Here is a 138,960-nt window from a genome sequence, read left to right as displayed (position 1 = left end):
GGCTCGGGATGCAGGGCTTGTTGTGACCAAGCCTCAAAGCACTGGGATTTTTGAGAAGGCTACCATCCCTACCACCATTTCGCAGAGTTCTGCTATCTACCGACCTGAATCTAGACTCCAGGTTGAGGAGAAATCTACTGAGGCCCCATCCACTACAGTTCCATCCACCCAGGCGCCCACCACTTTCCATGCAACCCCGGAGGAGAATGTTGGGTCTGAAGTCCAGCCCACGTGGGTCCAGGGACAGAGCCCCAGTCTAGGGCCTGAGGAGTCCTTAGGGCCTGAGGAGACAAGCCAAGCTCATACTGATGATTTCCAGGACAGGAGGCCTGGCAACACAGTCCACCCCTCAGAGGCCCCCGCCTCCTCTGAAGGGACCCCCAGCCAGGAGCTGACACCTTCGGGTAGCTGGCTTCCCAAGTCAAAGGAGCCCATCCCTGCCAGTTCGGCTCCCCAGAAACGGAGCGTATTTATCACTCCTGTCCCTGACACCGAGGCAGCCACCCGTAGGCAGGCAGTGGGGCTGCTGGCCTTCCTGGGTCTACTCTTTTGTCTGGGGGTGGCCATGTTTGCCTACCAGAGCCTCCAGGGCTGTCCCCGCAAAATGGCAGGGGAGATGGTGGAAAGCCTCCGATACGTCCCCCGGAGCTGTGGCAGTAACTCATACGTCCTGGTGCCGGTGTGAGCTGCCTGCCTGCCTGTGTCCCTAGTTTGATTCAGACAGCTGTCTGGGGACCCCCATCCTCATACCCACCTTCACCCAAGCTGGGGCAATGGGAATGGGGAGGCTGGGTCCTCCAGGAGCCACGTGCTCCGAGCCCCCAGATGTGGCCCTGGAGGCTACCTTTTACCGTCCCCCACTCATCAGACACAGCAGGTGGCCTTCCAGCCTACCTATATTTGAGAGACTCCTCTGCTGCCGGCTGGTTGGAGGGGCCCTTGACATCCCAACCCCTAGTGAACAATTATTTATTGAATTCCCAGCCCCCATGACACCTGTTTCCTGTGAGCACCGTGGTCCGTCCATCTCACAAGCAGCAGGTCAGGCCCATCTGCCTGTCCCCCTGACCTCCTCACGGCTCCTGGGTTTGCTGCGGTTGCCAGCCCCGCCCCCTCTCTGGCCAGCCACGGTGCTATCTCTCCCTGTCCCCTGTACAGAGCACACCACCACCACCACCACCATCCACACCGTGTTGTGTCCTTTCCTGCATGAGGTTAACGCTGTGTTTCCTGGAGCTCTCTGGGAAGGGAGATGAGCTTGTGTGGGGCTTTGATGCATCCCTCCAGATTGTGCTGTGAGGGCATGCTGCACCTGAAGGCAGGGTCTAGTCCCCACGCAGCTCCCTGCACAACGAGGTGCCCCATCGGCAAAAGAAGCGTGGCCCAGAGATGGCAATATCCCCCGGCCCTGATATCGTCACTTTCTCTGAGATCCTTGTCCCCATCCCTGGATGCAACCCCGGCCCTAGCAACACTGATAGTCACTGCCATCCCACTGGACTGACAGACACCTTTGCACCCTGTGACTCCGAGGGCTGGCCACTTGAGATTCACGTCCTGCCCTGTGGGCTCCCACATGGGGGCTGAGTTGGGTAGGGACTTGCAGAAACAGAGGCTAAACTCAGAAGGCCCCTCTGTGTCCTCACTAGGCACCCCTAGCCCACTCACCAAGATTACAGCCACAGGTCTGCCCAGCCTGAAGCACAAGCCACAGAAGGAAGAGGATGACGAGCGCGCCTGGGAAGCGGGGAGTCCCGGGTAAGCACCTGGAGCAGCCACACACCTGATTGAAGTTTAGGGACCTGCACATGGGCGTGCACAGCCCAGGTGGTTAGGAGGCTGGGTCCCCTCTCAACTCTGAAAGCACTGTTCATGCCAACCTTTGCGCCACCACAGGCAGGGCCGGGACTCCCATAACATTCTCCAAGAGCCCTGTGAAAATCCCTGGAAGAGACTCTGTCCTGGGCACAGAGTGACTGATGAAGCCTCCAGCATGCCCGGCAGAGAAGAGTTGGGCAGCGCCCCCAGCTGGAGCTGGACTTGCAGACCTCGCCCCTCAGGGCCCCTGGTGGCAGCTCACCCAACCCTGCTCCTAATAGCCCCAACCCTTTACCTTCCCAGCCTCCCATGGGTGGGCTTCACCCAGTGACTCCTTCCCTGACAGGAAGCTCAGAAGAGTTGGCTCTGTCCCAGAGTAAAGAAGCCAGCCCCTTGGTGACCCTCCGTCCTGGGAAGCTTGTGGCAGACTCTAGTCTGGCTCCAGGGTATTAACTGTGGGCTGGAGGAGCAGCAGCCTGAGTGCACTTTGTCCTGGCTCCTTCAGTGGGGAGCCTTCCAGGATTGGGACGCCCCCTTCCCTATTGAGAAAGCTGCTGGGACATGCGGTCCCCTTGTCGGACTTTGTGGGTTCTCCCTAGCAGGATAAGAGCCAAGACGATCTGGGGAGGACTTTGGAAGGAGTTGGTTAATCCTTTGGCTTTTTCGAGCATCATTACCAATGTCTGTGCCATTTTGTATTTTACTAATAAAATTTTAAAGTCTTGTGAATCAAATAAGGGTGCTTTCTGTGGGGCAGGCCTGGGGAGGGGTAGGAATGGGGGCAGTGGGAGGGGGAGGGGCAGGAGAGGGGGCAAGTTCTGAGACCCTGTCTCTAGCTCATTCACACCAGGGGCAGGGATTTTTATAGAAGGTGCTGCAGATGGGAATAAGGAGAACTAGGCCCTGGACTAGCTTGGTGCTGCCATGCTGTGTAATGGTGAGCCAATGCCTTCACCTCTCTGGGCCTCTATGCATGTAGGTGTGACTGGTCTCTTGGTCTGGCAAGACTCAGGATTCCTGTGGGTCCTACTCAGTGTCCCACGAACCACCACCTAGGTACCCCTGATAATGAGGCCACTTGTCTGGTGTCCACATTTTCCTCTATAGTGTCTCTACTCATTCTTGGTGTGTGTGTGTGTGTGTGTGTGTGTGTGTGTGTGTGTGTGTGTGTGTGAGAGAGAGAGAGAGAGAGAGAGAGAGAGAGAGAGAGAGAGACTCTTCTCAAGAAACCAGGAAGTTCATAGATATGACCAAAGTCTGAGCTGTTGTACAGGTTGAGAACAGCCCAAAGGTGCCACGGGTCAAGTTCAGCCTATTGGTGTCTTTCGTGACTTCTAAGATAGATATCTTTTTAAAGCAGGGTCCTTCCTCTCTTCATTTTATATATTTATTTACTTATCTTTATTTTTGAAGTAGTACCAAGACCCAGGGCCTCAAGAATGCTAAGCAGGTGTGGTACTCCTGATCTGCACCCTCAGCTTTTTCCAACATTTTGTTTTGAGGCATGGTCTGAGTTGCTCACACTGGCCTTGAACTCATTCTGTAGCCCAGGCAGGTCTTACAATCCTCTTGCCTCAACCTCTTGAGTAGTTAGGATTACATATTCTGTTGTTATTAACTATCAGAACATCTTTCTAACAAGAACATCTTAAAATCAGAGGCAGCATGAAGCTGGAGAAGGAGCTAAGCAATCAGTTATGAGCACTTGCTTCTTATAGAAGACACAGGTTTGGTTCCCAGCATTCACCTCGAGCAACTCACAGGGGAGCTGATGCCTCCACAGGCACCTAACATACACATGCACACACCCACACATGCACATAAAATAAAACTAAGTCATTCTTTAAAAATAAAATTAGAGGCAGCATTTCAATTCAGCAAGTTGGCCACATACATTCATTTTTCTATATTCTCTCAATGACTCCGAAAGGTCTGACCCCCTGGGCCTGTGTTCCCTCATGGTGCCAGGCCGAGGTTAGGGTGGGAGTTAGAGGCTGCGCAACTTTTGCATTTCAATGTCTCTCACTCTCGTGCTCCAGGCTCTTGGGCTCCATCGGCTCCATCTGTCATCCTCATCCTCTTGCTTTTCCCAGGGTAAGGATATGTTTCTCGGGTCTCCTGTCTCTATCAAAAACACATCAAGGAAAGACAGACCATGATTTCACTTCCCTCGGTTCTGGGGCCTCCCTCACCCCAATGTTTCCTACCCATTTGCATCAGGAGCAGGGACTTAGAGTTCCTGAAGGAGAGGGGCTGCCTCCTCACCTCCATGCAAGCCGCAGTCAGCTCTTCCTCTCTGATGGGAGCTCTTTAGACGTTCATCCTACTGACCTGATTCCCACATCCAAGAAGGAACCACTGCCGCCTGGTGTCCCAGGCCCTTCCCACCCTGCAAGACATGGCCACAAGGGCTTTTGGCTGGCATTGCTGGAGGTGTGCACAACATCCTACGAAAAGTTCAGGAAGAGGAAGGGAGTGGGGAAACTTGGATCCCGGTTCAGGGCTCCCCAGGGACCTTGCAACGCTGCGGCCTCGCATTTTCTCTTTCAGTTAGCAAGCTAGACTTAGTCAGGTGAAGCAATTCCTACCACCAATGCCAAGTTTGAAAGGGCAGATATTCTGCACCCCCATGCAGTCATGCTGATAGCGACCATTTCTTCACAGTTTCCACATGCCAGGCTGTATGCCAAACTCTTGTGGTAGTGACCTTTATCGTGCAAGTAAAGTTTGCCACGGATAAGTGAACTTGGGCCGAGGGCCAGCTCAGTGGTAGAGTACCTGGCCCTGTGTATCATCCCCATGGAAAGGTATGGAGAAGTGTGACTTGCTCCAGTCCGCGGGTACTGCACTCGACCAAGCCTTCCTCCAGATTTCAGGTCTTAGGGAACGTGTCATTAGGCTTTGAGGGCTTTTGTTTTGGTTTGTGAGACCAGCTCGGCCTGTGTGGCCCAGGCTGGCTTTGATGCTCTCCTCCGACCTCCCCCCAACTTACCTCACTGCAAGGAGTCCAGCAGACGTAAAGGGCAGAGCTACCTGCCGAACGAATGAAGCCTAGATAGTCTACCCTCCCGCCTCACCCTTCCAAGAGCTGGGACACGTGCCACCATGCCCAACTTGGCACTGTTTCTGAAAGCATGCACCCCGGATTCTTAAATGTGCAGACTCCTGAGCCCCCTCAGACCTCCAGCACTCAGCCCCCGGGAATGTGGGCCTGGACTTTTCAGCATCAAGCTGCAGCCCCCTCTTCCTCGCCCTTTGCTTCCATCTCACATTCAGACTTTGCTATGTGGCCTGAGTTTCAAAGCCTACGGCAGCAGGTGCACCCCCCCTCCCCAGGGCATCAGGGACCCTAGGCAGTAGCCAGCCTCAGCTCTCCCACCACCTTAGGCCTTTTGCCCTTAGAGTAGCTCCAGTGTGCATTCCTAAGAAGGGCGAGGCCAGACAGAAAAACACACAAACCAAATGGCTGGGAATTTCCAGCTTTGAGCTGAATAATAGATGTTTTGGAGAGGGTGTGTGTGTGTGTGTGTGTGTGTGTGTGTGTGTGAGAGAGAGAGAGAGAGAGAGAGAGAGAGAGAGAGAGAGAGAGAGAGAGAGAGAGTTGTGTGTGCACACGTGCATTTAGAGTGTATATGTTATATGTTCAAGTGTGGTATGCACGTGAATACAGCTGCTCTGAGTGGTGGGAAGAATTCAGGGGCCTCAAGGGTCCATGCACACGTGCTCAGTAAATAATGTTTCAACTCCAAGGACTTGAAAACCTAGTTCCAGGCTGGCTTGCCTGAGCTAGCAGCCAAGTTCAGTGGGTAGAACCCCAGAGGGACCTCTGTAATGTCAACACATTAGCAGTCAGAGCTGCCTCTACAGCCAGGAGAATTCCAGATGCCCTTCCTTAACCTCCAGGTGACTCTGCTGCCCCTAGGGGGCAGCACAGAACTGTTCCAGATGAGGGCCTTGTCTCTAGCAATCAATATTGGGACACAATACAACATGGGACTCGCTGGCTGTGTGACTTTGACTAAGTTACTTACCCTCCCTGGGTCTTGTTTTTTCTCCTATATAAAACAAGAATAGGGGCTGGAGAGATGGCTCAGAGGTTAAGAGCACCAACTGCTCTTCCGGAGGTACTGAGTTCAATTCCCAGCACCTACATGGTGGCTCACAACCATCTGTAATGAGATCTGACACCCTCTCCTGTATACATAATAAATAAATAAATCTTTAATAAATAAATAAATAATTTTAAAAACCAAGAATAATAACTAATCTCAAAGTAGAGAAGTCATGACATAATCCTCACCAAACATTCAAGAAAAGCCATGTATCCCAGTGGGTAAAGTGATGTATCCCAGTGGGTAAAGTGATGTATCCCAGTGGGTTCCCAATAAGTAAACAGAACCCAGGATCCATGTTTCAAAATGATTTCACACACACACACACACACACACACACACACACACACACACACACACCCCGCTTTGAAGGCATGATCTTGGGGTCTGAAGAGATGACTCAGTGGTTAAAATCACTCACTCGCTGCTCTCCTGGAGGACCTGAGCTCAGCTCTCCCACCCCCGGCAGGCAGCTCAGAACTGCTTGTATAGGAGATCTGACGCCCTCTTGGCTTCCAAAGGCACCGTATCATGTACACATACTCACACACAGACGTACACATAGCAAATAAATAATAAAGGACATCTTTGAAAAACAAAAAAGACAAGGTCTCACATAGGCCGGATGGGCCTTGAACTCACTGTGTAGCCAAGGGTAACCATGAATCCCTAATCTTCCAGCCTCTCCTCCCAAGTGTGGGGATTGCCACCATGCCTAACTGGGGAGGTGTGGTGGTGGTGAGGGGGGGATATCACATGTTGCCAAGGCTGGCCTCAAACAACTAGGCACAGGATCCTCTCAACCTCAGCCTCCCAAGTCTCTGGGAATACAGGTGTCATTGGGTATTCAAATAAGAGCATAGAATCACAGAGTGACCGTAAACAAATACAGTCTTCCCAGTCTTCGGTTTAGTAAAGAAATATCATGGTGTCAGAGCCAGACATTGCTCCTGTTTGCTTGTGCCTGTAGTCCCATCACTAGAGAGGCAGAGGCAGGATTGCTGAGAGTTCAAGGCCAGCCAGGGCTATAGTGTGAGACCTATCTCAAAAAAGGGAAGAGGAGGAGGAAGAGGGAAGGAGAGAGAGGGAGGGGAGAAGGGAGGAAAAAAGACTTTATGGTATTATTAAGCAGATAAGAATAAGTTGTCATTTGGGGCTAGAGAGATGGCTCAGTGGTTAGGAGCGCCGACTGCTCTTCCAGAGGAACCTGGTTCGGTTCCCAGCACTCACATGGTGGTTCATGAACATCTCTAACTCCAGTCTCAGATTCTTAGGGAATCTGACGCCATCTTCTGGCCTTCTCAGACACTGCAGGCACATGAATACACATCCATAAACATAAAACAAAAATACATAAAATGTCAACAAAAGAATAATCCTCAGTTTGCACCATTTCCCCACAAGCTGTTTCTTGCTGTTCAAGTGGATAGGGGTTTTCTCCTCTCTATCGTTTTGAACCTAGTAAAGTAAAATTATTGAATCACAAATAATTCAAACCAGACTCTGAAGATGCTTAGACAGAAAGGGAAGTTTTTAAGTTTTCAGGTCCTTGGGGACTGGGATTGTTATTGATGTCCTTGGAGTGCTGCCTCTCAGGCATATGACCTGGCACTCCTCTTGGGCTGGCTGGGGCTGAGCCAGCAGCTCTGGTGAGTGAGACGGGAAGCAGTGTGTGGGTCTCAACTTGGCAGAGTTTGTGTCGGCTGATTAGACGGACTCTCATCAGAGCCTCCACACTGCAGGGAGCAAGTGGAGCCTTCAGTGAGTGCGCGCACTCCAGATGGCCATGGCCATGTCAAGGACCCAAATGCCTTAGCCTCTCGGGAGTGCCAAAGCCTTCCCCAGGTGAGGCTCGGAGGGGTGGCGAAGCCTTCCTTGGGCCCAGGTGAAAATAGTGACAGCGTGTGCAGCCAGTGCCCCCCTAAACTTTCTCTCCCCCGACTCCCATGTGTACGGCCTGAGGACTGCTTCTCCTTGTTGAGCTGTGTGCAGTCACCTCGCCTCTTCATGTAGTAATCCCTGTGTAACAACCCCGCCGCCCTGTGCAGCTGTGTATACAAGCATACCGCGTTTCTGGGATGCTGGGGCTTCTCCATCAGATGTTCCTGTCATTTCTTCATCGCCTCCAGTTAGGGTTCTGGGACGGAAGCCATGCAGAAAGAGACACAGGACCACTGGCTCAGCCCAGGAAGTACCTGGGACTTGGAGTGTCTGGCTGCGGAAAGAGGCTAGCTGATCAACATAAACATGAAGGGTTAGAACAAATAAACCATTGTGGTTTTAATCTGGGAGGGTTGGAGGTTATTTATGAGTCAGCATAACCAGCCCGTCCAGGTGGTTCCGACACTAGCGAGAAAAGACAACCTCTGCTTGGAGGTTGACTGGGCATGATGCCATTCAAAGGCATCTTCTGATTGGGACACAGGTCTTGTATCGCAGGCATCCATCTGGCCTTGAACTTGCTACATGGCAGAGGATGACCTTGAACTCCTGCTCTTCCTATCTCCAGATTCCAAGTGCCAGGATTGCAGGCATGCACCACCATACCTAGCTGAATGCTGTCTCTTAATGGACATAAATATGCTGCCCACATGCTGGCTCTTTCCTCGTTACCCACCCTCAGTGAAGAGGGCATGGGCATCTACGTGGGCCTTCGGCTGCCTTCGGCTCTCATCAAATGGGTTCTAATGACTTGGATGAGAGCACAAGGGAGTAAACAGAGAGAATGCTAACATCATCAGGCACAGCTCTGCCAAGCGCCCTGGTCAAGCTAATGCTTTTCAGGTGCATTCTCTAAGTCCAGACATGGAAACCTGGGCTCTCGGGACCTGGGGGCAGGACTCAGAATGCATTGTCACAGTTCCAGGCCACTTTCTGTATCAGTGTCCTACAAAGGTTCCGTTGGTCACCTGAGCCCCAGCTTTGCTCACCCGTGTGGTCCCTGCATCCATGTCTCTGCCATGATGGCTATTCTTTGTAGTCAGCCTGAGTCCATCTGGGGTTAACGAAAGACCCAAGCTGGGCACACCTGTGAGGGATTTTTCTTGATTGGACCATCTGAGGTTGGAGGACCCACCCCAAATCTGGGCCACACCAGGCAAGGCAACCTGTACAGAGGATGCAGAAGGAAGACGCTTTTGAAAGCCAGGCTAATTGTTCTTGCTAACTGAAGTGTCAACCCAGAACATGGTTTTTGTGCCCACAAACTCACCCTGAGAAAGGCTCAGGGCTACACTGGGATCTAAAACACCCAGTGTAGTTGCTGGCTGGCTAATAAAGACGTTCTATTGGCTTAGACCCATGTCCAAGCAGTCTTCTCTGGTGAATATCCCACAACAGTGATGAAGGGATTTTCAGACTCAGGGGAACCATGATGCTAGAGTGAGTACTTTGTGTAAAACCTAATCCTCTGAAGTGGGAAGGCCTGGAAGACATGCCCTTCACTAATCCTGTAAGATGCAAAATGGTGAGGGGGCAAACACATCTCTGAAGAGCTTTGTAGTTGCCCTTTTCTTGGGCTGGACCTTAAGGTCAGAGATGCTATTGGGTGATTGAATTCAATGGGTTTATTGGGCCCCAAAGTAGCAGCGGTCTGGTGGCATTACTGAATGCTACCGGCAAGGTGATTGTAGTTACCGTAATGAACGGTATAGGCAAAGCAATGTCCATAATGGCCTGACCTGTAATGAGCAGCACAAGCAAAGTGAGCATATGTATGTATGTATGTATGTGTATGTATGTATGTATGTATGTATATGTATGTATGTGTATGTATGTATGTATGTAGTAGCATGACCTGTATGGACCTTTGGCAGTGGCAAGTCAGTCATGGTGTTTCCAAGCATGTAACAGATAGGAAGCCGACTGCATTTTTGCTTGATCTGTATAAGCGGAAACAATTCCTTTCTCCCCCCCCCCCCCCCCCCCCGAGACAGGGTTTCTCTGTGTAATTTTGGTGCCTGTCCTGGAACTCACTCTGTAGACCAGGCTGGCCTCACAGAGATCCGCCTGACTCTGCCTCCTGAGTGCTGGGATTAAAGGTGTGCGCCACCACTGCCTGGCTGGAAACAATTCTTAAACAAATGAAAGAAAGACTACACTGGATCATGGGAAAAGGGAGTCTTGGCCTGTGAATTGATTTTAGACTTGAGCCAGTGTTCAGGCCCAGAACCCCTTGACTGAAGGGCAGGCAGGTTCCCCTGAGGAAGGACCGTGATGTAATACCTAAGAGTTGTACTGTCAGCCTTTCCCCAATTGTTCGGGACCCATGGCCTTTTACAAGGGTGTCTGTACCCTGGGGGGAAGGAAACAACTGGACTTTCTGGGTCTGCTGGATCCTGGTTCTGAATGTATTCTAATTCCAGGAGACCCCAAGAAACACTGTGGCCCTCCAGTTAAAGTAGGAGTTTACGGAGGTCAGATGATTAATGGAGTTCTGGTTGAAGTCCGTCCGACTCACAGTAGGTCCAGTGGGTCACAGAACTCATCCTGTGGTCATTTCCCCAGTGCCAGAAAGTATAATTGGTATACTTAGAAATTAGCAGAATTTCCACTCTGGTTTCCTGACCTGTGGAGTGAGGCTTATTATGGTTAGAAAAGCCAGATGGAAGGTCTTTGTAGTTATCTTTACCAGGGGAAACAGCGAACCAAAAACAGTATCGCGTCCCTGGAGGGATTGCAGAAGAGTGTCACAGTCGAGACTTGAAAGATGCAGGGGTGGGGTGGGGGGTGGGAGGGGTTCCCACCACATCTCCCTCTAACCTTCCTCTTTGACCTGAGCTGAAGACAAACGGATCATGGAGAAAGACAGCTGATTGTCGCAAACTTTACCCAAGGGTGGAAAGGGGACCGGTCCACTCACTGTCACCCCTACTGACACACTAGGAACATTTTTGCTTTCTGTTCCAGAGATCTTAAATTCTGCCGAGTTTGGGTTCCAGAGTGGGGAGTGCTCAGCCTGGAGATACAGCAAACGTTTCATTGAACTGGAAACTCAGACTTAGCACTGGCCACTTGGGGCTTCTGAGGCCTAAGCCAACAGGCTAGGGAGTAACAGTGCCAGGAGGACTGATTGATCCAAATTACCATGGGGAAATTGGATTGCTTCGCAATGGAGATAAGGAAAATTACATCTGGACTGCAGGAGATACTTGAGGGCATCTCTTGAAGTTATTACATCCTGTGATTAAAACTACGACAATCCAATACAGTCAGGCTGACACAGAGCCAAGACCTGGGGAGGTGCTTGCTGAGGGTGGAGGAAATACAGAATGGGTAGTAGAGGAAGGTAGTTACAAATACCAGCCAAGGCCACGTGACCAGTTGCAGAAACGAAGATTAAATTCACATGTGTGTTTCTGTCGTATTTTGTTAAGAATGTGTTTGTGCAGACATCTGTTTTCTTTCCTTGATTACTTTATCATGTGATGTAACATTAATTGAGGCACTATCAGCGCCTCTCATATTTAAGTTATGAGACACTAAAAGAATGTCCCTCAAGCAACATTGCCACCTGTTCTAAAATGCATAAAGTGTTTGAGGTTCTACGTGGGGTAATTATGTTCTGTTAGGCATAATTATGGCCTGGTTATTGTTTGCATTTGACATAAGGAGATACGAGTGTGTGTCAAGGGGTGGACTTGTGATGGCTATTCTCGGCTGTCAGTTTGACTACATCTTGAACTAAACAGAAAGCCCACACAGCTGGGCACACCTGGGAGGGGTTTTTCTTGATTGGCTCATTTGCGGTGGGAAGACTCACCTAAATCGGGGCCACACCTTCTCTTGGCACCCCGCGTACCGGACATGGAGGAAGGAAGCCCTGCTCTTTGCCTGCTTGCCCTTGCTCTCACTGGCAGGTCCGTTCCTTCGCTGGCGTTACAGCCTGCTTCTTTGGAACTGCAACGTACGCTAAAGACCAGCGCAGACTTCTAGCCTCGTGGCCTGAACAGCTACGGGTTTCTTGGACTTTCTGTTGAGAGGAAGACATTGTTGGACCAGCTGGACCACAGCCTGTAAGTCTTTTATTTTGTATTTTATTTATTTATTTATTTATTTATTTATTTATTTATTTATTTATTTATTTATTCGGCTTTTTGAGACAGGGTTTCTCTGTGTAGTTTTGGTGCCTGTCCTGGATCTCACTCTGTAAACCAAGCTGGCCTCGAACTCACAGAGATCCGCCTGGCTCTGCCTCCCAAGTGCTGGGACTAAAGGCGTGCGCCACCACTGCCCAGCCTGCCTCTAAGTCTTTCTGTGAATTCCCCTTGTGTATATACAGCTCATTCTGTCAGTTCTCTTCCTCTACAGACCCTGACTAACGCACCCACCCACCCCTTGGGTCACACACATTGTAGGTCCTCTTGCCTGGGATAGACAGATTGCCCGTCTTTGTTCCCCTACTAACTCCCAGTCACCTTTGACTTAGCTCGGGCGTCACTTCTTTCAAAGACCTTTTCTTTTTCTCTTTTTTTAAACTTTTTTATGATTCTTTGTGGATTTCACATCAAGCATCCTAATCCCACTCATCTCCCTGTCCCCTTGCTTCTGCTTCTGCCCTCTACCTTTGCAACCTCTCCCAAAACAAAACAAAATTTGAAAGTAAAAACAACAACAACAACAAAACACACAAAAAAAAATCTCAGCATGGAAGCTGTAGTGTGGCCCGGTGAGCCACACAGTTCACCCTTTGGTCCATGCATCTTTACTTGCAAGTGTTCATTGCAGGGAGTCGTTGGTCTGGTTCCAGGCCTCTGGCTTCTGCTGCACTATCAGTACTGGGCTCACTGGGGTTCCTTGGATATCCTGTGTTACCTTGTGTTCTGGAGATCCTGCAGCTTTGGGTCTGTGGGTCCGGCCCCTTCACGTGCTCCGGCATATACCTAACTGCCTCCATGAGGTGTGAGAGGTCAATGGGTGCCTGTGCAACACACCCAAGTCCCCGCTGCACTCGGTGAGCCTCCACCCACTGTCACATCCTCAGGATGTTGCTTCCTAGGCCTGGCTAGAATTCCCAGGAAGCCTGGGCTTGGACGATGCCCTGCTTGTCCTCCAGCCTCTTTCGACAGGTGGCCAGTAGAGGAGTCCAGCAGCCCTGAGCTCTGGGCAGTCTGAGAACCTAAGCTTGTTCCTAACCTATTTCCTGGTCCACGTGGCTTTCTGCTGTATGCATGGGACCTCTTTCCAGTGGCCCCTGTATCAGGATCACCACCAGACATATAGGATGGCGGCGCCATGCACATGACCCATCTTATTCCTCGATGTGAAGGCTAAGAAGGGGATGACAGGAAGAGCCATTGTGAGCTGTCAGAGGCTCCGATCTCACTGACACCTTCCTGAGAGGTCCACTTAAACAAAAAGCCATGAACTGTGTGTGTGTGTGTGTGTGTGTGGTGTGTGTGTGTGTGGTGTGTATGTGTGTGTGTGTATGTGGTGTGGTGTATGAGTGTGGTGTGTGGTGTGGTGTGTGATATGTGTATGTGGTGTGTGGTGTGTGTGTGTGTGTATGTGTGTGTGTGTGTATATGGTGTGGTGTATGAGTGTGGTGTGTGGTGTGGTGTGTGTGTGTATGTGGTGTGGTGTGTGTGTGTGTGTGTGGTGTGTGTGTGTGTGGTGTGTGTGTGTGGTGTGTGATGTGTGTATGTGGGGTGTGTGGTGTGGTGTGGGGAGTGTGTGTGTGTGTTGTGAGAAAAGGCAAACAGAGCCTCATGCATGCTAACCACCAAGCCAGATCTCCATCTTTGCTGTGAGCCTTCAGACTCTCATAACTCCTGCTCTAAGAAGAGTCCATTCTTAAACCTTTTCCAGGTGGGTGTGCAAAGGCACAGAGAAGGTTCCAGAATATATCCAAAGTCACATGGGTAGTAAGTGACTGAGCAGCGGTCCGCCTCTAGAAAGCTCCGCTTGCTTTCCGTCATTTGTGCTGTACTTACTCTATAGGATAACATACAGCCATGGGAAGGGGGATGTAAGCACCCATGACACAAAGGGTTAGCGAGCAGTGTGAGGGGGTGTGACACACACACACACACACACACACACACACACACAGTGTGACACTATTAGTGCAAAACCAAAGGATCCTTTCAGAATTCCACGCAGTCAGCCTATTCCCCAAGGTCCACACACAAAAAACCAACCAACAATGGCTCAAAGCAAGTATCAGGTACAAATCAGGCACATATCTTTAATCCCAACAATAGAGAGGCAGAGTCGGGTGGAGCTCTGTGGGATGTGGACGACATCACGAGTTCCAGGCCAGCCAGGGCTGCTTAGTGAGACCCTGTCTTTTTGTTTTGTTTTGTTTGTTTGTTTTGTTTTTTGTTTTTTTGTTTTTTGAGACAGGCTTTCTCTGTGTAGCAATGGCTGTCCTGGATCTCACTCTGTAGACCAGGCTGGCCTCGAACTCAGAGATCCGCCTGGCTCTGCCTCGGGAGTGCGCCACCACTACTCGATGCCTCTGTCTTAAGAAAGAACAAACGAATAGAAACAGGGCTGGGGATGTAGCTCAGTGGAGGAATGCTTGCTGTCTATGCGCAGGGCCCCGAGTTCTGTCTCCATAAAGAACTGGAGTTCTGTTGATTGCACAGGACTTTTCCCCCTTATCGTTGACTACTCCCTAGCAGGCCTGGGTAGACGCGGTTCACACCGTGCTTACGCAACAGCAGACAATGTAAGTGATCATCTAGAGATGAGTGTGTAGGAGGAAGAGCAGAGGCTGGGCAAACACTGTGTCATTTCACATCCTCAGATGCTGGGCTCCTCGGTGAGCCCTGGATCCACGCCCTGAGGTACCGGGAAACAACTGTATATTAAGGTGCACATATTGCTTAGAGAAGTACAAAGGAACATGTGGGGCCAGCAGATGCCCGACTCTGCTGTTCCTAGAGGATGTGACTGGAGAAGAACCTGAATGTTCGGGGACATGGCTAACACATCTGGGTGCCTGGAGAGGACACATGGGCATAGCTCACAGCACTGTGCCTGCCGGCCTGGTTGCCTTCGGTGGGTCTGACTTCTCATATTCCTGAGCAGCCTGGGGCAGCATGCTGGAGCCCCCTGCTGCTCCACCCCTTCCCCCTTATTCTCCAATTCCCTCACCATCCCCTTCCCCACTGTATGCTGGGGTTTTGTTTTTGTTTCTTTATGCTTGAGAGTGAACCCAGGGCCTCATCTATATCCAGACACAAAGGCTATACCGCTCATTCACATCTTTTAAAACTATTTCAGTTATTTATGTATATGGACATGTTGCCTGCATGTGTATCTGTGTACCACTAGTGTGCCTGCAGCAGCCAGAAGAGGGCGTCAGATCCCTTGGGATTGGAGTTCACAGACAGCTGTGAGCCACCGCATGGGTGAGGGCACTTGAATCAGGTCCTCTGAAAGAGCAACCAGTGCTCTTAACCACTGAGCCATCTCCCCAGCAGCAGGATTCCAGTCCTGCTTTTACTTTTGTATCTTGAAACAGGGTCTCACTAAGTAGACCAGGCTGGCCTTAAACTTGTGATCCTCCTGCCTCAGCCTCCCAAATAGCTGGATTACAGGCCTGTGCCACCAGGACCTGCCTATACATCCTTAAAGACCCACCTAAGAACCTTGTGGTGATGGTGCATGCCTTTAATCCCAGCATTCAGGAGGCAGAGATAGGCAAACCTCTGAGTTCAAGGCCAGCCTGGTCTACAGATCATGTTCCAGGATGGCCAGGGCTACACAGAGAGGAAGGAGCCCCTCCATCTGCTCCTGGGGAGAGAAAAGGTGGAGAATCTGGCTGGGGAGGACAAGGGAAGTAGAGAGGATGAATGGGACAGATGTCCGTCCTCCCTGAGAAATCTATAAAGCCGATGCAACTCCAGTTATCTGTGGAGGTGGATTCAGCTCTGCTAGTTCCATTTAAAAATAGAAGCATAGGCGCTCAGCTGAGAGCTGGAAGGAGCCCAGGCGTGGCAGGAAGATGGGGCTGTGCAGCAAGCAAGATAAGAAAGCTGCTGCCCCTTCTGGCTGAGGCAGAGGCTGTGGGGTGCCAGCTTCTCTCTGGAAAGGGGTCTCCAGGGTCATGGTTCCTTGGTCTGGACCCTGCTCCGAAGGAGCCACCCTTCCCAATCCTGTCTGCTAGGGAAAGGTATGAAGTGGTTATGAGGTCAAATTACCAAGTGTTGATGAGGCTTGACCCATCTTCCTGATGGCCTTTGGATCTGCCTGGGATTGGGTAAGGTTACAGGGGGATCCTTCAACACAAGCCTTTTAACCAGGCCATATCCAGTAGGTTCCTCAGAGTCTAGACTACGCCTCCTTAGACCTCGGTACCTAGCGCTGGCCCTGGTGCTGAACTAAGAGGGTCTGAATGGGCAGGAACGAGGCCCTAGCAGCCCAAACAAGCTGTCACCCACCCTATGAGCTGACTGCTGACTTCTCAATGGCTTCTTTCATTGCACCCATCAATTGAGCCTTGAACTGTTCCAGTTCAAGGACCAAGGACTCACCTTTGAAATAACCAGGCAACGGAACAAGTGCTCCTTGGGACTTATAGGCTGGAGGGAGTTCAGTACCCTGAGACCCAGACATTAGAGTTGTGGGGACAGGCTCATTGTCACGAGTGAGAGCCTGTGCAAAGGCTTATGCGCTCTACCTCAGGAATGACCCTCCCTCCCTTCCTCCCTGCTTCCCCCCACAACTCCTCTCTCTCAGCTGACTTGGGGCGGGGGGGGGGGGGACGACCAACTGCACTAAACAAAGGACACATTTCGACCCAGTGGGGACGTGGTCTGGGTGCAGCTGGGAAGCAGGTGACAAGCAGCAGACCCGAGAGGAAGTCCACAGTAGAATGCCGAAAAGGAAGAAGTGCCCAGGAGGTGTGAGATGCCCGCTGAGACAGGGGCGCCTCGGGACGTCCGAACTAGCATCTTGAGGCTGTGCTGACGTCTTCAGACTGTTCTTCTGGGAAAGAGTGTGAAGTCAGTGTGGAAGCCAGAGGAGGGAAGACTCAAGAAGGCCAGAGTGGCCCAGGAGGGCTGTGGGCTTGTTCCCTGAGTGAACACAGAGCCTCAGGAGATTTCTAAGCCCAGAAGAGCTGTGACTTCTGGGCTGCTGGGCTGGGGACGGAATGCAGAGCAAGTGTGGCAGAAGAGGCCAGGAGGTAGATGAAGGAATCCAGGGGAGAGAGAATAGAATCTGAGTCTCTCCAGCAGATGTAATGCAGGGAGAGAGGAAGAGGCGGTAAGACAGCACCCAGGCTTCTGGCCCGTTCAGCCGGAAGGAAGGGGCTGGTGGAGAATGGGGGAGAGGAATAGGAGTGGGAGTGAGGGAATAGGGAACTCAGCTTTGGACATGGGGGTTGAAGATGCCTATTTGGTGTGTTGAGTAGGAAGCTGGATATTTGAGTCTGCAGTTTGTGAAAGTCGGAGTCACCGGCACATAGATGGCATTTAAAATCAGGAACAGGCTCAATTTGCCGGCTATAGTCACAAAAGACACCGTAGACTTTTGATGTCATCGCTATTATTATTTTCATCTTGCAGATGTAGAAACTAAAGCTCAGAGGGAGGTGACTTTGAACCCAAAGTGAATGGTAGCTGGAGTCCCAGCCAGTACCCAGCTTACCGTTTGCTCCTAACTCCCCCGCTGCAAGGGGCACTGGCCTTGCATCTTCCAGGATATTATGCTCAAGGAGTGGACAGATTTGGAGACATCCTCCAGGACTGAAAGGGACAGTCTCACCCACACAGAGATGGAAGGACATGAGGGACCTGTGCTGTCAGCTTTTCTGCCCCTGTGATGAACACATGGGGGAGGCAGGTCAGAGGTGGAAGGACTTAGCTTGGCTTATGTCTTTAGTGTGTTCACTCAGGTCTGTGTGGAGTCAGAAAAGCATGACAGAGGGACATGGTGGAGCAAGGTTGCTTGTCTCCAGGAGATCAGAATACAGAGGAAGTGATCCAGGATACTTTTACAGGGCACAGCACCCCCCCAACAGTGATCTACTTCCTTTATGCACACCCCATTTTCTCACAGCCCATTTAGTTGGAATTCATCAGTGGATAAACCAAAGAATGATGTTAGCACCCTTGTGAGGTAATCACCTTTCTCTTTAATTTTTTTTTAAATTACTGCAAAAAATTATTGTGTGTGTGTGTGTGAGAGAGAGAGAGAGACAGAGACAGAGACAGAGAGATGTGCCGCCATGTGCCTGTGTAGGTCAGAGCACAGCTTGCTGGAGTTGGTTCTCAGCTTCTACCATGTGGGTTCCTAGGATCAAACTCAGGTCATCAGGCTGGGCAGCCAGTGCCTTTAGCTACTGAGCCAAACTGCCATGTTTGTTTATTTTATTTTATGCATATAAATGCTTCCTGTATGTGTGTATGTATAACACATGTATTCCTGGTGCCCAGAAGGAAATGTCTGGTCCCCTGGAACTGGGGAGTTACAGGTGGTTATTGTGAGCTAACAAGTGGATGCTGGGAACCAAACCTGGGTCTTCTGGAAGAGAAGTAAATGCTCTCAACTGCTGAGCCATCTCTCCAGCATGAACTTATAAGCCTTTTGGGAGACATTTCATATATCCAAACCATACAGAACCATTTATGGCTACTTTTTGCGGGGAGTGGGGGGAGAAGGGTTTCTCTATTTAGTCCTGGCTGTCCTGGAACTCACTATGTAGACCAGGCTAGCATTGAACTCACAGAGATCCACCTGCCTTTACTTCCTGGGTGCTGAGATTAAAGGCATGTACCACCGCCCTGGGCGATGGTTACTTTTTGGGAGAGGATAGCATCTCATTTGTAGCCTAAGCGGGTCAATCCTCCTTCCTCAGCCTCCTGGATATAACTGGGGTTATAGGCATGCAACACTGTAATTGTTCCACTGATAATCCTTAGTGAGACACCCCATGGTCAAAGTGGGCGTGGGCAAACGTCACCAGGGGCAGGTATGCAGGCTAGACCGCAGTGGAAGAAACTTCCCGGGAGGAAGTGGGCCCTGTGGGCTGTATTGTGTGGGAGGTAGAGAAGAGAACGAGGTGGTGGAGTGAGGAGGAGGTGAGGAACACTGACAGAGACGAGGTGTGGGGGCTGGAGGCCCGGAATGAGTCAAGGGCAAAGCTTCAGCCTGGGGGGTGACGGCAGGGAGGAGAGAATGCTGCTCGTTTTGAGGGGAAGCTGGTCGCCGAGGCTGAGTGAATCTGGAGAGGATGGTGTTCTGCCTTCCAGGAGCATGTTACTGCCTTCCAGGAGCATGTTACTGCCTTCCAGGAGCATGTTGCTGGGGCAGACTTCACAGATCTGGCAGATGAGAAGGCAAGGGTTGGGAGAATTCAGACAGACAAGTGATGAGCCTGAAGAAGCAGGGGCCCAGGGGTCAGTGTCCGGCACTGCCCGTGTAGATTAAGGAAGCCTATGTCCAGAGGACAGAAGCTTGGAGAAGGTAACCTAAGGAGGGCAGTGGGGTGCTTGAGGTAAAAGTGAAGTCTAGAACAGAGGCCTGGGCATGCTCCTGCTACTTGCTGGCCCTGTGCCCTGGGGTCAGTTTCTAAATCTCCCTGAAGGGTCCCACTTTCTCATCTGAAATGCAGAGGATCCTGTGGCTGTCCTGAGGACGACTTAACCATGAGCTATCATTGCTGAGTGCCCACTGGCCCACCTGTGGGAACACAGGGGTGCTCCTGTGGAGGGAGCCCCAGGGAGCCCAGGGGAAGAATCCCACATCCCAGAGGGACGGAGTATCAGGAAAGGAGTGAGCTCTCAGTGGGAGCTTGGAACAAGCAACTTCACCTCAGCTCATTCACCTTGGTGGAGTGTCCGGCATCAGACCCACTGTGTAGACAGAAGGGTGAGAGTCACAAAAATGTCCTTGGCTGCACCAGTATGAACAGATGGAAGAGAGAGACAGGACCCAGGAATGGCAAGCTGATCCCAGGGTGTCTGCAGGGCGGCCACACGTCCTGGGAAGAGTGGCCTCACAGGATTTAGAGCCCCCCCCCCCCCCCCCCCCCCCCGCATAGAGCAGCTTCCCTCCAACCACACTGCCAAGGAGCCGTGGCCTCCCAGTGGGTGGGGGGAAGCGCTAGTGAGAAGGGTGGACCACAGGATGGAGAAGGTGGTGCTGTCAGTGAAAGAAGAAGTGAGGAGGCATGGAGAAGGGCGTGGGTCAGGCAGAGTTCTTTATGAAGCAGGGGCATGGGTGGGGAGGGCTCCTGGGATCCCGTCATGGCTGGCATGTGTGGATCCTCACAGGTAGTAACGGTTGCTATTATTATCAGTCACTATCGTGGCCATTGTTTACTTCCGCTCACCTGCTTCTGGCAGATTTTTCTGCCAGAAGTTGAGTCAACGCCAAAGCTGTGGATGAGAAAGGAGGCCCCGCTGGGACGAAGGAAGATTGTGTGGTCCCGGCTACCATAGAAGTAATTCAGCTTGTCGGGCGTGGCCACAACCCACAGGAAGTTGTGAGCTAGATAGACAGTCATGTCTACACCCTACCTACCCTGAATATATATGCCCGATCTCCTCATGGAAAAGGCATTTCGCTCAATTCTCTACCTCATTCAAGACAGAGAGACTCATGAATAGTAGGTCACACCAAAACAGTAAGTTAAATCCCATATGGTGGCTCATACCTAGGATCCTAATATTTGAGAAGCTGAGGCAGGAGAATTGTGACTTCAAGGCCAGTAGGGCTACATTAGTGAAACGATGATGATGATGATGATGATGATGATGATTTGTTAAACTGGGCATGGTGTTGCATCCCTCTAATCCTAGTACTCAAGAAGCTAAGGCTAGAGGATTATGAGTTCAAGACAGCCTGCACTGCGTAGGAAAACAGATATTAAAGCAAAATAAACAAGTAATTGTTCTGAAGGGAAGGAGCTGAGCATGAATTTGCCTGTGGTTCAGAAACTGGTAAGTGGCCGTGCATGTGTACACACATCTATCTATATGTTCACCTCCTGGTCCATCTGCACACTCGTTCACCCACCTATCCACCCATCCAGTCACTGACACACCTTCCAGCCAACCACACACCTCTTCCATTCATTAGCAGATGCATTTTGCTGAGCACCTACTAGGTCCTCTAGGGGCCAAGGGGTCCTTGTTTCTTGTGGATTCCAGTCTTTTGAGTGTAAGGCAGCATACTATGCAGTGTGAAGACTGGCATAATAGGAAATTAATGACCTCTGAGCACACAGTAAATGGAGGGGGACGTTCAAAGGCATGAGAAGGAGTCCCAGTTATGATCCGAAGAAGACTAGAGTGAAAGGAAGGTGGGGTGGGGGTGGGAGATTGGTGATGGTGATGTGGGGGGTTGGTGGTGATGGTGGTGGTGGTGATGGTGGGGGGGGTGGTGATGGTGATGTGGGGGGTTGGTGGTGATGGTGGTGTGGAATGGTGGTGGTGGTGATGGTGGGGGTGGGGGTGATGGTGGGGGGTTGGTGGTGATGGTGGGGGTGGTGATGGTGGGGGTGGTGATGGTGGTGGTGGTGGTGATGGTGATGTGGGGGTTGGTGGTGATGGTGGTGTGGGATGGTGGTGATGGTGATGGTGGGGGTGGTAATGGTGGGGGGTTGGGTAGGTGGGAGGGGGGTGGGAGTGGTGGTGATGGTGGTGGTGGTGCAGGGTGGTGGTAAAAGCTTTAGACTGGAGGAGCAGCCCTGCGTGTCAGCTAACTGGAAGCTGAGCAACAGGAGGTGGTAGGCTGCAGGAAGGGCTGAGGCCAGGGAAGTAAAGAGGGAGGTGATGCACGAGGGTCGGAGAGATGAGGAGTAGCCTTCCTCAGATGATGTTGGGGAAGCAGTGCTGGGTGTTAGAACTGAGGGCTTCCTGGACAAGACCCCGGGTGACACTTCTGCCCCAAACCACTGAGAGCGTCGAAGAGCTTCCAGCCCAGCTACCTGCTCTGTGATGTAGGGCATCCAAATTTTGACTCAAACCTTAGAAACAGGCTTTCTCCAATCCTAGGGAGAGTCTGCAGGGACACTTCCTGCCTTTCAGGGTAAAAGACCCAGAATTCCACTGGTCCAGCTCCTTCTGGCTCAAATAGGGAGCATTCTTAATGCCTCTAGCAGCTGCAGTCTAGCTGGTTTTGCCCCAAGGACTCCCTTGAGGCAGAGCTCAGAGGTGGAGGCAGGAGAGGGAGCCAGAGCACACACAGGTCATGAGTCTGGCTGCCTTTAGGTGGACGACGGGTCTGCATATGGCATGCCCAAAGATGCTTGGACATCCCATTTGGAAGGTCCCCAGGGAATCCACTTCATTGCTGGAATAATGGGGCCGGTCCGATGTGGTTAATCCCTGGCGAGGAGAGTCCCTCGCAAATGTCCCCAGCGGCAGCCTTGAACTGGCCTGGCCCCTGCATTCACCTCTTCTTCCTTGTCCGCAGTCACCAGTTAAGGAGTGTCACACTGTGCAGCTCTGGCCTGGTGGCTGGGCTGCCCCCCGCCCCCCGGGTTCCACACTAGTCTCCCAGCCTGTCTCTGCATGTGCTCCCCTCTGTACCTCTGTATCTCTGTACCTCTGCTTATCCTGTGCCCTGGGAATAAATGTCCCTTCCCACCCCTAGGAATTCTACCTGCAAGGACCTGCGAATTGCCAGTCCTCCAAAGTGCCTGTATCACCTGCAGCCCCTTCCCATTTCCTGGGGAACCTCCCCAAGAGCAGGGGATGAGCGGCATGGGCGACCCAGGCGACCCAGGCTCTGCTGCTCTGTCCCCTCCTTGCCTGGAGGTGACAGTTCACAGCCTCTGTTCCTGCTGCCGAGGCTGCTTCCTTAGAAGGACAGGGAATTTGGGCCTTTCTGGAGAAAAGATCTGAGTGTACAGCAGAACAGAGGCCTTGAAACCCACACGGGGAGTTTCCAAAACGCTGCTCAGTCTGTGTCCCCAGCAACAGAATTGTTGACTGCAGCATAACCATACCTTCCTGTGTTCTAGCCCAGAGCATCATGGGCTGGCCTCTGCTGAAAGATGCTCAGCAGGAGCCCCTGGGAAGAGGGTACAGGGGGCCTGGAAGGGGTGTGCAGTGGGGCTTGGAGAAACTCAAGGGGGCAGATCAGCAGTCTGCTCCCTCCCACCGCCTCCTCAAGCAGGACTCCTGTCCTCCAGGTTACAGCTTCCTGCCCCCCTCCCCCCCCCCCGTCCCCCCCCCCCCCCCGTTCTCAGCTGAGACACCACTAGGCATGGGCGCTCTTCTCTGTGGCCAGAAGGGTGTGCACCCTCCCCTGCCAGTCTCTCTGAAGCACGGGAAGCCTGGCCTGAGGAGCAAGGGCCCAGCCAGACAAGCTGAAGGCGAAGCCCCTGCTCAGCTGTGGCAGCAGCTGCGGGGGACTCCAAGGGAAGCAGACAGCTGCTGGGATGAGGCCTACCAGAGGAAGCCCGGTCTGTGCCAGTTCTGCCATCTTTAGTAGGCTCCTGGAGACAGTCTAGACTTCCCTCTACAGAGGACAAAGTTGAGGCCCCGAGAGCATTATGAGAGGCCCCCAGGTCACACAATGAAGCAGCGGTGAGGATCCTGCCCACAAGGAAGTTCAGCCGAAGTAGAGGAAAGCCCAGGCCGCAGACCCTTAGCCTCACAGCCTCCTGCAGGGGAGAGGGGAGGAGAACGCCTGGACTTTTTCCTTTTGATCTCAGGTGTGTCTCTGCACGGCAGTCCAGGGATTAACATGAGGCCAGGCTTGACAGCGCGAGAGGGGTGAGGTGGCCTGGGGTGTGACTGCAAACTGCCTCTGGCCACTTGTGGGCCCCAAACTCTTGTCGGAGTCAAAGCCGAGGCACCCGCAGGCCTCCGCAGGCCTCCGCAGGCCTCCACCGCCCCGCCCCGCCTGAATGCTTTGGCCCCCCCCGGAAGGCCTCAGTCGGGAAGACTGACCAAATTCAGTGATGCGTGGCCTTGGGGCAGGATAGGAAGAAAACGAACCAGACATGGGAAGGGAAAGGGGCTGAGAGCCCAGAGTTCCAGCACAAATTCCTGGTGGAGCTGGGATGTGGCTCAGTAGAGTGCCCGCTAGAGTGCCATGCGTTCAAAACACCCGTACACACAAAAGTAAGTAAAAATTAGAGAGTAAAAACAAACACCCAAACCAGCCATGGTGGCTTACACCTTATCTGTGGGATTGTGGGATACCCCAGGTTACACAGCATTGTGGGATACCCTAAGTTATACAGCAAAGCAGCGGTGTTCCCTTTTATTTTGTGATAGGGTCTCACTAACACCCATGAACTCTGGTAGCCCAGGCTAGCCTCAAAACTGAAACCTCCTTGTCTCAACCTCCCAAGTAGCTGGGATGCCAGGCCCGAGCCACTAGACCTGATTATTTTTCTCAATAAACCCTGACTTCGCTTCAGAGTGACTTGTCCTGAAATTCTTTCCTGGGCACCGAGGTGACAGCCTCAGGCTGTGGTGAAAGTTCCATGTAAGTTTCTACAAACTGTGTCCGGGGCCTGAGAATACCGATCAGGGTTCCAGGGCAGCCTAGAGTGCGGGGCTCCTATACAGGTGGGCATTGCCATCTCTCAGTCTCTTTATTCCACCATAGCAGAGGCAAGGTGCCCCATTCAGGGAGCTGGGCCTTTCAGTCCACTGAAGCACACACAGCTCCACATGACTAAAGCCCCACTTGGCCTAGCCCCCTGGGGTCAGGGCCAGCCTGAGAAAGACGTGAGGTCACAGTCTCTCAGCCTCACCTAAGCCTGTGGCTTCCTCAGAATAGGATGGAGTTAGGCCTTTTCTACAGCACTGCTCACCCTCTCGTGGACCTTCTGGAGCCCACAGCCCCGCTGGCACAGACCCTGAGAGCTGGTTGGCCCTCCACCTTGCCTCTAGGACACCGCATGAAGGAAGTTCACCAGTGCTGGACAAGGGATGAAGGGAGCTGAGGCTGAGGCCCTGGGTTCTGCTAATAGAGGAACCGAGAGACGGTCCCTTTGAAAAGAGAAGTATGTCATCGCCATGGCCCCAGACGCACAGACTCCCACCTCTGTCCTGAGTGGAGTGCCCATTCTCTGGAAAGCCGCAAACATTCCCAAGCTGGACTTCTACTGAATTATCTCAAATTTCTTTGAATTTTTCTAGTCTGGAAGGATTGAAGGAGGGGACAGGAGGCGGGGAATGACCTCCAGGGAGGTTAAATAGGTCACCTCAACGCTGGGCACCAAGACAAGCAGAGGGGCCCATGAAGATCTTCACCCACACTTCTGGCACCATGATGTCACTTCGGATACTGCTCCTGGCTGCCCTGCTTCTGGGGACGTCTCTGCAGCATGCCAGCGCTGGTGAGAGCTGGGCACAGACAGGAGAGGAGGGCAGGGAAGGAGCCCCTCCACCACACACACCAGCAGCAGAAACACAAGCTGTGCGCTTTATACCCTGTCTGTTCTTACAGAGGTCACAAGGGCTGGCAAGAACACTGGGTGGGGTGAGGGGATGGCGCTGGGGATGGTGGGGATGGTGTTGATGATGTCAGGCACCTGACCTGGACACCTGCCTGGTGAAGAGCCATGGGCAGCATGTTATCCTGAGATGTGAGGACATAGTGGCTTTGATTGTGGGCGTATGGTGCAGCATGAAGGACTCTCAGATTTGCTACCATTTGCTTCATTAATGGGCTTCATGCATCATCAGGAAACAACATAAAGACGGAGAATTGGTTCCAAGAACGTATGAAAGGAGACTTTTATATTTAGGTTAGAAAGGGAAGTTGAAATAAGGTTCCAAGATACAGGCAGCTGGGATGCCATCACACACAGATGAATATACAAACATGCAAACACAAAGAGCCTACACATGCACAGACACCCCACCACCTACCATGGTAACACACACACATAAACACACCAGGAAAAACCAGCATACAGACAAAGAAAAGCACGCGCAGTTATCGTCCATAGGTTCCCACAGCCACACATGGGGGTGCTCCATGGGTCCTCAGGCACATGCGCAGACCCTTCGGACACCTGTTTCCTATTGCTCTTCTAGCTCGAGCCACCAACGTAGGCCGAGAGTGCTGCCTGGAGTACTTCAAGGGGGCCATCCCCATCAGGAGGCTGGTGACATGGTACAGGACCTCAGCCGAGTGTCCCAGGGACGCTATTGTGTGAGTGCCCCCCTGTCCCACTCTTACACCTCGGTCCCAGAGTGGCAAGTGGGTGGGCCTTGGGAAAGAGGGAAGAGAATACAGCCTTCTTCCCCTGGGCCAGCAGCTCTGGGCACTCGGGGGAGCTCTTCTACCCCACACAGTTGAGAGGGGTTCAGTCTCTTCATTTATCTATGGTGAAATTGAGGCCCCAGGATGGATAGACATCCCAGGTGACAGGGCCAGTAAGCAGCCGTACAGTCACCTCTACTTACCGGGCTTAGGTGCTCTGAGGGGCCAGGCATGAAGCCCTGCAGCCCTGGCCCTCGGGAGGCTGGAGTGGAGTCAGGACCCCAGTGGTCAAGACTTGCTAATGGCATACGTGACTTCATCCAGTTCTGGCCCAGGCGAGTTCAGGTTCAAGGTCAAGGCAAGTGTGGCTGGTTGCAGAGCTCCGGAAGGCCTTGCCGTCTTCACACCCACTGGCTTCTCCTGTGTAGGTTTGTGACTGTCCAGGGCAGGTTCATCTGTTCAGACCCCAAAGACAAGCATGTGAAGAAGGCCATCAGACACCTGCAAAGCCTAAGGCAGTAGCCGGTGACCTTCCCCCAGGAGCATTTGGAGACTCCAGCACCGGCGTCCATGACCTCAGCCCAAAGCTGCCTGCATCCAGTGGAGGCCTTAAGAGCCCCAGAAGAGCCACAGAGTGGGAGTCGCTGTCCCTTTGTATGGACTCAAGCTACAGGCACAAAACACCGCTGATTAAAGTCCTCTTCCCTTAGTCTGGGTCAGTGTGTTCTGTCCCCACAGTGCAGAACCCCTTCCACCGTGGCTGATCACACTGGAAGGGTCCTCATAGGACAGCTGGTCCCACTCTGCCCAAGTCAGAAAGGTTAGCTGAGGCCGAGGGAGAGACGCGATCCCATTCCAGTAAGAGATGGAACTGTGGAGACATGGGGCAGGGACCGGGCAAACCAGAGGTAGACACAACACAGCAGGACCCTCCCAAGTGCCCCTCCCCCCTCTGTATTCCATAGAAAGTGTCCAAGAGAGTCCCAAGGAGGGCCTGTCTTCTCTGCACCCCAGGTCTCCCAGTCACCCCAAGACTACCCCCTATAATCGGCCCTCGTGAACCTGGAGTTATTTATCCTTCCTGTTCTGGACTCTGTTGCAAACAGATCCGGACCTTCTGCGTGTGTTTGTCCTCCGGAAGCCCCTGTCCCTTCTCCTTCACTTCTGAGTCCTCTCCTCACAGCCTGTCTGGCTCTGGAAAATCGTCAACCATCCCCTTCCCCTGCCTCAGCTGCCTCTCTACCGGAAACTTAGTCTACAGCTAAGCTGCTTCATGGGGCCCTGGGTCCTCTGGGTTTCCAGCATCCTGATCACCTACTTCCTGATCACCCCACCTACTTCCTCTCCTTTGCCCCCAGCTCCAGCTGGCCCCTGGCTCCTGGCCCCTGACCCCTGGTCTCTCCTGAGTCCCCTCTGTACACAGGGAGCATGGCACCGATGCTGACCTCACAGTCCATGGAATTTCCTCCCAAGCTCTTAGGGACTGTCTCGCCACTGGCCTCTGCTGCTGCTGGTTCTCCAACTGTGCCAGTGTGTGCTTGTAGACCTGGCTCTGCTGTCCCACTGGGGGGCTCTATGGGCTCTCTTAGACCACCCTGAGCCACTGAAAGATTGGCACAGGAGTCTGTCCAGTTCTAGCTCAGAGCTGGAGTGTTAAACTCTGGTATTCCAGGTCAACTTTGCCTACCCAGCATTCCTTTCTTTCAGGGTCAGGTTGTAGCACAGGCAAGGGTCTTGGACTCTGCCAGGTTGCTAGGTAGTCTGTCCTGTCTGAGTTGCAATAGTGAGTTACCTCGGGGAAGATTTTTAACCTGTCGCTGCCACCTTGTGGCCAGTTTTGGCCTTGCAGAACAAACGCCAACTGTCCTGGATGGGGTGGGAATAAGACAACACATTCACAATCAGGAGGCTGGTGGACATGACATGGCTTCTCTGTGAACCCAGAGTTCCCTCTACCACAGTGGGCTTCTCTCCCTTGAGGACCAGTTGTGTCCCTCCAACAACTGCTTAAGATTCTGAGTCCCGAGGCAACCTTAGCTTAGTCTTTGTGAAAAAAAAAAAAATGGCCTCTGGATCCAGGGGCTAGAGAAAGGATGAGCAGTGGGGTGTGAGAAGGCCAAGAGGAGCCCCTACTGAAGAAGAAAGAGCAAAGGCTGGGGCCTGAAGGCCCGAATCCTGTGTTCCAGAACCAGGGTGCCCTCAGAATATGCTGGCTCCTGCTTGCTCAGTCTTTCTTTGCTGTTGGAGTCTTCTAGAGACAACCCTTGGGTAAACTCAGATGGGCAGAACAGACCGCAGGGCCTGTGAGAGGAGGCAGGTTTCCTGTGGGCCCTGGGGGGAGTAAAGGGCTGTCTCAGGGCCACTGGGCAGGGAATGTGCGGGGCCACAAAAGACAACAAAATGCAGACTTCTGACCCCAAGTGATCGGAAGCAGGAGGTGTGTGGGAATGTCCACCACATTCCTGGGGCATTTTGAGGAACGGTGGCTTGGAGACTCTCATAACTAACGAGAGAGGAACAGGGATGGGAAGGATGGGTGGACAGCGAGGAGGAATACAAGGCGGACTTTGCTCCTTCTGTCTTGAAAGTGCCTCCCCTGTCCATTTCTGAAATACTTTCTGTGATCAGTGCCAGCACCACCACCCCCAAGGGGCCTTTCAAAGTCTCCTTAGTTTTGTAGGACTCCCCCCTACATAAACATGCCTAATCTTGGCCAAATGTCACCTGTCACTTGGGAGAGAGACTTAGATTCCCCCAATAAGTTTATAGTCTCTGATAGCTTGGGTCAGCTAACCCAGTAAATGGATTGTTCATATACTGGACATTCGATAATATATTTTGCCAACTGTGGCTGATTGGATTCCTAAAGGAACACCTATGGGGAAAGAAATTTCCAGAGACTGCTTGCACTGGGACTCGAAGCCCCACTGAAGATGTGGAAATTGAAATTGGGCAGTTCTCTGATCTCCCAGTAGGGGGCGCGCCGGCACAGTGCTAGTGGACCGAGATTGACAAGGGGAACATCCTGGCCTCAGAATGAAGCTACAGGCCTTAGGCAGGGGTGACTGTGGCTGGTTGGATGGTCCCCTGGGGGAGCGGAAGCCATGAAACTACCAAATACACAACCAGAGTGAGCAGGAATGGGGGGGGGGGGCTTTACAGGGACTTGGAAGGCCACCAAGAACACTGGACCATTCTTCTATTCCCTTCATCTGTAACTGTCAACCATTTATCACAAGGCCACAAGCACCAGGCAGTGTTTGAGTTTCTGTGATCCAACTTTTACGAGTTTTTAAAAATCATTATAAGCTAAGCCTGATGGCTTAGCTTGTAATCCCAGCACCTGGGAGGTGAAGGCAAGAGGATCAGGAGTTCAAGGCCAGCTTCCGTAACATAGTAAGTTTGAGGATAGCCTTGGAGTGTATGAGAGCCTATCTCTAAAAACAAAACAAAACAAAAAAGGCATTATAAAGCCAGAGGTGCTGCGGGCCACAGAAATATGGAGCAGGAATTCGGCTGACTATAGCAAAGGCTAATACTTGGGAAAAGCAGGGCTCTTCCAGAGAAAAAAAGCCAACCCTCAAGGAGTTTTGGTGATATTAGCTTTTAGATATGTATTAGCCAGGTCCTGCAATGATTTTCTGTGTGCTATGGTAGCTTTCCCAACTGGTTCTTCTTCTAAGAACTTCTAACAGTGTGTTTTATCAGAGTTAACCTCTCAAACATCCAAAGACAAATGGCAGGCAGAAATAGCATTCCAGACCACTTGCCGGTCTCCTGAATTAAGGTAAATATCCATACAGAGATACCGCCTAGGCCAGTAGGACAAGGTGGATGTTAGGTACAAATCTTTGCTTCTTGTGCAAATTAAGCTTAACCCTTTCTTCCATAGCCCAAATGGTATCTCTAGACCTCCCCTTTTAACATCTTAACTAAGAACAAAAGAGCTTTCAGATACCAGGTGCATCAAGCTATGGCACAGGCTTCCTAGCTACCGAGCAGACTCACCCTGTCCAAGCAGAAAGCGGCAGGGCAGAGTATGGCTGACGGTAGGGTGTGGGGCCACGGATCACGGAAAGAGAAGAAGGAGGAAAGAAGATGGAGACATGAACGAAGACGAAGATGAGAACGAGATGGAAAGAACTTAGAACTAGGAGAGGACAGGAGGAGAGGGGACGGAGAGGAGCTAAGTATGAGAACAGAATTGAAGCTGTGTAGATAGAATTTTGTATAAGAAGAATAAAGTGAATGGACTAAAGAGTTTCATGTAAGTAGATTCATTTGATATACCTCAGATATCCCGCCGCTCAGAGCATCTTCCCTGGGACTCTGGGAGAAATCTACTCAGGGCAGGCATCTGAGGGGCTTTTGATACAGGGGCAGATCCCAATTGTTGGGATTAAAGGCATGTGCCACAACTACCAGGCTCTGAGATCTTTCCAAAGACCTCCATTAACTTTTCCACAAAAAAAAAAAAAAAAAAAGCCTTTCAAAACAAGTCAGTATGAAGCAGATTTGGTATTTATTAAGAAGTGGTTTCTCCAGGCGTTGGTGGTGCACACCTTTAATCCCAGCACTTGGGAGGCAGAGGCAGGTGGATCTCTGAGTTTGAGGCCAGCCTGGTCTACAGAGCACGAGATCCAGGAAAGGCACAAAGCTACATAGAGAAATCCTGTCTCAAAAAACCAAAAAAAAAAGAACATTAAAAAAAGTGGTTTGGTGATTAAAAGCACTGGCTGCTCTTCCAAAGGACCCCAGGTTGATTCCCAGCACCCACACAGCAGCTCACAGCTGTCTGTAACTCCTGTTAGAATTCCTGACTACTCCCCCAGCTACATGACCACACATGCACTGTCCAGTAGCCAAGCAAGAGGCTTAGTCATCCCAGGGCCTTACGTCCTACGTAATCCGTGCACTTCATGACCACGTAATTTGATCGCAGTGTGATCACACAATCTATGTGCATGCATGGCATAGCTAGGTAAGCCCATATGCGCATGTGCAGGGGGGCCCTATAAAAAGTGGGTCCCACATACCCCTCCTCCCTCTTCCTGCACAATCATTCCCATAGGCCTAAGCACCCCCTTCTGTTCCCTTCCCTTAATAAACTTATAGTGGGTTTTGTTGTACCTCATGGCTTTTCTCGAATGGTAAACAACACCACTTAATGAATAACATTGTGCTGCTTAATAAATAACAACTCCAGTACCAGGCGATCAGATGACTTCTTCTGGCCTCCAAAGGTACCAGGCATGCATATGGTACCCAGACACACATGCATACAAAACACCCATACAGATAAAATACATTTTCCGAAGGTATTTTAACATAGATTTAAGCATGGGAATTTAGGGGGAAAGAAAGGCTCTTAGGGAACGGGCAGGACACACTGGAAATGTGGTGTGAATGTGTCCAGAGTTAGCAAGATCCGTGCGGGTACAGCTTTAGGGACTCCTGAAGTCCAACTCTCAAGGGGGTTCCAGGGTTCTCCTCTCCTCCTTCTCCCTCTCTCCTCTCCTCCCTCCCTCCTTTTAGACTGGGTGTTACTATGTAGCCCTGGCTGACCTAGAACTCAGAGATCTACTTGCCTATGCCTTTGGAGTACTGGGATTAAAGGCATGTGCCACCATGTTCAGCTAGGAAAATTTCAAAATGAGATCATAGGGTGGTTTGTAGGGCGCACTGGAGATAGTCTAGGCTGAGGAGATAAAGCCAGAGATCCCAAGGATTAAAGAAATCCTTACTATCCTAGGTCACAAGGGAGTTAAGACATGTTTTGACTAAAAAAAAAAAAAAAAAAAAAATTCACAATCATGTTTGTGAGATTCTCAAAGAAGCTAATCCTTTCCTAGTTATAAACCTGTAAGGACCTTTGAGTTTAAAGGTCACAGACACTCAGGCCTTCAGCATGACTCACTGCTGTTTTAACATCCTTATTTGAATTATCTCTATTAAAAAGAAGAATGTCTCTATGTAGGCAATTTTCGTGGCAAGTTTTGTGAGCCCTGCTGAAATCCTGGACTCTCAGTTGGGCAGTCTTCACCCCGACTCAGGTGAGGGGCTCCTTTTCCTAGCCACATCCCCTCACCATGCCCCACCTCTCTCTCCTGCCTCCATTCTCTGCCGACCTAGCTGTAGGCTCTCACACTGCTCCATCCACAATGAACTTGGACCTCCACTGACTGTTGAGGGGGCACCTAGATAAGTCCCAGCCCTCCTGCCTCTCACACTGCCCTTACAGAAGCCCTGCTGTTGCCGTGTGGTCCTGTTCCACGATGTGGGCATTCCCTACCCGGGTTGGCTGGCTCCTGTGACAACTTGATACAAGCTAGATTCATCCGAGAGGAGGAGGCTCAATGGAGAAAACGCCTCCATCCGATTAGCCGGCAGGCAGGTCTACAGGGCGTTTTGATAGTGATTGATGCGGGAGGCCCCGCCCACTATGGGCAGGTGGTCCTAGGCTGTATAGGCTGAGCAAGCCATCAGCTACGAGCCAGTAAGCAGTGTTTTTCTGAGGCCTCTGTTTCATTTTCTGCCTCCATGTTTCTGCCTTGGTTTCTCTCCATGGCGGACTATGGCTTCAGATACGTAGGCCAATAAACCCTTTCCTCTTCAAGTTGACTTAGGCCACGGTGTCTATCACAGCCATAGGAACTAGGACTCCAGCAATGCCTTTCTTCAAAGCCCACAGAGCGACTGCAGGGATGAACTACTCAGGCAAGCGAAGGAATCCGGACTTGGTCTAGAAGTGAGACCTGCTAGCAGGCTGACGTTAGGGAGGTCGCAAGTTTGAGGGCAGCCCAGACTGCACACAAAGACCTCCGTGGGCTCGGTCGGCATGTATGTGCACACCTGTACGTGCATCCACAGATGAATGGGAGGGAGGGACTTCCGAGCACTTTGGAGCCTGGCTGAACCTCAGGGTGGTTTCTGAATGTCACAGGGTCTGCAGAAGTAAAGGACTCCTGCTGGGTGGTGGCCTGCAGGACACCAGCTGTCAGGCCACCAGGAAGGAGCCCATGAGCTGATGCCTGAAGTCACTGAGGGCCAAGGGGCACCTTCCCTCCCCGGAGTAATCCCTGCCAAGAGAGCGGCACTGTCCCCTCCCTCCATATGTTGCTGTGGCAAGACAGCAAAGGAGGCAGAGAGGGTCAGGCTGTGAGCACAATCCAGACTTCTCCAGATTCGGCTTCATTTCATCCCTCACGGTGTCCTGTTGTGGGTTTGGTGGTGGCGGTTTTTGAGGTAGTAGGGTTTCCTGTGCAGTCCCGGCTCGCTTTGAACTCAGTTCTGCATCGTCCTCCTGATTGCCAGGGTTACATACGTGAACACCTGGCCACACCACTCCTTTAAGGGTAAAGGTTGAGTGCCCGAGCCCAGCTCCAGCAGGGGCTCAAAGAGGAGGCGTGAAGTCAGGGAGGGAAGGAGCCTGCCATGACCTGAGGGTGAATCAGGATGGCCGTCCGTTTACTGAAAATAGGCTACACCTTACCTACTCTGTAATTGCATTATAGTTTAACCACGAACACTACTGAAAGCAGACTTAATGATTCTGAGGTGAAAGTGGTCACCAACGTCGTTACAGCATTTTTCTTAAGGCAGAAAGCAGTAAGTTAGCAAGAATCTAAATGCCTCTTGTCCTCAGAGTTTCGGTAAGCCTGCCGGCCACCCTCTTACACTTCCTCCCGCGTGGTCTCAGCTCAGCCCTTGTGGTCAGGAGGCGCCAGAAAGTCCTGAGAAACAAACCCATAAGAGCGATTTTCATTCTTCAAGGGCATGACGTAGCGTTTGGACCCTGTAGCATAGCGAGTGTTGAGCTATTTCCTGATTGCATTCCTTTGCGTCATAGTCTTATAATACGGACCTGTTCCCCTCATAAGCTCCCAGAAGGGGAGGCCCTGACATCTTACTCTTTTCCCATTATACCATACCATTCTTATTCCTTCAATGTACGCCCCTGTATATAACAGAGGGGGATTGAGCCAGTCTAACTTCTTAACAGAATCTGCTCCCCGTGGGGCGGATCAAATCTTGTCATTCATCCAGTAAGGCACTAATTGTGAGCACTACTCTATACTTGTTAGCTGGACTCTCCCCCTTAATGGCCTCGGGCTCTCTGAATGTGGGCCCTTTGTTTCTCTTGATTGTGTGTTTTTCAGCCCTGGGACCAGGTATGCCCAGTTAGTAAATCTTAAACTCCTCTATTGTTGGTGTAATCAGGGGGCACAATGGAGATTCTTGTGTGGGAGTAGGCAGAGTTATCATGCTATATGGTCCCAGAGTGGCAGGGACTTTTTTTTTCTAAAGAATTACTTTGTTTAAAGAGACAGGTATTGTTTATGTTCTCATCCTTCACCAAAGCCACAAAAATTTCCCAAAGGAAGAGGCGTAAGGAACTCCCATAACCCACAGCGAGAATCATGAAAATGAAAGTGAAGTGATGGTGGGGACCTGGGACTGCAATGTCTAAATGCTGGAACTTTGTCAAGCAGCATCGGTCACCATGCGGGCCACACGGGCTGAGAATTAGCAAGGCCTCCTAGACAGAAATCTCTCTCTCTCTCTCTCTCTCTCTCTCTCTCTCTCTCTCTCTCTCTCTCTCTCTCTCTCTCTCTCTCCAGAGTTTCTCTATGTATTCCTGGCTGTCCAGAACTCGCTGTAGACCACACTTGCCTAGAGCTCGGAAATCCCCTGCCTCTCTGCCTCCTGAGATCTGGGATTAAAGCCATACACCACCATGACCAGCTTCCCTCTACCTCTCTCTCTCATAGATGATTTTTTTTTTAAGACTTTTGTGTATGTGTGTGCCTGTTTGTGTGGGTACCAAGAGGCCAGAAGGTGTCAGATCCCATGGAGCTGGATTTACAGGCAGTTGTGAGTCACCTGAGTGGGTGCTGGGAACTGAACTCAGTCCTCTAGAAAAGCAGTAAGTTCTTAGCTTCTCTCCAGACATACAGATCAACTCCTAATTTCTGGATAGGTTTTCTTTTCTTTCTTTTTTCGTTTTTTTTTTTTTTTTTTTTTTTTTTTTTTTTTTTTTTTTTGATTTTTTGAGACAGGGTTTCTCTGTGTAGTTTTGGTGCCTGTCCTGAAACTCACTCTGTAGACCAGGCTGGCCTTGAACTCACAGAGATCTGCCTAGCTCTGCCTCCTGAGTGCTGGGATTAAAGGCGTGTGCCACCACCACCCAGCTTGGATAGTTCTTGAGTTGCATCTCTAAGTAATTATTTTGATATTTTATGTTTTTTTTTCTTTCCATCTCATTTTGGGCTTTTATTGCCTACTTCTGCACAGCTGTTATTGATTTCCCAAGGCTTTTTAGTTTTAAAATTTTAGGCTGGAGAGATGGCTCAGCAGTTAAGAATATTAGCTGCTCTTCCAGAGACCTGGTTTCAATTCCCAGCAATCACATGGCCACTAATGATCATCTATAATTCCAGTTCCAGGGGATCCGACACCCTCTTCTGCCATCTGGGGATACTGCATACACATGATACACATTTATAGATGCTGACAAAACACTCAAACACATACAACTCAAAAAATTTTTTGAATTGTAAGTGACTCATAAAATGGTGTATACATGTATGTATGCATGGTAGCAAGAGTCCTCCCAATATGATGTTCCCATACAAGTAATTTGGGTTGATTCTGTTCTATCCCATGTCCATTTCATGTTCTTCCTTCTTCCTTGTTACATTCCCAACACCCATAATTCTTTGTCCTTAGGTGAGCTTTGCTGGTGAGCATTTCCTCATGTCTCCCTAAGGTCCTCTCATGCCATCATATTTTATATGTTTGTGTAACTTTCAGCAAAAGTTTTTCCCAGGGCCAGTGAGATGGAATGGTGGGTAATGGTGCTTGCCACCCAGCCTAACTACCTAGGTTTGATCTTGGAACCACCTGTTAAAGGAGAGAACCAATTCCACGTTGTCCTCTGACCTCCTCACACAAATTACAACAACACATGTGCTCACACACAAATAAGTGAAAAAATTTCAGGTTTTTGTCAGTACTCATCTGCTCTGTGGTGACAGTCTACATATTATTGCTATTCTGTGCTACCTTTATTTCTTAACTTCCACTTTTCAGATAGAATCTTGCTATGTAGCCCAGACTGGCCTTGAACCCTCTGCCTCCTGCCTTTTCTTTCTGCCTGCTAGGGTTTTCAGGTTATATGGACTCTGTATCTGCTGTGTTGTTCTGGAACAGTCTCTGAAGGTCTGTGACAGGAGGTTCAGGACTTTGTTCAGGCCTAGTGGAACTTTTCTTAAGGCCCAGCATTTACATTTCCTTAGTTTTATAAGTGAAGTATCCCCAAATACAAAATGCATGCATGTGTAAGGCACATAAGTCAGTAATAAAATTCCAATACCTCCCACCCAGCCCAAGATGGAGAATCATCAGTGGTTTACGTGTGCTGAGCATGTGCGAGAGGCCTTAGGTTGAATCCCCACCACTGTGAAAATAAACAACCTTGGTGGTGGATGTGGTGGCTCATGCCTAATACTCAGGAGGCAGAGGCAGGGCTACCTTTTGAGGTTAGCCTGGCCTACAAGGTGAGTTCTAGGCCAGCCTAGACTACTGTATAAGAGCCAGTCTCCAACCAACCAACCCACTTTCCTGCTACCCTGGAAGCCTGCTTCCCACCTCATCTCTACTCCAGAACATGCCCTGGTCCTGGGTGTGCTCACCAGTTTTCTGGAACTTCTTTGTCACATGAACTCAAGTAGATGTGTGTATCCTTTAGATATTTTAATTTTCCTTTCAGCCCCATTTCTCTTTCCTGTACACACACACACACACACACACACACACACACACACACACACACACAGATATAGCTCACCCCTACTGCTGTAAGTACCATGATGTAGCCCCATAACTCGCTCCTCCATTCTTTTAACAGCTACCTGAATCCACCCTAAGTTCCTTCTCTTCAAATATAACTGCTTGGGATTTGGGGTTGTTTTTGTTTGTTTGTTTGTTTGTTTGTTTGTTTGGAGACAGGGTTTCTCTGTGTAGCTCTGGCTATGTTAGAACTCACTTTGCAGACCAGGCTGGCCTCAGAGTGCTGGGATTGCAGCTGTGCACTGCAATACCTGGCTGGGGTATTTTTTTTTTTTTTTTTTTTTTTTTTTTTTTTTTTTTAGCTTGTTCTCTGCTGTGTGAAAATTTTTCTCAAGCTCAGAATGCACTTTAGAATCATCCAGGAAAACCTGGCAAAGCACCAGGCCCACTCCAGAAGATTCTGACTTAACTGGTCTTCGTAAATAAAACTCATGCATAGGAGGTTGTTTTTTATTGGGGGAGCTGCCCAGTGATTCTAATGGACAGCTGGTGTTGAACTGTCCAAACTAACTCTGCTGCGTGCCCACCTGGCCACACCTCCACCTTAGCGGGTAGGGTTTCTGCTTAGCCTTCCCATCTCCACCCCACGTACTGAGTGAAGCAACATTGCTGTCTTCATAGAGAACTATCAGCCAGGGGCCTCAAGTGATGGCAGGCTTCCCTGCAGACTCCTCTCAACCAGGAGCATCTGCAGCCAGCGCAGCCCGAGTCACTCCTTTCCCTCACACTTTAGCTCCAAGCTCCGCGAGGATGTGGCTTGTCTCTGTACCCAGACCAAGTGAATGACTTCAGAACGAGGGGAGTCTTGATGCCACACAACCAGATTCTAAGCCAGGGAGCTGGAGGAAACCTCAGCAGTTAAGAACTCAGCTGCTTTTGCAGAGGACCTGGGTTTGATTCCCAGCACCCACATAGTGGTTGACAGCTGGAACTCCAGTCCCAGGGGATCTGCTCTCCATGGGCACTACACAAACCTGGTGTGCGGACATACACATAAGATGAAAAAGAAAAAAAAAAACAATTTTTAACCAAGTTTGGCATGATGGCACATTCTTGCAATGCCAGTATTAGGGAGGCTGAAGATCACTGTGAGTTCCAGGCTAGTTTGGGCTACACAGTGAGATTCAGGCTAGGGTAACCAGACCTGGTTTCAGACAGGGGGAAGAGAGGAGGAAGGGAAGGGAGATGGAGGATAGCCTGGCCTGCATGCAACCCAGTCTCAAAACAAAACACAAACAAAACAAACAAACAAAAACCAAGGGCTGCCAAGCCTGATGGCCTGAGTTTGATCACTGGACCCACATGATGGAAGAACCAGTCCCTCTGACCCCCACATGTGCGCCATGGCACACATGCCCTCACACACATAAACACCAATCATTACAAGGCTCCTAGGCCTACACCTGCATTCACGTAAACTTAGGCTGAATTCAGGGGAAGCTGACCATTTGTGGATTCTATACTATAAGCTTACAAATGGCTAAAACTTCCCCCTAGGCAGGCAAGACTCTGCTCAGAGACAGCTGTGTCCCCCCACCCTTCCTCAGTGTCCAGCTGTAGCTAGGCTGGGACCTTGCATATGCTCTGGGCAAGAGCTTTCTCCACCATCCTAGGACCCTGAGTTGATTGCTTTCCTTCTGGAAGGCTAGAGTGACTGCCACCAGGGCCCCAATAATCATGTCAACCATGCTATTGTCCTTTGTACCAGCCACAGTCGGAAATCAACAAGCAGGTCTGGGGGGCTTTTGGCATTTACTAAACCCACAAGGAAGCTCTGGTCCAGGAGCTCCTCCTCCTCAACCCAGAGTCCAAAATGTTTGTCCCTCACCTCGGCAACTGCAGAAGCAATCAACAGGTCTGTGGCTGAGGCAGCTGATCAGAGCTAAACCTAAACCCATCTTCGAGCTGTTAGTTTTTGTTGCTATGTGACAAATCAGTCAGCCACATACCCTTTTATTATCTCTGTCAATTGCTCTGGCCTGAGAAAACCTTTTGGTTTTGGGACTGGGAATCAAAAACAAGGTCTTGTGCATAGGCAAGTGCTCTATCCACTGACCCCAGCCAGGACCTCAGGCACAGGTTGTGTTCTCCTTGGAAACTCTTAAGTTGAAACTCTTCGAGGAAGACAATGCTGGGAGAACCCAGCTCCTTGGAGCTGTGGGGCTCCAGCCCCCACTTTCTTGGTGGCTATGCGTTGAGGCACGTGGTATACCCCTAACTTCCCAACTAGGGGCTGGAGAGATGGCTCAGGGGTTAAGAGCACTGGCTACTCTTTCAGAGGACCCAGGTTCAATTCCCAGTGCCCACATGGCAGCTCATAACTGCCTGTGACTCCAGTTCCAGGGGATCTGAAGCTCTCATGCCAATGTACATAAAAAAAATCAGAAACAAAAAACCACACTTCACAGCTAACTTCTGCATGGGCAGCAAGACAAATGCTTTCCTTCTCTACTTCTTTTAAAGGATCAACTGAGTGGGCCAGACTCACTCAGGATAATCTCCCTTGTAATTAACTGTAAGTCTAGGAGGGACTGTGAGTCCATTTACAAATCCTTTCACTTTATCGGAACTTCTCCATTCAGGCCCAGAAGAGAACCTCCAGTGTCCTTCAGGTTTTGCTGTAATTGGAGGGGAGGTAACAAGGCCAGGGTCACTGAGGTCAATGGGAATTCTGCTTCTCAAAGGGGCTTTTCCTACACCCACAGCTAAACTGCAGCAGCAGGGACCAGCAGAAGCAAGCTAGGAGAATCAAGTTTCAAAGACAGGTAACAATGCACACTTTTATTTAAAACAGAAAAGACCAGGCACGATGGGTTACAGGCGTGTGGCAGGCAGGCAGCAAGGAGAATGAAGGGGTCCCCTGTTCTGACACTTGCGCTGCTGGCTCAGCCTGCCCTGCCCTGCTTCTCCCCCACCTCTCAACCTGGACTCTCCTACAGGAGAGGGAGACAGGTCCTAATCTAGAAGGGCAGCTCTGGCCCACTCCCATGTGACATCGGCTTCTTCCAAAATGAGTTTCATATTCATAGTCCAAGTTGAATGTGGACGACTGGAACAGACCGCACACGCACACGCACACACACACATACACACATACATACATACAAGGGACACACAGAAACCTGGAAGTTTCATACCTATTGTTTAACAGAGATGACAACAGGACACAGATACAACACTACAGCAAATGGGGTGAGGTGGAAGAGCAGAGGGACAAGATGGGTCACAGCAACTGGAGGAGCGACTCCTTTGGTGCCCCTGGGCCCTCTGACAGCTGACCCATGGCTCCAAGAATCACACACTGAGGAAGTCAGTCCGGCAGCATCACTGAGTGGAGCCGGGAGCTTATACAGCATAAATAGTTGGAGAGGGTCAGCACTGTCACATCAGGAGTGGAGCTCCTTAGGGTTCACGCTTCTCCTGACACTGAGAGAGGCAGGTCTGTCAGGACACAGCAGCACCACACACCACTGCACCTCAGCAGCTTCACTCTGCTACAGGCCTCTCCCTGCGAATGTTTTCAGAGTGATTGAATCCAGAGGTGGGAGGAGGCAGTGGCGGGGGCTGAGGGGCAGGAGGCGGCTGGAGGAGGAGGTGTGTGGGCCTGAGGGTCCTCCTAGGCATCCTGGAGATTGCTGTTGCTCAGGAGCACCTGCTCTCCAGGCTTGAAGGCTGGCATCCCAAGGTAGGGGCAGTTGGCACAGCGGAAAGCATCCCCCAGGTAGCACTGTGGAGAGAACAGGAGTCAACAGAGGCTGGGGGGCAAAGGAAGGACATCTTAGTATGCCCACAGGTCTCTTGTGCTATGAAAAGTCAGTCCTAGGGTGCCAGCCAGGGGAGGTGACACACACACACACCAGTAACCGCTGTGCTTGGGAGGCAGAGGCAAGTTTATGGCCTGCCCGAGTTTAAGCCCTGTCTGAAGGAGGCCAGAGGGCTGGTATCTTGGGCAGCCTCTTACAGGATCACATCAAGGTCAGCCAAAGTGCTGAGTGAACCACATCCCACACCAAGGAAGAGACAAAGGGGCTAACAAAATTAAAAAAAGATAGCCACCCCTCAGCATGGGCATGCTCAGGACAAGCTCTTCTCATCACAGCTACATGCATGGCCTTTCACAGCAGCCTACTATGAGAAAGCCTGACGACAGACAGATCCCTAAGGGCAGCTAGTCTATGTCCCGATGTACTGGTGCAGGAACGTACGTTTCCACAGGCTGACTTGGGCTGAGCACTCTGCTGCTCCTTTGACTTCTCTCTTTCCAGTTCTTCTGCAAGGCCACAGGTGCTAGGGAGAAACCAACGGCTGATGAGTGAGACTTGTCACTACCCAGAAACTTCCAACCGCTAACAGTGCTAACACACATTTGAAGATTTCTCTCTCTTTACCAAGAGTCGAGTTAATGCTACGGACCAGCAGGCTGGGGTAGGCTGCTGGGGAAAGAAGCAGAGTCGCCAGTTTCCAAATTCAAGAATAGAAGGTGCTGAGATGCAGCTCAGTGGTAGAGCACTTGTCTAGTATGTGCGGGACCGTGAGCTTAATCCCCAACACCACAAACAAACAAAAATAAAAATAATCAACAGAAAAATCTGGGTTTTTACTTGAAACCCTCTCATTTGTAAATGTTGGGAAATTGGAACACCTAAAGACTGATGAGGGCTGCGCGGGGCAGTCAGGACTGAAATCCAGCACCTGGGAGGTAGACAGAGAACAGCTCCAAGTTCAAGGTCAGCCTTAACTATATTGTGAGACTCTCAAAAAACAAACAAAAATAAATAAAAACAACCAGTGGATTGATAAACAAGTCAAGCCTGCACGGCATCTGCACAAACACAACGCTAGGCTTCCCTGTTAGGACAGAATGAAACAGGTAACCTAAAATTTCACCTCTCTCACACCCCCATCAGAACTACAGAAACACCACCACACTGTTGGAAACGGTAGGGAAACCGAAGATCCCACTTAACAGATAAACCATCACTCCTGCCAGACCCTGAAGCCTTGCGGTGCCAAAGGGCTGGTAGCTACATAGAAAGACTTCCCTGAAGCAATCCAGCCAATCTGAGTATAGGACACAGGGCTCTGGGATTTGGAGCCTCCCCATCCCCAACATCAACCTAGATTCTCTTCAATAAAAGTGACCAAATCAATCCACTTAGATGCTCAGTTAACATGATCAGCTTGTTTTCATTTATTTTAAGAAGTTTTTTGAGACACAGTCTTACGATATAGTCGAAGCTAGCTTTGAACTTGCAACCCTGCCCCAGTCTCCTGCATGCTGGGATTGTAAGTATGCACCACCACACCTGACTCTGTCCTCCACTTTTAAATTATGAAGACTATGACCACCAAGTATCCTAAGAATCCTCTAACCAGGGAGTCAGAGGCCAACTAAAAGAAAAAGGCAGCTTGGAAGAGCTGAAGGTATGGATTAGCAGTTAACAGTGCATACTGCTCTTGCAGAGGACTCAAGTTTGGTTACCTTCATGGGTACCAGTGTAAAAATTTTTAAAATTAAATAATAAAATATTAAGTAAATATTAAAAATTAAAACAAAACAAAACAAAAAAACAGCCCAGCGGTGGTGGCGCACGCCTTTAATCCCAGCACTCAGGAGGCAGAGGCAAGTAAATCTCTGAGTTCAAGGCCAGCCTGGTCTATACAGTGAGTTCCAGGCCAGTCAGGGATAGAGTTACCCAGTCTCCAAAAGCCAGGAAAGGGTATTGGCTTCTTTATATCGAAATGAAAAAGGATGGTGGGGGCGTAATAGCAAAGAGAAAACTATAAACTAAAATCATGATAGGAGTAATAAAATAATAACAAAGGTTTTAGAAGATTGATAGTCTTGGGACTGGAGAGATTCCTCAGAGGTTAAGAGCACTGGCTACTCTTCCAGAGGTCCTGAGTTCAATTCCCAGGAACCATGTGGTGGCTCACAACCATCTGTAATGAGATCTGATGCCCTCTTCTGGCCTGCAGGTGTACGTGCAGGCAGAACAGTTTTTTTTGTTTTTTTGTTTTTTTTTTTAAGATTAATAATCTCCCAGAAAGGGACAAAAGAAAAATACTGGAAAATGTAAAAGAGGGAAAAAAAATTATGGGGCCAGCCAAATTCAGTTGAGCACACCTTTAAAGTCAACCCTCAGGAGGCAGAGACAGGTACATCTCTGAATTCAAGGCTACCCGCTCTACAAAGCAAGTTCCGGGCCAGCCAAGGCTTCACAGTGAGACCCTGTCTCAAAAACAAACAAACAAAAAGAACTAAAGAGGTCAACATCTAAGTCACATGTTATCTAGACAAAAACTCCTAAACAAAATAAACACTACTCCCAGGACCACAGACTTGGCTTTTAAGACTGCAGAGATGCACAGAAGAACAGACCCTATTCTAGGCAAACTATCATAAAATGATACCAAGGAACCAGGGCCCCAAGGATTTCTTTCCGAAATGGAGAAAGTAGTCTTCTGGATCAAGGCTTTATGGAAGGGTTCATCAGAAGACAGAAAACAGCACAACTGTCTCTGAGCCCTTAAACCATACGGAAAAATGACTTCTGACTCGGAACTATGAAGGCTATGATACTTTCTGTTCTTTTTTCTTCGGTTGTTTGAGGCAGGTGTCACGTGGAGCCCTTGCTGGCCTGGAACTCTCTATGTAGACCAGGCTAGCCTCAAAGTCAGAGAGCTCTGCTTGCTTCTGCCTCCTGAGTGCTGGATGCCCAGCCAGGATGCTTCCGTTTCTTCCTCCAGATGATGGTGTGTGGGTCTTTGCTATTCTTTAAGGTTACCTATTTGTTTGGTTTACTCTTCTATACACCTCACATCTCACAGGAAAACCCATTCAAGAGAACAAGGAACAGAGATGGCCACTGGAGAAGAACCTGAGCAGCCAGACCCGCTCCCCCAGCACTCACCAGTTCTTACAGGCCTTCCTCTTTTTCCCTTCCCCACATGATGGAGCCCTCAGGGAGGCTGGATCCGGCTTCTTCAAATCTTCTGGATCTAGCAGTTCATCCGAGTCGATGAGATCCTGGAGAGTGATCAAAACAATCAGAACACAGCCACCGTCTTTCTGACGAAAAGCTGAGGTAATCGCAGGCTATGAGAGAGCACACACCACTCGCAGACACACACACACACACACACACACACACACACACACACACAGAGCAAAGTTGGCCGGTACTATATAGAGAATGTGTGTGTGTGTGTTCATGGTGAGAGTAGGAACAGGTGAAATGCAGAGAAGTGCTGTATTTATTTCAATATATGAATAATCACAGGAATAAAGTCAAAGTAAAACATTTCCCACAAAATTCCAGAGGAATAAAAGCAAATAATTATACATATATTTGTGTAACTTTTTTGTAAACGTGAAGACAGTTACATTTATAAATTCTGAGAGCATGAACCATGGCCTATTTTGCTCATCACTCTTAACAGTAAAGGTGTTGAAACAACTTCCCATTTTTATTTTTATTTTTCTTCAAGATCAGGTTTTTCTGTGTAGTCCTGGCTATCCTACAACTTGCTCTAAAGACCAGGCTAGCCTTGAACTCAAGAGATTCACCAGCCACTGCCTCCCGAGTGCTAGGATTAAAGGTGTTCGACACCATAGCCCAGCTTAATTTTTCTGATAGATGGGCAGATCAAAGGTGCAATCACTAATTTAAGACAGTGAGCATTCAATGAATTTCATTAAATTTCATTCAGTGAGCATTCAATTGCCTAGACAGAGGCCAAGAAAGTATCTCAGCTGCCAAATTCTTTCCTGGTTTATGTCTACAAGAATCTTTACTATTTCATGTAAAGAGAAGACAAAAAGATCTGCAGGGGAAAAGACATTAAAAAATAAATTTAGGCCAGGCGGTGGTGGCTCACGCCTTTAATCCCAGCACTCGGGAGGCAGAGCCAGGCAGATCTCTGTGAGTTCGAGGCCAGCCTGGGCTACCAAGTGAGTTCCAGGAAAGGCGCAAAGCTACACAGAGAAACCCTGTCTCGGGGAAAAAAAAAAAAAAAAAAAAAAAAAAAAATTAAAATGCTACTAATATGGAATGTCCTAATAAAAGACATGAAATCAGACACTGCTACATCCTGGGCCTTAAACACATTCACACCTACAAATCGAAAAGGCCATTCCTGGGGCTGGAGACATGGCTCAGTGATTAAAGTACTTGCTGCTCTTGCAGAGGATGTGGGTTTGGTTTCTAGTACCTACTCAGCAGCAAATAAACTACCTGTAACTCGACTTCAGTTACAGGGAATTCAACACCCTCTTCTGGGCTGCGAGGGCACCAGGCATGCACATAGTGCACAGACAGACAGACAGACACACACATACAGACTCATACACATGAAATCAAAACAAAACAAAAACTGAAGGCCACTTTTCACTACAGCCGTTCACACTGATGCAAGGCCTGAAAGGGGGCAGTCAGGTGACCGCAGGGCCAACTCACCACACTGTCATCCTCCATGTCATTGGCTGAGAGGGTCCAGAGTTTGGCAGCATCAGGATCCACAACAGGCTTCACTGCATCCAACAAGAAGAGAACTCTTTAACCAGTCGGAAGCAAACTACAAGCAAGCCCATGCAGCTCCACTAGGAACAAAAGGCACAGCTTCACACAGGAAAGGCAGCCTGCATTGTTTGCCTTGTGCCGGGCACTCCTCCAGCGCGCCCATCACCCTACCTAGCCCTAAGCACCGTGTGGGGGTGCCTGCCACCCTAGTCTTGCAGCTGTAGGTGCACGAGGTCACGACCTCCACCCGATGCTGCCTCTTCCGTGCTCCCTTTGCCCTACGGGAGCTATTCTGAGAATCAAATGAGAGAAGTGTCAACGACTCCAAAACCAGCAAAGAGTTAGCCTCACTTAAGCCTGTTATATAAAAAACAGACTCTAGTGCTGCTGGTGGCCAGGTCACAGTCAATGACAGAACATTTTTCCATCTAGGTCAGGACACCAGAAAGAATCTATGAGCCTTAGGGCTGGGGATTTAGAGGGGCAAATCCTCACTAAGGCCTTTTGGGTAAATACACCACCAGGGATCATCATTGCCATAGCTGGATACTCAAAACATCCACATGGTCAACTGCTGACCTAAGCTGTCCCAACCCTCCAGGAAGCATGAAATCAAAGGTCCAAACACTTCCTGAGGCTGTTCCAGAACATGGGCCTCTAATTCCTGCCACTCAAGAAGACAGAGAAGTGAGGACCAGAAATTGGGGTGGAAGTACTTCATAAAGATCAAGGCTGCTGGGTGGCAGTGGTGCACACCTTTAATCCCGGTACTCAGGCAGCAGAGGTAGGTGGATCTCTGAGTTTAAGGCCAGCCTGATCTACAGAGTGAGTTCTAGTACAGCCAGGACTACACAGAGAAACCCTGTCTCAAAAAAACAGAAAGAAAAAGGCTTGAGACTAGACAGCAAAAGAATGCGGTATGGATATGCCAACAAACACCTGTTACATCTATGCCTTCTTCAGAGGCAAAAAACAACTGAGACAAGAGGAAAGAGCAATAGGAAGGATGAGGATGAGCAATGTGCGCATGCACACAAACATGCACACAACTGTTTGAGCAGAAGAAATGCGGGTTTTGGGGCGGTGGTAGCACACACCTTTAATCCCAGTACTCGAGAGGCAGAGACAGGTGGATCTCTGTGAATTCAAGGCCACCTGGTCTACAGAGTGAGTTCCAGGACTATTTCACAGAGAAACCCTGTCTCAAAAAAATAAATAAATAAATATATAAAATAAAATAAAGAAACACAGGTTTTGTTTTTAAGCATTTCAACAGGACACATCCTGGAGGATGTTCCATCAAAATCAAACCAACAAAGCTGTCATTACAGCTCTGACAGAAACATTAAAATAGTATCTACAGGGGATGGTAGGAGCAAGGTACAATGATGTATATGAAAATGCCATGACAGAAACCATTTTTCTGTATGAATATGTTGAGTATGAAAATGTTAACTTTAAAAGGTATGTTAAAAATGGCTGTTGCACATCTAAAAAAATTAAACAATAATTACATTTTTAAAATTCTGAAATATATAAAACATTAAAAAATCAAACTAGCAAGCAATCTTTAGAAATAAGTTTGTGACTTTACAGGCATAGAAAAAAGCCCTACAGCCTGGCAGTGGTGATGCATGCCTTTAATCCCAGCAACTGGGAGGCAGAGGCAGACAGATCTCTGTGAGTTTGAGGCCAGCCTGGTCTACAAAGTGAGTTCCAGGATAGCCAAGGCTACAGAGAGAAACCCTATCTCAAAAAACAAAACAAAACAAAACAAAAGAAAAAAGAAAAGAAAAAGAAAAAAGCCCTGAAAACTGAACAAGAGACCCTGTGCACCATTATCACCATTGTGACATCTCCTAAAGATAAACCCGTTCTTTCAGGGTCTGAAGAGACTTCATCAACTGAACAAGTGACTCAGGCCTCCAATATGAGGTGGCCTCAGTGCACCAGGAAATTGTCAGGTTTGGATACTAATATGTCTAAGATAAAAGCACGGTAAGCATTCTGCAATTTGCAAATGACAGATTAAAGGATAATCTAAGACTATGTAGATCATGGTTCAGTTGCTAACAAGCTCCTCAGGCCCACTCACATAGAATGTCCCCAGGCTAGTCTTACCTGAAGACTTCTTGGAAATGAAAAGCTTAAGCTGGCTGGAAGAGCCCACTTCAAAGTTTGGCTTCTTGCCAGTGATATGAACTGAGAGCAGGCTGTCACTGTGGTAGCCCAGGTGTTCCTTGACAGACTGCACCTCCTCTGAGCTTAAGGATTCCCGCTGCAACTGCAATTGAAGATATCCAACATTATCAATGCACCTTCGCCATTCACTGTTTCACCAAGCCAGCCTTGTGGCCAGCCTGGACAACATCCAACAGTGAGTCTGTCTCAAAAAAGAATTTAAGGCCCTGAATCACATTTTTAAAAAATTCAGAAATACAACACCAACAGTTATTATGGAATAACATCTCTCCAAAACCAAGGAAATGCTAATATTTTTACATTTAGTTTCTAGAGGAGACTGTGGAACTATAAAATGCCTCTGCTTAACTTGAACATCTTTACTCAACTGTCCTAAATGCTCAGCCCCCATCTAGACTTCCACCAAAAGGTCTAAAGGGACAGTATTCCATCTAGGCCTAGACTTGTATACACTGAGATGGGCAGCAGCAGCAGCAAGCAACCTGTTCCCCTGCAGCCCAACCACCACATTAAAGAGTTCCAGGCAGACCAGTACCAGCCACGAGTCTTGAGAAGGGATCTGCTCCCAAGGGTTTCTTCTTCGAGGCATCTCGTATTTAAGTCTCAGGCAGTGAGTTTCAAATGACCGCCTAGTTCTGAAGAGCACCTCTATCCTCACTTGCCCCCAGCTACACCAGGGACAAACTCTCTGGGTCTGAGTCACCCAAGGTTTGCATACCTAACAAGGAAGGCTGTCTCTCCCTCCTACCTCTTTTACTTCCACCAGGCCAGAAAGAGTCAGGGCCGAGCACAGTTTAGAGGGCGTCTTCATTTTGTCATTGTCACCTGTCAAGGAAAATCCCCATTAGTGGCTTCCCACGTCAAAGCTGGGGAGAACTCTAAGGCTCTATGCTCTGTGAGACAGCAGGCTCTCAAACAGAAAAACCTCCTTTGTGTAATGTGCACAGAGTTCAGTGACAGCAGTTTAACTTGAAAAATCTTTTGGTTGTTCTAGTGTTCTCTCTTAGGCTAGGATAGGTCATAATTCCACTATTACCATTCTGCTTCTCAGAAATCCAGAGAAAGTTGGGTAATTCATAAAGTTATAAACTGTCAAGTACACAGAAACCCAAGCTTTGTCTCTGTAAAGCTCTGTCAGACACCATTTAGTGACCCAAGGTTTCAATTTCCAGCAAGAAGGGGCTGGAGAGATGCTCAGTGGTTCCAAGCACGGACCACTCTTGCAGAGAATGGGAATGTGGTTTCCAGCACCAACACTGGGAGGCTCACAAGCACCTTAACTCTAGCTCCAGAGGTTCAACACCTCTGGCCTCCTGCACTCATGTTCATATGCAGACAGACAGAAGGACTGACAAGAGTTCAAGGCTAACCTGGTCTACATAGTGAATGCCAGGCCAGCTTAGCTACAGAGTAACATCTTGGGGTAGGGGTGGGGGAAAGCCAGTCAGCAATGTAAAATATAATAAACTCTGATTTAGGTTTAAATGAACTATATAAAATAATGTGGTGTGTTGAGTGTATGTGTACATGTGGAGGTCAGAGGTCAATCTTAAATGTTTTTTCAGGAGCCAACCACCATTTTTGTGAGACAGGGTCTCTGAGGGGCTAGAACCCCCAAGTAGGCTAGACTGGCTGAGCAGGGAGCCTCAGGGATCCAGCTGTTTCCACCTCTGCAGAGCTTTTAATATGGGCTCTAGAGGTTGAATTTAGGCCCTCATGCTTGCACCTCAACATCAACTGAGCCGTCTTCTTGGCCTGAATAATGTGAATTTCAATGCACTTACTTTTCATTTTTGTACTATGTATTCAACAACTGAATTTTCTGAAAATTTAAATTGCAATTTAAAAAAACAGATTAGAGGAGCTGGTCAAGAGGTCTCGGTGGGTAAAAGTGACTGCTGCATCATCTTGAGGACTTGAGGAGTTCCAACTCAGAATTCATGTGGTTTCCAGCACCCACAATGGGAGGCTCACAACCACCTTAACTCTAGCTTCAGGGAGATCCAACACCTCTGGCCTCCTGCATTCACGTTTATATACCCATGTGCAGGCAGGCAGGCAGGCAGACAGTCAGACAGACAGACGTGTAAACGCACACAAACTCATTCTCTCTTAAAAATAATAAAAGTTTTCCAGCAAGAAAGCTGGTGTCTGTGATAGACATCACAAGGTCACAGCTCTACATATACAATTCCTATTTTAGTCATTCCAAAATATTTTCATTTCTATTACTCACATATTTCTCTCTCTCTCTCTCTTTTTTTGTTTGTTTATTTGTTTTTCAAGACAGAGTTTCTCTGTGTGACCCTGGCTGTCCTGGAACTTACTTTATAGACCAGGCTACCCTTGAACTCACAGTCCATCTCCTTCTGCCTCTCAAGGGATTAAAGGCCTGCTGCACCACCACCACCACCACGCTTCACATATCACTCTTTAGCCCCATAATTCTAGCCATTTCTTTTCAACTCTATTCTGGAATAAGCTCAGATTCACAGGAAGTTGCTAAGTGCTCCTCCTTCCTGCTACAATGGTCTCTGTGTCAGAGACATGACAAAGATGAGCCTTTCATGGTGACAGAATTCAGCCATTCACCATTAGGGACAATTTTCTTCTATTAATGACCTGACAGGTCACCAAAGATGACACTTTTTTAATACCTGTTGCTCGGATTCTAACATCTATCCCTGAAAAGAAACCACTACAGAACACTGATCTCCAAGTGGTACCTCTGGCTCAGGGAGACAGCATGCACATGCAAAAGACTCAGTTGTGTTAACCGCTCCTCTTCTGAACACAGATGTCCTTACCTACAGCTGTCTCCACTGGCTCTTTCAGAAACAGACATCCCCCTGGCCGAAGGATTCGGGCCATCTCAGCCAGAACCTCAGCACTGTGCAGAGAGACGCTTCCTGGGACTACACCGGACAGAATAACGTCGAAGCTGGATTCTTTATGGGCAGCTGAAAAGAATAATCAACAGTTGCCTACCCAGGGAGCGATCTCCCAACCCTCCCATAGACCTCCCAGAAGATACAGCTATCATCCCAGGAGAAAGAACTACATAGCAAATATGAAGACCCCGATATTAGCAAAACGGTGTTAAGACTCTGTTCTGCTCCGTATTTTACTAAACCCTAGTAAGATCAGGGAAAGAAGTAAAAAAGGAGCTTTTTAGAACAAGAAACAGCCACCAAAGAAAAGAACATGCAGAAATTACCAACATGCCCAAGTGCGTGGAAAAAATGGGGTGACCCCAAACAAAATCAAGTATCAGGAACTACAAGCAGCAGCTCACCCATGAAAACTCTTCTTGCCCTGAGAAGAACAGAGTAGGTGGCACTTACCCTGCAACAGCTGGCTGACGTTCTCTGTGAACACTTGGCCCTCGCTGCCAGTCAACCCTTGAAGACGATCTACCAGTTTTTTCAGAGCCTCCTCAGGAGATGACTTGTCCCAGAACACTGCCACAAGGTGGCCGGGGGAGATCCCAAACTCTGCCATTCCTGCAGTGCTGCCGTACCTAAAAGCCACTGGCAAAAGAAATCAAGACAACAAAAGTGGAGTTTAATCCTGGGCTATCATCAAGTATGAGTCCAACAACTTCCCCCTAAGGATGCATTACAGCTTGGTGTAAGCCCTGAGAGTATGACTAAGGAACCTACAGCCCCAAGGTTTCATAATCCCAACATTCCCTGACATGACAGGTAGACAAGACGGAGATGGCAAAGTCAAGTCAAGGGGATCAGAATCAAGTAAAGAGGCTGGAGTTAGAGCTGACTACAAAACAATCAGGCCATTCATCAGGCTGAAGGGACTCACAGAGGAAGGCAAGAAATTGGCAGCTGTCCTAACCATAGTTACAGCTTTAAAAAAAGATTTAGAACTTGCAAATCAAAAAAACACTTCCTTTTCATTCCTTATAAAAATTCAGTTGCACTGAATCTGCAGTGACCAGCACTGTTTTCAGCATTTAACATTAGCCAGCCTCTGTGAAGCACCGTATACATACATTATCTCAACTGACCCTCAGACTAGCCTGATATTAGGGGATTCCCAATGTACAGCAAAGATCTGGGTCAGCCAACACTGCATACAACCAGTATTCCGTGAGTAAAACAAATGCTGGGACTAGAACCCAAACCTGTGTAACCATGAAAACTTCCCACCCCGGATGAGTTTTCTCTTCCACTTGATAAGCAGGTCTGTAACTGTGAAGGAGGCCAAGGGATACCTCTGTTCGGCTCCTCCTTCCTTAAACATTAATGCCACCAAGCTTCTAGCTTCAAGCAAGTGAAACAAAGCAGCAGTGGTAGGAGGCTCATGCTGAACACTCTGACCTCTGCAGAGATGGCCAGCTCTTCGAGAATGACACCACCACACTTCCAAGCTGAATTTAAGGCACATACACTACACTTTCCTTCTATAAAAACATTCACTTCAGGGGCCAGCAGATGGATCACTGGCCGGTAAGGACACTTATTGCCAAGCTTGATGAACTGAGTTCAGTCTTGACGTCCCCCCAAGGAGAGAGAAGTGACTTCTACAGGTTGTCCTGTGGCCTCCACATGTGCAGGTGTGGCACAGATGCGCGCGCGAACACACACACACACACACACACACACACACACACACACACACACACAAATAAAATGTAATTATTTCATTTTTCTGTTACGTTTTTGGGGGAAGGCTCAAGGTCTCATACAGGCCAGGCTGGCCTTGAACTTCTGATCCTGCCTCCTCTTTTCCAAGTACTAGAATTACAAGTATGCAACCTCATGCTTGGCTTGAAAAATGTTCACCTCACATAACTGTTTTCTTTGTGTCTGAAAACTATGACCTTTAACCAGAGTCACCCTTGATTACACAGTTTTGTCCCTTTAGAAGTTACTAATGGTTTTCATTGCCACGGCAAAAGTGAAGTCCTTAGCTAGCTAGATTCAAAGTCTAACTTCCATTCCAAAGTGACTCTCTCTTTACTGCATTTTCCTCAACCACACCTTTTTGTCTAGTTTCTTCGTGTGAACACCAGCTCTGTGCTATTCTGACTCAACAAAAAGCCTAGAAGGATGCCGCGTGGTTATCAGACAGGCAGGAGTCTTTGGTTGTTTGGGATTTTAAATCCCTAAAAAGTACACCATCGAGAACAAACACTTTAAAGCTTTTAATTGTCACATGATTTTGAGAAAGAAGACTTATAAATCTTTAAGTTGGGTAATTTGGGATCAATCTCACATTTAAGAGCCTGCCAGGGGATGGGCAGTGGTGGTGCACGCCTTTAATCCCAGCTTGATCTCGGGAGGCAAAGCCAGGCCGATCTCTGTGAGTTCGAGGCCAGCTTGATCTACAGATCGAGATCCAGGACAGGCACCAAAACTACACAGAGAAACCCTGTCTGGAAAAAAAAACAACCAAAAACCAAACCAAAACAAAAAAAGAGCCTGCCAGGGAAGACAAGAGTACTTACTGCTGGGTAGTAAATTATTAAAGATGAATAACCTGTAAAACTGCTTTGTTTCATTAGGTACAGGACTACAGCAAGTCAGCCTTTCTGAGTCTCCTTGTCAATAAACAGCAACAGTAAATAACCTCATATTTTTAAGACTGATAAGAAATTTGGAACAATAAGTTACGTAAAGCACTCAGCAGATGCTGGTACACAGAGCTCAATGAAATACTGTTCAGTCGTCTGTCTTTGTTTCCAACAGTCTTGGTAAAAGCTCTCTCCTCCTTACAGATGCTTGTACTGGAGGAATGCGAAGCTTCCTTTTCATCCTTAGAACTTCACAAGAGAGCCTCACCTTTGACATCCAGTTCCAGCAGGACTGTCAGTAAATTATTAGACTGTAAGTAAAACATTCTTCTTCCATAACAGGAGGGACCTCACAAGTAGATTCAACCTTAACCCTCCCCCTCCACCAACACACACACACACACACACACACACACACACACACACCTACAGCTCACAGTCAGCATTTCCTGAACAATGTTCTTTTCAGCTCTAAGAGCCAAAGTGTGACAATTTTCATCACATTTTTGTTACTATGGTAAATGTTTCAAAACAACAAAACCAAATACACACACACACACACACACACACACACACACACACACACACACACACACACACAGCACTAAGCCAGCATACTCAGGAGCTGTGACTCAGGGTGGCTTCACAACTTCAAAGAGGTGAAGTGGAAGTCAATGTCACATAATTGACCTTGTTTGTAGGATGCTTCTCCAACTGACAGACAGCATCCACCCAAGGCTTTTCAAAAATGCTACTAGCAGCCATGTGTGGTGATATGTGCCTTTCATACCAGCACCTCCAAGACAAAGGCAGGCAGATCTCTGGGAGTTCGAGACCAGTCTGGTCTACATATCAAGTTCCAAGGCTACATAGTGAGACCCCATTTCAAAAGAAAAAAAAAGTTATTACCAGGCAGTAGGAGCAAGAGCAAACATCTGAGAACTCCTGGAGATGGACGTATTTATCTTTAAGGCACCTAACAAGCGGATTCTTAGGCTTGTGGTCCCATTTAAGGTTAATGGGGGTGGGGGGTGGGGTTGGATCTGACAATGGCTGCAGGTGTCACTGATGAGGGACAGGGGTACGGTTCAGTGGTTTGTGCTTAGCTAGCACATGTAAGGTCCTGGGTTCAGACGTCAATACCACAAGATCAAACAAACTTAGTAGTTAAGAATGGTGGAGCTTGCCTGTAATCCTAGCTCTCTTAGGATACTGAAGAAGGATCATGAGTTCTGAGGTCAGCTTGGGCCTCTCAGTGAAGCTCTTGTCTCAAAAAGCACTATCAGAGCTCTGGGGACGGCTCGGTGGGTAAAGCCCATGCTTTCCAAGCACAAGGTCTTGAGTTTGAGCCCCAGGCCCCACAGAGAAAAGCTGGATGTGTGGGCCATCGAGATGATTCAATGGGTAAGGTGCTTGCTTGCTACACAAGCCGGACAACCTGAGTTCAATCCTTAGAACCCAAAGTGGAAGTAGAAAATCAACTCCTGAAAGTTGTCCCCTGACTTCCACAGTGCACTTTCCTCCCCCCAGAATAATACAAAAGAGATTATATGTAATTTTTTTAAAGCTTATGTGGCTGAGTGTGTAATCCAGCACGGGGGAGCTGGAGGCGGGCAGACTGGCCAGCCAAGCCAGTCCAGCCTTAACCGGTGAGCTTCAGGCCACCAGGGACTCTGGCACAAGGGAGGTGGACTCCTTCTGATGAAAAACAAAGCTGTCCTCTGGCCTCCACATACATGCTCGATCATGACAATAAACACACAGTTTAGATCTTTCCAGTGGAGCAGCGAGGCGCTCCGCTCCCCTCTGAAGACCGCGCTTGGACGCGGGCACATCAGACGCTAAGAAGCAAGCCTCTCCCAAAACTTCCAAACGCTGTGTTAATGCCAGATCCCTGGACCGCACCCTGGCAGGGGGTCACCTCTCGGGACCAAAGCCTGGGTCCGTTTTCTAAGTAAGCATCCTAGGTAAGTCGGAACTAAGTGCCGGGCTCAAAGGGACAACCTGTGACTCCAGGTTCTCCCAGACTTCGCGCTTTGCGCCAGGTGCCCTGAAGGAGACCCAAGGTCACACAGATGGCTCTGAGTAAACTGGCGATCCCGATGCCAGCTCCGGGTTTCACGCGGAAAGAGGGAGGCACCAGCCGAGCCCCGGCGTCAGGAATGCCGCCGCATGCGGGGCCCTGGCCACGGTGGTCCCTCGCCCTGGCTTCCCCGGACAAACCAGGGACGGCGCCGGGAGCCGAAACCAGAGGCCGGAGGATGAGAGTGGGCCCGAGGAGGCCCGTTAGGCCGGGGCGGGCGCGCGAGCCGCCCCGAACGAACTCACCTTCCTCCTTAGCCGGAATACCCGCTCCGCAGACGCCGGCTTCGCGTCTCCCGTCTCTCGCGAGAAGAAGCCGCACAGCACCTAGGCCTATGAAGTAGACGCGGCCCGACTGACGGCGTGACGCTGCCCGGCGCGTCGCCGCCGTCAGCGTGCGTGCCCACTTCCAAGATGGCGGCGACGGCAGCACTGTCTGGCGTCCTCGGCCGGGTGGGCTGGAGGCTCCTGCAGCTGCGGTGCCTGCCCGGTGAGGTGACGGCCGAGGCCGGGCGTCGGGGAGAGCGGGGGAAGGAGGAGCGGTGCGGGCCTGGGCTCTTGGCGTAGGGCGAGCGAGGCCGTGGTGCGGGATAGCACGGTAAAGGTGAAGGGCATCGGCGTGGAGCCGCTGAACTCGCGAGCTGGAAAAATATCGCTTAAGTGGGTTTAGTTCTCCAGACTGGAGCTGTCTGAGGGGCAAAAGCAGCGGGGCAGGCCTGTCACCCCGGTCCCCCAGAGGCCATGGAGCTTCGGAGAGGGCTTGGTGTGCCCAAGGTCACAGCTCGTCCGTTGCAGCGGCGTTCTCGGCTCCGTTGCTATGGGCGCTGGGCCAGCCTCGCTGGAGGGACAGACAGATGGAGCCGCTGGGGAGCGTCCAGTCCCGTTTTCCCCAGAGTCAGTCACTGCCACACCACGAGTGGGTGACATTCTCTTACCGTCATTACTGCCGTATGCTCGGTGTTTTTATTTCCGCATTAATACAGACATTTACTTTCAAAGACTTTGTACACTGTTATTAAGTGGAAGAGCAAAAAACACTGTCCATAAATAGAATATTTCTACAATGACACATGAACGTAAATATGCAACTAAAGTTTCTGAGCTGCAGAGATTTTACAGCTATACTTTGGGCACCCCCTCACTTCAGATTTTTGTGGGTATTTGCTCCATGTTCTGTGCATATAACAAAATGCTGGGGTTTTTATGCATGGTATTCTGTGTTTCTTTCCACATTATTGTTTTCAATGACTTCCTTTTTGCCAATTTTATCTAAAGTTTAGGACAAAATATGTTTAGTAAAAACAATACCCGGGTCTAACATCCAATCTTAAGTATTTAATCAAAAAATTGTGTCCACAAAAAGTTGAAGTGTATTCACAGCAGCTTTATAATGGCTGGACCCTGAAAAAATCAAACATGCATCTCTTGTAGGACTATGCAAGCAAGCACTCTGCAACAGGTACCTCCAAAGCACGCCTCCCCTTTCTAACACTTTTGAGACAGGGCCTCACTCTATGTATGTCCCTGGCTGACCTGGAATTTGCTGTGACTGACCTTGAACTCAGAAAGACTGGCCTGCCCCTGCCTCATGAATGTTTAAAAGAGTGTGCCATCATCATCCTTTAAAAAAAAGGGGGGGGGGAACCTTTTTAATTTTTTTTTTTTTTTAAATGAGTGTTCTGTCTGCATATATGCCAGAAGAGGGCATCAGATCCTATTATAGATAGTTATGAGTCACCATATGGTTGCTGAGAATTGAACTCAGGACCTCTAGGAAGAACAGCCAGTACTCTTAACCACTGAGCTATCTCTCCAGCTCCATGCTGTAATCTTATTAAAAAAACAAACAAACAAAACAAAGCCAATATTGGGGTGAAAGCTGAGAGATCAGAGAAAGAACAAGCCAGCCATGTACCTCTATGAAATCCTCAGCCTCAAGATAGAGACTTCCTATTACTCACGCCTTATATACTTTTCTGTGTCCTGCCATCTTCCTGGAATTAAAAGCGTGTGTGCTTCCCAGTACTGGGAATGAAGGTGTGTGCCACCACTGCCTGGCTCTGTTTCCAGTGTGGCCTTGAACTCACAGATATCCAGACGAATCTCTGCCTCCCAAGTGATAGGATTAAGGGTATTTGCCACCACTGTCTGGCCTCTATGTCTAATCTAGTGGCTGGCTCTGTCCTCTGATCCCCAGATAAGCTTTATTAGGGTGCACAATATATCACTACACAGTGCTTTTCTTTTTTTTTCCTTTTTTCTTTTTCCGAACTTGTGTTGTCCTGTCTCAGCCTGAGTTATATAGGAAGACTGTCTCAAAATAATATAAACTGACCTTTTGATATTGTATGTGTGTATATGTGTGTGTGTGTGTGTGTGTGTGTGTGTTTAAAACAGGATTTAACAAAGATATTTTAATGTAGGCTTAAGCACAAGGGTTAAGAAAAAAAGAGGCACTTGAAAGTCAGACCCAGGAGAATGGCTTTTCAGAGAGCCACAGAAAGTAGAACATTCCTAAGTGGTGTTGTAGACTCTTCAAAGAGTTACCTAGGACGAGCTTTTAAAAATATACTGATCTGGGAAGCTAGAGAGGTAGCTCAGCAACTTAAGAGGTCATGCTGCTCTTGAGAGGACCCTAGTTGGAATCCCAGCTCACATTTTGGGCTGCTCACAACCACCTGTAAGCTCCAGGTTATCTCATGACTTCTTCATACCCACACCACAGACTGACACCAGTATACATAACTTAAAACTAAGCAATGGACTGGAGAGAGGCAGCACTGGCTGTTCTTCCAGAGGACCAAGGTTCAGTTCCTGCCCGTTCCATGGATCCAGTAGTCTCTTCTGGCCTCCGTGGACACAAGGCATTCACATGGTGCACATACATACATGCAGGCGAAAGACTCATACACGTAAAAATAAATAAATAATGAATCTAAGCAGGTCTTGAGAAATGGCTCATCAGTGAAGAGTACTCGCTGTTTGCAGATGCCCAGGGTTCAGTTCCCAAACCCCTTTCTCTCCTTTGTGGTCATCAGGCAGACATGTGGTACATATACATACATGCAGGCAAGACATTCATACACTTAAATAAATCTTTAAAAGTTAGCCAAACAGTGGTGGTGCACACCTTTAATCCCAGCGAATCTCTGAGTTCGAGGCCAGCCTAGTCTATAAAGTGAGTTCCAGGACATCCAGGGCTACACAGAGAAACCGTCTTAAAAAACAAACATAATTTTAAAATACATATGAAACAAAAGAAACTAGAGAAAAATTTAAAACATGTAGATAAAATCCTAGGACAAGTAAAAAGTAATCTAGGGTGTAAATTTCAGAACAGAAGTCGGGGGACTGAAAGGGTGGGAGGGAGTTTTCTGGGGTGATAGTAATGTCTGGCTACATAAGATTTCTGTTATACAAGTGTATATGTTTACATTGCTCACAGGATGATATATTTAAGATTTGTATATTTCGCCGGGCAGTAGTGACGCACGCCTTTAATCCCAGCACTCGGGAGGCAAAGGCAGGCAGATCTCTGTGAGTTCGAGGCCAGCCTGGTCTACAGAGTGAGTTCCAGGAAAGGCACAAAACTACACAGAGAAACCCTGTCTCGAAAACAACAACAAAAGATTTGTATATTTCATTGTATATAAACAATTCATAAAGGAACAATAATCAGTGAACTCTAATGATACATAGGCTGAAATGTTGGAAATGCAGAACACTGAGATCTGCAATAAATAGTCAGAAATTAAAGTGGACTAATGAAGAGCATGATAAATCTGTAGAAGCTGGAGTGGATATACAGGTGTTCACAATTCCTTCAGCTTATCTACAGGTTTGCCAATTTTGATGATAAAATGTTGGGAAAGGAAAAAGTAGTATGAGTGTTTAGACAGGAGACCTTACCGATATCTCCTATAGTAGTGGGGTTGCAAAGGATTGGGGGTGGCTCAGAGGTTAAAGTGCTTGAGTGTGAGGACCAGAGTCCTGGTCTTCAGAACCAATATGAAAACGCTGGGTGCGGTGGTACACACCTTTAGTTCAGCACTCAGGAGGCAGGGAGGCAGATTCTGGGAGTTTGAGGACAGCCTGGTCAACATAGTGAGTTCCAGGCCAGCCAGGACTTTACAGTGAGACCTTGTTTCAGAAACAAAACAAACAGGAGGCAAGAGCACTGGCTGTTCCTCCAGAGGTCATGAGTTCAATTCCCAGCAACCACATGGTGGCTCACTCTCATCCATAATGAGATCTGGTGCCCTCTTCTGACCTGCAGGTGTATATGCAGACAGGACACTGTATACATAATAAATAAATCTTTAAAAAAAAAAGAAAGAAAGAGAGAGAGAGAGAGAGAGAGAGAGAGAGAGAGAGAGAGAGAGAGAGAAAGAAAGAAAGAAAGAAAGAAAGAAAGAAAGAAAGAAAGAAAGAAAGAAAGAAAGAAAGAAAGAAAGAAAGAAAGAAAGAAAGAAAGAAAGAAGAGAAGCCCAAAGGTAGAGACTGGGGATCTCTAGTTCAAGCTTGCTAACAAGACTAGCCATATCAGTAAGCTCTGGGTCGGACTGAGAGACCTTGCCTACCTCAAGGAATAAAGAGGAAGAACAGATTGAGTGTGATTCCCAAAGTTGACCTCAAGCCTACACATATGTGTGCATGCTCAACTACCCATATACATACAAACATGCACACAATACACACAAACAAAAAAGAAGGAAAAGAAATGCCATGTAAACACTTGAAGGTAGGCACTGTTAAAATATGTACATGGGTATTTCATTTCACTTTTGGAGGGTACCTTAACATTGTTATTGAACAAGTAGAGACTAGCACTCTTAATCTGTGGGTTTTTTTTTTTTAAGATTTATTTATTATGTATCCAGTGTTCTGTCTGCACATATCCCTGTAGGCCAGAAGAGGGCACCAGATCTCATTAGAGATGGTTGTGAGCCACCATGTGTACTGGGAATTGAACTCAGGACCTTTGGAAGAACAAGCAATGCTCTTAACCTCTGAGCCATCTCTCCAGCCCCGATCTGTGGGTTTTTAAAAGCTGCATATTATGGGGCCAGCAAGATGGTTCATTGGATAAAGGTGCTTGACACATAAACCTGGCAACCTGAGTTCCATTCCCAGAATGGATGTAAGGGTGAAAAGAGAGAACCAACTCCACAAAGGTGTCCTCTGAGCTCCAAACGTGTTGTTGAATGAATATCCATGTACATTATGCACACACACAGTAATAAAACAATTATTTTACTCTGCATATTGAGGGAAATGTTTTATACAGAGCTGTACAGCTGACCAGTGGTAGAAACAGGCCAAGAAGACAGTCAGGTCTTCTGTTAATTGGTTTACATGTCTCAAGGTTTCTGTTTCACAAGGTGTCTGTGGGGCACTCAACACTGGAATGAGTGGCTGCAGAGGCATCCCTACTGTGGATTTCCTCCTCATTCTTATCGACACTCTGGGTCTCAGGGGTGTTCCATGGTGAATGTCCCTGACTGACAGTCTTGTTTCTGTTTCAGTGGCCCGCTGCCGATCACCTCTGATGCCACGTGCCTTCCACACTTCTGTGGGGTTCAGGTCTTCAGAAGGGCAGAAGCAGCAGCCTCCCCAATCTTTTTCTCAGCAGCATTCTGAGACACAGGGGCCAGAAACACCCGACTCAGAGCTTCCTCGTCAGCCCCCGAGGTAAGCATTGGTGTCCAGATCTACCCATTGCTGGCCACTTTGCATGCTTCAGAATGTACCTTTCTCCTCACCAGCTTGCCGCCGCCGCCGGCGCGCGCCCCCCCCCCCCCCCCCCCCGCGTGTGTGTGTGTGTGTGTGTGTGTGTGTGTGTGTGTGTGTGTGTGTGTGTGTTTGAGACAGGATTTCTCTGTGTAGCTTTGGAGCCTTTCCTGGAACTCACTCTGTAGCCCAGGCTGGCCTCGAACTCACAGAGATCTGCCTGCCTCTGCTTCCTGAGTGCTGGGATTAAAGGCGTGCACCACCACTGCCCAGCCTCACCAGCCCCTCTTGCCTTCAGACATTTTTTTCTTTTCCTCCCTTCTATTCCCTTCCCTCCTCTTGATTTCCTCCCCTTCCCTCTTTTCTTTCTGATAGGGTCTTGTTGTTTAGCTCTTGTTAAGCTGGTGGTACTTTGCACCCCCAGGCTGATAGCCCAGACTTGGCCTTGAACTCTGGGAACCTTCCAGCCTCAGTCTCCAAAGCACTGGTATTACAGGAGTCAGCTACTGTGCCTGGTGCTTTCAGTTATGTTTAAGGATAACAGCAGTGCCTTTCCATTTTAGAAAAATCTAAGCATTGTGGAGAATACTTGAAATCATACACAGAGATAAGTTGTCTGACATAAAAATGCCTTTAGATATCTCTATAAGCATTTTTTTTTTTAAAGCTGAGAGCTCACTCTGTAGCCTAGGCAGACTTTGAACTCAGCAGTTTTCCTGACTCAGTCTCCCAAGTGCTAGGATTATAGATGTATACCATAGCCTGTTCAACAGTAGATTCCTAATGTCTTTTCACAGTTTGTGCCATTTTAGTAGTGGTATAATATTCTGGTAATGAATGAACCAAAATGTATTTAACCTGTCTTAGATGACTATTTAGATTCCATTGCTTGGTAGGAGACATATATGATAAAGCACATGTGTCTCTGTCCATAGAAGTGGGAACTTTGAAGTGAAGAACTTTGAAGAAGTAATCCCAACTACTAAAGTGTCTTAGTTAAGTTTTCTATTGCAGTGATGAAACACCATGACCAAAGCAAGTTGGGGAGAGCAGGGTTTACTTGGCTTACGCTTCCACATCACTGTTCATCGTAGAAGGAAGTCAGGACAGGAACTCAAACAGTCAGGAACCTGGAGGCAGGAGCTGATGCGGAGGTCTTGGAGGAGTGCTGCTTACTGGCTTGCTCCTCATGGCTTAGCTTTCTTTTTTTTTTTTTTTTTTTTTTTTTGGTTTTTCGAGACAGGGTTTCTCTGCGTAGCTTTGTCCCTTTCCTGGAGCTCACTTGGTAGCCCAGGCTGGCCTTGAACTCACAGAGATCTGCCTGGCTCTGCCTCCCGAGTGCTGGGATTAAAGGCGTGCGCCACCACCGCCCGGCCATTTGCTTAGCTTTCTTAGGGAACCCAGGACCACCAGTCCAGGGATGGTACCACCCACAACAGGCTGGGCCCTCTCCCATCAGTCACTGGTTAAGAAAATGCCCTACAGCTGGGACTTATGGAGGTGTTTTCTCAGTTGAGGTTCCCTCCTTGCAGATAACTCTTGCTTGTATCAAACTGACATAAATCTAGCCAGCACATAAGGAGTCTGAAGGAGGAGGACCACAGGTTCAAGGCTTGCCTGGGCTACATAGAGCATAGAGGCAAAAGATAAACACATTTAAAGTTTCATTGCCTGTATAGGGCAAACTTGGCTTCCACATGGTAATAATAATTTACATTTCCATTAGATCTGGGTTTTTTGTTTGTTTGTTTGGTTGGCTGACTTTGTTTTTTTTGAGACAGGATCTCTCTGTATAGCTCTGACTGTCCTGAACTAGCTATGTAGAACAGGCTGGCCTCTAACTCACAGAGATCCTCCTGCCTCTGCTTTCCAAGTAGTGGGATTAAAGGCGTGTGCCACCACCCCTAGCAGATCATTTTCTTGTTAATCCCTCCACTGGAAATTGAACTTTCCTCAATGGGAAATTAGAGTGTTCATTAGTTTTTTTTTGTTGTTGTTGTTGTTTTTTTACAAAGTTTTGTTTGCTTGTTTTGAGACAAGATCTCACTATGTAACCCTAACTGGGCTGGAACTCTCCATGTAGACCATGCTGGCCTACAATTCACAGAGATCTGCCTACCTCTGCCTCCTGAGTGCTGGATTAAAGGTATATGTGTCCATGCCTAGCCCAGTTTTTTTTTTTAAAGTACTTTAAAAAATTGTGTATGTGTGTGTGTCTATTTTGAAAGGCCAGAACAAGGCATCAGACCCCCTAGGGCAGTGGTTCTCAGTCCTCCTAGTGCTGCGACCCTTTAGTACAGTTCCTCATGTTGTGGTGACCTCCAACCATACAGTTATTTTTATTGCTACTTCGTAACTGTAATTTTGCTGCTGTTATGAATTATAATGTTAATATCTGTGTTTCCCAATGGTCTTAGGCAACCACTGTGGAAGAGTTGTTAGACCCCCAAGGGACTGAGACCCACAGGATGAGACCTGCTGCCCTAGAGTTTAAGTTACTGACAGTTGTGAGCTGCCCAGTGTGGGTTCTGGGAACTGAGCTCAGATCCTCTGCAAGAGTAATAATTGCTCTTAACTGCTGAGATGTTCTCCAGCCCCTGATGTTCATTTTATTGATTGGTTGATTAATGATAAATTTGAGACATGTTCTTCTTGTGTAGCTGAGACTGGCCTTAAACTCCTGAACTTCCTTCTATCTCAACCTCCCACGTGCTAGGATTGCTGGCAGACACCCAGCTAAATACTGTGCAACTCAACAAATATTTTTTGAGGATCTATACCTATGAATAAACTAACCATTTTTCTTGCTTTCCTGGAGTTACAGCCCAGTGAAGACACAAGAGAAGCCTTAAACACCATGGAGTGTCCAACCTATGACTCTGAGACATGACCTTGTTATCTATAAATATGTTGAGCCCTATCCATAGCTCTCATGGGGCATATATAGCCTATAGGCCCCAGGTTAGACACATTTGTCTAAGGATGATAAGCAGAAACCCAGGCTGGTACAGGGCCATTGTCTTCATATCATAAGAACTCAAATCCCTGGACACTTTCTTACTGTGGAGAGAGGGAAAGGATGATACGTTTTGAACCTTGTTGGTATTAAAACATCCATACTAATACAGAAGTAAAGCCCCTCCTAACATGCTTAGAGGAGACCCAGGACCCCTGTTTCTGGCTGGGCTCATTTGCATGCCGGGCTGTAGCGTACCCTGTGCTGTAGAGGTGATGTGTGCTGGGCCGGTGTCTCAGGTACACAGACCAGAGTGGAGAGGAGGAAGAGGACTATGAGAGTGAGGAGCAGCTGCAGCATCGCATCTTGACAGCAGCCCTGGAGTTCGTGCCTGCCCACGGCTGGACTGCAGAGGCCATTGCTGAAGGAGCCCAGGTAGGTGGAGCTGAGGGTGGGGCAGCAACCCAAGTGAACCACAAAGGGCCTCATGCTTTCTTCAGTCTAGCTCAGAGCTTCACAACTGCAGGGTTGTCTGGGTTGTCGTCTTCTTTCTTCTTTCTTTATTTAATCTGTCTGTTTATTTATTTTTAGGGACAGAGTCTCTACATAGCCCTGGCTGTCCTGGAACTTGCTCTGTAGTCCAGGCTAGCCTTGAACTAAGAGATCTGCCTGTCTATGCCTCCCCAGTATTGAAGGCGTGCCTTACCACCACCCAGCACCTATTCTTTTAACGTGAAAAATAATTTAAGAACTCTTAGTCATTCTTTAAATATTTATTGAGCAATGTTATGTGCCAGACACTCTGTAGGGACAGTGACAGTGTTCACATGACACAATTCCTTTCCTTGTTAAGCTATGTCTAGCAATATTTTTCTTTAAATTTAAGGGTTTATTTTTGTTTTGTGTGTGTGTGTGTGTGTGTGTGTGTGTGTGTGTGTGTGTGTGTGTGTATGCATCACACATGTACCTGTGCCTAAGGAGTCCAGAAGTGGGTGTTGAATCTCTTGGAACAAATGGTCACAGATGGCTGTGAGCTGCTTGTAGGTGCTAGGAACTGAACCAGGTTCTCCGTAAGAGCAGCAAGTGTTGTAAACTGCTGAGTGTTCTCTGCAGTCTCCCAAGTCCACCATTCATGTGTGTGCTGCTGGGACTGAACTGGAGCCTCGTGCATGCTAGTTAAGCACTCCGCCACTGAACGGTGACTCAGAGTTTCTTTTTTAATACATTTTAAAAATTACTTTGTTTCCATGTGTATGGGTGTTATGGGTGTGTGTCTGTGCACCCCATGCATGCCTGGTACCTGTAGAGACTGGAAGAAGTTGTCAGATCTCCTGGAATTAGAATTACAGATAATTGTAAGCTGCCATGTGGGTGCTGGGAATTGAACTCCCCTGTCCTCTGGAAGAACAGCCAGTGCTCTTAACCACTAAACCATCTCTCCTTTATTTTAAGTCAGAGTTTTCTCTTGCTAAGTTACCCAGACTGCCTCAAACTCACTCGAGCCCAGGCAAGTTTTTTTTCTTTATTGTGTGTTGAGAATGGAAACTTAGCCTGAAGCATACTAAGCAAGTGTGCCATCACTGAGTGTTTACTATCCGTTATATTTGGGGTCTAGCATTCCAAGAACTGGATTTCATTATGACATTTCATACCTGTATATCATTATGCTTTGTTTGTATTCCATGTGTCTCCCCCCTTTTTGTCCTTTTCCTCTCTTGTTGATCTCCTCTCTCCCTCCACCCCAGTAGTTTCCCATCTGCTTTCATGACATAATCCCACTGCATTCCCTTGCTCCCTCAGAGTCCCCTTTCTGTTTTCATGTTACACACACACTTAAATCTAAATTTTGCCCGTGAGAGAAAACATTCAAGTATGTGTCCTTCTGAATCTAGCTTATTTTAATTAACATAATGTCCAGTTTCATCAGTTTCCCTGTGAATGCCTTCATTTCCTGTAGCAGGCTTTTTCTTTGGTCCACTAACCAGCTCTCAAATCATGACATTGCTACTTGTTAGGAATGCTGGGCCTTAGTTTGGGCTCATATCATGCTAGCTCTTATAACTTAACCTGTTTCTCTTCATCTACATTTTGTGTCAGGGCTTTTTACCTTCCTTCCTTCCTTCCTTCCTTCCTTCCTTCCTTCCTTCCTTCCTTCCTTCCTTCCTTTCTTTCTTTCTCTTTCTCTCTCTCTCTCTCTCTCTCTCTCTCTCTCTCTCTCTCTCTCTCTCTCTCTCTCTCTCTCTCTCTCTCTTACTTTCCTGCTTCTTGTGTCTGGCTGGCTGGCAGCTGGCTTCTGGCCCTGGGCTTGTCCCTTTTCTCCCTCATTCTCTCCTCCTCTTCTCTCATCCTTCTGGAGCCTAAATTTCTCCTATTTATTCTCTCTGTCCACCAGCCCCACCTATCCCTCTCCTGCCCAGCTATTGGCCGTTCAGCTTTTGATTAGACCAGTCAGGTGCCTTAGGCAGGCAAGGTGAAACAAATGCAGCACATCTTAAAATAATTCAGCATAAACAAATGTAACACATCTTTACATCATTAAAGGCAGCAGAAACAAATGTAACACCTTTTCACAGTTAAATTAATATTCTGCAGCATAAGCAAATGTAACACATCTTTGCCCAGTTAAAATAATATTCCACAACAATTTCCTTCTTACGTCTGAATACAACTCTTTTGTGTATATTTAACACATTTTCCTTCCTTTCCTTTTTTTTTTTTTTTTTTTTTTTTGGTTTTTTGAGACAGGTTTTTTCCATGTAGTTTTGGTGCCTGTCAGATCAGCACTGGACCCACATCTTGACTGTTGAGAGTCGTGTATCAATAAACACGAATGTACAAGTGTCTCTGTGAACACTGACTTAGACTCCTTGAGGTGTACACTAAGGCGTGGTACAGCTAGATCTCATGGCAGTTTTCTTTAGTGTTTTGAGAACTTCCATACTGATTCCTGCAGTGCCTACACTAGTTTACATTGCCACCAGCAGTGTCTAAAGTCCCCACCTTCGTGTTGACAGGCACAGTGACTCATGTCTGTAATCCCAGGACTTGAGAGGCAGAGGCAGGAATATCACCATAAGAATGAGGCCAGCAAACTACAGGGTTCTGGGCCAGCCAGGGCTTCATGGTGAAGTCCTTCCAATTCCCTTTTTCTCATGTCCTTGACATCATTTCTCGTCACTTGTTTTCTTGAAGCTTTTGTTTTGACCAGGGTGGGGTAGACCCAAAGCAAACTTTTGTTTATTTGTTTTAAGATAGTCTGATGTTGGCTAGACTGGCCTCAGATTTGTATATATCTGAGGTTGGCCTTGAACTCTAAACTACTGATGTTCCTACTTCACCTTCCAAGAACTGGGGTTATATGTTTGTGCCATGCCCAGCCCTCAAAGCCGTTCTGTTTTAAATAAAAATTATTATTATTATTATTATTATTATTAGAGAGAGTGTGTGTGTGTATGTGTGTGTGTGCATGTGCGCGTGTGCGTGTGCGTGTGCGTGTGTGTGTGTGTGTGTGTGTGCGCGCGCGCGCGCGAATGGAGGGTGTTGGATCCCCTGGAGCTGGAGTTAGAGGAGGCTGTGAGCCACCCAGTGTGGGTGCTGGGAGAAAAGAACAAGGACTCTTAACTACTGGGCCATCTCTCCAGCCCTCAAAACACTTTTAGTTTATGCTTCTCTGATAGTTAAGGATAGTTTTCAAATATTTATTGGTTGTGTTTTTTTTTCTCATGAGGACTTTGTATTCCGTTCACAAATGTATTTGTTGATTGCATGATTTGTTTTTGTTTCATTTTTGGAGGTTTGTTTCATCTTGTTCTTGTCTGTGTCAGCTTTGTGTTTATTGCTGAAGCTACACTCAAGCCTTGCTGAGGGGTTCTGCGGACTTGCTTCCTGTCTCCAGCCGCTATTGCTTGGGAGCCTTGGTGCATGGCGCTTTATCTTTTTCTTCTGGCTTCTTAGGTGTGAGAGGCTTGGAGCTCAGAGTATGGCTCCTAGCTTCTCGAGCCCAGGTCCAGAGGCTTGCCCTCACAGAATTTCTTGAGGTTTTCCTTCTCCTTTGCCTTGATGCAGGGATTGAAGGTCTGTGCCGCCAACCCAGCTCATTCTGACTGTAGTTAATGACTGTGGGAACAGGGCTGACAGATCTGCAGGCAACTTGGAGTTTGAAGAGCCAGGATTGTGTGCCATCTGTCACTTTAGTGACACGTAGCTGGGACAGCTCCACCTTCCAGTGTCCCTGTATTTCATCAGTTCCTCCTTGCCAAGAGGACACAAGTCCTTCATCTTAGCCATGGTTGAACTTGATGGTAGTGTTACTGCCTGCTCTGAGTGAAAGAGCTGGAGTTTTTTAGAGACACTAAATGTTAATTATCTGTCGTGTGTACTTAGCAAAGATTTCCTCCCAGACTTTTCTTTTTAGTTTGCTATAATCCTGTCTGTCAATTCTTTGATTGTTCCCTGTGCTGTTGTATTGGTGAAATTATTATGGCCACTCCACATAGTTAAAAGGATATTTATTTAATGGCGTAACTCACAAATTAAGTGATAGGTAGATTGCGGGGGTCTGGGGAAGGTGTATCGCAGTCCAGCGGTGTTCTCTGGAGCTCTGCTCAGTCAACCTCCACCGTCTAGGGTCCAGGAAGAGAGAGAGCACCCCCATCCAGGTCTCGGGTCTCCAGGCACCTCCCCTGGCCCCGCCTCGTAGGCGTGATAGTTGCCAGAGTCTCAATGGGGGTTGGAACTTCCAGATCCAAGCTGGAATGGCTACCCACTACACTGTTGGTTCTTTTCAAGAAGTCCTTGCCTGTGCCTATCTTGAGGTGCTTTGTCTGTTGGAACCCACTAATCACTGTTCACCGTCCTGGACAGAAGAAGCTGTGGAGTAGTGAACCGTAAGGTGGATAATCAGCTCCAGAGCTCGTCCATCCACTGACCTCAGGCTTAAGGTTGTTAAGTCTGAGAGCTGTTCTCATCCACTCTCTGCTACCAGAAACTAGGGGTGGGGATATTTTCCTTCACTGCTTCACAACCTAGGCCTAGCCTTTTGTCTTCTGTACTTTCTGATTTGTTAATGTCTGGCCCTCGTCCGAGCAGGAGGTGTCAAGCATATATAATGGGTCTGCATGAGAAGAGCCAGCAGGACTTCAGGAGGCTTCTGAATCTTCCAGCCTGTGTCTGGGTGTGAGCACATGGCAAGAGTATGAAGGGAGAATCCCAGTTAGATGATGTGGCTCACACCGCTAGTCCAGCACTTGGGAATTTGAGGCAAGAGGATCCTGCAGGTTTGAGGGCAGCCTGGGCTACATACTGAGAGCCTGTCAAGAGAAGGTCTGAGTTAGAGCATCTTGGTACTGGAGAGAGAACAAAAGATACCTTCCACAGCTAGCTGTTGGTTATTGTAGCGATAGCTACTGGGCCCTGGGTCAGAAGTCAGAGGGAGGGAGTGGGCTGTGGCCTGGAGGAAGTAGAGAACAGAGGCTGAGAAGACTGCCAAGCAGGGGAAGCGGGGTGGAAGTTGAGCATGGTTGAATACTTGTGGGGAAGGAGATAACAGAGGGGCGGGCAAAATCACAACCATGAGATGAAAGTCGTAAGGAGGAGCGGAAGGTGGGAAAAGAAGTTGAGGACTGGCCTTCGACGTGCTGGAGAAGGCAGCGTTGGGTTTAGTTTCTTTCTTCCGTCCCTTCCCTTCCCTTCCCTTCCCTTCCCTTCCCTTCCCTTCCCTTCCCTTCCCTTCCCTTCCCTTCCCTTCCCTTCCCTTCCCTTCCCTTCTCTCTCCCTTCCTCTTTCTTTCTTTCTCTCTTTCTCTTTCTCTCTTTTTCTTTCTTTCTCTCTTTCTCTTTCTCGCTCTCTTTTTCTTTCTCTTTCTTTTCTTTCTCTCTCTCTTTCTCTCTTTCTTTCTCTTTCCTTTCTTTCTCTCTTTCTCTCTCTGTCTTTCTCTCTTTCTCTCTTTCTTTCTTTTCTTTCTTTCTCTCTCTCTCTCTTTCCTTCCTTCCTTCCTTCCTTCCTTCCTTCCTCCCTCCCTCCCTCCCCCTTTCTTTCTTTCTTTCTTTCTTTCTTTCTTTCTTTCTTTCTTTCTTTCTTTCTTTCTTTCTTTCTTTCTTTCTTTCTTTCTTTCTTTCTTTCTTTCTTGTTTTTTATACACAGTCTCTCAATACAGGCTTGGCTGTGCTAGAGTTCACTATGTAGACCAGGCTAGCCTCAAACTCACTGGGTTTAGTTTTTAAACACTAAGGGAATTCCCATAGGATGGCTTTTGATTTCTCTTCAGAGTATATGTGATAGCTTAGGGAACCTGGGTAAGGAGTAGGAGGAAGCAGAAGTTTGTGGGGGAAGGAAGAAATTGATGGAGATTTCACAAATGTGAGAGAAATTAATAGGATTGTTTGGAAACATTGGGTGAAATGGAATACTCTGTTAACTGGCTTTTCTCTTATCTTCTTTCGTACTGGGTGCTTGCTACCTGTAGACTGCCGACCCAGTTTGTGGGTGAGAGCTGTTAGCCTCCGTCTCCTGATTTGTAAGGAGTGCCCCTGAACAGAGCTAGTGTGGGGGCAGGGAAACGGAGTGTGTAAAGTGCACAGCGGCCTGCAGCGATCCTGCGGTGATGATCCTGCAGCCGCCATTCCTGTCAGCGCCGCTGCACTCTTGCTCTCCTGCGGAAGAGAGGCAGCTCCCTTGCCCTGCAGCAGGAAGTCCTATTAATGTGTTTTCCTCCTTCCTGCTGCCTGTTCCTGTTACCGTGGCAGTTCCGCCTCCGTCGATGCCCCACAATCAATATGGATCAGGAAAGCAAAGGCCGTCTCTGCTTGTTTAGCTCCTCAGTGGCTCAGCTGAAGAAAATGTGTAAACATCTGGCAGAGCGTGGGCTGTAGCTCAGTGGTAGGATGCTTGCTCAGCATGCCCAGACCCTAGGTTCATCCCCACACTGCAAAATAACTGAATGATTCAAGACAGACACCTGGCAGACCCTCTTTGCTGGAGCTCTGGGTGGAGGGAGCGTGACAGGAAGGGCGTGTTCTCTCCATGCCCCTGCAGTGTTGGTGGAGCCCCAGGTTCCAGAGCTACAGCTCAGCTCTAACTGGGCTATGGCAGGAGGGGTGTTCTGACCCATTTAATGGGGGGAGGGAAGGAGCCTGGTCCAGTGCCATAGTCAGGGTTGCTAGAATGTGCTCACCAGGAGGGTCATAGCCGTCCTCTTCAAGCTCCTGTGCATCGAGCTCCCGTGCTGGGCTGAAGTAGGGCAGCAGTCCAGCAGGAAGGGAACTATCCCTTCCCATGATGCTTAGTTTTTAGTTTCCAGTTTGCCACAACCTAGAGTCGCCTGAGAATCCTTGATTGAGAAGTTGATGCAGATCAGGTTGGCCTGTGGGCTTGCCTCTGGGGGATTGTCTGGGTTGTTAATGGAGGAGAATGTGGGTGGCGCTCTTTCATGAGATGAGCTCTTGACTGTGAGAGCAGAGAAAGCTATCTGAGCACTGAGCGGCAACAAACGAGCGGTAGGATGGCGGGGGTACCTGTTCTCTCTGCTCTTGACTGTGGATGTGAAACGACTCTGCCTGAGTGCTTGCTTTGACTTCCCTGAAGTGATAGTAACATCTGAAACCTAGAATTGGAAGCCAAATAAACTCCTTTTTCTTCCCCATGTTGCTTTGGGTTTTGTTTTGTTTACAGACAAGGTTTCTCTGTGTAGGCCTGGCTGTCCTGGAACTTGACCTGTAGTCCAGGCTGGGCTCGAACTCAGAGACCCGCCTGCCTCTGCCTCCTGAGTGCTAGGGTATTGTCACAGCAACAACAATGAAACCAGAGCCTTCCCATACTAAGCAGGATTCCTAAGGTGGACTCCTGAGTTCTGTATTTGGTCATGCACCATCCCCGAGCCAGCCACTGAGCGCCAACATGCACACCTGGATGCTTTGCATAAACTAAGGGGGGGTTCGTTGGACCAGTGGCAGTTCCTGAAATCACTCGAGCTCAGAGTGAAGGGTCAGGGTCTCCATGAAAGTGCAGCCCGTTAAGGAAAGAGGTGTTTGTGGTAACCAGGCTTTTCGCGTCAATATGCTTACTCCCTCTTCTGCCGTCTCTCTTGTAGTCCTTGGGTCTTTCCAGCGCAGCAGCCAGCATGTTTGGGAGTGACGGCAGTGAGCTGATTCTTCACTTTGTGACCCAGTGCAATGCTCGCCTCACCCAGCTACTGGAAGAGGAGCAGAAGCTGGTACAGCTGGGCCAGGCAGAGTAAGTTGTGCAGCTTTCTAGCTCAGGGTGGCAGCAAGGGATGGGCCACGTGCCCTCGCCGGGAAGCTGATGCAGGAGGTGCCCAGAGAGGAGTGCTAACAGCCTGCAGCTTAGCTGGGTCTGAAATGCAGCAGCCCGTGCTGACAGTGTTCCTCAGGAGCTGGCGGCACATTCCTCCTGGGGCTGAGTAGGCAGTGTGGCCCCTGCTTTTGAACTAGAGACACACTGTTTTCTTTCCCTCTTCCAGGAAGAGGAAGACAGACCAGTTCCTGAGGGATGCCGTGGAGACCAGACTGAGAATGCTGATCCCCTACATCGAGCACTGGCCCCGGGTACAGAGTCCAACACCTTACAGCCCCAGAGCAACAGTAACAGTATTCCATCCCAGCACTGTGCCTTGGAGGACTTAGCACACTGTTGAGAAGTTAGTTCATGGGTCTTTACCGCAGGCCCAGGAAAGCCTAGTGCACTTGGCAGAGCTAGGTTCTTGCTAGGGAGTGCCATGGGGAACAATTCAAGCCACCTGAGTCAAGTTCATGGACCTGTGAGTGGCCCTGCATACTAGTTCATATCACAGGTGGACCCAGCAGTCTGAGTGTACCACCAGGCCTTCAAGGAGGAGCAGTCTTCCTTGAGAAAGGTCAGGACAGTCAGAAGTTTGTATCAGCATCTTTACTCAGTGAATGCCCTGTTGTGCTTCAGATCTTGAGGCCTGGGCATCTTGTGTTGCTAGGGTAATGCTTGCCAAAAGAGTATTCATTGTAAGGACTGCCTCCATTTTCTAAAGCTTCTTTTTCTCCTTCCTGAAGCCTGTCACGGTTTGGACTTTTTCTGAGTTAAAAAGCACATTAGAAACGAGGGTGATCAAGCGCCCAGTGTCCTCTGTGCAGCTGGAAGACTTGAGTGTGTGACCTTGGTGGGCCAGCTGATGGACTTTGATTACCGGTAGCTCCTAAAGCCCGGGCAGTGCAGTGCGGGGTTTCAGCCACCTGCCTGGTCAGCACAGTGCTGCCTTCTGGGCCACTTTGCAAGGGAACGGTTTCCAGCTAGAGAAGGACCTCTGCCAGCCCCGCGGCCAGGAGCGTTATAGACTTGTAAATTGTTACGAGCTTGTTCAGTCGGGCCTGGAGGAGCTGGTATTTGCTAAAGGAGGCTCTCAGATTGGTTCTGACATAGTATCAACTGGGAGAAGTTTGTTTTGGGGAACAGGAATCAACTTGAGTCAAACAAGGCAACAGAAATTTATTGTGACAGAGTGGGGTGCCCTTCCCATCCTTGTTTCCAGGACTTTTAGACAGGAGTGACCCCTTCAGCCATCAGTATTCTCAGTTTGAAATGTTGGCCTGGAGACTGAGTAGGTCATCTTAGCACAAAACCATGTCCCCAGCCCATTGCCCTTAGTCAAGGTTTCTTGCTGCTACCTCCACCCATGATGGGCTTCAAAGAGCAAGAACGAGGTTGTCCCTGTGACAACCCCCACCCCCATGTGAGCCCTGTTTGTGCTGCTGCTACCTGCACACAGTACCTCTTCTTCCATTTGTTCTTCAGGCCCTCAGCATCCTCCTGCTTCCTCACAACATCCCACCCAGCCTGAGCTTGCTCACCAGCATGGTGGATGACATGTGGCATTATGCTGGGGACCAGTCCACGGATGTGAGTATTTTCTGTAGGCCTGTAGCTTGCTACCGAAGGCTTGGGTCAGGCATTTCTTGAAGTTTGTGAAGTTCCTTTGATCAAAAATCTGGAAGGCCAGCAGTGTTATTCCCATCTTAAGAGGAAAGGTCTTGATGAGGCAGAGTGGCATGTGGGTCATTGTCATCCAAGGACCAGCATTTGAGCATGAACCAGTGACTATCCCTCCCACTTGTAGAGGTGGCGCAGACCTTGGGGCCTTTGACAGGACTGCTCTATCATAACCATTTCCCCTCAGTCTCCTAAGACAGATTCTGCAGCAGATTCCTCCATGTCTGCCTTTGCTGAGACTAACTTTGAGACATTGCTTTAAAAAGAAATTCCTCCCCTATCTTGACCCATTTTGCTGGGAGATCAATAAGTCCCTTTAAGGAGGCACCAGGAAGAATATGACTTAAGTGCTGTCGTGTTTCTGGTGGGATATTAATATATACACCTTCGTAAAGGAAATTAAAATGTGATAGTCCTGTGTGGTCTCCAGGGTGGGACGGTATGTAGACACATGCACCATATTGTAACAAAGTGCTTTAATAAACTTTATCTGTGTGGGAATATACCACCAACAGAGATGGGAGGAAAACAAAATTAGAGAGCAAAGAAATTAAAGGAATAAAACACCAAGTAGCTGAGCTGGTCCTCTGAAGAGCAATTACCGTGCTGGCAGAAGTCACCGGGGACTCAAAATCTCAGCTTCACCCAGATGTTATAACCTCTCCCTGATCCTGCGTCAGCTCTCCCCATGTGGTTTAGGCATGACTGGTGGATTGTAGAACCTCCCCAGGACTCAGAGGGTTGGGCATTTCCCCAGTCAAATCACCTCGGCTGCTGTTTAAACCTCATGGTTCCTAGTATTTAATTTAGACCTCTGACTCAACTTAAGAGGTTGGGACCAGGAGCTTACAGTTTTAATCTCACAGGCAGCTTTGATGTCCAGCCAAGTTCAGGGCAGTAGTGGTGTCCAGAGGGCCATATGTGTCAGTGAAAGAGAAGAGAAATGAGGAGGGAGCCTGGGAGTCCCTGAGGTGTTGAGTGGGAAAACCCAAGACTCCTTTACCACACAGTGCAGTGATCTGCAGCTGCTGGTGGGTCTCTCTGCAGTTTAACTGGTACACCCGCCGTGCGGTACTAGCTGGCATCTACAACACCACAGAGCTGGTCATGATGCAGGACTCCTCCCCGGACTTTGAAGATACTTGGCGTTTCCTGGAAAACCGGATTAATGATGCAATGAACATGGGCCACACAGCTAAGCAGGTAGTTGGGGACTGGCCACTTGGAAACCCTTTCCAGTAGGCACACTTGTCTGCCTCAAGCCACACGTGATCACCTAGCTGTTCTCTTGCTTCCTGTTGACCTTAACTGACCGTCCCAAAGGCTTTCCCAAGGAGGCTGGCTGTTTCTTCCTCGTGCTAGCCCTTCCTTATAAGTCTGCTCTGTCTGTGACTGTTGTCCGTAGGCTCTTTTCCAGTACATTAACCACCTTGACTCCACTGTGGGGTCATAGGCTTCCTGAACTCTCCTACCCGTTTCACCTTTGAGCTCACTCTGGGGGCTTAACAGAATCTGACCCTGACTCCTCTTAGGTGAAGTCCACTGGAGAAGCCCTGGTGCAAGGACTGATGGGTGCGGCAGTCACGGTAAGTCCTGCCCAGTTCACCATGTCTGCCTCCCGTTCCACTGTTTGTAACATGTCATCAACCCGAGTAGCTTTGGACTGCAAGCTGAATAAAGCTGATGTTGGTTTAGCCTCAGTATCTTATTCCCACCTCTTCTTCGCTGGCCTCAAGAAACAGCTGCTGGAGCTGGGGAGGAGGGCAGGACGTCCCTCTATTCATTCCATCCCTCGTCACGTCTGCCCTGGGCCCCTAGCGGGCTTGACTCTGTCATAGCTGTCCCTCTGCCTTGACTAACCAGGGTTCCCATTGTAGTCGCGGAGGTTAGGCCAGCCTCACCGCTCTCTCTGCTTCTATCCCTGTGTTAGCTCAAGAACCTGACAGGTCTAAACCAGCGCCGGTGAGGGGAAGGGGAACCCACGTACCTGGAAGGAGCAGCAGTAAAGATGAAGGGCTTTGACACGCACCACCCAGCGAACAGGATGTAAATGAGAACACAATGAAGAGCTTGGAGTCACTGTGACGGCCGCGAGGCTAACTCGCAGTGCACTTGCTTCTGTTCTGATCTGGAATCGGGCCACTGCTGCACTTCCTAAGACCAGGCCTGGCCTCCTGATGCCTTCTGCATTGCAGCCGTGTGATTGAAAAAGGAGACTAACGTCCAAGCTCAGACACCGTGATCACGTCTTGACCTTGGAACTGCTCTCTGGGAGCTGGGCATGGTAACCTATATTCTCAGCATTTAGGAGTCTGCCACAGCAGGATTGAGAGTTCAAAGCCAGGCTTATCTATGTAGAGAATTACAAGCCTCTTGAGCTACATAGTGTGACCCTGTCTCAAACAAAATCTCCTGAGAAATATACTCAGGAGATCACAAGCAAATGATCCCACAGTGACAGCTCCTCCCCAGCACAGGACAGTCCTCTGGGTCCTCAGAAAGCTGCCTCCCCTGAGACAGGTGCCTTCTGGACAGTCATGCTGAGCCTGGCCAGAAATGTGATCCTAGGCCTGGCCTCACAGACACCAGCATGCATTGCAGGGTCACTAGTGAGAGAATCTGTAAAAATAATAAATATGTTTGAAACAATTTCCTGTTGTACAGTTTCCATCTAGACAATGTTGAGTATCCTAAACCCCAGCAGTGGACAGTGTATGGAAGAGGCCTGGGTTCTGGCCGTGGCACTGCCTCATACCTCCAGGTCACTGTGACAGCTCTGCATTCTGGGCCCAGGTGTTCTGTTAGTCAGATGAGGGTAAGAACTCTTTCCCAGGCCATGAGTTCCCTTGTCTGTTCTTAGTCTCTGCCTGCCTGAGGGCAGTCCTTGGTTTCCATGTCCTCCAACCTCTGCACTGGCCTGGCTTCCTTTGCACCATGGTTAGCCTGAGGGCAGTCCTCGGCTTCCATGTCCTCCAGCCTCTGCACTGGCCGGGCTTCCTTTGCACCATGGTTAGCACTCTCTTCTGCTGTACTCTCCTGTTGAATCAGCTGATGGGGAAAGCTGAGTTTCAGATCTTGTCGTGTGGGCTTTCTGTTCCCCCCTGATTCTTTTATGCCTCTTGACATCTTGATTCTTTTATGCCTCTTGACGTCCCATAAAGTTACTGCTGCAGCTATTACACTTTGTCCTTTGTAGCATCCCTCTCTCTCAGCAGACGCACGTGACTCCTAATTCACTGGGATGGTGTGTGCTATGGAGCAGGCCCCCTCTGTCGATGCCTTCCTCTATCTCAGGAACAAATGTCACTCCTCGTTACAGTGAACTCTTTATTCTCTGGTAACTTCTGCCCTCCGAGTGTAGTTCCTTCAGGGTTCTTTCTGTTTAAGGGCTTCTTTTCTCTGTGTGAGCAGCTGCCACTCTTTTGAGGCCAGTTTAAACTCTACGGGTGCAACTACACAGATCTGTAGACGGGGAGAGCATTGTAGCTACTTCAGAAGTACATCAGGTGATCAAGAGTAGAAAAGGAATGTGTGTGTCACTTATCACATAAGGGCATTGTGGAAGAGTACTTTGGGGACCTTTGAGTTGGCTCAGTGGGGAAGAGCACTTGCAATCAGGCCTGCCATCCTAAGTTCAGTTCCAGGGACCCACATGGTGGAAGGAGAGAATTGAGTCCCATGTTCTTCTTCGACTTCCACACATAGGATGTGTTGGCACCATTATGTACATACACACACATGATAAAATACATGTGTTTTTCGTGTGTGTGTGTGTGTGTGTGTGTGTGTGTGTGTGGTTATCGCACTCTTGCTGAAGTTAGCTCAGGAGTGGGTCTTTCATTGTTTGCTTCTTTATATACCATCTAACTGGCTGAGCACTTCCAGGGGATTCTTCTGTCTCCACCTTCCAACGGAAAGGAACACTAAGATTACAGAGCTGCGTTGCCATGCCTGCTTGACATGAGTTCTGAGGATTTGAACTTGGTCCTCGTTCTCACACATAAATTGTCTTACACACTTGGGTTACTTTCCCCAGCCCTCATTTATCTATAGATGTACAACCTCATTCTTTTAGAAAGTTTCATTGTATTCCTATGTATTTTTAATTATTATTACAATGGTTTTTATTTTTTAAATGGCAATATAACCACATCATTTCCCCTTTCTGTTGTTTGAATTTCTAATAGTCTTATAATAAAAAATCTAGAGCCAGATATCAGGGTGAAAGCTGAAAGATCAGAGAAACAGAGCAAGCCACAGCCCACCTATTGCCTCACCAACTCCACAAATCCTCAGAAATCCTCTGAGTCTCCACCAGAAAGGGTCTCAGTTGAACTGCTTTAGTCCTGTTTCCTCACGCCTTATATACCTTCTCCACCCTGCCGTCACTTCCTGGGATTACAGGTGTGTGTGTGTGTGTGTGTGTGTGTGTGTGTGTGTGTGTGTGTGTGTGTTCCTCAAAGAGATCCAGACAGATCTCTGCCTCCAGAGTGCTAGGATTAAGGGGGTGTGTCACCACTGTCTGGCCTCTTATGTCTAATCTAGTGGCTGGCTCTGTCCTCTGATCCCCATCAAGTTTATTAGGGTACACAGTATATCACCACACCTTTCCCTTTCTTCCCTCCTGCCCCTCCCGTACACCTCTCAAATCCATGTCCTGTTTTTTGTTAATTATGTTATGCACATACACATTCCTAATACATGAATACAACCTGCGCAGTCCTTGTAACATTACCTGTATTTATATGATCTCAGGACTTTTAGTACTGTATTGGATAACCCATTGCAGGGCGTTATTTCTCCCACTTTCAGCATCCCCTGATTGTTTCTTAGGGTTGAGACCTCTCCCCCTTCCATGCTAACACATCCATTGGTGTCCTTGTTTGTCTCATTTAGGCAGTCGGGTTGGTGAGATTTCATGTGTGTGGCCTTTGTAACATTTCCAGGAGACACAATCTCACGGCAAACTTAATGATCCCCTGGGTTACAAGCTTTCCACTCCCTGAACCTTAGGTGTTGAATTTGTTGTAGATGTAACAGTTGAGACTGGGCACCCAACAATCTCTTGTTCTCTGCATTTTAATTGGTTGTGGGGTTTTTGTTGTTGTTTTGTTTTGTTTTTGTAATGGCCTCCATCTTTTGCAAAGAGAAGTTTCTTTGATGAGAAGTGAGAACTACAGTATCTTCACATGGTTCCCCTGAGAATCTTCAGAGCCTTGATCCTCCTCTCAGAAACCAGCAGATGTCCCCTCAAATGAATGTGTCAAATTTCCACCTCTCTTTCACGTTAGTAAGTGAAGGCCTCACATACTGTCAAATGTCCCCTTGCTTCAGACAGTTTCAGAGGCTTAGTTCATTATCATCACGGTGGGGAGCATGGTAGCATGCATGGTGCTGTAGAAGTAGCTGAGAGCTTTACCTCCAGATCCAAGGACAGCAGGCAGAGAGTATTTTTTAAATTATGTATATGGGTCTTTTGGTTGCATGTATGTCTGTGTGCCATGTGCATACCTGGTGCCCTCAGATGCCAGGAGAAGGCATGGGATCCCCAGAAATTGAAGTTAAAGATGATACTAGCCACCATTTGGGTGCTGGGAATCCAATCCAAGTCTTATGGAAAAGCAGCTGGTGCTCTTAAGCATTGAGCCATCTCTCCCGTCCCACATGTATGTATGTTTAACCAAGTCTCCATCGGTCATTGCCTAATGAGTTATTTTTAGCAATTACAAATAACACTGTCATGAATAACCCCGTTCCTGTACTTTTGTGCTATATATCTTGGGGATTTCAAGAGCCTAGGGCCTGGTGCATTTTGGAGGCAGGGCATTTTGGAGAGTGCGGTTAGAAAACGTAGGCCCGGAAAGTTCTGGCCTCCGGTCAGCAGGTGGCGCTGCGCGCACGTCTAGCCGGAAGCGCCGTGGACCCAGCCGACAAATTGCTGGTGGCGGCGCAGGCGCGCTGCGGGACTGGCGCGGGAGTCTGGCTGCGGGTCGCGATGCCGTACGCCAACCAGCCAACGGTTCGGATCACGGAACTCACCGAAGAGAACGTCAAGTTCATTATCGAGAACACGGACCTGGCGTAAGGCGGCGGCGAGGGGAGAGGCGGGCGGCCGGGTCCTCGGGTCCCCCGGCGGGGCTGTGGCTTCGGGGACGCTCACACGGCCTGGCTTTCCTCCTGTAGGGTGGCCAATTCCATCCGGAGGGTCTTCATCGCCGAGGTGCCCATAATAGGTATGCGACCCTCCCTCGGGGCCCCTGCCGCCGGCCCCCCGCTCCAGGTGGGAGGCTGGGAGCACTGCGGTGCTGCACGGTGGGCTGGGGCCGCCTAGGCCCGCCCTGCTGCGTGCCTTCCTCAGCGCGTGGCTTCCAGCTCTGCTCCGTCCGCCCAAAAGCAACAGAAATTAAGACTAAACACTGTTAAACAGCGGAGAGCCGCGGCCTCCTCATCCGTAGGGTGTAGACGGTAGGAGTCGTTAGCGGTGTTACCGGGGGATTACCGAAGTCCTGTAGATGATGTGCCTTTGCTTTTAAGCCAGTGTTGGGTACTAGTAGGTGTCTTTTGAAAATGTATCTTAATTGTACAAAATAATGGGCTTCGTTGTGACATTTTCGTGCACACACGCACACAGAGTACTTGAATTGCATTCAGTACCCCTTCACTTCCTTTTATTCCCCTCCCACTGGCCTCTCGCGTCTTTCCTGATAGTACCCTGCTGTAGTTTCTTGTCTCTTCTCTCTTCTTTAAAACATATTTATTTACGTATATCTGTATGTCCCTGGGCGTGAGGGTGCTACAGTGCATGTGTGGAGGAGGTCAGAGACAGCTTATGGGAGGGATTATCTTCTACCATATGGGCCTCAAGGATTGAACTCGAGTCTTGACAAGTGCCTTTACTTTGCTGATCCATGCCCTGAACTCTTTTTTTTTTTTTAAGTACTTGTTTATTATGTATACAGCATTCTGTCTGCATGTATACCTGCATGCCATAAGAGGGCACCAGATCACATGTGAGCTGAGAATTGAACTCAGGACCTCTGGAAGAACAGCCAATGTTCTTAACCTCTGAGCCATCTCTCCAACCCAGAACTCTCCCTTCTTAAAAGTTGAAATTCCACATGAGAGAAAGTGTGCTTGCTCTGTGGCTTCCTTCTGCAAATTACATACTTTTGTTCTTTATTATTGGATAATGCTTCAGTGTGTGTTTAATATCACTTTTTGTTGTTGTTTTGTTTTTTCGAGAGGGTTTTTCTGTGTAGCCTTGACTGTCATGGAACTCACTCTGTAGACAAGGCTGGCCTCGAACTCACAGAGATCCGCCTGCCTCTGCCACCCAAGTGTTGGGATTTAAAGGCGTGCACCACCACTCTGTATCCATTCTGGTAGGTGTCTTTTTTTAATGGATCTCGTATTTCTACTGCATGTGTAGATCATGTAAGTTCCAAGCTAGATGTAAAGACAAGACATGGACAGACACAAGGCAAAATATGACAGGTGTCTTCAGGGGGATCTGAATGGGTTTTGGGGTTTTTTGTTTGTTTTTGAGATAGGAAGGAGCTCAAAGGGAAGGAGTAGCAGCATCTGTACACACACAAGGTTTTTAGAGGCTGGGAGTTTTCACCTGCCAGGGTGTGGGAGGATGGGGATGATGGGAGGTAGGGCATAGGAAAGTTCGATGTGGCCCTTGCTTGGGTTGGGCAGAGCAGGTTAGGCCTATCATTGTCTGGTCTTCTGACCTCTTTTCCTTTGTCCATACAAGTTACTTGAGAATTGGGCTCCAACACTGTTTGATTTCTGAATTTCATTGTTTACATGCAGATGTTTGCTTCTGAATGACTAGGTACATGTGTGAGTGAAGCCTCGATAAGCACACAGTCCTACACTCCCAGCAGTGAATGGGAGGGATCGTGTTTTGGTGTTAGTGCACTTTCCCCGTGGAAGACATTCAGGTCTATCCACTGGTGGGAGTAAACTGGGATTCTAAAGGAGTGAGCTGGTTTTATCCTACAGTGAGGTGTGGGCCATGAGCCACATTAGTTTTATGATCTTTTCCCTAAAAATTTTTAATTAGTTTTAATTATGTCTCTGTATGTGGGTATTTGCAGAGGAGGCCAGGGGTCTCAGATCCCCCTGGAGCTGGGGTTAGAAGCAGTTGTGACCCATCTGGCATGGGTGCTGGGAACCCCTTAACCTCTGAGCCATCCCTCCAACCCATGATCCCCCAACTTTTAAGTGCCCAAGATAGCTTTTGTTCTTGGATTTGATATTAACACGGATAGCAGATTTGAAGTGCTCTTTAGGGAACATTCAACTCCGTAAATATTCCACTCTCACAATATTCTCTAAGTGAGTGTTTCTTTGTGTGGTACCAGCAAGCCCTAAACCCAATTCACTGGAGGCAGGAAGGTGTTAGGTATGGTATGTGTGTGGTTTAAATTAGATGCCTGAACCTCCAGCTGTCACTTTGGAGTCAGTCTCTGGCAGCCTGGCCTGGGCACCTTCAACTTTGTAAACACTGAACACTGAGTGATTATTTGCTTTCCTTTTTTTTTTTTTTTTTTTTTTTTTTTGGTGTTTTTGAGACAGGGTTTCTCTGTGTAGCCTTGGCTGTCCTGGAACTCGCTCTGTAGGCCAGGTTGGCCTCGAACTCACAGAAAACCACTTGCCTCTGCTTCTGAGTGCTGAGCACTGAGTAATACTTAAGTAGGTCTGGAGATGTCTGAGGTCTCAGATGGTGGGTAGTCTCACTCACTTGTGCTGTTGTTCTGTTGCCTTTTTCAGCCATCGACTGGGTTCAGATTGATGCCAATTCCTCAGTCCTTCATGATGAATTCATTGCTCACAGGCTTGGTGAGTTTGGACATTGAGAAGTGGAAGGGATTAAAGTGGGGTGCTTCCTGTCCCCAGCCCAAGGGACTTGTAGGTTCTTGTGATGGCGTGGCCGCTCTGCAAAGCACTTTTCTGTGTCTTGCAGGATTGATCCCCCTCACTAGTGATGACATTGTGGACAAGCTGCAGTACTCCCGGGTATGTGTGTTGCTGGGTAGACTGGAGGCACAGGGGGTGGGGTGGGGTGGGGGTGGCGCCTAGTTGTCCCAGGAATCTTCTGGATGCCTTCCTCTGGCTGACTGTAGCATAGTTTAGAAACCATTGTGGTAATGATGTTCTAATGCTGTGGTCCTTGCTTCTGATGGGGCTCTCAGCACATCCAGGCATCTCAGTGAGCCTTACAAAAGGGGACACACACACCCCCAATGCCCATAATTCTTTTTTAAAGATAGTTTTTTACTTTAGTGTGTGTGTATTTCTGCTTCTATGTATGTATGTGCAGATGGGTTAGGGTGCTGGAAAAGGTCAAAAGAGGCCATCAGAGCCCCTGGAGCTAGAGTTACAGGCAGTTGTGAGCTGCTGGATATGGATCCTGGGAACTGAAAGATCCTGGGTCCTCTGCAAGAACAGCAAGTGCTCTTAACAGCTGGGCCATCTCTCCAGCCCCACCATGCTGCTGCTGCCGCCGCCCCCCCCCCCCCCATTTATTATTTTTTATAACAGGGTCTCACTATGTTGTCCTGGCTGGCCTTGAACTCCCAGAGATCTGCCTGCTTTGCCTCCTGAGTGCTGGGATTAAAGGCATGTGCTACCATGCCTGGCTGAGAACACTACCATTAATGAACACTCTCTTTTTTTTTTTTTTTTGGTTTTTGGTTTTTGGTTCTTTTTCCTCTACAGTTACCAAATGCTAATGTTTTACTACATTTGCCTTATTTTTATATAGTGTTGTTTCCCCTAACTTGAAAAGATGTTTTTCTGTTCTTCCCTTGCTTGTTGTATTTTCAGTAATTCCCAAGCTGGTCCGCATAGTGCAGGGCAGGTATGGTCCCATGACAACCTTGGTCCTCTGAGGCAGTCAGTCCTGTTTGGGCACTGCTGTGTTAGCAGTGTGCCCCCTAGTGGTAGCTTGCAGCAGTGACCGTGGAGAGGAAGTGTAGTTGCCAGCGGGTAGACAAGTTGTCCATAAGCTTGAGCAACCATGAGGATGGTGTACCAGATGCCACAGCCCAGAAGAGGCCTGGGACTGTGGTCAGCCCCTCTTCACAGGAAGAAACGGAGAGGAGCTGGTTAGTACAAGCAGGGAGTCCAATCTACTCGTTCCTACTGCCCTTCCTGCCTCAGGACTGCACATGCGAGGAGTTCTGCCCTGAGTGTTCTGTGGAGTTCACTCTTGACGTGAGGTGCAATGAAGACCAGACTCGCCATGTTACCTCTCGGGATCTCATCTCCAACAGCCCCCGGGTTATTCCGGTCAGTGCCTTTGCTCTTCTCTGTCTGGCTCCAAGTGGGACGGTTGGGGTGATCCTTATGAGATGTGGTCCTAAAGTCACCTGCCCTATGACCATCTACTTTAAATGGCCACTTAGAAGTGCTGGTCCTGAGTTCTTGAACAGTGTTGTCCAAAGACCCTCTTAAAAGCCATTGGACTGTTTGGACAGCTCTGCCGCCTCCTTCTCAGGCCTCCTTTCCCTGGCTTGACAGTTTACAGAGGTAAGAGGCTAACGCACACTTGTTTGGACTTCCCACAGGTGACATCCCGGAACCGGGATAACGACCCCAATGACTATGTGGAGCAGGATGGTAAGGGGGTGGGGCGGGATGGTGAGGGGGTGGGGCACACATGCTGGTGGCCAGAGGATGCAGAGACCAGATGTACCGTCTTGAGCTGCCTGGTCTCTGTCGCTCATCTTCAGACCCTTCTGTGGGTTGTCTTCATGCAGTACGGGGTCAGAAGTTGGAGAACTGGCCTCTCTTGGTTCCTGGCTCACTCTCACCTCTCCCTGCAGACATCCTTATTGTCAAGCTGAGGAAGGGCCAAGAGCTGAGACTGCGAGCCTATGCCAAGAAGGGCTTTGGCAAGGAACATGCCAAGTGGAACCCCACTGCAGGGGTGGCTTTTGAATACGATCCAGACAACGCGCTTAGGCACACGGTGTATCCCAAGCCTGAGGAATGGTATGTGCTGGCGGGGAGCGGGGCCTAGCAATGGCCGTAGTGAGAGATGGGGTGGTGGGTGCTCTGAGAACCTTGTTAAAGGCAGAAGTAGCCACTCGTGCTCCCCTGTGCTTGCCCTCAGGCCAAAGAGTGAGTACTCCGAGCTGGACGAGGATGAGTCACAGGCTCCCTATGACCCCAACGGCAAGCCAGAGAGGTAAGACCCGGTCCTGCTTGGGACTGTAATTGTAAGAATAGAGGGGGGGAGGCTGTTAGGCAGTCACCTAGCAAGCCTCCTCTGTCCCCCATGTGACAGGAGAGCTAACTGTCTGACTTACGTACACATTCTGAGTTGGTCTTCATCCCCCTTTGGTCACCATGAAGAAATAGGCCTTGTTGTTATCCCATGTTGTCTCTGGCCTGCCTGTTTAGGCTCAGGCCAGAGCAGAACTGACCGGAGCCCTCCCCTGAAGAACTGGCCTGTGTCATGTATGATTTTTGTTCTTTCCTGCTGTCTCCAGTGTAGAAATGCACATACACAGTCATTGTAGAGTTTTCAACACACCCACACCCACACCCACCTTTTTTTTTTTCAAGACAGGGTTTCTCTGTAGACCAGGCTTACCTCGAACTCAGATATATGCCTGCCTCTGCCTCCCAAGTGCTAGGATTAAAGGCTTGTACCACCACCACCCAGCTCAACAATGCTCTTTTGAAGTAGCTGTAGCTTCCTTGAGGAGCTGCAAAGTGGATCTGGACCACTCTGCATAAGAGGTTTTAGGTAAAGGGAAGTCAGCCCTGTCCCAAGATCAAGTGCCTTGTAGGAATGAAGTCTCACAGCATAGAAGGGAAGCCTGCCTTATGAGCGCTCTGACCCTACTCTTGTCTCTCAGGTTTTACTACAACGTGGAGTCCTGTGGTTCACTGCGCCCTGAAACCATTGTCCTCTCAGCCCTCTCTGGGTTAAAGAAGAAGCTGAGTGATTTACAGACTCAGTTAAGCCATGAGATCCAGAGTGACGTGCTCACCATAAACTAGCCGCAGCTTGTCTGCTGAAGACAACTAGGTTCAAGGTGACCACTGGACTTCAGGTCTTGGGAGCCCTTCTGGTTTCAGGGCTGTGGACTGCAGTTTGCTCAAGCTGCCTGGAAGGTCATCAGAGTCAGGGCTTCCACTGGTATTAGGCAGGGCAGTTTCTTATGAGGCATTTAGCATCCCTGTCCCTACCTTCCTGATCACGGTGGCATTCCTCAGAACCCTAGGCATCCCTTCCATCCTGTTTCCTAGCTCACTAGCAGGGGGCCCCTATTGCTTCCTAGTTGAGAGCTACTGGCCTAGACATCTGGTCACTCCAGCTTTTTAAATCTTTACCCAAGGAAAGGAGTTTTCACAGCCCTACCTTAGGCGTCTGGCATTGGGACTGAGCATTAGGACCTTCATTGAAGCAGCCTGTGACCTTTCAGGTCCTCTTCCCAGGGTCAGGGCCCGCTTACTGGCACTTGAAGTTTCAGGTGTCCCTAAGCTGAGAAGTCACCCTTGGGGACTGGTATTAGACCCTGGCTGTCCTCTCTGTCCACAGGTGAACTTGGTGTTTTATACTCTGGCCTGACACTTGGGGGCGGGGGTACCACAGACCCCTCCCATACTTCCTTTCTCTTTAGTGAAGTTCAGGCCCTGCCCTTAGCATGTCTCCAGGTTGAAACAGACCCACCCATAGTGGTTTCCAGGCAGGGGATAAGCACGCACCAGCACAGAAAGGAAGGATATTTATTGATCAACAGTAGATGTCTTTTTACAAGTTTTTATTTTTGGCAATAAAGAGCACAACATAATCTCCTTCATGCGTCATCGTGCTGCTGGCTGAGCCAGCTCTTTCCCTCCTGGGGACCTGGGCCCATTTCTTGTACAGACTAGCTGACTGTCTCTGGGTGGTCATGGCCTGGGTCAGTCAGAGCTGGGCTGGCCATGCCATCTCCCTGGCTCTAGGGCACCTCTGGGAGGGGGCCTCCTTATCATCCTGCCACAAATGTCAACAGTGGTTATTTACAAGGTCTGTTCCCACAAATCAGAACCCTAAAGTATTAAAAAAACAGAAACACGCAACCAAAGGTTTGATGTGAATAGAAAGATAGCCCTTCTGCACGGTAGTCAATAAAGACCAGCACTAGAAAATCAATTGCTTTAATTGCGTTTCAGCAGGGAGCTCAGCACCTTGTGGGGAGATGGGAAGGTCTTGGTTTTGGAATCTGGCCTGGGGTGGCTGGCCCAGGGCAAGGGACTCCCCTTGCTGGAGCACTGTACCCCCGCTCAGTAAAAGGGGCAGCAAGGTGCTCCCCACAGTAGTCCTGCTGCAGCCCTCTGGGCTGGCCCTAGCCATCCTCTACTGCTGAGGTGATGGGCGCCCTGCCTGAAGACATCTTCAGCCTACTGAGCAGGAAGGAGCCAGTGCAGAAAGTGCATTTTAAAACCAGATGCCACCTCTGCTTAAAACTCCTAAGTGCAAGGCTACCACGTGGTACAGCAAAGTTTGGGTCCTTCCTGTGTCACTGCTGGCCCAGAGGACAGAAGCTACCTGCTACCTTGGCCCTTAGGCTTCTGAGGAAGAGCCCACAGACAGCACCGGTCTGATTGTCCCCTACTCTGACCCTGGCAGCTCCAACAGTCTTGGCAGCAGGAGAGCTGTATCACTGAGGACAGGAATGGCTGCCCTCATACTCAGACAGCCTTGACCATGCCTGGTCATGGAATCAGAAATGGGTATGTGTTGGGGAGGGATAAAGGGAAGCCTCATTAATACAGAATATGTCATAAGCCATATATATTAAAACCATTAACAGTATATAGTCCCACGGTGGCTCCAGCCCCTCATGCTCAGGTGGTGTGGCCAGCCATGTGCTGAGGTCCAGCCTCACCCTTGAGGGCAAGGAGGGACGGCTTGCTCTCTTCAGGCTCTTGGCCAGCAGCTCCGTAAGGCTGTCCACGGGCTGCTGCAGTTGGCCTTCCCACAGGTGGCCCAGCAGTCATCAGCACCCACCAGTCCTGCTGTCACTGGGAAGGGCCCTTGGTCTCACTGCTGTCCTCTTGGCTGGGCTGTGGCTTAAGCAGGATGAATCTGTTCAGGAGGTCTGTTTCTGAGCTGGCCTGGGCTGCCCCATACCCTTCACCTGTGGTCAGAGATGCAGGCTCAGAATTTGAATCCAGGACCAAAGACCCATGGTGCCCAGGAGGCCTCCACAGGGACAGGACACAATGACTCACCATAGCTGGAGGCTTCGGCAATGTTCTGAGAACCTGTGATATGGTGCCAGTATGCGCTACGGGGCAGCATTGTGGTGGGTGTGCAGGGATATGAGTAGTGTTCGGTGCCCTTGTTCAGCAGCTGTGGCACACAGAAAGGGGTCCCCTGTGTTAGTTCTGGGGACACTGCTGCCGGCCCAAGGCCCTGCCTGACTCACCTGTGGACACGCTGGTGGAAACTTAGCTGGCGTGGGCCCCACCTCCCATGCCCTGGAGCAACAGCCACTGCCTCACCCTCACGTTCTTCTCCATTTCCAGCAGGACCCGCTTATGCTGCTCAGCGATGGCCAGGGTGGCACTGTGAACCCGTTGGTATATCTGCTCCCCCTCCTGTGTCTGGAAGGTGTAGAGGCCTTCCCCAGCGTCACACATTCTGAGGACAGGGAGCAAGAGGGCAAGGTGTCAGGAATTCCACCGTGTGGGTGTGCGAGTTCTGTGGGCCAGCTGTGGTTGTACCGAGGCCCCTGGGGACAGGGTAGCCGCCACATACCCAGTGGAGGTAAATGGACCTACTCGGCTGTTCTGCCGCCCTCCGGTCTGCACACTGAACAGTCTCCGTACACGTTTACAGAAGAGGAAACCAGCACCCAGTGTGACAGTAGCTAGGCCAAGGTTAAGCAGGTGGTACAGAGCTGAAGTCTAAGGCTGGCTGAGTCCCAGCAAGGGTCTTCCCCATCAGGCTCAGTGCTTTGTGAATCCCCTATAGGAAACTGGTGCTAAAGCCAGAATCCCAAAGCTAGAAAGTGCTGCAGTGGCCAAGCCAGGGAGCTGTGCTTTTGGTATACGGCTTCACTTGACCTGCAAGCTAATCACTTCAGGCCCTGAGTTCCTCGTCTGTAAAACTGAAGCATTTTATCCCCTCTGGGTAATATGCCTGATGCCATGCAGAGAGCAGTCTCCACGGTGGCCATGTGGGATAGGGTGGGAGCAAAGAGGGTATTTTACCTGCCCGCCTCAAAGGTAAAACGTGTGGCATCTCGGCCATAGCGGCGCAAGGAGCAGAGGGGCCACGAGACGAGCTTCACGCGGGGGTTGTGTATGTCCCAGAGGTAAATGTTCTCGTGGGTGATCTGCAGCTTGCACTCGCCATATACGTCCAGGTTGGGGCAGGGCAACAGGAAGACATTGAAGCGATCTGCAGAGCAGAGGATGAATGAGAGCAGAGCTAACTGAGGGCCCCACCTTCCCCTCCCCACCTTGAGACCCAGCTCCAGCCTTACCTGTCTGCTCACACTGTACTCCCGGGGCCAGGAGGTCGGGCTCTCCCAGACTGATGTCATTGAGCCGTGACCCCAGACATTCCACTGACAGTGTCTTGTACCACTCTTCTGCCTCCAGCTCTAGAGAGAAATCACACTTGGTAGTCCTACCAGCTCAGAGTCCCCAGCAGCCCACCCGGACTCCTTGGCTTGAGTCAGTGCACTCTGCAGGGAGGGCAAGGCCTGCCTGCCCACCTCAGTCTGGGGACCTAATCCACCAGGGCACACCTCCCACCCTTCCTGCCAGGGTTGGCCCTGCTCTCTGTCTGGACCGCTGACTGTTACCAGCCCCGACCAGCTGGAGCCTGCGGCCCCGAGGCCTCACCTGAGTCACAGGTGAAGGTGCGAGCCGAGTCGTCCGTGAATATGATAGCCACCGCCTGCCTCTTGGTTTCCTTCGGGAGCCGTGTGACACACTTGACGTTGCTGATCTCAGTCACCTGGGAGGACACCCCAAGAGGCTTAGCCCGGCTGGGGCACTTCACCCCACCTCCCATAGTTACGCCCCCCAGGAAGGTACTCTCAGACCTCAGGACTCAGCAAGTCATCTTTGCTCACAGGTGGGGGGAGCTAGGGCCCAGGCCCCTAACCTTGGGGCAGCCTCGGAGGCACACTGACTTCTCATCAGGATACTTCTCCAGCCGCTGGGGCCCCTTGCTGGACGATTTCCGGAACACCAGCCAGCACCTCCGGTAGATCTGTGGGTCAAGAACAGAGGTCAGGTTGCTGCTGGACCATGATCCCCAACAATGCTGTCCTGAAGCTACCCCAGCCTCCTGAGGGAGCAGTACCACACCCTTCCCTGGATCCTAGCCTAGAGGAAACCTGGGGATGGTAACTGCCCGACAGCGGCCACCAGAGGGGCAGCCCACCCCAAACGGCCGAGGTGGTGTTCATGATCAGCTCTGTTGAGTTGTTCTATGATCCTCCGTGTGCTCAACGTGACTAGTGTAATGGAAGGAGCATTTGTGAAATGCTTCCTAGCCAGTCAGTGTCGGGGTCACTCCTGAGGCCAGTTCAGTTGTCGTCTCCATTTCAGAGACAAGTAGAAGAAGGCCATGAAGAAGGCAAGAAGGAAGGACCTAACGCAAGTGGCGGAGTTCCTATCAAGGTGGACTTGCCAGGGACACACCCATTACCACAGGACAGACCACCCTGGCCGCCAGTCTCCCAGGGACAGGAAGTGGCCCCTGCACTCAGCCAGCTTTGCATCACCAAGGCCCTGGTTTGGGGCCCAGGCGAGGCTCTGGTGTGAGGGGCAACACTCTTGCTCCCAGGGCTTTCCCTCACCACTTACCAACAGTGTACCACAGGGGGTTCCCGTGGGGACCAGAGGCCTACAGAGGGTAAGGGGACAGAGCTTAGAACTAACTGTGCCCACACAGCGCAGTACCTTCCCTGGGCAGTCTCTTGCCTGTCCTCACCACTAATGCCCTGTGCGCTAGGCCACTGAGAGTCTCCAGAGCTTCAGAAACTCCTAAGGAGGGAACTTCTCCAGAGACAAGCTGGCCTCGAGACACCATGAAAGGTTGTCCCAGCACCTCCATCAACTGCCCATCTGAACTCTTCTTGCAGGGCCCCTCCCTCCCTCCCTCCCACCAAAGGCTCTCTTTAGCCAGTCGGTGATGGATTTACCAGCTCCTGCCAGCGGGCGCCAAGCCTGGCAGGCCTGTTCCCCGGACATCCCTGTGCCACTGTCATTGCAAATAAGAGGGCTCCTGAAGGGGCCTGGGCTGAGGAGAGGAGGGGGGAGGCCACTGGGCCACAGTCCCAAGGGCTGGCCGCCAGCTCAGCTGCCTCCTCTGCCATAGGTACAGCACCAGGCCTTTGGCAGGCAGGTCACAGAGCAAAATGGACCTAGACAGCCCCTCTCCCTGGAACTCCCTAAAGCTGGGCCACTTCAGGCTCCTGTCTGGGACCCTGGGAAGTGTCTCTGCCTCTGCACCCGTCCCTAGCTCAGCCCTGCTCTGTTCACTTGAGCCTTTTTAAAGCAGAGACCGAGTATGCCATATTCTCCCACTCCTTGCTTATACCTGCGTGCAATTACTGAGCAGGTGAGTGGCCATGTGAAGGGCAGGGTGGACAGGAAGATGGACAGACGGGTGAATGGATAGATAAATGGATGGGTGGGAGCTGCCTAAGCGCCCCCACCCCCAGCAGGCAGCGACCTGGGAGTAGAGGCCTGCCCCCCTCCCCCAGCACCCTGGTTGCCTGGTTACAGGATACACACTCACACAACCCCAGGGAGCCATGCACTCAAGCGCTCTCCTCACTTCGCACAGGTCTTTGATCAGCTCTTCCGAAGCACTTTGCCAGGCTCTACTCTGCTCAGGGAGGGAGGGAGGGAGGGAGGGAGGTAGGGAGGGAGGGAGGGAGGGAGGGAGGGAGGGGAGGCCTGGCAGGTAGGAGGGGAGGGCGGGCTCTACCCCCTTTCCATTGCTTTCAGCACCCCCACCCCAACCCTGATCTCTGGAGACTGAGACAAGAACACTGCCTGGAGCAACTGTAAACTACGGCCCCTCACAGGATAGCAGAGTAAGCTCAGGTCTGTGGAGAGTAGAGTCTCTGGATAGAGTAGACGCCAGTCTGGGCCAGGCCACACCCCACCTGCCAGCTCTTTCCCAGGGTCTATCCACTCTGCACTTGGGGTCTGGGAATCCCCCAGGAGCAGGGCTGACACTGACCCCACCTGACTGCCCTGTGGCCAGGGCTCCCCTGGCAAGCCCTGCCCTAGACAGGGAGAGCCTCAGCTCTGCTGGCCCCTAGGGACTTGCTGGATCTAAGTATGGGGATAAGGAATGGTGACGGGAGCAAGGTCCTCGTTCTCTGGGCCTCTGGGCCTGGCCTCAGCCTTGCTCTTTGTTCTGTCTCGGAAAGAGCGGGGTCTCTGCCAGGCTTGAGCCAGTGAGACTCCAAATAGGCCCAGCAGCCCTGCCTCAATCCACTGATGGTCCAGCTGATGGCCGTGGGTTGTGGTCCTTTTCTGGACACACGACATCCCCAGAAGGGCAGGAGGAACAGAAACCACACACACACACACACACACACACACACACACACACACACACACACACACACACACACACACACGGAAGCCAGGTGATCCCTGGGCATCTCCTCACCCTCAGGCTAGCTCAGGAAGCCTTGAGCCTTGAGCCTAACCCATCAAGGTAGCAGGGAAGGACAGGAGTCCTGGATATAACAGGCTTGAGTCACCTGTCACCAGGGCTTGCTTTCCTGCTGGGAAGAGCCTCCCATTGGATGAGAGGAGGTGGGCAGGGGAACAGAGGCTTCAGAGGGACCCTGGGGCCCTACTCATGCCTCTGGGGGATTTTCCTCAGCTGGAAACCTGTATGGGCTGAGGAGCAGTACGTGGCCCCTCTAAGCCCCAGCTCGGGGCTACCTCCAACAATGCCAACAACTCCAAAGAAAGCAGCCTATCCCAGAGCAAGGGCCATTTCACCCACACATCAGGGGAGTGTCAGCCTCTGCCCCGCCCCCACGCCCGGACCCCTACCCCCCAACAAGCCCCTCTCCTCCCTTAACACTTCCTTAGCACCCAAAACAACCACCTAAAATGTGAGTCCAGGCTCGGAGCAAGTTGAGAAGCGGGTGCGTGGTGGCAGCGGGGAGTGGGAGGGGTCACTTTAAAGAGGACAGAAGAGGTGGGGAGCAAGGCGAGGAAGGGAGGGGGAAGGGGGTGGGGAGCAAGGGGAGGAGGCCCAGGGGCCAAAGGGGTGCTCTGCTCTCACAGCCTTACTCCTGCTACCCGGTGGTGGCCGCCACCGCCACCGCCGTGGCCACAACTTCAACAATAGCAGGGATGCCTCTGCCAGACTGTCAGCTACCACTCCTGGTCCAGTGGCTGGGATGCCAGCCAGCCAGCCAGCCCAGCTGGGGCAAGAGATGCAGCAGGCAGAGGCTGGCCGGGCACATGCCAGCCAGCCAGCCAGCCAGCGTTGAGAAACCTCGAACCACAATCACACAGTACCCCACACACCATGCCTCCAGACCCGTCCTCAGCACTGTTTATTGACAAGGGCCCCCCGCCAGGGTGGCTCACCCCGAGCTTCCTGCTCTTCATCTTCACATAGCCTTGCTTGACGATGTCGTTGAAATTGGTCGCCATGGTTGCCCCTCTGTCTTTGGGGTGCCGGCTGGGCTGAGGCCGGGAGGGGTGCCCAGGTGATAAGCCCAGGTGTCCTGGTCTCCCCTGATCACCTGTTCAAGACACTCCTCACCTCCCCCGCCTCAGCATTGTTCTAGCAGCTCCTTCGCCCAGCTCCTGCAGGAAGCCCAAATGACAGGGAGATTAGAGCCAGTGACATCTTTCTCTCCCCCTGGCTGTCTCGTTCTTTTTTCCTTCCTCTTCCCACACTCCTCCCTCCCTCTGCCCGCCCGCCCTTCCTCCTTCCCTTCCTCCCCACCCCAGGACGGCAGAACCATTCAGGAAAAGCGAGGTGGAGGCAGAGCAGGAAAATGGTCCAGCCCAGTCCCCTCCCTCAAGGCTGGGGCTGGCAGTTAACCCCTTCCTGGGCTGGCTGGCTCCCGTTCTGCTTGCTGTGGAGGTGATAGCAAAAAAAGAGAGAAGGAGCCGGGCGGTGGTGGCGCACGCCTTTAATCCCAGCACTTGGGAGGCAGAGGCAGGCGGATCTTTGTGAGTTCGAGGCCAGCCTGGGCTACCAAGTGAGTTCCAGGAAAGGCACAAAGGTACACAGAGAAACCCTGTCTCGAAAAAAAAAAAAAAAAAAGAGAGAGGGGAATGGACCAGAGGCAGCTGGCTCTGGGGGAGCCTGGCCCCTCGGCTTGGCAGCACCTGGCCATCCTGCTACAACTTTGGGGCAGACTTAAGGCACCTTGCCAGAGTACCCCCTCCTGGGTACTGGAATCCCGGCAGAGAACTTCCAGGAAATGGTCCAGGGTCCTGTATCTACAGAAGCCCGCACTCCAACGTAAAGACAATGCCCTCCTGGTTTCACAGACCCCAAGCCCTCTGCCCACCACACCATACCTGGTTCTCCCCAGCCCTGAAGAGAGGCTGGGAGTCACCAGCTCGAGCCATTCAGACCCTGCTCCTGGCCCCTGGACTCTTCTGGGTGCTGGTGTTTCCTGAGTAAGAGGGCAGAGTCCAGGGGGTGGGGCCGATAAGTCTGAGGAATGTGTGGGACTGTAGGCTGTGGCCTCTGAGGAAGTAGACACTTACTCTGGTCCTGAGCTAGGAGTAGCCCAGCCTGGGGGTGGGGACATGGCCCCAGCAGGCCATTCGGTCTAGCCAAGCAGTGTTATGTCCTGAGCACGGTCAGGCATTAATTATAGGAAGGATGACCCAGGGTAGGGGGTATAGCCTAGGCAACACAGGAAAACCGGGAGTAGCAGGGGGAGATTTGGGATCAGTTAACACAGACCCAGGCAATCCCTGCCGTGACCCAATCTAACACCTTCCTATTATACACTAGAAAAGAAGGTTGCCCAGAGAGAGTAAGCCACCAGCCTAAGGTCACACAGCAAGCCCAGGCTACAGCCAAAAAGGAATGAGAAGCTCCCGAGTGGAACGTTGTCCTGTAGCCCACTTTGGCTGCCGCCGCTGCCGCCACCTAAGCTTTCTCTGCCATGAAGCCTCAGGAGTCAGAGCTCTGCTACCAACATGGCTCCCCACATCTCCAGGAACACTGGGCGGCAATGCACTAGCATTTCTGGAGTCAGCTGGACATCTGTGTTTCTAGGATGGGGCCCTAGGGCAAGCAGGAATCTCAATCGGCCAGCATCTTGACATTAATTAATCTCTTGGACGCCTGTCTATTGAGTCCCTAACAAGGAACAGATGGGACACCCCGGTGGGCACATGCAAACGAGGTGTGGCAGAGCAGTTACCTCTCTCCTGAGTACAGTGATAATCCCCGGGGCCAATGCATCCTCTCTTGCAGATCCCATGTCCAGAATGTTCCCACAGCAAGTGCTCTGCCTCTCCTGCGGCTAGTCCTCAGCAGCCCTGTCACCCCTGGGCTCTGGCAGAGGGGTCATTTTCCCAGCTCTGTCTCCACCACCTACCTCTGGGGTTGTCTCGTCCCAAGAACAAGTACTGACTCCACGGAGTACCCCCCTAAGGTGTCCAGCAAGCTGGCCCCCCGGCAGTCAGTCCACAGCACTGAAGGCCAGTTTCCCAACCTGCCTACAAGAAGCCACCAGGCTCAGGGTCATCGAAGGTGGCCCAGACAACCAGGGGCATGACTCTAGTAGGCTCTGTAATCCCTCAGCTTTCACATCTTTTTTTTTCCCTAAAGGGTCTGGGTAGGATGTGGTGATATATGCCTGTAATCCCAACACTAGGAGGCAGAAGCAGGAGGGATGCCACAAGTTAAGGCCAGTCTTTCTACTTTAACTGAGGAAGTGAAGCCGGAAGTACCTGCATGCTCTGGACCCTCCTGCCCAGTCCTGGCCACACACCCACTACACACCAGCCTCCAAATGCTCAGTGCAGGGCACCCCTTGTTGGCTCCATCAGCCATCTCCCCTGCAACCCATGGGCCAACGGGCCACACCAAGGCCTCAGGGCTCCCTGCTGTGCCTGCCCACCGGACATCCAGCCCTAGAACCACTGAAAAGCAACATTCATGGAGGAGCCCAGGACCTGGCAGCTGGCTCTGGCCTCTGGTCTCTTCAGTCCCCAGCTAGGTTGTAGGAGCAAATACTAACCCAGGACCCAAAATGGAGTGCGAAGAGGGTTGGGAAGGAGAGGATGGAGGAGGGAGCATCAGGAGGGGGATCCATGCCCACCCTCCCCCCTGCCAAGAGGGCGTACACGGTCTTAAACAGAAAGTCATCTCCAATCTGCCCCAAGAAGGTCCCTCAAAGGCTCAATAGACAAGAACTAGGGGCAGTGAGAAAGGCCCTGCCCATCCATGGCCACCACCAGCCTCTCACAGGTCTGCAGAGGGACAGATACCTCCAAATGTGAAAGGACCTGAGGTATAGCACCCTCAGCTTTGGGCATGAAGCCCTTGAGTATTGTATACCTACCTAGATGGCTTCGCTGGGTTTCCAGTAGCCATCCTCATGTTCTAGGAGGTAACCCCCCCCACCCCCACACACACACACACACCTCTCCTCTATCCTGGTATCAATGCGGCTGGCTATTCTTGGAGGGACAGTAGCTGCCTTGGGCCAGGCCACCACAAAAAGTCAGGCTGGAGAGCACACTGCTGCCCTCCCCAGGAAGGGCAGCATCCTGTAAGGAGGGCGCAGGAGGCCTCCTGGGGCCCTTCCTTCCCACCTGCCCCATGGGCAGCACTGAGTGCTCCCTCCCAGAACCCCGCCTGGAGGCTTTGGCTCTAGAACAAACACAGGAGAGCCTGAGTGCTGCCTGCCTGGCCAAGCTGCCCCACCCCTGACAGATCAGATCTTATCAGGGCTGCAAATCAGCCCTACCTGGACACCATCTCACTGTCATCTGTCTGTTTCCACCTCACAGCAGAGATCTGATTGCAGGTGGGTTGTCGGGTTGTCTTTTCTCCGGCATGGAGAACTCTCCCTATTACTTACCCAGCTGCCCCATCCTTCTGTGGTTACTATCTGGGGCCAGCAGGGTGCGCTCCCACAGATTCCCATGCCCTGTCCAAGGAGAGCCACAAAGACAGACCAAATACTGAACTGAGCAGAGGAACATCAGAGAGACAGGACATCGGAACACTCATGGTCGCCTGGAATGTGGTCCAATGCCCCACATCACTGCTGTCTCATCTCCCCTGGGACCCTGCCACTTCTCAGTATGTAAATGCCTTCTCAGGGAAGCTCACTGCACTTACTTTTCTCTGCCTCTAACACAATTTCCTCCCATGGTCTCAAGGATATTCCACTGCCTCAGTCAGATCTCAGCTGAGAGTCCACCTCCTCCTAAAGGCCCTCCTGACCCCCGGCCTTGCTAATTATCTGTCTCGCAGCATCCAGTGTTACGGTCTATCGCACGTCGCTATGAGATTTTCCTGTTCCTTCATCTGTCACTTGGTCATGTAGAGACACCAACAATGACAGCTCCCTGATGGCCAAGCCTCTTCTATCTAGTTACAGCTCCATCCCAGTGACCAGGACACCCACAGAGGACGGAGTAGGTGCCCAATCTAGGGAGGGACACTAATTTTATCTAGGATTGTCCTCATCCTTTCACCCCTCACCACCACTATCTAGCTCTGCTCCCAGAGCGTGTGAGCAGCAGCAGGCTCTCACTTCTCTGCATCTTAGTGCCAACTGGCAGGACCAGCCAAGCCCCAGAGACCAGGAGAACCAGTGGGGTCCGTGATCCACAGTTTGGTTCAAAGCTGCCTCCGGGAACTTGTGCTGCTGCTGACACTGTCTCTGAGCTTGGCTAGGGGTCCCACCTTAGCTGGTGGTGTTGGATGAGGTCACATCCAGCCTGTTGCCTTGCCCAGGACTACCCAGCACCCAGGCACAGAGAAAAAGCAACATAGTGAGAGCTTCCCAGCTTCCGGGACCCACCTGGGATGCCTACACAGCAGCCACACTTCTCTGAAAAGGGCCGGCAAAGAACGTGCAGGAAGCACAGCCCCCGGCGGCTGCTGGAATGTGCTGGGGCTGACACCCGGCCCCTAGCTGCCCTGGCTTATCAAAGCCCTCCACCCCGGCCCTCCATCCCAGTGCTTGGCAACTGTTCTGCTCCCGCAGCTTCAGGCAGGCAGGCTGCACAGAGTCCCTGTCTGCGCAAGGCTCTGCTCTGGTCCTTTTGCAGTGACCAGTTAGCTGGCTCCAGGGGAAGAAGGTGGACAGAATCCCAGGGCCAGAGGAGAAAGATTTTTAGGGCAGGAGACTGCTGGCCCGGAGGACTGCGATGAATAGGAAAGCCACTTGCAGGTCCGGGTAGACAGTAGGGGGAAGCCTTGGAATTTGGGGAGCAGGAAGGCAAAGAAAGCTGCTTCCGGAAAGAGGCTCAGGGAGCCGGAGATCTGGGTTTCTCTGATGGGATACGTGGAGGGGGGGTGGTGCAGGTGAGGTAAAGTCTAGACCTGGGCTTCCCAGAGATGAGAGCTGGGTGGGACGGCTCAGGGAGTTTCAGGGTCCCGCTGGCTTCGAGGGGCGCATCTGAGCCCTCCTCCCTTAAAGCAGGACGCTCCCGTGGCTGGTTCCCGAGGTGCCCCAGGGCACTCCAGGGTGAGAGTCGCCGGGATCTCACAGCTCGGTGCGGCCTAGGGACCCCCCTCCCCGCCTCACATTCCCCTATTTACCTGGGCGCCGAGGCCCGGGTTGGGGTCGCTGGCTCCGCAGGTTGCGGGGCGGGCTCATGCCCGCGTCTCGGCGCAGCCCGGCGGGGGCGGCGGGGTGGCGGCGAGCTGCTCGGGCTGGAGACTGGAGTGAGGCGCAGCCTCCAGGTCCGGATCCAGCGGAGACTCTGGAGGTAGCCGGTTCTGCTGATCCCGCGACGCCACGCCCCTTGAGGCCACGCCCCGCGCCGCCCTGGCGCCACACCACGCCCCACCGCCACGCCCCCGCCCATCCCTGGCGTTGTGTCACACCCCTTCCCGGAGCCACGCCCCACCCGGGAGATCCGCCCAGTCCCGGAGCTCCGCCAACGCCGTATTCCTCCGAACTGCAGGACCTAAGTTTCCACCTGGCAACCCAACCCTCAGCTCCCTGCTAGTACCAACTCAGTGGCACCAACTCTTCCCTATGCTCCAAAGCCAAAACTCACGTTGCCTCGCATCTTGGGGAGGTGAAACCCACATCAACTCCCAGCCTTTGAACCTTACCCCCCAACTCCAAGAGTCGATACCTTGCTACCCTCTTGTCGACCAGGGACTCCCTTCACTACCGCCCAGGCCTGCCCAGGACTCCTCCACTTCATCAACCGCACACTCAGCTCCACTCAGCTGCTCCCTCCTCAAGCCTGGGCAGACAACATTATCACACTTTACTTTTTACTTACTTTTTATTTTTTTTTTACTTTTGTCTATTTAGAGTTTTTGAAACTAGGTCGTGTGCACGCGTGTGTGTGCGCGCGTGTGCTGTAGTAGAGTCCGGAGTCTAATATTGGGTGTCTTCCAGAGAGCTAGCAATTTAAGCTACATTGGTTATCCATGATGCCTTGGGGTCTATCTCAGCCTCACAGTGCTGGGTTACAAACATAAACCCCTCTCTCTGTACTTTGCTTTGACGTGGGCGCTCGGGACTCACACTGAGCCATCTCCCTAACCCAGGGTCTTGCTATGTGGCCTAGGCTGTCCTTGAACTTACTACAGGTCCTTCTGCCTCCATCTTCTGATGCTGGGCTTACTTCTGCAACCCCGCCAGGCTACATCTACACAGGTTTGCATCGTGGCTGAGTGATCCATGGTCTCTCAACTGCAAGTTTGGTTGCTCTCATGAACCAAGCTCCACCACCAGCTCCAGACAGGTGAAATCCGAAATTGTTGGAGTTGCAGGCAGAAATCGTTCAACATCTCTCCAGGTGCTTCTGTCAAATGCTGACATCTGAGGACCCCTGCTTTAGGCCGTAAGTACAAGGCAAAATAAAAAGCTATACCTAATTGACTCAAATCCCGAGAAATGAAAATGCCCATGTTTAACCCTTGTTATGAGGGATTCCCCTAGTACATGAAGGAACCAAGAACTCAGCACCAGTGCACAGCATCCATCTGCCTGCCTCCAGAACACCAGAATCTCAGCCTTGTCCAGTGAACTTCTAAAGGAACCATTTCCTGTCCCCTGAAATGTCCCCAAACTGTCACTGAAATGCATATTATGTGCAAGGGAGGCCATGGGGCTACAGGACAAGAAGGTGGCTTTCTCCTTCCTCACTGCTAAGCTGGACCTCCTGACCTTTCCATGACCTCATGACCTTCCCATGCATCTTCCAAACTTGACCCCACCTGCTTTACTTCAAACAGCAGCTCATAAAGTCCTCAGCCCTCGAGTCATCACAGTGAGCTGCTTTCATCCTCAGACACTTGGAGGAGTTGTACGGCCACAAAGAAGAAACGAGTTTCTGCAACAAAGAGACCTCTGAGCCTGGGCTGGTGGCACATGCCTATAATCGCATGCTGAGGCAGGAGGCTGATGAGTCCAAGGCCAGCCTGGATGACTTAGTGAGACCCTGCCTCAAAAAACAAAACAAAAAACAAAATCAAGAGAGTTGAGGTGAGGGTATAGAGCTCAGTGGTGGAGAACTTGCCCTACCTAGGTTCAATCCTCTGAATTTCAAAATTAATCATCATAATAATATAATGAAATTTAAGAAACATCTTCTTGAAGTGGGATTCCTGAACTTCATTCTCTCACTCTCAAAATTTTTACCCAATCTATCCTCTACCTACTGTCCAAATCAAATTGCCTTTTATTTATTTATTTATTTATTTATTTATTTATTTATTTATTTATTTATTTTATTTTATTTTTTTTGAGACAGGCTTTCTCTGGGTAGCCCTGACCTTCTTAGAACTCACTCTGTAGAGCAGGCTGGCCTCAACTCAGAGATCTGCCTGCCTTTGCCTCCAGGATTAAAGGTCACCACTGCAGAGCTTTCTTTCCCTTTGGAGAAGGGTTTCTCAATGTAGCCCTAGCTGCCCTGGAACTGGCTATGTAGACCAGGCTGGCCTTGATCTCACAAAGATCTGCTTTTTTCTACCTCTCAAGTGCTATCATACCCAGATTTTTATCAAACTTTTGAATTTACACCTCTTATTTGTCTGTTTGTAGATCCACACACAAGTGGATGGTTTAATGCAGAGACAATCTGAGTCCCTTGCAAAGTCACAGTACAGGATATTGGCAACTCAAAGTCACCAGAGGGAGTGTTTCTGTGCCTGCAAATGTGTCCCCTGCCCCCCCCCCAGCCCTTCTTTAGCCATACCCAATTCTTTCTGCTTCTCTGTAACCCCTGGCAGACACCCTCGATGTTCCCCATTTCTACACTTGTTAGAAGGCTTCACAGTTGGCAATTTTTTACTCAATAACTTTTTTAAAGGTGGCGTTGGAAATTGAACTAGGGCCCTACTCTGGTAGGCAAGTGTCCTATCACTGAACTACAACCCAACCCTATTTTACACTTTTTATTTCAAGCCAGGCTCTTGAAAGTTACCCAGACAGGCCTTGAACTTACTGCGTAGCCCAGACCAGCCTTAAATTTGCCATCCTGCCTCAGCCTCCGGAATAGTTGGATTTATCAGCTATGTGTGCAAAAAGCCCATCCTTCTCAGTAATGTTTGGTAATTTATCCAAGTCATAGCATAAATCAATAGTTTGTTCTTTTGCTGGTTGTGTAGTGTTCCTAGCATTCTGCTGTATGGGCGTACCACCATCTGTTTATTCACCCACCCATTCAAGGACATCTGGGTGGTTCCAGATTTTCTGCTATGGATGTTGCATACTGGTCTCTGTATAAACCCACATCATCCCTCTGGGGTAAATGCTACAGACATATCGCTGAACTGTGTAGCTGCATGTCATCACTACTTTTTAATGGCCAAACTTTTCTCTATAATGCATATGTTCTTTAACTTTCCCAACAGCAATGAAGGAACGATTTTTCCTATGCTCTCCAGCATCTGATGTCATCACTACTTTTCAGTTTGGGGGACTTTCTGATAAATTCGAAGTATTATCTTATTGTGGTTTTAACTTGTATTAAATTTCAGGGCTGTGGTACTGAATACATTTTCACATGATAACTTGCTATTTGTGTTCTTTCTTCAATGAAATAGTTCTTGCTGTCTTTTCCAAGTCCTAGTTTGATTGTTTACTTTTTGTTGTTGATTTTTAAGATTTTTTTTTAGCATAAGTACTGGACCTCTTTTGAATATGTGGTTTGCAAATATTTTCTCTGGGTCTGTAGTTTCTCTTTTTCTCTACTTAATGTATTCTCTTTCTTCCTTACTTTTTTTTTTTGTCAGAAAAAGGGATTTGTTATTTTTTTTTCATGTGTATATATTGTCTGTGTGAGTGACTGGCACAAGGGTAGGCGCCCACGGAGACCAAAAGAGGGTGTTGGATCCCTTAGAGTCGGAGTTATGGGGGGTTGTGGGTCACTCATTGAAGATCCTGGGAACCAAATTCAGGTCCTCTGGAGGAGCAACAAGAACCCTTAACTACTGAGCTATCTCTCAGGCCCTCCTTCCTTCCTCCCTCCCTTCCTTCTTCCCTCTCTTCATTCATTTCTGTGCTAGGGACCGAACCCAGGGATTTCTACCATCCACATGGAGTCTTACAACGATAACTCCAGTTCCAGGGGATTCGACACCCTCTTCTGGCCTCTGAAGGGCACTTCATGCACATGGTGCATGTGGTGGTTTGAAAGAAAATGGCCCCCAAAGGAAGTGGCACAATTAGGAGGTGTGGCCTTGTTGGAGTGGGTGTGGCCTTGGTGGAAGAAGTGTGTCACTGTGGAGGTGGGCTTTGAAGCCTCATATATGTTCAAGCCATGCCCAGTGAGACAGATCACTTCCTGTTGCCTGTGGGGTCAAGATGTAGCTCCTTCTCCAGCACCATGTCTGCCTACATGCCACCATGTCTTGTCATTATGATAATGGACTAAACGTGAAACTGTAAGCCATCCCAATTAAATGTTTTCCTTTATAAGAGTGATTGTGGTCATAGTGTCTCTTCACAGCAATAAAGACTCTAAGTAAGACAGTGAATATACACATATATAGGTTAAACAACCATACACACAAAATAAAAATAAGTAAGTCTTTTAAAATAATTATGTTGGAAATGAGTCTCTTAAAGATAGCATATAGTTTCATCAAATTTTTAACCTGAATATGTTGGTCTCTATCTTTTAATTGACATATTTAAATCATTTGTATTTCATGTAATTATTGATATGCTAGGGTTTTATTATTTGTTTTTGGTTTTTTGTCTCTGTTTTTCATATCTGTGTTTCCTTTCACCTCCTCCCTGTGGGTTACTGGAATTTTTCTTTCCTATTTGACTTACCTAATATCTTCTCCTTCTCCTCCTCCTTCATCCTTTTAATGCTGGGAATCTAACCCAGAACCTTGTGGATACCAGGAAGGTACTCTGTGTTAAGAGTTATATCCCCAGCCTTACTTATTTTATGTGTGTGGTATATACATGTGTGTATGTGTGCTCACGTGTGTTTGTATGTGCTTACGGAAGCCTGAGGTCTATGTTGGATGTCTTTCTCAGTTACTCTCTACCTTATGTATTCAGACAGGACTTCCCATGAACCCAGAGCTCCTGCAGGTGCCCTGGCTCTGCCTCCTGCACACTGGGATTACAGAAGGGCTGCCACTCCCAGCAGGCCTTTTATATCGATTCTGTCAACTGGACTGCATCTGGAACCAACTACAACGCAAGCCACTCTGCACTCCTGTGAGGGATTTTCTCAGTCAGATTTTTTGGAGCTGGAAGACCCACTCTCAATGTGGCCAGTGCCTTCTGGTAACGGCCTAGATAAAAGGACACAGAAGAAGGAAGCTGCTGTTTGCTTGCTTGCCCTCACCCTCGCTGGCAAGTTCATCTATCCTGCTGCCGAGGCATTCTTTCTCTGATATTAAAATCAACTTCTTTGAGATTCCAATACAGACTGAAGACCAGCAGTTCAAGAACCCTCCAGAACTCATAAATAAATAAATAAATAAATAGATAGATAGATAAATAAATCTTTAAATAAGTAAATTTTTTTTTTTTTGAGTCAGGGTTTCCCTGTGTTGTTTTGGTGCCTGTCCTGGATTTCACTGGCTCTGCCTCCCAACTGCTGGGATTAAAGGCGTGAGCCACCACTGCCCGGCAAATAAATAAATCTTGATTAAAGTGGATTTTTTTTTTGAAGTAATAAAACTTGGGATTAGAGAGATGGCTCAGTGTTAAGAGTGCTTGCTGCTTTTCCTAAGGATCAGAGTTCAGTTCCCAACATGCACATCAGGTAGCCTACATCTACCTGTAACTCCATCTCCAGGGGATCCAATGCCCTCTTTTGGCCTCTAGACACTCCACCAACACCTGTACACCTGTACGAATGAGCAAATGTGTATGTGTGAAAACCAGGCAGTGGTGGCATATGCCTTTAATCCCAGCACTCAGGAGGCAGAGGCAAGTGAATCTCCGTGAGTTCGAAGCCAGCCTGGTCTACAGCGTGAGTCCCAAGACAGACAGAACTATACAGAAAAAAACTCTGTCTTGAAAAACCAATAATAAATAAATAGATAGATAGATAGATAGATAAATAAATAAATAAATAAATAAATAAATAAATAACAAGTAATCTAGGGATGATGGTGCATGCCTTTAATCCCAGCACTCCAGAGGGGAAGGCAGGTGGATTTCTGTGAGTGTGAGGTCAGCCTAGCCTATACATACCACCTGGGCTACATAGTGAAACCGTTTCTAAAATAAAATAAATAAAAACAGTAGGAAATATTAATATATTTTATATTATACTAACATATTAATATAATATATAATTGTATATAAATATACTTTATATTAACACATTGATATTATTGTATATTAGTATGTAATATATGAGTAGGAAAGCCATTCCTTTCCTGTGTTTGCCCCATGCTCTACCACGCCTTCTGGTCATCTAAGGTGCCTTGTTTCATGGCTTCTGTTTGGAGAATGTTAACAGCGGGTAGAAACTGTTAGTTTGCTTTTATGATAAAAACATTAGATTTGCTTTGTTCTGAAATAGCAATCTCTGGATATAAGATTCTGGGCTGACAGCTCTTTTCTTTCTGCGTTTGGAAACTATTATTCCATTTCTTTCTGGCCACCATGGTTTCTGGTAAGGTATCTGTCACCGGCATTGTGTTCCCCAATACAGTCTTTTTTCTTTTTTTCTTTTTTTTTTTTTTTTTTCTGGTGGTCTTCAAGATTTCCTTCTTGAGCTTTTAGCTGACTAATCTGGTGAGTGTTAGGTTTTGTGCTGTCCCATTGGAGGTTCACTTGGCCTTCTAAATCTAGAAGTTTGTGTCCGTTAGCAAAGTCTAAGGTTTTCCAGCAATTGTCTTGTTTACATTTTTCCAGTTCTCAATCCTTTCCTTTTTCAGGGGACTCTGCTGACACAAATATCAGACTTTGCTATCCTAAAGATCTCTGAAGATGTGTTCACTTTTATTTTATTTTTTTACTTTATTATTTTATGGCAAGTCCTACTGTTCTCTCCTCCAGTTCCGAGTCTTCTCTTTAGTTCCTAGTTTCTGCTGTTAAGCCACTCACTGAGCTATCAATCACAGTCATCATGTCTTTTCAGGTCCACAATTTCCATTTGGATCTGTTCGTTTCTTCTGTTTCTTTGAAAGAATTTTTTTTATGCACATGGGTGTTTTGCCTGAATATATGTCTGTGTAGCACATGTGTGCCTGGTGCTTGCAGAGGCCAGAGTGGGCATCAGATCCCCCAGAAGTGGAGTTATAGCTGTGAGCCACCACGTGGGTGCTGGGAATTGAACCCAGGTCCCCTGAAAGAGCAGACAGCGCTCTTAACCACTGAGCCATCTCTCCAGCTCTCTCCTGTTCCTGATTGAGACTCTCCACTCTTGCATTTGTTTCCAGCACCTATGTAGTGGCTCACTGGAGCATGTCATGATGACCACTTCAGCTCCTTTCCTTACTAGAGAATTCTGACGATTCTGTCATCTCGGTACTGGGATTTATTGACTGCATTTTAAAAACTCAGTCTGGGGTCTTTGATTCACTACATAGGTTCTTTCGGGGAGTGTGAATGTTTGTCTTCTGAGATTCCAGGTCTCATTGAAGCCTTCTGTCCGCCGACCTTCCCTGCTGTGCCCGGTGGAGTGGCAGGTGGAAAGGGAAGCACACAACCTCTTCACTCTCCTAGGCAGACATGCAGACCCTCTGCAGATTCTTGCTGCTCATTATTTTAGGGGGTGGTGGTGGCATAGTTCCACTGACAGGCCTTTGGGGGATGCCTTCTTATCCCCGGGTCACAGGAAACCTCTACTACTACTAGTCTTTCAGGGGGGAGGGATTGGGACAGCTCGTAACTGCCACTGCCAGGTCCGACAGCTCCACATGGACGCCACTGTTTCTGCAGCAGGAAGACCTCATTATTAGCTGTAAAAATTTGAGGTGCTTCATGATAGCCTGGCAAGTATGGCAAACTATAGGGTCCCCACTCTAATATGAGTGGAGATTCATCTACAGATTTTTTTTTTCTCTGTCCTTTTTGGCCAGAGTAACTGAAACTTTTTGTCTAGTGAGGACCCTCTCTCCTGGTACTCAGATTAGAGACTGAGGCTTCATGGGTTTGCTGGCTGGCTGTTGTTGCTCTTATCCGTGCTCAGGGCACGGCCGGCTGATGCTGTCCACAGCTCCGTGTGCAATACAGAAGACAGAACAAAAAGCCAGGGAGTCCCCTTGTGCTGTTCCCCATCCGCCAGCCTTCTCTCTGCCTTTCAGCATCTGCTTGGGGGTGTTCACATGTCACTGCTGGTGTTATTAGTTGCACTTAGTGGAAGGCATAATGGAAACGCCGGGCTGTTCCCCCTTCCCAGGAACAGCACACACACACACACACACACACACACACACACACACACACACACACTTCTAACGTGAACGCTATTCCTGATCTTCCCTTGAATCAAACAATTAGTGTTTATTAAATCATGGGTCTGATGGTGTTAGACTGAGTGTGTGTGTGTGTGTGTGTGTGTGTGTGTGTGTGTGTGTGTGTGCAGTAGTGATCACTGATGTATAACTGACATGTAACAAGCTTGGCATATTTCAAATGTGTTGAATTTTGACAGTCAACACAGTGAAGATCTTCCCTTCCTCACTTTCTTCCTCCAGCACTCCCCAAGTCCCAAGTATCCACATGTTAGTTTGTAAAGTTGATAACCTGGAGTGGTGGTGCGTGGTTTCAGCCAGGAGTTAAAGGCCAGCCCCAACTGCGGAGCAAGGTCAAGGTCGATCTGGGATCCTGGTGAATTCAACAGCATAGGTGACTATTTCTAAATAATTATGCGGAGTGAACATAAAAGAATTCAGTCCAAAATAAAATAAAAAAAGATGATAAACTGAATAATTCCATAAACATGCACACACACAGGCATACATATACACAGTGCATGTATACACATGTCACAGTATAACCTCTGTGGTATATACATAGCATATCTCCATATGGACCTGTTTTGTTCCTATACTATCTAAAATTCAGTATTCATAAACAGCTCTTCTGAGAAACCTTCCCAGGGGGCAGGTGAGCTGGTTCAGGGAGGAAAGGCACTTGTCAAGGCTGCCGGCCTGAGCTCTCTCCTCAGGACCCACACAGTAGAAGGAGAACATGATCCTGTACATTGTTCTCCACCTCTACATATGTGCCGTGGCATATCTCCCCTCCCCCAATAAATACATAAATGTTAAAAAAATTTAAACCTTAGCCGGGCAGTGGTGGCGCACCCTTTAATCCCAGCACTTGGGAGGCAGAGCCAGGCAGATCTCTGTGAGTTTGAGGCCAGCCTGGTCTACAGAGTGAGATCTAGAATAGGCACCAAAACTATACACGGAGAAACCCTGTCTCAAAAAAAAAAAAAAATGTTTTTAAACCTTATCCAGACATATGGTAGTGCACACCTTTAATCCTAGCACTAGGGAGGCAGAGGTAGGTTCGTCTCTGTGAATTCCAGGCCAGCCAGGGCTGCATAGTGAGCCCCTGTCTCAGAAGAAAAGAAAATCATCTCCCCAAGGTCCTCTTTCGGAATCTGAACTCAGAAGTTGCACACCCTAAATGATCTTTCAGCTCTTGGGGATGGGAGGGGCTTAGACGATGGAGGTGGTGAGGATGACTAAGGAAAGACTTCAAAGGAGACTAGAGGGTGTGTCCAGCCTCAGCCCGATAGTCCTCTGCTTACAAAGCCTTTGGCAAGTCTTTTCCTGTCTCAGAATCCCAGGTCCACGCATTTACAATCGTGGGTGAGATCAGGGCTGGCGCTGAATCCAGGGATGAGATTGCTGACAGCCCCGGTGCTGAGTCGGGAGGATGGTGTCTGCTCATAGGTAGGATAGGCAAGGCTAGTTTCAGTCCAGCGTCTGTTCTGGGCTGGGGGCTGGGGCAGCTAGCAGTGTGCTGAGCTAAAGCACTGGGGGGTGGGAAGCTCTGGAGCCACTCAGCCTCAAATGCCCCTCAGGGAGGTCTATTGGCCCCACCAGATTGACCAACTTGATTGTGTTATATTTTCACTCCACCTCACTTCCCTTCAGGGCCTGTAGGACGCTCTCCTCTCTCTCAAACCCCCTTTGGCTGAAAGAGAACCCTAGAGCCTGCAGAAGCAGAGCCTCCAGGGACTGAGGGGACACTCAGCCTGGTGCCTGTATTTCCCTCTGAGTGCATGGGGAATGAGCTCTTGTGGTCCGGTGAGAAGCTGTGCTTGGGAATCCAGGAGAACCCAAGAAGACAAAGGTTGTGGTCAAGCACACGGGGGCAGGACGTGAGGCCATGGTTCCACCCTTGGGAGACTGCTCTTGCCCCTCTGCACCTCAGTCTGTCATCTGTGAAGCAGAAGGATGATATCGATGATGATGACAATGACGATGATAATATAAAGACGATAGGGTATTTTCCCCCTTAGAATGCGGAGAAAATATATACAAAGGTCTTGGGATGGGACCTGGTACCTGGGAGGGACTCCCCCAAATACTTATTTTATTATTTTTATTTATGTGTAAGTGGATGCCAGGTGTTCACAGAGGCCCATGGAGGATGCTGTCAGACCTTTTGGCAATAGTTACAGGTGCTGTGTACTGTCTGACATGGGTGTTGGGAACTGAACTTGTGTCCTTGGCAGGAGCCGCAACGCTCTTAACCTCTGAGTCATCCCTCCAGCCTGGGTTACCTTTTTTTTTAAAGATTTACTTTTTTAAAAAATATTTTTTTATTTTTATTTCATGTACATTGGCCTGCATGTATGTCTGTGTGAGGATGTCAGACACCCTGGAACTAGAGCTACAGATAGTTGCGAGCTGCCATGTGGGTGCTGGGAACTGAACTCTGGTTTTCTGGAGGGGAAGGAATAGTGCTTAACCTTTGGCCCATCTCCCTACCGGCTGTGTTTTTAGTTTTGTTTGCTTTGAAACAGAGTGTCATTATGTAGCCCTAGTGGGTCTGGAACTTGCTATTTAGACCAGGGTGGCTTTGAACTTGGGTCAGTCATTTGCCTTTGCTGAGTGTGTTGGGATTACAGGTATGTAGCACCATGTCCAGCTGAAATGTATTACTTTTCCCTAACAAATGCAGTTACTCCTCCTGCTCCCTACAGTCTTTATCTGGGGGTGGGGGGTGGGGAATGCCCCGAGAGGGATTCCATACCAGGTTCTGATAAGGTCTGTGTGCAGTAGGCAGCCCACCCCCAGGGCCTAAGCCAGGAATTGTGCCGGGAGGGCACCGGCCCTGGGCTCTTGCAAATGTCCCTGAGGACAGGAGGAGGGGTTCAGGCTCAGTCCTGTCCCGTCTTGGAAGGGACACCATTGGGAGCTCAGAGGGGGTCCTTGCCCTGCAGTGGCTGCATTGATGTCAACAAACGGAGTGTGCTGCCTGGGTGTGCAGAGGACAGCTTCATTTTTATCATCTGCAACTCTCTCTGGGCTTTTCTGAGATTTTTTTCGCCCCCTCAGGAATGTGAAGGCTTTCTGTGAAGCTGACCCTTCAGTCCCTGACCTCACTCCACAGTCAAGCTACTTCTCAGCAGCTACCGAGGAATCATTGCCCTCCTCCTCCCAGCACTGAGCATACCCAAGCTCCAGACACTCCCGGTACAGTTTGGCCAGATTCGAGCAGCTCCCACTATTTGCTCAGGTTCTTCCTTGCTTCTGTGGCTTCCTTCTCCTCTCCCTCCCTCCTCCTCTTCTCCCGGTACTTAGGCAAGCATTCTACCACCGCCACATCCCCAGCCTCTCTTGCTCTCTAAAACCGATTTGTCTCGCTATCCTTTCTCTCTCCTCTTCTCTCTCTTCTTTTCCTTCTTCTCTTCCCCCTCTTCCACTTAAAAATATCTATCTCTGTTGTTTGTTTTTGAGACAGGGTCTCTCTGTGTAGCCCTGGCTGGCCTAGAACTCACGATGTAGCCCGAGCAGTTCTTGAACTTGCAGTAATCCTTCCAAGACTGGGATGATAGACATGAGTCATCACACCTGGTATTATTATTTCTTCATTTTGTATTTTATTTTAGTGTGTGTACCAATGCGTCACAGCATATGTGTGGCCGTCAGAAGACAGCTTGTAGGAGTCAGTTCTCCGTGTGGGTTCCGGGATCGTCAGGCTCGGTGACAAGCCCCTTTGCCCCCTGAGCCAGACCCACACTCAGTTCATTCTGCTTGTTTTGTTCTGTTAAAGGATTTTATTTTAATTTTACGTATCTGGATGTTTTGCCTGCATGTATGTGAGTGCATCAGATGTGTTCAGTGCTTGAGAAGTCCAAAAGAGAGCATCGGACCTCTGGGAACTGGAGTTAGAGAGCATCCAAATGGTGCTCACAACCATCTGTAACTCTAATTTCTGAGGACTTGGCCCTCTCTTCCGCCCTCCGTCAGCCCAGACATGCCTGCGATGCATATACATACATACAGACAGACAGACACCCATATACATAAAATAAAATTAAAAATAGAAAGATTAGAGCAAGAGCTAGAGAAGTGTGAAATTTATGCCTCCTCTGCCCAGGACCTTCCCCCTTGAAAGTCAGGAGGCAGGGAGGAAAGGAGGACAGAAAACCAGGTGTGGTGGCGACGGCGTATAATCTATTCTAACAGGAAGGCTGAAGCAGGAGGATTATGAACTTGAGGCTAGTCTAAGCTACATAAAGAATTGAACACCAGCTTGTGGAACTTAGCCCAGACCATGCCTTTTTTTTTTTTTTTTAACTCACTATAGACCAGACTGGTTTTGAACTCACAGAGATCTGCTGCCTCTGTCTCCTGAAGGCTGGGATTAAAGGTGTATACCACCGTGCCTGGCCAGACTATATTTTACTGCCTTCACCCCCTTTTTCTCAGAAGCACCAGGGCTTATAGAACAGTGAGAGTGCTTCCAAACACAGTCCCGGATTCAAACTCCATTACTGCAAAGGGACAAGACAAGAGATCAGCAAATATCCTCCCTGGACTCTGATCTGGTGCTGGGTGGGCCATTCAGCAGCCTGAGATGGATACTGAGGCTCCCAAAGCAGTGTGAGCTCACCATGGAAACATGGCTCTGGCTTCCTGGGCCTCCTAGTTTCTATTCAGAATAGGCAGCACCGGTCCCACTCCACAGAGAGAAACTGAGGCCCAAGAGTAGAAGAATCAGCCGGGCGGTGGTGGCGCACGCCTTTAATCCCAGCACTCGGGAGGCAGAGGCAGGCGGATCTCTGTGAGTTCGAGGCCAGCCTGGTCTACCAAGTGAGTTCCAGGAAAGGCGCAAAGCTACACAAAGAAACCCTGTCTCGAAAAAAAAACAAAAACAAACAAACAAACAAAAAAAAAAAAAAAAGAGTAGAAGAATCTACCCAAAGGGAGATGGCCCGGTCAGTGCTTACTGTCCAAGCATGAGGACCTACATGGGATCCCCAGAACTCACATAAAAAAAGGCCAAGGTGTGTGGTGGCACACGCTTGAAATCCTGGTGCCTGCCGGGGAGGCAAAGTTGGGCAGTTCCCTGCGGCTTGCTGGCCAGCCTAGACAGCTTCAGCTTACGGAGCTAGCTCAGGCAAATGAGGCACCTGTCTCAGCAAACACATTTACATCTCCACACATGAACACACACACACACACACACACACACACACACACACACACACACACACACACACACACACGTCTAAGATAACACGGTTGCTCAGAATGTGAACTGGTGACCATGGAGACTGCTTCTTGGGCTCTTAACGTAAGGTAGAAGTATAGGGGTCCTTGCCCATGTCACTCCCACGCATGGGGCCTCCTGAAAGGTCCTTACTCCCTCCCAACAGCCTGGCTCCAGTCTTGGGCAAAGAGCAGGCTACCCAAGAGATGAAACCGGGAGCCTCTCGGAATCTCCAGGTCCCAGCTGCCCAGCACAGCCACCCGCCTGGTGAATTCTTTTAAGTGAAGCTGGTGGGTGTGGTGAGTGGCCAGTGTCTTTGAGATCCCAGGCGCCTCTGCACAGGCACACTGACATTCCTGTCCCTTGGCCAGTTAAGACGAAGCCCCTTGTTTTTCCCAACCCCAGCTGACAGTGATACAAGCCAGTCTCCCCAGGAAACTTTACATCAAAGGAGACGACCAGGAGGGGTGGAGAGGAAAGAGGTGGGCTCCTAGCTGCTTCTGTTTCCTTCCTAGGGATGCTGGTGAGGGACCACTTCCTATTTCTGATGGGCCAGGAGAGCAGTCCTCAGGAAGGAGGCTCAAGACAACAGCCCAGCCCCCCTCCAGCCCATAGCTCTCACAGCCAGTCTCCCGGGTCACTATCTTGAGCACATGTGTGAGCAGAACGGCAGGTCAGACGAGCTATTCCTGGGTAAGCACACCCACCAGCCATGAAGAGAGGCTTCCTGTCCTCCTGGATCCACTGATTCCGTCAATGAACACCTGAGTGCCTGTTGGAGGCCAGGTGTTGTGCTGGACACTAGTGGTCCACAAGCACAGCACGTGTTCTTCCAGAGTCCACAGTCTAGTGCAAGAAACAAGCCGTGATCTAAGCGCCCACTAGTCGCAGGTAGGAATCTAGGAAGGGTGGAAGAGATCGCAGGACTCGGGTGCTGACAGAGGTATAGGGAGGCCAGACTTGCGGTTGGTGACCCAGGTGAAAAGGGAGAGTGTTCTGGCTTGAAGGAACAGCTCATGCAAAGGCCCTGTGTCAAACATAAGCAGGGCCTGCCCAACAGTGTGGGAGGAAGTCAGAGGGAAGCACGGAGCTTGGTGAGCCTGGCCGGCCACACAGGATCTCAAAGGGCAGTTTACGGAGGATCAGTCTCCATCTGAAGAGTAATAGACTGCTAACCGAGGGGATCCACAGAGAAGAGGAAAAGACTCCATTAGCATCGGGGAACACATCCCCGTGGCTGCTGGTGGCGAACACTCGGAGGGACCTGCGTGCAACTGGAGAGTAAGTCAGGAAGTGAAGGTGAGCCTTTGGAAAAGAGAATGTGCGGGCACAGCAGGAGGACTGAAGACTCTTCAGGAAGACCAGCATCCCTGGCCACGGAGACCAGCTCCTGAAAGCCAGAGATTTAAAAAGAGGTCAGAAAAGCAATGACCTCAAGATGCCATTGCAGTGTTGACCCCCACCCCACCCCACCCCAGAGAGCCCCGCTGTGTGCTTTTGACTTGCCCCTCTGGCCTTCCTCCTCCTCCTTTAGGAGGCAGCTTTGTGAGGGTCTGAGTGCCCCCAGAGGACACCGCCACCCACTTCTCCACCCCCACCCCCGTGTGGTCTTTTTACTTCTGTAAACAACACTACAGTGTGAGTACTTGTGCGGCTGAATATTTGCACCCACGCTTATAGATTGCACGTGCTCACATATGCCCTGGGGGGCATGCCCAAAAGTGAAAGGTCTTTGTTCTTGAGGCATTTTGCTAGACTGCCTTGTTGCCATCTAAGGATAGGCATCGCTGATGAAGGAAACATTCCCAAGGCCTCAGGTTAAAGCCCCGTACCTTTAATATACATTCCTGAATTACAAAAAGCCCAAACACAAGTTGACCAAAGGCCACTGTGATGTCCCTGGGTCATTTAAATTTATCTGAACTCCTACGGCTCTGCCGGTTCACACGTCCCTTGGCTGGTGGTTGGACGGATGAAGGGAGAATGATGTGTGTTCAGTTCACAAGTGAATCTTATGAACACTGGGATTCAGGAGCACCCAGCGGTGCCTGCCAAGGTCCGTCCCCACTAGTTAGCAATTAGATGGGGACTTGGAGGGCTGTGGTGCAGTGTGTGTGAGACCTTGGTGGATCTGGCAGGACATGGTGGGACCTGGAGACAAATGAGGAGACGGTAGGGGATATACCAGCAGCCTTCTGGAGGGATAGTCTATGGTCAAGAAGCAGAGAACTACCTTTGGGAGCCCGCCTGTGGCCATTTTCTGAAACAGCATTGTCCCTTGACAACAAATCTGGCTGTGTAATTTGTGGGGCCCCATGCGAAATGGACTTAGGAGGCCCCTCCATTACAAATCACTAATAATTCTGGGGTGGCAGGGACAGAGCATTAAGCCACATAAGGGGGCTTCCAGAACTGCAAAATAGCATCTACCCAGGTCGTCTGCATGCCACTGAAGCCCACCTTGCCTGGTGTGTGCCTTCTCTCCCACTGGCCATGGGTCATGGGTCACTCAGTGAAGAATGAGCCAGGGTCCAGCCTGGCCCAGTCCAGCCCTGGCCCACTGCTGCCAGGCTGTGGGTAAGGAAGGTGAAGTGAATACAGGGTGGTGGGGGTGGGGTGGGGAGGAAGCAGTAGATAGAACCAGAGTAGGGCTGGAGACCTGGAAAACAAGTGTGTGCAGAACAAGGCAGGGAAGTACAATGTGTGTGTGTGTGTGTGTGTGTGTGTGTGTGTGTGTGTGTGTGTGTGTGTGTGTGTGACAGAGTGAGAGAGAAGGAGAGAGTGGGAGAGGGGGAGGGAAAGAAGGAGGGGGAGGGACGGAGAGGAAAGAGAGGGGTGAAGGAGGGAAGGAAGGGAGGGAGGGAGGGAGGGAGGGAGGGAGGAGAGAGAGAGAGAGAGAGAGAGAGAGAGAGAGAGAGAGAGAGAGAGAGAGAGAGAGAGGTTGAGATTGATTGATTGATTAGAGGCTCTCTGCAGAGCTGGCAGAAGGATGCTTGGGATCAACCCAAAGTTGCTTGCACATCTGTTGTTCCCCAGGCCTGGGCTCAGTCCTCAGAGCCAGCCCACCCACTGGACCTATGAGAAACCGAGGTTCAGAGAGGGGAAAGGGGCAGAAGCGGATGCTCTGCCTCCCACTCGCTCTCCTCTTCACCTCTTAGCCCACCAGCCTGGGAAGGGAGCAGGTGCCTGGAGTGCGCATGGCCCTGGCCATCAGTGTGGCTGGGGAGGACCCAGGGTCCCCAGTCAACCCGTTCCATGGTTTCCTCTGCTTCTCCTGCCTTCCTGAGGCTTGGCTAAGTCTGGGAGAGTGTGTGAGTGCAGTGTCCTGGCCCCACGGGGGACGTCCCACCTTCTTTAAGGGAGTTAGCCCCAGCCAGCTAGCATCCAGAGCCAAAGCTGGCACCATGGCCATGGCATCCTTGGCGCCTCGGCCTCTGTTTTTGAATCACCGTGTGGCAGACTTTCCACTCTGCCCGGGTGTGCGCATCCATAAAAAAATTAATGGTCCCTGCGAATGAAGAGGTGCAACGGCAGAGGAAGGCTTTTTAGACAATCAATTAAAAGCCTAGAAGGGAGATTATCTCATTGAAATATCAATTTTTAATAGCCTTGCATCTTTGAGTTTCCTCTAAAAAAACTTTGCCCAGGCCATTAGCCTGCTTGCTTCTGACTTTGACTCCGGCTGCCTTGACAGAGCGGGCACTCCCCACAGCTGGGCCCGAACACAAGTGCCGGGTCCCATAGCTCGCTCACTCACTCACCCACCACCCATCCTGTGCAGAGAGCTCAGCTGTGCTGAGGTAACCTGGTAAAGCAAGAGGAGGAATCACAGGTGAGTGAGGGACCAGGAGGTCAGCAGCAGCCAAGTGACCATAGTCAGCAGTCCTAGAAGGTGAAACCCTCCGGAAAAATCATCATCAAGGAACAGAAGGGGAGGAGTCACGGAAGACAGGAGGGGGAATCTCTGGGTGGCTGGAGGAGCCAGGGAAACACTTGTCACCGCCTTGTCCTTGAGAAGTGGCATTTGAAACGAGACGGGAGGAAGAAGGTTCCAGGTGGAAAGAACAATGTGTCTGGCCCCAAGGAAAGGGTTTGGGGTCCTACAGGAGTGGGAGGAGCCCCGAGAATGGAGCAATGAATGAGGGTTGTCGGGGAGCAGGACACCTGGAAAGGAACCCCATGAACACCGCGGCTCTGCAGTCCCAAGAAGGGGTATGTGGTTCATTCAAAAGTCCCGTGAGCCTCTGGGACGGCAGTGTGCACACATCTGCTCTGGAGAGTAGCCCCAGTTCAGGTTGTTGATCTGAGTTCCTCACCTGTGAGACTTGGATTGTCCCCCTGGGCTGTCAGGGGTGTGGCAGATGACCCAGGCAGACTGCCCCACCCAGCACCTCCTCCTCTCCTCTGCCCATCTTCTCTTGGCAGCCTCTTCGGTTTACCCCCCAGGGATTTTGGGATCAGATAAGCTCTGTCTGATGAAGGGTTCCCACCAGCCGGGTTCCCAAGCCGTCAGCTATCCACCCCCCATCCCCCATCCCCCATCCCCAGCCCTGCTCCCCCAGCTCCAGGGCCCCAGCCAGCAAAGGGGGCCAGGAACAGTCAAGGCTGATTGCTCCCCGAGGTTGCTCCACGCCAACCCCCTATTGAACTAACCACCAGACACTGGAGTAGCCATCAGGTTGGGAGTCTGAGATTGCACTGGGTGGGAGCGAGTGGGAGGGCCTGGGTGGTGTGGGCTGTCTTTGCCCCTGGACAGGACTCCAACCCCAATATGGACACACGCACGCTCCCTATCTGGATAACTGGCTTCCCACCCAAGGGGAACAAAGGTGGAGAAATGTGCCGCTGGAGGCGTGACATGTGTCTCTTCTCATTTCCCATGGGCTATATCCTCAGTGCAGACGTGGAAACTGAGGCTCAGTGAGGTGGTGCTTCTTGCTTAGTTAGTAGTGTGAGCAATCCTCATTTGCTTGGTTGCTCTCTTCCCTGTTACTTTATTCCCTCTCTGCATGTGGTGTGTGTGTGTGTGTGTGTGTGTGTGTGTGTGTGTGTGTGTGTGTGTGTGAGAGAGAGAGAGAGAGAGAGAGAGAGAGAGAGAGAGAGAGAGAGAGAGACCAAAGGCCAACTAGTCATCCAATCACTCTCCATCTTATTTTTTGAGAGAGCGTCTCTCACTGAATTAAGAGCTCACTGTGAGCAAGCCAGGGGAAGCAAATCAGTAAGCAGCACTCCTTCATGGCCTCTGCCTGGGCTCCTGCCTCTGGGTTCCTGCCCTGCTTGATTCCTGTCCTGACTTCCTTTGGTGATGAAGTCAATACGGAAGTGTAAGTGAACCAAACCCTCTCCTCCCTAGTTGCTTTGGTCACGGTGTTTCCTCACAGCAATAGTGATCCTAAGACAGTCCTGCCCTTCTTTGCGGTGCTGAGGATGGAACCCAGGGCCCTGCACAAGCCAAGCAAGTGTTCTACCGTTGAGCTCCATCCTCTTGAGGTACTTGAATGTAGGATCAGGAGCTATTGGAAGGATCTGTGTTTCCCAGGACGGATCTGCAGGTCGGGGTAACCTTGCCAGACCTCAGCCTCTATAGGTAATGAAGTCCTAGCTCGAAGTACCTAAATGAGAGGATGGAGTGAGGCTTGGGGTGAGAAGGACTCTGCGGAGGACTCCAATCCAAGTGGTGGCCATCCTTCGCTCAGCCACCCCTCTGCCCCCTCCGCCCCCTCCCCCACACCCTCTCTCCCCGTCACCCCAATCCTTGCCTCCCTTCACCAACAAGTTAACCGGCAACTACTCAGAATCAGGCTTCAGATTCGCCTGGCTCCTAGTCCTGACCCTGTCAATCACTGGCTGGCCCCTCCCCTCTGTGGTCTCAGTTTCCCCCTTTCACTCACCTCCCAGGCAGCTGAGAAGATTAACATTCAAGAGCACAAGTGGGAATGAGCATGATTCCAAAGGCTCCTGCTGCTCTGCTGGGGCGATCAGGAGTCCTGCTGGCAGCACCCCCTTCCTCAGAGGTCAAAGTCCAGTCCAGCTAGGGACAGATAGGTAGTTCCCAATCCCTTTTGGAGCAGTCTGGCATCCAGTATAACCTGGTCAAGGGTGCTCTGGCCCACAAGGCAAGTTCAGAGATGATGTTTGGGAAGTCAGCAGGGGAGGGGTAGAGAGGGACCCCCCCCCCCAGCAGGAGGCTTGTCTCCACTGTGGCTGAGTGTCAGGGTGCTAAAAACACTCGGAGCATGTGCTCAAGGCAAGAGCGGGTCCTGGGTTGTGTGGATGGAAGCTTGTACAGCTGTGGACAGCCGTGGCTAGTTCTTGGGTGGGAAGGGAAACCTGTACAACCTGTACGCGGGGACCAGAGGCTTCTGTTTGCAGTCCTCCATGCCCCTCCTTTTGGAGGACCAGGCACCACAGAGATTACCCAGTGCAGCCGGGGGTAGGGGATGGGGGGGGGGGGCTGGGCCAGTGGCTGTGGACTGACTGGGGGAGGGCTGGAAGGCCTTTCCAGGGAGCCCCTGCTCCCTTCAGAGGCACCTGCCGGGGGCCAGGGAGGCAGCTGGCATCTCACAACCCTGCAATTAGTAGATAAAGTCAGCAGTCTCCTGCTGATGGTGGCAGTGGGGGCAGCGGGCTGAGCTGCAGCTGGCTCCTGAGTGCTACCTCTGCCTCTGGTCCCCACCCGAGGCCTCAGGCCTCGGAAGGGTTGGCGGAAGTGGCTGTCAGCCTCCTGGGTGGGCAAGGCACTAGGGTCTTGGGTGGCTGTGCAGAGCAGTGGAGGAAGGCAGAAGGAACATGAGCGGTGGTCTCACAGGAGGTGGGCTTGGCCAGCCCACGGATGTGCTCACCTCTGTACAGAGAACTAAAGCTCATCACGGGCCAGACGTCATGTAAATCTGAGGGCTCCAGTGAGAACGGCAAGGTCTGATAAAGTTTCCTTGGGTTAATGATCTTGGCTAGAGAGCAAGGGCCAACTCTGGGGTCCCCAGCCCTCAGTCACAATGCAGAGGGAGGGGCCAGACCTGGGATACAAGCCCAGCCTGTCTGGGAACTCCAAGGCCTGGGGTGAGAGGCACCTGAGGGTCTGGGTGACTGCTGCACTGAGTCCCTGGGCTGTCTGCTCTCTCCAGAGGACTTGGACGCCCCCACAGACAAGTAGCTGGGGTGGGCCAGGATCTGGCTTCAGCCATCTATCACCTGGCCCTCCATTCTTCCTCCACTCTTCTATGGTACCCTCCTCTCGCCCCTGGCTTTCAAGATAGGGTCTCACTTTGTAGCTCTGGCTCTCCGAGAACTCACTATTTAGACCTGGCTGGCCTTGAACTCACAGAGGTCTACCGGCCTCTGCTTCTGAGTGCTGGGATTAAAGGCGAGCACCACTACACCCAATGTATCTTTTCTCAGTCATTTCTTCTATTATCCCAGGACACTACGAGAGAGAGAGAGAGAGAGAGAGAGAGAGAGAGAGAGAGAGAGAGAGAGAGAGAGAGAGAGAGAGAGAGAGAAATGCATAGGCTGAGGCTGTGGAGGGCTGTTGGAGGAGGGTAATTCTGGGTGGTGGCTGGCCTCCAGCCAGGCTTGGAAAGGCCAGATATGCAGAGAAGTGGGCGAAACCATAGGCTCCTTGTCCTGGATGGGTAGCAAGGCAGGGCAGGCTCCGCATTCAGCCTGCCTGGGTCGGGATGGGACCATGACCGCTCAGCTGTGGGGTTGTGGGTTAGTTCCTTGCTCCCTCTGAGCCCCTGGGTCTCTGCATCAATGGGACAGTGATGGTGGTGGCTGTCTCACTGGCTGGTGGGAAATACTGGTGGGAGCTGCCCGTGACACTCGGCAGTCCCCCTTCCAGTGACCTCAGCCTGCAAGTGACGTGTGTATTGTTCATGGCTGTACCTCACGCTGGCTGCCTTCTGTCCTCCCCCCGCCCCCCACACATTAAAAAGGGATCCTGACCTCAAATGCCTCCCAAAGTAGGCACAAGATAAGGCTGCAGGGGCTGGTGGGAACTGGGTGCAGACTGCTTCTCATCTCCTGAGAGATGGCAGCCGTGGCCACGTGGGAGCAGGGGCTGTGTGGTCAGAGGTGCTGACGGCTCAGGAGAGGGAAACCCACATTTGGACGGGCAAACTTCCCATGACTAATATTAGCAGTGCATTAAAGATTTTCCTTAAGGCACCATGTGAGCCAAAGCTAATGCTTCTGTGGGCCATGACCCCTGGGTGACTTTCGCTGAAAGTAGCAGTGACCTACAGAAGGGCTGTGAGCAGGGCCCAGCCCCCCCCCTCCACCCCACCCCCCTCCACATCCCCTTCCCGACGCTCCAAGCCTTGTTCCTGAGGTTTCCCTGTCCCAGGCCGTATCCTCTGTCCTCTGCCACTCTCCAAGCAGTCTGGTGGGGAGATAGGCACTGCAAGGAGGCCCCTGCTCCACACTATCTCTCTAGAGGTGCCAGGGAGTCTGGGGGAGCCAGGGCTCTGCTCTGTGTCTGGGAATAGCAGCTGCCATGAGGGCCTGGCTTCTGGCTCCTGGGGGTCAAAGGGCAGCACTCTCCAGTCTTTCCTTGGGCCCGTTTCCTGTTTGAGAGAGGAAGAAGAAAGACCCCTGGTGGGAGAGGGTCCTTTCCTGCTGGGCTGGCTCCTGGGGACAGATATCCGGGAGTACAGAGGGGTGGGGGTGGGGGTGGGGGGTGCAGCTGCCTCTTTCACCTGGGAGCCCAGAGGGGACCTGGAGCCTCTGATACCCCATCGCCAAGCAGTGAGGCCAGGGGAGGCAAAGACTCAGGCTCTGAGCTCTGGCTCCCAGCTGGGGTTCCCATCATCTCTGGACCCCAGCCGTGTGGCCTCCAGGGACCTTCCTGACCAGATCACACAGAGATGAAGTGTTTACTGAAGCTCTCCACTCTGGACAGGGAGCCTTTTTATGGCTCAATTTAACGTCTCTCTGTGCTAGGCTGAGCCCTGGCCCTCCTGCACACCCGAGTACAGGAAGCTCACTACTTGCCTGTGAGGGCGACCCTAACATCTACAGAGCCTGTCAGGAAGGCAGGATCCCTGGATTCCCTCTGACTTTAGGAAATTTAAGTGTCTGTTGCTGTGACTCCAATACCCATTCCCTTCAAATTCTATATAAATCTGCTAATTAAGTTTGGAAATTAGATATAAAAAATAAAATTACCACCTGGGTGTGGTGGCACATGCCTATAACCCTAGTACTTGGAGACTGAGGAAGGGCTGAGTTCAAGGACAGTTGGGGCTGCATAGTTTCCTGATAGCCAGACCCTACCTCAAATAAACAACCAAAAAGGAGGGTTTCCGATTTCCTGTGAGTAAGTCTCTGTCCATCACCTAATCCTGCAGCAACCAGCTCTTTATTCTGCTGGCAAGTCCTGCTGCCCACGGTAGACCTTTGAGAACTTTAACATAGGTTTTAGTTACAAAATGTATTACTATTGTTATTAGTGTGTGTGCATCTGTAGAGGTCCGAGGACTTTTTTTTTCTTTGGTTTTTCAAGACAGCGTTTTTCTACATACCCGTCTGTCCTGGAATGAGCTCTGTAGACCAGGCTGGCCTTGAACTCACAGAGATCGCCTGCCTCTGCCTCCCGGGTACTGGGAGGCACCACCACCCGGCTGGGGGCGGAGGACTTTATGGAGTTCATTCTCTCTTCCCATCTTTATGTGGGTTCTAAGGATGGAGCCCAGGTTGTCAGGCGTGTGTGACAAGTGCTTACCCAGTGAACCATGGAACACTGACTTACAGATGGAAGACCTGAGGCTCACAGAGGGTGAGGGATGCCCCTGAGGTGGCAGCCAGTAAAGGGAAGAGCACAGATTTGAGCCCATGAGGGTCTGGAACTGAGGCCTCTTCCTGTCCAGATCGGACGGGCACCATACTTCCTTCTTTCCCGGCAGGCTGGACACCAGATCCCTCAGCCACTCAGGTGCTCATTCATCCACTCAATCCTGGACGCTAGTTCAAAGTTAGGTGCAGGCGATGCTGACCCACCATGTCTCCTTCCCAAGTCTCCTGCAATTTCAGGACTCCGCCCTGAGAGCTTGAACTCCATTTATTACAAAAGTCCGAGTTCACGGTATCTTATTATGAATAGCCCCTGCCAGACCACCATGCCTCCCTCAACATGGTCCGCCCCTGCATCAAGTCCTACGCAGGTGGGGTCTTAAGAGCTGGGTGTTGGCTGTCCTGTGTTTATAAAATCCAATGGTCCAAGCAACCCTGGGCATATATACAATATACATATCCAACAGGCTCCCCATCAGTGCGGTGTGAGTAGGTGAGATCGCTGTCTTCCTGGGAGAGGAGGAAGTGGTCCGCAGCAGGGGACGGGACCCAAGGAGTGAAGAAAGCGTGGATGGCTGCACAATTCGAATGGTTTGAGTGGACTGCTCTAGGCCACCTGGATCTGCAGGTCCTCGTCCTCATCTAGGTCGCTGGCTCCATCTCCGGCTTCCTCGGTGCCAAATCGGGTACTACGGATCTTCCCAAAAAGGGGGGCGTTCTGCTGCTGCCTGCGGAGCCTGAGGGGGTGGGGGTCACAGGTCAGAGCAGGGATCACAGTGCATCTGCGTTGGCAGTGGCTACAATTCCAGCTGCAATGCACTCTGGGGCACCTGTGCTCATATGGGGGAACGCTACTGCCACCCCAATTTATATGCAAGGAACCTGAAGGCCGAGGGAGTTAAGTGACTTGCCTAAAGTCGTTCAGATGGGAGCTAGTGGGGCTGTCCTCTGAGCTGCAGCGCCAGCTCTGGTGTAGGTGGTGGACTTAGAGAGGTGATGGAGACGGGGTTGGTCCCTCACAGGGACCCAGGAGACCAAGGAATAGGGTGTGGAGCACACGACATGACTAATGTCTGCTCAGCCCTAGTTCCTTCCTCACATTGCGATTTTTAACAGCAAAATGTGCTAGACAAGCTTCGCCCATACGACAGGAGGAGGCGGAGAAAACGCACTGCCCCCAACAAGGCGGCGTATCTTACTGGAAGGCATGAATTATTAACGAGGCAGGGAGGGGCGAGAGTGCGGCTCCATTACTGCACCGTGATTTAGTGTGCTGTCCCGGAACATTAAAGCAAGAAAAGTTACAAACTAAAACGAGGCGAGGCAGCAATCCTGGGTGGCCCTGCCCGCCCCCGACAGAGGTGCTGGGGAGGCTGAGCAGAGCCAATCTGCCCATTTTGGGAGTTTATGGCTCCCCAGGAATGTGGCTGAGACTTCTGGAAAGCCCCAGGCTGAGTGAGTGGCCTATGGGGGGCGGGGGGGGGGGGGAGTGTACAGGGTTGGACCGTGTGGAACTGGGTATGCAATAAGCCTGACTCACATCAGTGCCTGGGCCCTGTATAAATTTCAGGTGTCACTCCAGGCTAGAGGGAAACTGAGACTCTTGATTATACCATATAACCATGAGGCCTGGCTCCAAAGCGTCTCCCAACCACAAGCTCTCAGTGCGCAGTAGCACTAAGTAGATGCTCAATAAGCCCATTGCTGATAAGCAGGAGATCGATCCCACCAGGCCACCCACTATTGGGCAGCCGTCGAAGGGCTTTTCTTTGTCTTCCAGTCCTGGGGGGAAAGGGCGCCCCTTTCTCTGCCTCACAGCAGGCTCTGGACATAGTATCTATCTGGCCCACACCTAAGTTCCCTTCTGGGAGAGGCAATGTGAGTGGCCAATCAGTGCAATCAGCATTTGTTGGTCCAGATACTTCCCCCAGAATTCTCATGCAGCCCAGGCTAGCCTCCAATTCCCCCTATGTAGCTGAGGATGACCTTGAACTTCTGATCTGCCCTCTACCTCTCAAGTTCGGGCATCACACCCGTGTAAACCCATGTTCAGTGTGTGTGGTGCTGGGGATCAAATCCAGGTGTAGAATATTTGCAGCAAGCTACTGAGCTGCATCCCCCGCCAGGTGCAAATGACGTCACAGCATCTGTTGGTTCTTTTAAAAGATTCAATAAGCTCTCTTCCATAGTGACAGATCTCCCTTGTCTTTTACAGAGGGGGAGCTGACCACGAGGGTTCAGTGTCCTGAGGGCACCTACCTACCCAAGAATTCTGGCTGCAGGACCCGGGTCCCTCCACCCACGGGTAAGAAGGCAGGTATGGATGTGGCCACACTGGCCACATGCTCTTGGGGCTTCCCAGCTATGACTCTGGAGGGCTCTGCCTGAAGAGCTTTGGCATATCTAGGTGGCCACGGAAGTGAGGAATGTATGGAGGAGGCAGGATTTAGAGTGTGGGGACAGTGGGGTGGGGACAGGAGAGGTGGCGGTGTGCCCAAGTGGGTGGATCCAGGCACCTCTCCACTTCCTTCGGGGGCTGAGGCTTCCTGCTGTAGCTGAGAGACTTGGCCTGTCACTCTGCCCTTCCCTGCCCTGCAGCCTTTCATATTCCTACTGACCCCGGGGCGGGGGGTGGGGGTGGGGGTGGGGGGTGGGGATGGGGGTGGGGGGGGATGGTGCTGCTTCTCGCCAGGGACTCCCAGCATCACTGGCCCTGCCCAGAGCCCGGCCTCCTTGGCAGCCCTCCATGTACTCATACCACCAGCAGCCCATCCACCCGAAGGAGACAATTCTAGAGCCCACAGCTGGGATGTCTTCCTGCAGCCTCTCCCCACCGGCTTCCTGGCCCAGGCCCTTCCTGTGCAGAGGGGACAGGATTCTGGCCCCAGGAGCTCTTCCTTCTTGGTCTTCCCCTCCGGGGCTCTCTTGAGAATTCTGGCCCTAGCCCTGTGCATTTAGGGTCCTCCCCCAGCAGAGCACCCCTGCCTACCTGGACTGCAGGTGCTCCAGCTGCACCTGGAGGTTCTCACTCAGCTCTGTCTGCTCATCCAGGGACCTCTGTAGCTTCCGGGCCTGGTTGTGAGCCTCGTCCAGCTGGGGCGAGCAGGACAGAGAACAGGAGGGTCACCTTGGGCAGAGGCTGCCTGCCTCAGCCACGTCCCATTCTGCTCTGGAACTGTGCCCGGTTTCCAGCTCTGGTTCCGAAGGCTCCCCAGGACCACTTCCATTCTGTTCTCTATCACTGTAGGCCACCAGCCTCCAAATCTACCCAGCATGCATCAAATCTAGCCAGCATACCCACCTACGCAGCTGCCTGGCCACACAGCCATACCCACCTGCTTCGTTCCCTGTCCATTCACCCACCTAGTTGTCAATCTGTTTGTGCACCCATCATCTATCAGCCACCTGTAGCTCATTCATCCACTTCACTGTCCATCTGTCTGTCTAGTGCTCTGTTTACGTGGACTCCTCCGGCCTTCTGCCTAACCATCTACACCTCCATCCACCTCGCTTGCTCACTCACCTCATCCACCTTCCTTCCCCTCCACCTGCCCTCGCCTGCTCACTGCCTCGGGTGCCAGGCCCCTCTCGGGCGGGCCTGTGGGTACTTGCCTCGTCCTCGGCCTGGGCGAGCTCTTTCTTGAGCTCTTCCACCCGCAGCCGCAGCTTCTTTACCTCCGTCTCGTGCTGCTCCACACGCCGATTGGCATGTGCCAGCTCTGCCACCTTCTCCTGAAACTGCTTCTTGAGCTTGCCATGCACGTGCTTCAGATCTGCCAGCTCCTAGAGGGGCGGGAAGGCTCCGGTCACAGGCTCACTCAGGGAGGGCCACGGGGCGCGGCAGTCAGCTAGGAGGACCTGGCATCTCCTCTACAGGAATGTCACACCTGCTGTTGAATGTTAAGGCTTAGTGATCAACCGGGGGCTGGCAGTGCCACCTCGTGAGGTGAGAAGGTGGCCGGGGTGGGGAGTGGGGGGAGGTGGTGGTGGTGATCCAGCGGCTCCACTTGATGTATAACTGTAAGGAGCCAGGAGGGCGTCCGGTGGGCTGTGGAACTTCAGGTCAGGATCTGGGCAAGCAATGAGGTTTACAGACATGCATGTGGTGTTAAAGTTCTAAGTCTGGGGAATGAGCTGGACTGTGGAGTAGGTGTGCATGCGGCACAGGAAGAGACCTGAGGTCAAAGTGGGACAGCCAGGAAAAGAGATGGCCACCCTACTCTGGGGTGTCTGGGGGGGGGGCAGCCCTGTCTTTACTGTCTCCTTCACCAGCTCCAGGGTCGGGCTGTCTACCTCCCTTGCAGCCTTCCACCTGGCCGCGGCCCACCCCACCTCCGATTACTGCTCTCACAGCACAGCCCGCGGTTACTGCTTCCTCTACCTGGGCCCCCCATCACGCCCATCCAGAGCCCTCGTTTCTTCTCTGACTCCCCAGTCCTCACTCTACCCTCTGCAAGGTCAGTTAACCACCAGTTAGCTTCTGCTTTTCCTGGAGACCTCAGCTCAAAGTCATCACCCCGCCCCACCCCCGCCCCCGCCCAGGAAGCTTTTTCAGGACCAGGCCTGACCACATGTGATGGAGAGAGCAATCTGTCTCTCTAAGCCATCCGATTCACGGACTAGGGGGACACACACTGTCTGCCGTCACTACCACACAGTAGGTGCTTAGTGCATGTAGCTACTACAATTACCAACTGCTTCATCTTACAATAGTTGTCTAATAAATGCAATTAGACGTTGAGTATCTTTTGTCTGAAGTGCCTAGGCTCAAAAGTATTTTGGTTTTCTTCCTTCCTTCCTTCCTTCCTTCCTTCCTTCCTTCCTTCCTTCCTTTCTTTTTTTAAAAATGGAGTCTCAGCCGGGTGGTGGTTGCGCACGCCTTTAATCCCAGCACTCGGGAGGCAGAGCCAGGCAGATCTCTTTGAGTTCGAGGCCAGCCTGGGCTACCAAGTGAGTTCCAGGAAAGGTGCAAAGCTACACAGAGAAACCCTGTCTCGAAAAACCAAAAAAAAAAAAAAAAAAAAAAAAAGGAGTCTCATGTAACCCAGGCTGAAACTGAATTCTCTTTGTAGCAAGGATGACTTTGAACCTCTGATGCTGTTGCCTCTACCTCCTGGGCGCTGGGACTACAGGCGTGAGACATCACACTACGTGACGTGGTGCTGGGGATGGGACCCAGGGCTTTCCGCATGCTTGGCAAGTACTCTACCAAACTTTATCTTCAGCCTAGATTCCAGAATTTTTGGACTTTCGGGGTATTCAAACATACATCATGAGATCTCTTGGGGACAGGACCTGGGTCTAAACATAGAATCCATTAGTTTCACGTACGTCATTAGGGCCTGATTGCAATTTTCTTTAGCATTTTTATCGCCCTCGAATTTTGAGTGGGACCTACCACACCTAAGTGTGAAATTCCCTGCTCAAAGTTAGGGGTTTGGGAGCCTTTTGGATGTCTGGTCTGGGGACCAAGGAGGCTCGCCTGTACTGCGGTTATCCACATGCAGGACATACAGTAAGTGTGTTGATTAGCTACTCCCTGCCCACCTTGTTCTTCTCAAAGAGAGCGGCCTGGCTGGCCCTCAGGTCACAGTCCAGGGCATTGGCGTTCTGCCGCCGTCTGCGGGCCAGGGCCTCCTCCAGGTCCCCAACCTGCGCCCGGAGTTTCTTGTTCTCCCTCTCCAGGCCCAGCTTTTCCGTCTCCAGCCTCTCTCTGCGGCCCCACTCGGCTGCATTCTCTGCCTGAAGCCTTTCCATCTGCAATAGCGGGAGACGCAGTGAGCCTCCTGGGGGCCAGGGGTGGAGAGACAAGCTAGAAGAACCCCCCCATCCTGAAGCCAAAAATGGCACCAGGAAGCAGATCCAGCTGCAGCAGGCTATAATTATGCTGGGCTTTTTTTTTTCATGGTGTTCAGGATGTGGGGGCGCTTCTGGGTTTTGTGTGGGAAAGGGGGTGCCTCCTGAAGGCTAGGTCCCTGGAGTGTGGCTGGCCCCACACAGCACAGGCTGCTGTCTTTTTCCCACTGATTGCTCAAGGATCCCCTGAACTCCTGGGCCCCTCCCTCCTAGAGTCACTCACCTCACCCCTCAGCTCAGCCATCTTGCGATCCATGCTGGAGCGCGCACCCAGCTCATCCTCCAGGTCTTCAGACATGCGGCCCAATTCATCCTGGTGTGTTTCCTTTAGGATGCTGAGCTGCAGAGACATCACCCAGCCTGGTCACCGAGGACCACCAGGACATATCCCAGAAGTAGTGCCAGAGGTGAGCACCAGCCAGGGTAATGGGGCCCCAGGGACCGGGAGTAGGCTGAATCTGGCCACCCTGTGCTTCAGATGTCTGTCACCTCCGACCACACCACAATCTGGCCCTTTGGTGCCTGCACTTGACTGCGTCAGCATACTGTCCACCATGGGAATCAAGAGTGAACTTTAACGAAGTCAGTTCAACCCTCCACACCGCCCGCAACACACACACACCAACACCCCTCTGAGGGGTTCTCGGTGCTGTTAGGTAGACCCCAACTCCTGTGTTCTCACAAAGTCTCCTCCCATCCACCTGGCCCCTTCCCACTGCCCACAAGACTGCAAGCCTAGGAGGCAGAGAACTTGCCCGCCTTCCCCACGGCTCTCGGCATACACTGGTGGCCTAAACACCAGTGTACATGTGAACGGCTGTGGGCACTTCTCCAAGCTGCTGCCCCACACAAGCACACAGCGAGCTGGAAGACAATACCGTGGAAGGAAGCCAGGCGCAAGGGGATTTTCTAATCAACTGAACGCTGGTACTCCAGGAGTGTCTTTCCAGCAACTACACTTGGAAGTCTGAAGAGTGTGGGGCCAGGTTCCTGGACCCCAAAAGAAGAAGGAAGGTTCAAGTAGGCAGGGAGGGGGCTGGGACTCTTTTAGGAGCTTGAATAGATTCCCAGGGAAGGCCAGGTTTGGACAATCTTCCTAGGCGAATTCTCCGGTCTTTGACCTCTGTGACCCCAGAGGTTCTGGTAAGGCTTTCCCAGGATAGCTGCGCCCCCTGGTGGCCATATGCAATCTGTACAGGAGGCAGAAGCCGCAGCCAACATCTCAAGCTCAATGGCCACGCTGCTGAGATGGGAATGTGAGGACACAGCTCCTTTGACTGAACAAGGCTTCTGTTTGACTTGACATACATTGGATAAATGTCACATCTGGCACCTCCATTCTGGTCACAAGCCCTCTGAAATTTGTCCCATCAATCCTACCTCTGATGGGATTCTCCAGCCACACCAGCTTTCTCTGTGTCCAGCATACACCAGGTGCCTGTCTATTCCAGGACTGCTGCTGAGCACCCAGATCCCCTATCTTCTCAAGGATGACTTCACCCAGCCCCTTGAGGTCTCACTTCAAACAGCGTCTTGTAGGGAGTGGAGCAGAGATGTTGAGACAGTGTCTCACCCTGTATCTAAATTGGCCCGGAACTCGGCAATCCTCATGTCTCAGCCTACCAAGTAACCTGCCACACCCAACTCAGTTGTCCTCTTACAGAGGCCCTCCTCGGCCTATCACCCTACCTCCTTCATGCTGTTTTGTTTTTGCTTGTTTGTATTTTGAGACAGGGTTTCTCTGTGTAGCCCTGGCTGTCACGCTGACCTCGGCCTCCACCTGCCTCTGCCCCCTTGAGTGCTGGGATTAAAGGCATGGGCTGCCACCACCTGGCTCTTCATGCTGTTAGGATGCCTTCTCAACACACAGACCTCACCTGCTAGGCTGCTACCATCATCTCCCTGCCTGCCTGGTACTCAGAACTATGGCCAAGTGAAAGGATTCTACCCTAACCTGTCCGCAAGTCTGGAACTCCCCAGCATGCGGCTGCCACAGCCAGGACCCCCACCCCCACCCCCCCACTCCCGCCCCCCAAGCCTCCGGCCTTACTTGCTTGAGCATCTCCTGCTTGGTCTTGCTCAGCTCCTCGTATTTCATCTTCCACTGGCTGAGCTCCCCCTCCAGCTTCTCGATGCTCCTGCTCAGAGCCAGTTTGTCCCTGGGGAGGGGAGCGGGTGAGCACACGGGCTTTATTAGACTCTTTTTCGTTTTGACTTCGTGTTTCAGGGGGTGGACTAGCTTGATTTTGTTGTTGTTGTTTAAAAAGTAGACTGTGTTCTCCCACATTCTGTGGCTAGGAGTCCAAGATGAGGTGTAGGCAGGGGAGGCGGTCAGGAGGAAGCCATATCATCTTCTCCCCAGGTCCTGCTGGTTCCTGGCCCCTTTGGCTTTCCTTAGCCAGAGATGCAATGGCGCCCATTAGAGGCATCGCTCCATGCATCACAGGGGGTGTTTTCTTCCTCCCTCCCTTCTGTCCCCCCCCCCAACCCCAGGGTTTATACATGCCAGGTAAGCACTCTACCACTGAGACAAACCCCTCTTCCCAAGCCCTTATGTTGATTTTTTTTTTAAAGTAAAATCATATGTGCGGAACCAAGTATATAATCTATATGCTTATTTCCCGGTCACCAGTGCTACAGAATATTCATGAGCACCAGGTTATACCCTCTAAATGCCATCATTAAAATCCCTGATGACCTCCATATTCTAAATCCATTGGTCAGCTAAGTGTGTCCAGCAGCCCACTCTCCTGTTAAAGTGTCTCTTGGTTCCTTCTCCCCGAAACCACGGCTCCCTTTCCTCACCACCACCCCCTCTCCACTAGCCAGCCTCTGAACCTGACAGAGCCAGGACTCCATGCCATAACCTTCTCCTTGCCCACCCACTTCGGATTCCCAGATTCCTGGCTTCCAAGGTCACCTGTTCATTGATGACCCCTGCCTTTTTAACCTCTAGCCCAGACCGCCCTGGGCCTCCAGACCCATCCACTCACAAACTGTTACCTTCCTGGGCCAAGCACAGCTTGCCAACTTCCTTTCCTGTCCTGCTTTCCCTGAGCCGGCTACCCTCTCTGCCACCAGAGGTAAGCTTGAGGCCACCATAGGCTACACAGTGAGGTCAAGGTCAGCCTGGGCTCATGTACTGAGGCTCTACTTTGAAAACAAAGGATGAGGGATGGAGATGGCTCAGAGGTAAAAGTACTTGCTGCTCTTACAGAGGACCCAGGTTTGGTTCCCAGCATCCAAAATGGCAGTTTACAACCATCTGTAATTCCAGTTCCAGGGGATCCAATACCGTATTCTGGTGCCCAGGGGCACCAGACACTCACAAGGTGCACATATATACACACAAATCACTCAAATACACACACACACACACACACACACACACACACACACACACACACATACACACACACATATTTTAGTCAGGGCTTCTCAGTGTAACTACCCTGGCTGTCCTGGAACTCACTCTGTAGACCAGGCTGGCCTTGAACTCACAGAGATCTGCCTACTTCTGCCTCCCTAATGTTGGGATTAAAAGCGTGCGCTGCCACCGCCGCCGCCGCCGCCACCACTCAGCCAAGGAGGCACACATAAAGTAAATTTTTAAAAAAGATTTATAAGAAACAACAACAAAAGACACTGTAGTGGGTTTGCTGATTTAAAATCGTAGATTGTGGTGCTGGAGATTTAGCTCAATGGTAGAGCGCTTGCCTAGCATAAAGCCCTGGGTTCAGTCCTCATCTGGCAGGGGCTGGGACGGGGGAGAGGGATGACAAAAAAGGACCAAAACAAAACAAAACAACAACAACAACAAAAAAAAAAAACCCAAAGACACCCCAAGGTAAGTAAAATCTGAGCTTGGGCCTCAAGAGATTTCGTGGGAGTCACCTGAATTCCAGGGTACCCAGCTCCAGGCCCCCCCCCCCCCAGGACTCACTCTCTTTCCTTGAGCAGCACCTTCTGGGATTCGTCCAGCCGTAGCCGCAGGGCGGTCAACTTGGAGGCATCCTCCTCGGTACCACCTGTGTCCTCCCAGGGCAGGCGGTTGCGATCCTGGCGGCCTGAGCTGGCCCGAGAGGCCCCAGCTGCCACACTGTAGGTGTCCCAGCAGCCCTCAGGCTCCTCTGGTCTGCTCTTCAGCAGGTTCTCTACCAGGTCCAGCTCCTGTGGGGACCAAGGGAGGGACTGCACCTGGCCCGGGCCTCACCCTGGCCACCATCCTCATGGCCATCTCAGACCCTGCCCTGGAGTTTGCTAAGTGACCAGGGCAGGTGACCTGGTTTCTTTTGCAGCTTACTTCATTCTCCTTCTCTGGGCCTCTCCCTCACATCCTGGAAGTACATAGCCAGCCACCATTTTCCTGTATCCTGGGAGGGCCCCCCGTCACCCCACGTGCACAAACACTGGGTGAACTAGTCGGGGATTCCTACTGTGGCTTATGATTCTAATTCAGGCGCAAACAGGGTCATGGGGAGATCTGTGGCTCTGAGGACTTGTGGAGCGCTGACCCCCCATCCTCCTGACCTCAGGTGGTCCAGGTGGGGCACTCTGGTTGCCACCTGGGACAGATGGAAATACCAGAAAGTAGGATCACAGAGTAGAGTGCCTGGGCTGGTGTGCAAACTCAGACTGCAGACCCGAGACTCCCTAAACTGTCCCTGGAGACTCCGGGACTGTGACAACAAGCAAACAAGCCAGCAAGAAGAGCATGAAGCCCTGGAACCCAAATCCCCAGCCACAGGGAGAGGGCTAGGCCAGAGAGGAGGGTGTCAGCTAAGTCTCAATCTAGGATCTGGTCTCCTGGGGACCAAAGCCCAGACCTTGCCTGTGTGGCCTGCCCTTCACCACCATCCTGCTCCAGCTATACTAAGAGTTACCACTCACCCCCTGGAGCAAACCCAGCAGCTGGATTAGCACCACAGACTTTGGTTCTGAATCTCCCTCTGGGGGGGGGGGAGGGGCTGCTGTAGGGAGTAAGTTGATAATGTACCTATAGGCACGGAATGATGGGTACAGTGACCACCACTCCCCAGGCTCGGCAGGCCTCCAGCCTACCAACTTTTGCAATGACCACCACCAACTATGGATTCCAGCACTTCCCATAGCGGATTTGTATGCCTCCTCTCAGTCTCAGCTAACCAACCTCTTCGGGGGTGGGGGGAAGCCTTTCTGACGCCCCTCCCAAAGGCCCGGCTCGGGACCCAGAGAGCCAGTTATCTCCCTTCAGGATGAAAGAATGCCAGTCAGCTCGACTACTAACCTAAGCCAAGTCCACGGATCTCTCCTGTGCTTGGCGTGGAAGACACCTCCCTGCAGACCAGATCCTTACTAGCTTTTTTTCACTGCTCCCTCCCACCTGTGCCCCTGTCTGTGCAAGGCTGGCCCGAAGGCCAGCCTTCTTCTAAGCCGTGTAGCTGGGCGCACCTGGCTACCAGGCGGCCTCTCCGCCCCGACGTCACGCACAGGCTCATGCTCACGCTCGGGATCGGGGCCGTCGTGTGTCTTGTCCACCGTGCCGTGCGCTCCCCGCAGCCGGGCCAGCTCGCGGCCGCGCGCCTCGCACTCGCCCTGAGCCTCCTGGCGCTCGCGGCGCGCGCCCGCCAACTCCTTGGTGAGGGTGTCCAGCCGCTGGCGCAGCTGGCGCACCTCCTCGCGCGCACGGTTGCGCTCGGCGCGCACCTTGCTCCACTTCTCGCGCCAGTTCGCCGTGCAGTCGGACCACCAGCGCATCGTCTTCTCCATCTGCGCGGCTCGCGCGCGCGCCTCCTCCAGCTCCCGCAGCCGCAGCTCCTCGCGACTCTCCCAGTCGCCGTCGGCCAGCAGGGCAGGGGCGGGCAGCGGGAGCGCGGGTGGCGGCCCCGGTGATGGCGTGCCGCTGGGCGGCGTGGGTGGCAGCGAGTCGGCCGGGCCCATGCGATCGGGGGACGGGCTGCCCAGGATGGTAAGCAGGCTGCTCTTGGACAGCTGCGGGGACTCGGCCAGCCGCGGGCTTGGGCCGTGGCTCATAGTGAGGCTGGGCGGGCCCTGGGCGCGAACTCGCCTAGGCTCAAGGACGACGCCGGGGACGAGTGACCTACATGGTACCACTGTGTGTGATGGACGCCGCGACCCACTGCTCTCTAGGATACCCGTCTGGGGCGCCTCTTCAGACCTGCGGGAGAACACAACCATTACTGGGCTGTGACCACCACCGACAGCACCTGCATGCTCAGGGGACGAACACCTGGTACTGGCAGAAGCAGGAGGAGGGTGGTGTGTTCCGGAGATGCCCCAAGGAAGCCAACAGGGGCCTTCAGCTACTTTCTCCCTGGCTCCAACTTCCTGCATCCCCTCAAGGCGGCTGATCTGAACCCTTGATTTTTGTCTGAGCTTCATGTAAGCCACAGGACCTTTCTGGGCTTCCGCTTCTCCCCCTGTACAGGGTGCAGGGTAAGGAAGGCCAGGATACCTTCATCGGGGTGTGCTTCGGTTCACCTGGACCCTTGCTTAATTAACAATTAGCAGTTCCGTGGCCTGGGGGTGTTTGGTAGGTATACAGCAAAGCCTACATTTCAGAAGTCCATGTTTAGGGCGTGTGAGCAGTCAAGTAACCTCTGAGCTGTCTCAAGTCTCTCAGCCTCCCCAGCTCCTCCATGGAAGGCCATTAACAAGCCCTCTACTACTGAGCTATGTCCCCAAGCCCATGTCCCCCTCATTCCTTACAGTGCCATACATATCTCAACCCCAAAGACACTGTGGACAGTCACCAGACAGCCACAAGGACCCAGGCTCTAGTTCCTGAGAGGCAATGTGCCTTTTCTGACTCAGTGTCTCGGCCTGTGTGATGAGTCGGTAGCCTTGGCGCCCACAAGCATCTAGCATTTTCTGCACACACAGACACATCTGGGAACATACAACGAGCAATGCTACCCACAGAAAACAGGGATAAATGACACATACAGCCAGAGACGGACCCACAGGCACACAGCTATACAAACAGATACAGATACACTGTATACATGCACCAGCACATTAATGGATGGACCCACAGGCACACAGCTATACAAACAGATACAGATACACTGTATACATGCACCAGCACATTAATGGATGGACCCATGGGCACACAGCTATACAAACAGATACAGATACACTGTACACATGCACCAGCACATCAACGGCCCCCAAACATACACACTCCAAAGAGAACTCTGCACACACACACACTCCGTCTTCCCCATTTTCCTGGCCCAGTTCCATCAGAACAGCCCTAAGAGAAACAATACAAGCATCTGCAGGGGAGAGGGGAGGAGAGGGGCTGGCAGGAAGCCCAAGAACCAGCCCTGAAGTCCGGTCTTCCCACCGCCTTTCGGTAGACGTGTGGCAGTGGGGGTTGCTGCCACATCCCCTGCCTTGGAGCTGCCAGGCCTGGCATAGGGCTCTGCTTGGCTTAGAGAAGACTCCAACTGGGCCCTTCCAGAAATTCTAAGCCCATGGCACAGGAGCAAGGCAGACATCATCCAGGCCCCTAATGGCTTCCAGGCTGGGGCCTCCAAAGTCAGCCCTGGCCCCTCTACAGGGTGAGGGAAAGGTATGAACAGTGGGGCAGGGAGGCTCTGAACACCTTCTGCCTTTCTCCTCAGGCCCAGAACAGGTATGCACACGCATGGGGGAAGAGGTGGAGCACGTCCACCCCACCCCCACAAGCACACCTGTGCAGACCCCCCTCCACCCTTTCCACCCCCTGTGCAGCTGGCCTCTGCCTAGCAACACTTCCCCATTCCCACCCTACTCACATAACAGCCTTGGAAACACTCAAGTAGCTGTGGTAACCCAGGTACACACAGGCCCTGCTCCTGCCTCATGCACGCTACAGTCAGGCAGGACCCAGCTGCCCGTCCGTCACTTGCCCCTTCCTCCCCAGATTCGGTGCCTTTTTCCTTTGGTGACATTATGGGGTGGGGTGGGGCTCCTGATTCTCTAAGGCTGCCATTGCACTCCAAGGGGCAGCTCAGGCTGGGGACAGCCCCCACAGGCCCAGAGTGTTCCTGTCTTCATCCCTTCTAAAGCCAGCCAGCCCATGCTTCCAACTCAGAGGCCACTACTAGGAAATGCAGATATGCCCTGGCCCATCCCACAGCCATACCCGGCCAGTGACCTCTCTCACAGCATTGCCTTCCACTCCGTAGGGACATCTGTGCCACTTACAGCTTATAAGACAGATTCTGCATACAGTACTTGCCTAGAATTGGCTAGCAGGATGGAGGATGTAGCGCAGTACCATAGCCTGGCACCTGAGCCAAGCAGCAGAATTGAGCAGGTCACAGAGCTCCTGAACCCCAGCCATAACTCGGTCCCTGACTGGTCCAGGAAACAAGGACACTTTGACTGGACACTCACTGCAGGCAGGTTACAGATTCAGTGCTGCCCATAGAAAGTGAGCAGTGTCTTCTTCACAGACTGGTTGGGAACATCTCTCCCTCTTCTTGTCTCCATCTGCAAACTCCAACATATCCTTCAAGACCCACCTGCATCACCCCCTCGCCTGAGAAGACTTTCCTAACCTCTGGATATTTCATGCTCGCTTTCCTATACACCAGAACCTCCTTGTTTTGGGGAATGAACATACTGTGATGCTCTCAAAGGCTTCTTGGTCTTGTTGGCTATCTCAACAGGGCTGAGCTGCAGTGGAAGCTGTGTGAATGTTTCCTGAGCCTATGGAGGGTGGGCAAAGCTCCTCTTAGGGGGTCTCCCTGTGATCAGACAGTCTAGGAGAGTTGTGTCGTCCTAAAAATCAGAAGTCCGGTTTTCAGCCAGGTGCTGATCCAGGTAGGTGTCTAAGCCCATCTGTGGTCAAGGTCAGAGTCAGATGTCTGAGCTCTTGCCGGATGAAGTCTCTTTGATTAGGGGGAGGAGGAGATAGTCAGCTTTGTAGTCTGTCCTCAGTGTTTGGTTGGTTCTCTCAGTACCCGTGGAGAGGAATGAGCAACACTAAAACCTGGATGCGGGCCAGCTGAGGGGATGGGGAACCGAGGGGATGGGGAACCCAGGACCTTCACACCTCAGACTCCTCCCATGTCCTCTTGGAATCTTTCAGGTGGACTCCGGGGAAGCCAAGGGCCACAGGCCTAGCTGTGGGTAGGGATTAGAGGCCAGTAGGAAACCGCAGGGGGACTGCCTGATTGGATAAGTGCAGGGCCCAGGGCTGGTCAGCCCGCAGACTGTGGGCATCCATCCCTCTGACCACGGATACTGAGAGAGCCCAGCCTACAGCTGCTGGACCTCCAGGAGAGAAACGGAGGAGTGAGGGAGAGAGAGGAAGGCTAAGTCTCCAAGCTGGGGCAGTACCCAGGTATCCCTATATTGAACTGGGGAGTCACAAAAATATCCTAAGTCACAGATTCCAATTCTTTCCCTTACAGCTTGGTCAACTGAGGCCCAGACAGACAGCTGCTTGCCTGCCATGGCACAGCATGCTAGCAGTAAAAAGAGCTGGAAGAGTGGAATTGGATGCCTCTGAGTCAGGGCCACGACTACCTGAAGAGCAGCATGCCCCTGGAGCGCCTACTGGGGGATCTTCAGACATTAGGCCCACCAAACAAATGTGGCTTGGGTAAGGGAAAGTGGACGTCTCCGTGGGCACCGACTCCAGCCCCAGGACTCCGAGCAGCTCTTGGGATCGCACATTCGTAGAGAACAGACGTTAATCCTAGCTTTGCTATTTGATATGCCATGTGGTATGTGCAGGTCCCTGGTCTCCGAGCCTGTTTCCCCATGCATAGAATCGAGAGGCACCACCAAGATTCTTAATACCTCCAGCAGGTAGGCGACTCCGTGCCAATAAGAACCAATCCAACTCCCATAAAAGTTCAGGGAACCGGCCGAATAAGGGACATATCTCACTTACACAGACGGAAGCCGCGGGATGGGGAGGAGGCTTGCAGACTTCACCCCAGCACTACCAGGGCAGTGGGCTGCTGGGGCCCCTCCCTTCTCTTAGCACGGAGCCCTTGCTCCACCTGTCCCCATTACTTCCCGAAGTTAGTTTTCTGCTTTCCAGGGCCCAGGGCAGCCTTAGTCCCTACTTGGTCGCCCCTTCGCGGGCTACCAGCCCCGCTCCCCCTAGCGGCTGGCGGGGGTGCGGGGGTCCGGTCCTGCAAGGCGCAGTCCCGCCCACCCCACCGCGTGGCTTCCATTGGCAGTGCCGAGGGTCTGGGCGTGGAGCCGTGCTCTGATTGGCCAGTGCCACCCGTCCGTCCGGCACTCGCCATGGTGACCACGTTGGGTCCCCCGGGAGAGTTCCACATTCCGCCCCCGCCCGCCCGCCGCCCCTCCCGGCCCAGCCGGCATTCCACGGGCGCCCCCTCCCCCACCGTCCCGCCGGGGGACCCGGCCTCCGCCGGGGCGGGAGCAGGCTGGGGGACCCCAAGAGGGGTCTAGAAAGTTGGGCTCAGAGTTTGGGGTTCGTCGGGCCCCGCCCCGCCGCCTGTCCCTGCAGCAAAGCTCTTCCTTTGCGTGAGAGGCTCGGGGCCGCAGCACATCCCCCGGCCGCCGTGACCTCCCGCCCCGCGATCCCCGCTCACCTCGGGCCGGGGCCGGGATTCCGGACGTCCGAGATGCCGCGCAGGGTGGAGAGGGCGCGGGGCTGGCTGCGGCGGCCGTCGGGAGGCCGGGGGAGGGCCGCCCAGTCTCCTCCTCCCGCCGGGGGAGGGGAAGGGGAGCGGGCGGGGGCCCCGCGTGGGGCGCGGCCTGCGGCGGGCTGGGGCCAGCCCGCGGGACCCCCGCTGGCTCACCCAAGCGTGGGGTCTCCCACGCAGGTTCCGCGACCTCGGCTTTCCCGCCAACCACGGACTGGAGTGGACACCACGGGCCCACATGGAGCGTTACCAAGTCCTCACTTTGGTTAACTGCATTCTTCCCAGTGCCAGTTGTAGTCACTGGATCTGGGCCAAAGAGTCCATGTCCTCAACGGGCCTCAATTTCCCTTATTTGTACAACCAAAGCGACCTCAGGCCTATAACGGAGCGTGATGGGGACCCACCCACACTGTGGAGTTTTTTCCCTCTGGTGTTCGATGGTGCTTGGCACAGCCCTCCTATCACCTTATGCACAGTCC

General features: G+C 50.8%; 7 protein-coding genes across 15 annotated transcripts in view; 4 read left to right on the top strand and 3 right to left on the bottom strand.

The window, feature by feature from the left end:
- Cx3cl1 (C-X3-C motif chemokine ligand 1) overlaps positions 1-2,555 on the top strand; it is an 11,022-nt gene extending 8,467 nt beyond the window's left edge. The window contains exon 3 of the mRNA XM_006985229.4: positions 1-2,555. This exon is cut by the window's left edge and continues 315 nt beyond it. Coding sequence (XP_006985291.1) covers positions 1-685 — 685 coding nt within the window. The 3' untranslated portion in view covers positions 686-2,555.
- A 9,043-nt stretch (positions 2,556-11,598) lies between these two features.
- Ccl17 (C-C motif chemokine ligand 17) lies at positions 11,599-26,769 on the top strand. Of its 3 annotated transcripts, none has more exons than XM_076571669.1 (4): positions 11,599-11,944; positions 24,989-25,188; positions 25,892-26,009; positions 26,489-26,769. In XM_076571669.1, exons 2-4 carry the CDS (start codon positions 25,089-25,091, stop codon positions 26,580-26,582), a joined length of 312 nt encoding a protein of 103 aa, XP_076427784.1. In that variant the 5' UTR covers positions 11,599-11,944; positions 24,989-25,088; the 3' UTR covers positions 26,583-26,769. The 3 variants fall into 3 exon arrangements, with proteins under 3 accessions (XP_076427784.1, XP_042133222.1, XP_042133224.1); XM_042277288.2 differs by lacking the exon at positions 11,599-11,944 and adding an exon at positions 23,155-23,547; XM_042277290.2 differs by lacking the exon at positions 11,599-11,944 and adding an exon at positions 23,589-24,852.
- A 12,895-nt stretch (positions 26,770-39,664) lies between these two features.
- Positions 39,665-55,630, bottom strand: Ciapin1 (cytokine induced apoptosis inhibitor 1). Of its 3 annotated transcripts, none has more exons than XM_042277287.2 (9): positions 55,497-55,630; positions 50,980-51,165; positions 50,443-50,595; positions 48,384-48,460; positions 47,555-47,717; positions 45,371-45,444; positions 43,826-43,941; positions 41,117-41,198; positions 39,665-40,638 (listed from the first exon to the last, which is right to left on the bottom strand). In XM_042277287.2, the coding sequence occupies exons 2-9, from the start codon at positions 51,134-51,136 to the stop codon at positions 40,528-40,530; spliced, it is 933 nt and encodes a 310-aa protein (XP_042133221.1). In that variant the 5' UTR covers positions 51,137-51,165; positions 55,497-55,630; the 3' UTR covers positions 39,665-40,527. The 3 variants fall into 3 exon arrangements, with proteins under 3 accessions (XP_042133221.1, XP_076427781.1, XP_042133220.1); XM_076571666.1 differs by having other exon boundaries at positions 54,356-55,506; XM_042277286.2 differs by having other exon boundaries at positions 55,173-55,505.
- Coq9 (coenzyme Q9) lies at positions 55,621-76,557 on the top strand. Its single transcript, XM_076571668.1, has 9 exons — positions 55,621-55,740; positions 60,776-60,941; positions 64,236-64,371; positions 72,023-72,165; positions 72,413-72,497; positions 73,714-73,818; positions 74,956-75,111; positions 75,441-75,494; positions 75,839-76,557. Exons 1-9 carry the CDS (start codon positions 55,665-55,667, stop codon positions 75,872-75,874), a joined length of 957 nt encoding a protein of 318 aa, XP_076427783.1. The 5' UTR covers positions 55,621-55,664; the 3' UTR covers positions 75,875-76,557.
- A 3,270-nt stretch (positions 76,558-79,827) lies between these two features.
- Positions 79,828-86,972, top strand: Polr2c (RNA polymerase II subunit C). The gene is made up of 9 exons (XM_006985231.4): positions 79,828-79,989; positions 80,092-80,141; positions 82,690-82,758; positions 82,883-82,935; positions 84,082-84,210; positions 84,489-84,540; positions 84,747-84,915; positions 85,037-85,111; positions 85,788-86,972. The coding sequence occupies exons 1-9, from the start codon at positions 79,904-79,906 to the stop codon at positions 85,930-85,932; spliced, it is 828 nt and encodes a 275-aa protein (XP_006985293.1). The 5' UTR covers positions 79,828-79,903; the 3' UTR covers positions 85,933-86,972.
- On the bottom strand, positions 86,680-98,940 carry Dok4 (docking protein 4). 3 transcript variants are annotated; one of them, XM_006985230.4, is made up of 9 exons: positions 98,684-98,940; positions 93,514-93,735; positions 90,041-90,148; positions 89,776-89,890; positions 89,412-89,531; positions 89,137-89,326; positions 88,426-88,564; positions 88,153-88,273; positions 86,680-88,058 (listed from the first exon to the last, which is right to left on the bottom strand). In XM_006985230.4, the coding sequence occupies exons 2-9, from the start codon at positions 93,577-93,579 to the stop codon at positions 87,940-87,942; spliced, it is 978 nt and encodes a 325-aa protein (XP_006985292.1). In that variant the 5' UTR covers positions 93,580-93,735; positions 98,684-98,940; the 3' UTR covers positions 86,680-87,939. The 3 variants fall into 3 exon arrangements, with proteins under 3 accessions (XP_006985292.1, XP_076427782.1, XP_015859232.1); XM_076571667.1 differs by lacking the exon at positions 98,684-98,940 and adding an exon at positions 94,462-94,582; XM_016003746.3 differs by lacking the exon at positions 98,684-98,940 and having other exon boundaries at positions 93,514-93,880.
- A 23,313-nt stretch (positions 98,941-122,253) lies between these two features.
- Positions 122,254-138,538, bottom strand: Ccdc102a (coiled-coil domain containing 102A). Of its 3 annotated transcripts, none has more exons than XM_042277282.2 (9): positions 138,428-138,538; positions 133,290-134,016; positions 131,803-132,029; positions 129,910-130,018; positions 128,083-128,199; positions 127,551-127,760; positions 125,616-125,786; positions 124,993-125,096; positions 122,254-122,740 (listed from the first exon to the last, which is right to left on the bottom strand). In XM_042277282.2, the coding sequence occupies exons 2-9, from the start codon at positions 133,869-133,871 to the stop codon at positions 122,611-122,613; spliced, it is 1,650 nt and encodes a 549-aa protein (XP_042133216.2). In that variant the 5' UTR covers positions 133,872-134,016; positions 138,428-138,538; the 3' UTR covers positions 122,254-122,610. The 3 variants fall into 3 exon arrangements, with proteins under 3 accessions (XP_042133216.2, XP_076427769.1, XP_006985295.3); XM_076571654.1 differs by lacking the exon at positions 138,428-138,538 and adding an exon at positions 137,748-137,964 and having other exon boundaries at positions 133,329-134,016; XM_006985233.4 differs by lacking the exon at positions 138,428-138,538 and adding an exon at positions 137,748-137,950.
- Between the last annotated feature and the right edge of the window lie 422 nt (positions 138,539-138,960).

This window comes from Peromyscus maniculatus, chromosome 5 (genome assembly GCF_049852395.1).
Source record: "Peromyscus maniculatus bairdii isolate BWxNUB_F1_BW_parent chromosome 5, HU_Pman_BW_mat_3.1, whole genome shotgun sequence".
In the NCBI taxonomy this organism is placed as follows: Eukaryota; Metazoa; Chordata; class Mammalia; order Rodentia; family Cricetidae; genus Peromyscus; species Peromyscus maniculatus.
The sequence above is the reverse complement of the archived record's forward strand: the minus strand, read 5'-3'. Positions and strand labels throughout refer to the sequence as shown.

Coding starts and splice junctions, on each gene's coding strand:
- Ccdc102a (XM_042277282.2), bottom strand. CDS start 133,871: ATGAGCCACGGCCCAAGCCCGCGGCTGGCCGAGTCCCCGCAGCTGTCC. Junction 125,097..125,615: donor TCGCCCAGGCCGAGGACGAG/GCAAGTACCCAC, acceptor TGCTCGCCCCAG/CTGGACGAGGCTCACAACCA. Junction 122,741..124,992: donor CTGGAGCACCTGCAGTCCAG/GTAGGCAGGGGT, acceptor CCACCCCCTCAG/GCTCCGCAGGCAGCAGCAGA.
- Ccl17 (XM_076571669.1), top strand. CDS start 25,089: ATGAAGATCTTCACCCACACTTCTGGCACCATGATGTCACTTCGGATA. Junction 25,189..25,891: donor TCTGCAGCATGCCAGCGCTG/GTGAGAGCTGGG, acceptor TTGCTCTTCTAG/CTCGAGCCACCAACGTAGGC. Junction 26,010..26,488: donor TGTCCCAGGGACGCTATTGT/GTGAGTGCCCCC, acceptor TCTCCTGTGTAG/GTTTGTGACTGTCCAGGGCA.
- Ciapin1 (XM_076571666.1), bottom strand. CDS start 54,395: ATGATCCTTCTTCAGTATCCTAAGAGAGCTAGGATTACAG. Junction 48,461..50,442: donor GCCAGTGGAGACAGCTGTAG/GTAAGGACATCT, acceptor TTTCCTTGACAG/GTGACAATGACAAAATGAAG. Junction 41,199..43,825: donor AGGAAGGCCTGTAAGAACTG/GTGAGTGCTGGG, acceptor GTTTCTCCCTAG/CACCTGTGGCCTTGCAGAAG.
- Dok4 (XM_006985230.4), bottom strand. CDS start 93,579: ATGGCGACCAATTTCAACGACATCGTCAAGCAAGGCTATGTGAAGATG. Junction 90,149..93,513: donor TGAAGAGCAGGAAGCTCGGG/GTGAGCCACCCT, acceptor CTTGACCCACAG/ATCTACCGGAGGTGCTGGCT. Junction 89,327..89,411: donor AGTACAGTGTGAGCAGACAG/GTAAGGCTGGAG, acceptor TCTGCTCTGCAG/ATCGCTTCAATGTCTTCCTG.
- Coq9 (XM_076571668.1), top strand. CDS start 55,665: ATGGCGGCGACGGCAGCACTGTCTGGCGTCCTCGGCCGGGTGGGCTGG. Junction 60,942..64,235: donor CTTCCTCGTCAGCCCCCGAG/GTAAGCATTGGT, acceptor CCGGTGTCTCAG/GTACACAGACCAGAGTGGAG. Junction 64,372..72,022: donor CCATTGCTGAAGGAGCCCAG/GTAGGTGGAGCT, acceptor TCTCTCTTGTAG/TCCTTGGGTCTTTCCAGCGC.
- Polr2c (XM_006985231.4), top strand. CDS start 79,904: ATGCCGTACGCCAACCAGCCAACGGTTCGGATCACGGAACTCACCGAA. Junction 82,936..84,081: donor ACAAGCTGCAGTACTCCCGG/GTATGTGTGTTG, acceptor TTCCTGCCTCAG/GACTGCACATGCGAGGAGTT. Junction 84,916..85,036: donor TATCCCAAGCCTGAGGAATG/GTATGTGCTGGC, acceptor GCTTGCCCTCAG/GCCAAAGAGTGAGTACTCCG.